Genomic DNA, 109,624 nt, shown 5'->3' with positions numbered 1-109,624 from the left:
CCGTTATAAGACGCAAAAATTAGGTACTACCCGATTTTAAGGTCTTAGGTCAGCCAGTGACCTCTTAGGTCAGGTAAGTGCCACAAGGCACGGGCTCGGTTTTAGGTTAATTAGGTACTTTGCCAAAAATGGTCGCACTGCCGCGATTTTGGCATCATCGTGTTTGTCTAGCTCAGGCGCGTTGAATGCTATACTTGGTGTTCGGGTGAAGTCAACTTAAGGTGTTAACCTCGGGTCAAGGTCAGGTCGGAGCCTCTCAGGTCACGAAAATGGTTGAAGGAGGTCATATTGCATATCATTCGATTCGGCAGGTCTTCCTGAGTCCAATGGTGGCTTTCCCGACTCTCTAGCTCCATCGGATCAGGAGTTATTGACGAAAAACTTATATGGCCTTAGTGACGTCATAAATGACGTCACGCAAAGTCAACAATCCTAAAGTCAAGCACTGGACCTTGCAAGGAGTGCATGAAACCATTCCCGGTGCCCGAATAGCAGCTCCCAATTTCCCTTGTTGACTTAAAGTGGTGCTAGATCCTGTATTATACTCAATTATGACGTCATAACTTAACAGATTCACGTCATATATTTAGTGCTTGACATCCAAATGATAGCTTACATATGACAGAGAAGGTATGCAAAGTTTTATGAAGTTTGCTTCACTAGTTGTGGAATAACAAGCAAAAAACTTTTGCGGAAAGGCCGCTGGCCTCTCGCTGGAGCGTTTCCGACCAGTGTGCAGTGGACCGATTGATCTGCTGTGATGCGTTGAATGCGATCGTCTCTCACATCAGGTCAGGACGAGACGAGACGTCAGCCATGAAGCGCGTATGAACTCGCCTTCAGACGTTTTCAATTGGTGCAGTCAATCTGTCACGCAAGTCCACTAAAGCCGTCGTTTCCTTGGAAATACAAGAGCTTTTCACATTTTGCAATCATTCTTAGGCCTCATCTCGCAAGCTATTGCAGTCTTGCCAACTTAATCTCGCTTACATCCAAATATGTCATTGTTCTTGCATAGTTCTATGCTTTACCTTCTCGTTTGGCTTTAACTTCGCACAAAGCTTTATCTTAAAGCCTTTACTTGAATGCACTGGCTTTAACTAAATGCTTTAGCTTGAATGCATCAGCTTAAACTTAACTGTGAAAAGTTTTAAATGCAAAGCCTTTAAACTAAATGCAAGCTTCGACCTCGAACAAGCCTTAACTTTAAGCCTTTACTTTAATCCATCAGTTTTAAGTTAAGTTAAATGCTAAAGCTTTAACTGTAGCCGCCGAGCCGCTGTTCGCTGTAACGGACATTATTTTCGATTCGTTGGGTGAGATGCTTTTGGTGAAATGCGAAACTTCAGCTAATGATTTATTCAAGTCTTAGTTCATCTCTATGTCATGTCATGTCATGTCATGTCATGTCATGTCATGTCGTTAAAGCTTTATGCATCTTACGGCTCAGAGCTAAATCAATTAGTATACACAAAACTACGCATCGTAATACAGCAATCGAAAACCCACCAATTTTAGCCTTTTTCGATGACCTGGAAATTTAAATTAAATCTCGCGGGCATCGCACGCGAATATAACTAACGGCGCCGCCACATGACAGACTATTTACAAATATGTGCAATACCGTATCCGAATAACGTGATGAGGCGGCAACAGCGGCTGTGTGTAGTTTCAAGCTCTGTCGAACGAAGCTCTTTTATTCCGTAATGAATGAAGTTAAACGAAACCTCATGCGACCTAGGATGAACTTTTTACGACTTTCATTTTTCAATACGGCAAGTACCACCTCCATGACTAAGATGCAGGTTGTTCCGTCCCTATACAGAATCGGCCCATCCCAAAGGCACGCACAATGCACCATCTCCAGCACCATGCAAATTTGGTCATTCTGTATAGATTATACAGGAACTACCAAGTACGGCATCGCCCCGTCCCTGCTGACTGTATTATGAAATATGCCATGGTTGGGCAAGGGTTAAAAGAGCCAGGGCCCAGGGGTCCACCCGATAAAAAGCTGCACTGACGCCGCTAATTTGAGGAGTTCCGCCGGCATTCCTGGCTAAACGTTGGTTTGTTCTGGGGCGCTGCGTTGCGCCGTAAGCCGTGGACTCAGCTGCCAAATTAGGGGTGTTATCGGCCAGTTAGGGCGGTGGCCGCGCCGCCGCCGGCTGGCCAGTGAGAGGGGCGCGGCCTTGTGCTGACCTGGGGTCGGCTGTCGCCACCTCTGAGCGGCTCTGTGCGATCGGTGCCGACCCCCTAATTACCTCATGTGCCGGCGCTGCCCCGGGCGCCGGCCTTGGAACGAGCTGTGATCTTGCGCGCCGCGGGATCTCGGGCAGGTCCCGGGGGAAATGCCTTCAAAGTTCAAAGAGTTTTCCCTATGGGTATTTTTCCTATACCTACTTCATATTCCCACTGATCCCACTATGATCCGCGATGTTCTTGTAGGCCTCATGTAGGGAAATATTCTCATACGCACACTTTTTTCTATTGTTTCTTCGCTAAGACATCACTGTGGCGATACCAGTCAAAACGAGAGACAGTTTATCATAGGAGCTACGATCTATGAAGTTGAACTGTCTCGAATGCTTAGTTTTAAATATATTTAAATGCATTAGAAGTGCGACCTTTTAGTAGGGTAGGAATATAAAAGCGTGTGGTCATAAATTAGTGAAGAAAACAATATCATTGAGCTTTATCTCACAACATGGGTCACGGCGCACTTGCTGTGGCTGTAACCTAGCGCTTGATTCTCTATCAATCCACTCCCAGTCCAGATCACACCCACTCCGACTCGCGTCCTACACCCCCACTGTCTCTGTAAGTTCCCGCAGCCTCTAGCGGCTGTCGGCCGGCGATAATGAAGAGATTGCCACCGGTCGGGTGGTCGCCGGGCGGCCCGGAGACCCCGACACTAATGTCCGCCCGCGGCCCGGCCCGGGGACACGGGTTTTTGTGGGACCACCATTACTGTCAGCTCTGTGTCGGCCCGACTGGGCGGCGGGCGAGCCCGCGGCGCCGTGGAGGGACGCGGCCACGGGCGACAGTTTAACCCGACCGGCGCGGGACGCCCGGCGGGCACACACGCGGCGGGTCCGAGCGGGTGGGTGGCCACCAGGCTCAGATGGAACAGTGGGGGCAGGGGAACGGAGAGGAAGAGGCTGAGAGAAATGGAGAGAAGGAACTAGGAAGGGTTAGAGGACGAGAGATAAATGAAGCGTAGATGTGCGGCGATAAAGTTTAACACAGCGCAATATTATCCACGGTAATCAATCTATGCATACTTGTTTCACACACTGTTTTTCGGTTAGGTTGATGTTATTTACAATCAGCATTGATGTTGGACCATATATTGGAGCTGGGCACAATTTCAAGCACCGATGGCATGTATGTCCTCAGTGTGAGCTGATTGAATATTATACCGTATAATGAAAAGTATATGAAGTCGATCAATGGACGCCGCGATTACACGTCTTACACAGAGGCAAGTAATAGCGCCGAATTACATAAAACGTTACGATAGATTCTTCGATAACAATGATATACAATGTGTATAATTGTAAGGGGACATGACAAACACATGCCATCATCTTAGATCATTTGTAAACAATAACACATCAGCGATATACGTAAGAACCTATAGTGGGCATTACTATACACTTGCTTATCAGCTTTTTTTATAGAGACCACTGTTGAAGATTGAAACCGACCCCGAAGACATCGCCTGTTCTTAGCCGAAAGTCTGCACCAAACAGACAATGGACAATGGACACCGGTGTGAACCCTTCATGACGCCATTCAGCAATCACTTCACACTCTCCACGGGACGCGCTAATCCGTCGACAAGACCTGGAACGCTGCCATACAACGGGTGCGTTCCATCCAGACCGTCCTAAGCAGGATGCATGTATACGGACTTATCGTGTAGAGCGCCAGTCACGCAGATGAGCTTTGTGCGGCAGTACCACCCCAGCAGATAATATATCCACTTCTCTCGTACTCGGACCCACTCAACACGTTCGCTAACCGTTTTACCGTCCACTTTGTGACCTGGGCTATTGTGCGAACAGCTAATTTATAAACATTACAAACACAACATGCCCATATTGCTTCATAAACATCACATCATAACATCTAAAACAGTCGAGTGCGGATAAACTTATAAGCAATCTGAATGTCACTGCCCATTGGGCCTAACATCAACATCGCGTATAGAGGATTTATGATGTAAATAAGACTGCAGCAGCTCCCGACGACTACAGCGACTGGCGGTGCAAGCCGAAACCATAGTTTCTCAGTTTCGCCGCTAGGTGTGCCTGATAATTCCCGTCCAGGGACATTTCAGTTGTCGCCATAAGGTAGGCATCCATGTATACAGACAGCGTTGGCAATAGCGTTTGTGCAACTTATTCTCTACATTTCACCAACACAGTGTACTAAGCCTTACAGCCATCAGCTCAATGTGTGCCAATTTGTGCAGTGCGTCACATTTCACCCCATTCATCGCATCTCTCCATTCACAGACATGGCAAACACCTCCATAGTATCACAACTCGAGTCCCTAGTCCACCTCACCGGCTCTGTTTGGGTCGCTCACTCCCGGAGTCACACACCACCTGCTCGGCACTGCCGCTGGAGGTTGGACGTGCCGCTCCTGAAGCTGCTAGGTCATCACGAACACTGGCGGACTGTTGTTACTGTTTTGGAGCATCGCTGGTAGCGAGTTTACGTCCAGTGGTAGGACATCTTAGCCTGAGCCGACGGATTAACAGCGACACAACAGTTTGACACTTGTGCGTCCTTACCGCCAACCCCGTGCTCGCCCGCCGCGTCTCCACCACTACCTCTCAGCCCTCCTCGCTATTCATTCCAATCACAGCCTGGGTCGTGTCCGCGCCCCTTCCCCCGGTCACCGGAGGGACAGCACCACAGCGGTCAGCGCCAGCAGCTGCGCCGCGCCGGCAGCCGAGTGGGGCGAGCCGGAGGCGTCCGGTATGGTCACCACCACGTCGGCCATCTTGAAGACGCTGAGTAGCGGGTGTGAGACGATGGCCATCTCTCGGTTGTTGATCATAAAGCTGATCTCCCGTAGCGGCTGGGCGCATTGGTTCTGGGAACGGGGCCGGGCTGGTTAGTGGTCAGTTTGATTTGGACTGAGGGGTTATATGTCTGCTATCAGGCTGAGTGAAAGTGAGCGTTGAGCTTGAACCTTTAAAAGAAAGGTAAAAAATGTAGAAATATGTATTACCCGCCAGGCGCCATGGGCAACTTTCTAAAGCTTGACCAGGCAGCGACACTGAGATAATTGTATCGTGGCTGCCTGAGGGCTGAGGAGTGAGGACACTTACCTTCTCCCTATCCAGCGACTCTTTATTCAGGCTGTTGTTGTAAGACTCTTCGACGTCGTCGATCTTGGCCTGGATGATGATGTTCTCCGTCTCGGGAAACCTCTGCTTCACCGACAGCTTACACGGCGACTTCTGTAAGCGGAACGGGGTGTTACCAGATCGACACACTGAACACCAAGGAGGACAGTGGACCTAGCTCAGATACCATGACAAGAACGACGGACCGACGCATTTGTATCCAGGAAAAGCACGCCAACAGGAGTTTTTTCCTATAGCTTTTCTAAACGCCGCATTGGTACATCAAATGTTCGTGGCCCGACCATTATAAAACAGTGGATATCTAAATAGAGCGCAACGCATTGCCCGTCCGAGTGGTCGTATGAGTCATGGAGTCTTTCATATGGAGTCTTTGTCATTAACTTAGGATTGGAGCTATCCCGTTTGCTGCCTATAGCACTTCTCTTCGTCATACCGAGCGCTGATCTCACCGGTTCGTCCATGTTGTTGATGTGGTTCCTCTGTGTGATTCTGTCCAGCACTGCCTGCAGGTCGGCCACAGTGTTATCCCGCACCGTCCGCCTGGTGTGCGGACGGAGAATCTCCTCCTCTTTGCGACTGTAGCCGAGAAACAGGAACACGCCAAACGACAGCATGTAGGACTCTGAGGACAGAGAAACGGACGGGCGTCAGCAACTTCAGCAGCGGACGGGGCTCAGCGTCACCAGTGCCATCAGCAGCGAACGGATCTCAGTGCCATTCGCGATGGCCAGGACTGCAAGAAACACTCCAGGAAAACGTCTCATTTTTTCCTAATCTATCCAAACCAGGCATGCTTCTGTGGCAGACAAAACAGCACATCCTGCAAACGACTTCATTATAATTTCGTTCAATTGATTTGAAAAATGATTTAATTTTCTCGATTTACATACAACGCTTTATAAGTATGAACCTGGGAAAACCCTCTCCCTTTCCGGCCCTGCCGTCGTCCTCACCACTGGACGGCCGAGTGCACACAAAGTCGCCTCTGAAGCAGATGCAGGCGGTGCGGTACGGCCGCAGCGCCGCCGAGCCGTCGTGGTAGGTAGCCATGTCCGTCTTGCAGTTCTTTTTGACTGTACATACCACGTTGCAGGTGGTGCGATTGCGCATGTGGCACATGCAGATCTCCGTGCAGTCTCGCTCCACCTCGTTGTTTCTACCGGTTGTCTTGTCCGTCATGTAGTACTGTGGGGAAAAAACAGAAGTGGGGGCAGTTGGAGATGAAAGGGAAGGAGAAATAGGGATATTTGCATTTTACGCAGCATTATTCTTAACTCTTTTTGCGGGAATGCCGTCTCAAAATTATGTGCAACGTATACCTAACAATATACATGCGTCATAAAAAAAGAAAATATTTATATGACCAACACATAACTATATGAATAAACCACCAGCCCCTCCGTAGGCCCATCGGCCCTCCCACTCCTGGGCGCTCACCCGTATGCCTTCTCCGACCAGGAGGTAGTCGTCAGGCCGGCCCGGTTTGCGGGACACGCAGTGCGGCTCCTCCTCCCGGCGGCGCGCGGTGGTGGTCGTGGTGCGGACCGTGGTCGGCCGGCGCGGCGTGCTGCGAGCCGTGCTCGTCGTGCTCGTGGTCGGCAGCCAGCGGCGGGTGGTGCTAGTGGCCGCCAGACGCGGCACGTACGGCACGCGCGTGGGCTGCGGCACCACCGGCGGCAGCACGGGCGGCAGCACTCGCGGAGGGGGCGGCGTGCGCAGCTGTTCCTGCCGCTCCTGGTGGAACTCGCGCTGCGCCTGGACTGTGGGTGGAAGCGCCGGAAAATTTGTCAGAGCTGTTCTGCTAAAAGGACATGTTTCAGCTGTCTTTTAGAAGTCGTTATTATGATAATTTCACCGAAAAAATACTATCCCTTCCCATGATACACAATTACTTGTAAGAACAAATGCTGATTTTCGAGTGTTGTAAGTGCTCACACATCATGAAGCCGGCCAGCCATCACTCGTTGTCACGTACCGACGCAGGGGTTGGCGAACAGCAGCCGCTCCCAGCCGCGGCAGTCGTTCATGGAGCTGATGTCGGTGCCCAGGCAGGCGCAGCTGGTGCGCAGCTTTGTGCCCAGCACCGCCAGCAGGGCGCGCCGGCAGTCGTCGGTTGGCCCGGCGCACAGGCTGGTCACAGAGTCCACGGCACACGCCTGCTCGTAGCGCTCCAGTTTGGGCCGGCACTGGCCCGCAGGGTCGTCCCGGCACTGTTCGGCCACGCTGTGACACGCCAGTCGCGTGCCGCCCTCGGAGCGCTGCGCACACTTGGGGTGCAGCTCCTCCAGCGCCCGCTCGCACTCCCCGCTGCCCGGACCGCGCCTGGTGGCAGAACGGGGAACTAAAGCTTCCACCAGCAGATACCAGAGTTTATGGCTACAGCTTCCACCAGGCTTTCTGGGTTTATCGAACGGTGCTTCTCAACAAGAGGAGGTGGAAGATACTTTGATATTCAAAGGAGACTCTTGTAGCTGCCATGCATATGTGTGACGCGAAAAGGAGTGGTGCTCATCAGTTACATTACAATGTCCAAAATACCCGGCCAAATCTGGGACTCCTGCACGTCCCAAAATAAGTCGTCAGGTAGTAGGTATAGGAACTTGATTAGGTAGGGCAGCTGCTGTGAGCCTGTTGACCTAAGCCAGCTGTGAATGATGACAAGAAAATACATGCACGTCTTTTTTGACTTTAGGGATTAGGGAACAGCCAAGGTTCGTAAATGCCGTGATTGTTTAACCCGCGCACCGACGGGGGTCTGCGCCAACTTCGCACCGACGGGGGGGCGGATGACCGCCCCCCTGAGATCTCGAAAACGAAGCAACATAGCGACAAGCGGTAAATGGCATCGGATACGCACGGACAAGGTCTACAATTTTTACTAAGGTCATTTTCAGGTCAGGTCAAAGATGACGTCACAGGGGTCAAAAAAGTCAAAATGGCGGCGCTATATATGAAGAGTGTTTTTCTCGAATAACTTTCGAACTAGTCAAGATAGAAACAATCTAAGGGCATCATCGTGATCCTCTCGTCAATCCGCATCGAATGATATATATGTTGACCTCGAAAGGTCAAGGTCAAAGGTTGACCTCAGGTCACTGACCTCGAGGTCATCATGTATATCATTCGATGCGTCTTGACGAGCTGAACACAATGAGACCATCCGCGCGGCTGTATCTTGTTCCTGTACGGAGTTATTGGCAAAAAACCTTTGTTGACCTTTGATGACGTCACATGACCTTACAGCTGCCCAACAGCAAAACAGACCTCAAGGTAGTGAAGGTTGATCGTATATGAAGTCATGTATGGTATATGGGGCCATTCCGACCCGTTTTAGTGGTAAAAACAGGGAGTTGATTTTTCCCCCATTGACTTATAATGGGGAGGTCGAGAAATTGACCTGACCTTAGGTCACCGATATCAAAATTCCGAGATAAACAAATTGTAGCTACTAATTACCTTATAACATCCTGCGACTTTCAAAGGCCTCCGACATCTACTGTAGCTCTGGCACGGTGACAAAGTTGCAAAAAAAGTGACTTGAGGTTGGGTCATTCAAAGTGACCTGGTGACCTGACCTTAAAAGTTAGGAGGTTCAAACATGCACATCATGTGTAAAATTGATGAGTGAATAGTCGTACCAAATTTCGCGGCGCTACGCGCCGCGGTTTTTCCGCTATTCGCGAAAAACCTCAGGGGGGGGGGGGTGGATATCCGCCCCCCATCGGTGCGCTGGTTAATGTTTCACTGATCAATACAGGTGTGCACTGTGCGGTTTGAGTAGGCACCTGACCTGACTGCATTCATCATTATAAGTGCAAGATAAACACCTGATGACTGGTGTCTGGTCATAAGTGCAATTTTGGGAAAGACAGCAATCAATCCAGGATAAGTGCAATAAGCTATGGTCTCGACCAGTGCAGACGAGGGTATTCGTAGCTGTGAGTGTGGTGTCTGGTTTCCTCTGTAAGCATTCAAAGAGTCGCGGCACTCGAGGCCCTACAAGTTTCGCTTCAGAAGCATCGCGTGACGTTGCAACCGACTCCGTGACGTCACTGCGAGTCAACACGTGCTGCATTCATTCCCAAAACAAACATTGCGCAGACTGACACGGTTCGACGACGCCTATTGCCGCGGTGGTTCTGGTTTTGATACGGGGGTATGGATCGGCGGGCTGCGGCACAGCAGCAGGAGTTCGAGCGAGCCCACCTCGTGTTTTCGCCTTCTCTCAGAATGATTAGAGTGCATGGCTGGAGTTCGCTCAGATTTACTGCAAGCCCGGCCAACGAGGCGAGCAAACAGCTTTAAATTTATATCACGGAAGCTTTCAGCCGCGAGAGCAGGCCCCGAGCTCGAGCGTTTTTGAAATGCATTAGAGTGCGATGGATAATGTATATGGTTCGGTAAAGCCGTCCGTTGGTTAGCTTGTGGATCGGTAACATCGATTGAGTCAAAACATCACTTTAATGGACAAACATTCTCTTTGTCCCTAGAGAGCGAGCATCACACGTCAAGGGAATAGGCCAGCTGACTGGTAATGTTTTATTGGCTACATGTAAATATTTGAGAAGTTAAGTGGTAATTAACAGAAATGTAATAATTGAATGAGGACTTTACTCCACAAGAAATCGTTCGGGTCGGAGCTTTCGAATTGTATTACAAAGCTTCGTCAGCGTATCGTAATCGGGTTCGGGGGGATCGGTCGCAAAATCGAGAAATGTGTCATTACAAATGCAGGATTATTTGTTTTCCATACATCCTCCTTACCGTTCCTCCCCGCCATACTAGAGGTATCGGCCCCATGATTTGGCTCTCGCTCTTACTTCCCTGGACTTTCCTTTTACTCACCTGACCTGCGCTCTTCCGTCAGCCGTTTATGGAAGACCAATGAACTACGAAACAAAACGACCCAATGAAGGACAATAAAGGACCCTTTGATATCTTAAAGGCACACCCAGAAGTGAGCCAACAGCTCTGAACTTACCGGTAGACGCAGAAGGCCACACGACTCTGAACTCACCGGCAGACGCAGAAGGCCACACGGCTCTGAACTCACCGGCAGAAGGCTCTACGACTGAACTCACTGGCAGACGCAGAAGGCTCTACGACTGAACTCACCGGCAGACGCAGAAGGCCACACACATCTGAACTCACCGGCAGACGCAGAAGGCCACCTCTGTGCTCAGTCGGGTATCGGCCGCCCGGTAGAAGTTCTGCAGCCGCTGCATGCAGATCTGACGGTCGCAATTGCGCTCGCTGCAGGCGGACAGCACGGGCTCCAGCTTGGAGCGACAGTGTGCATCCCGCAGACACGTGTCACGGGCCTCGTGGCACGTGGAGCGCAGCACGCTGTCGTCAGGCAGCGGAGCGGCAATCGACACGTGGTAGCCTGCAATTGTACAGAGCGCGTGTCGAAATCAGCGGCTAATATGGCAAGCTGCAGAAGGGTCACTGTCAGTCTCGGGTTCGGGGACCGGGATGCGACGTTCAAGGCGTTCGCAGTGAGTATGATAGAAATTCGATCTCGTGTAAGCTTCTGTTTATGGTGATCTTTGTTTAATTTTGCGTACGGAATTTTGCGTTTGTTTTGTGAGCCCGATAGTAAACAATGTTTTAGGAGGTTATTTGGAGGTGAGAATGTGATTGATTGGATAGACATATAGATTGAAATGTTAGAGTATTAGTGTCACAGGTGACAAAGAGAGATTGCTCATCGACACCAAAACGCGGCATACACTAGGGCATTGTTTATGTTTATTTTCAAGAAAAAAGTTGCATCACGTTAGCGAACTGGAGGTCCACAGCAGTGTAACATGATTTCTTATGACTGTTTTCCTCCGCAGTTAGTTTTGTAACCGAAGCCAATGGGGAGACAAACTAATAATTTAGAATGGTCGGATGTGTGCTCGCTCGGAGCGGAAAGTATTGATATATTGATTGTGGGCCACTACCGTTATTGGCAAACACTGTGATATGGCCTCCGGTGGCCGTAGTGGTCTGGTAACTCAGCAAACTGATGTAGGACCCAGTGATTGGGATGGGGGTCAACCTCAAACCACATAACGGGGCTAACGACTTACTTAGTTGTTGTTCTTATTAGGTTTCCTAATAAGTTTTTTCTTGTAGAGCTATTATTTTCGTTTTGGTGAAAATAAATGTCTTACTGAACAATTGAAGGAGTGTTCAATTGCATGCACTACCGGGAAAGTTAAGAGTTGAATATGCGCGCATTCGTATGTTGATGTGCTCAGCATCCACTGAGTCACTGATAAATGAATGCATAATGCAAATCATTATGATATACGGCGAAGAATCGAGCGCTCAGCTGAAGAACATCATTCAGCTGAGCTCAAAACGAACTCCCCCGAAATCGAATGGACGTCCAAATTTGATTTTATAATAAAACGACTTGTTCCAGCGAATCATGTGACTTGTTTGACTTTAGTTATTACTATACTCACGGCATGTAGGGTGGCTCGGTAAGAGGAACTTTGGTGACTCAATTCGTCCACGACAAGGCTTTTTAACTCAGGGGTCTCAGTTTGCACGTGCGCACGGGCAGAGTGGCACTTCAACACCCCAAGAACGGCTGGGCCAATCGCGCTCGAAGCTGGTACGCCGTTATTGATCGGTTAGAACGATGGACCATACATACACTGTGGACCATACAACTCATTTTTTAAATTTTGCATCCCCGCTAGCACAAGGCTACAGCTGGAGGGGAGGAGAGGATGGAGGTCGTACCTTCGCGCTCACAGGTCTCACTATCGCGCTTGCTCATTTTTCGTCCCAAAAGGTATTTCATTGGCATTGATATAACAATTAATGGCCCATTGATTGCAATCGGTAGGTACATGTTGAAGGAAGTGCAAAACATAATACTTTAGCTGTATTTTAATTTTTGGTAGACCTCTTCATTTCCTTAGCAATTATTTTTGCAATCAAGCTTGCAGATTACATCCATATTTTCTACGACGTTAATTATCACAATGTCTTGAAGCTTTTTTAAGGTTCTTCATTATTATCTTCATCGTGTTCTTAGGCTAAATTACATGAAAACATCGTTTGTTATTGTCGTTTCAGTCTAACGTGTCTCGGCAATCCTATCAACAGCATCTATGTAAAGCTATTACAGCCTTCGAGAAGTAAAGACCAAATGAGAGAACTTCCCGCGAGTTAAGACGCTGGCCTTGTTTTATGGCTGACTGGGCCGGTAAAGTAGAGTTCGGAACACCAAGTTGGCCTCCCATCACCGCTGCTCGGCGCCGGAAGTGTACCGCAGAGGAAAACATCTCGCCGGCGCGTGGAGGAGCTCGACTGACACCGCGGCCCGTCGGCCGCCCCCCCCCCCCCCCCGACCGGTCAATAAACACGGGTCGACGCTAGGAGCCGCAAACTACATAGACAGTTATACAGGTGATGGTCTCGTTTTACAGCAATTTTACCTTCAATGTAAGTTAATTGTAGCATTTGAAACAGCGAGCCGTTGCAGATGACCCATTTTCGGTATAAAGATGCAAGTACGATGCGCATGACTTTGCTTTCATGACTTAAATACCAGCTTTCATGACTTAAGGCATGTGTTAATAGGAATGCTTCAATTTATGGAATCGTCAGGCACCGACTGCGTAGACTGTACCGCATGACAGATATGCACAGCGGTGCAGTCTATCTTCCCCTCGGTATATCTAATTTCTGTCGAGCTCAATTGCAAATGTAAAATAATGATTGATAATGTTGAGATCGTGTATGCTGTATTTCAACATGTCCTTTAATTTACAATGAAAAAATACAATTGAAATGTAGCTGGAACTGCAGTTTCAAATGCAGGTACTTATGTATGTATTTCCGATATTTCCTATAGCAGTGTTGTTGCTGTCTTGTTGTGGGAGGATATCTTTCCATTCCACCTATAAAGGACAAAAATATGAGAACAATACCAGCTTTAAATTGCGTTTTAGTTCAGCTGAATTAAGTGGGAGCCGGGACTACAAAGACACCAATTTCTTTTCACATTACGGCTATCCAAGGTAGAGCTTTGCACTAAATATATGTTTTGTAAGCATGATTGAATGCTATTTAGCCCGGAATATTGCTTTGAATGCTAACTTCAGGACAGGATGAAAATTTCAGCATCCGTTTCCCAACTCCAGAGTTAACTGTCGTTGGCACACTGGCAGTGGCACGGCCACAGGAGTAAAGGAGGTTGATAATCCTTTAAAGGTAGACTGCCACCTTTTTTCCACAAAACGGTTTTCACTAGAGCTGAGCCACCTATGTCCCAGACTGAAGTCGGTTTTCCGAAATTCGAACCCGTTTGCGAGAAATCGGAGACCAAAGTTCAGTTTGATGCCATTTTTTTAGTCCAAGAAAACCGACATCTCTACTGTTTATCGATAACTTTGAAACATGAATTTTCTTATCTTTTGGTAAATATATGTCAAAACTTTGATTGTTTCGAGATCAGAGAAGAATTTTGGAGTGTCAAAATAAAAGTTAAACTTATATATTCAGTAGTTCATTTTTCCAAAAAAGTGTGGGAAATGGGGTTTAACATGGGCCAGACTACCCATTCCAAATGAGCCATGATTTTTAAATGTTTTACGAACTTAAATGCAAAATGAATTAAACATGGCCAATTTCTTATGAAATCATATATTAGTAAATCATAAAATACCTTACTTTTTCAAATAAAATGTAATAATCTTATGACCATGAAGTCTAGTGATGTGTAAACATTGTCGCTAGACATTAACCGATTGATAATTGTATGATAATCGACAATTTTTTTCGCGATTCACGTGATGATACTTTGTCAGGTGAATTCTAAAATTTTGTTTTGTCCAGGGAATAAATCATAGGCCGATCTGAGAAAATTTTTTGAAGGTGGCAGTCTTCCTTTAACCCGCGACCGCCTGGGGGGGTCGGATCCGACCCCCCCTCCGTTTTTCTTGAATAACTCATGAACCACTTTCGCTATCTACTTGAAACTTGGCATACCCTCTCCCCCATCAATTTGACGTCTCCTGTGCAATTTTTAAGAAAAAATTTCCAATTTTTTTTTGAGATATATCGATTTTAGTGATGTAACTACATGGCGTTTTTAGTCAAAAAGTGGTAAATGTTTAAAAAATCGCCAAAAATCAGGGTTTGAAGCAAATTGCAAATTAAGGGCATGAAAAGACGCAGCTCAACGAGTTCTTAAACCCTAGAACGCCTAGGGGGGGGGGTTGTATCAACCCCCCCCTGAGGTTTTTTCGAAGTGCACGCTAAACGGCTTGTCGTAGCGGGCTGCAATTTTCAATACCCTCTGGGGCAACCTTTGCGCATCTTTTGCCGAAAAAAAATTGATCGGGTCATGTCAGGTCACGGAGTTATGACGTCATAAGAGGTACAGCCTCCGGCCGACAGTTACCAAACGTGTGCGCCGAATCCCTAGGTTTTCTGCCGGTGATACCCACATTGTTTGATGGATCATGATGAAACTTCCCATGCATGTTGGGGCAAGCATTGGCTATCGTGTGGTGCAAGAAAATTGACCGGGTCAGGTCAGGTCACGGAGCTATGACGTCACAAGAGGAACAGCGTCCGGTACTATTTTTGAAAAGCGCCCGAACCACTATTTTGCTAATTCTTGTCACCTCAATGGGAATATGCAGCAATATTAGCTTCTATAGGGAGCAAATGGACCTCCCAAATCCAAAAATACAATCAGATTTCAAAAATTTAAATTTTGATTTTTCGAATTTCTGCCGCCGACTGTGACCTTGCCGACTTCCGGCGCTCCCAACGCGCCATTTTTAGAGCTAGGGAAACGAAATACATACCAAACGATAGAGAATTGATCAAGGAACACGATAGTGAAGGTTTCAAGTCGATATCTCCCACCGTTTTGCCGCAATCGCCGCGGAAAGTTGAAAAAGTTTGATTTTTTCGGAAAATTTGACCTTTGACCGGTCATAAGTAGGTCAAATGTTGACCTAGGACCAAAAAATATACCACCAATCGCGAGATCTCGTTGAGAGCAATCCGTTGGTTTTTTCCGCTAAGCTCTACGACCTTCCGTTTCGAAACGCCAGGGGGGTCGTAACAACCCCCCCCCCCTGGTCGTTCGTGTTATGAGAAATGGCCTGGTCGTGCGAGGGTTAACATGGCTATCTCGGATTTTCCATAAAATGCGTTTTTTACCCCTAAAAATTCAAAAAACTATATTTTTTGGAAAACAGCTAATAAAATCCAAAATTTTGGGAATTTCCCAAAAACCGGAATATATGTTGTAGAGCTCTATTAGAACATTAAATGCCCCAAATTTCAACTTTCTATCTTGATTTTTGGCCCCCAAATTGTAAAAAATAGCTCCAACATGCATAAGGCATGGTGACGTCATAAGCATTTTCGTGAATTAGAGGCACTTCTGAACATCGCATGTAAAAACAAATGGCACCACTAGATTCCTGGGACAAAGCTCGTCTAGAAAAGTGCATTTTTATGTCAAAAATAAAAAGTTGAAAAATTGACTTTTTTCTTAGCCCTCGTTTAGTTATGTATAGTATAAACGATTTTTTATGCTTTCAATGCACACTTATCACCAGCACAGTGACTTGGGGTCACATATAACCATTACCATCGGATTCGGCGTGAAAAATAAGCCATAAAACATGTGTCGCACGCCCATGTAGCAGAAAGTGAAAACCGTGACCTTTCGTGACCTGACCTGACCTTGACCCGTGCTTAGTATGACCCCTATACGCACATGGTACCTTCACTAGGCCTTTGAGGTCATTTATGGTGAGTTTCGAGCAGCAGCTATCGATTCAACTGTCCGTAAGCCGATTCATGCAAAACCCCTGAATTTGACCTTTGACCTGACCTTGACCCGAAAGTTGACCTCAATCTTAAAATCTTAAGAGTGCTTTGGGAAGGTCTCGTAGAGACCTTTCGAACGCCGCCTCGCGGGGCTCGATACGACCATTGGTTCTCGAGATAACAGGGGGGGGGGGGTCGGATCCGACCCCCCCCCCCCCAGGCTGTCGTGGGTACGGAAATAGCCCAGGCGGTGCCGGGTTAAAGGTATGACCCTTGGTTTCTTTGTCCCTTTCGCTTTTGATGTATGACCATTGACAAGGCTTACGACGTTTGCCAAGTCCCGTTCGACAACCATTTCTATCACTAATGAGCTTGATGGATTGGATCGAAAATGCTAAGATGAGAGAGGAAGGGACGTCCTAATTATACGATGAGCTTTGACGTTCCTTCGCGTACCAGCAGCCGTGTCGAAAGAAAAAAAAAGAGCATCACAACTCATTTCTTGCAAGATCGGTGGTTCAAATTGTGCGGGCAGATAAGGGAAGCAATTGAGCTAAAATTCTGCCTCACTTTCAAAAGCACTTATTGCTCAAAATGAACTAAGGAAACGTGCCGGACAATAAATTGAAATCTGTCCATAGGTATAAGCTGGAATTCAAATAATGCACAAGCACAGACCTTGCATGCTTTTCAAAACGTGAAACCATGCAGGCTTGTATGTGAATTTGAAGAATATTCAGCAGTATTTTCATCATGGATTGCACTGACAGTATGCCTTAAATTCTTTATGTAGGCATGCTCACTATTCGCCGACACTGGTAACATGCCGCACCGTTTTGTGAATGTTCAGCAAATGCATATCAAATAGGTGCGCATGAGTAGAGAATAGCTTTTACTAATTGCACACCCTTCTGAATGACACGACTCGGGGCCGGACCAGTGAATAAATACTCCCCAGAGGGATAAAATCACTTTAAAGTTTATTTTAAGCTCTTAAAGGCCTTACAAATAGCCCCAGTATTTGTAATGCAGAAGAAAAAAAGAAACGATGTCACAAATGCATGTTCCCTTTTAGATTCGCACGGTTGTCTTCCAAGTTCAATGACATTTTTGAATAATGAATGTCTAACTTATCATCGGATCCGACCGTGCAGCTGTCCACACTTATGTAAGGCGTTCTGTCCCGTTTCCGGTTTCCGATAGTTGGGCTATTGTTTGACGCTGCGGTGCTCTGTCCCTCCCATCAACGGCTGGCGGCGTACCCCAGGCGAGCTGGGAGAACGACAGCCACGAACATAGTCCAACTGCTAATATAGGCCTTTTAGCATTTCATTTATGCTTATTTCATATAAGTCAGTAAAAAATAGTAACTATTTGTGACCTTGCCACCCATCGACAGTTGCAGTTTTTCAATGCGTCTTATGACAATATAATGTGATTTATCGTTTTGTTTTCTTTCCGATGGAATAAGACCAGTTTCGATACACTCAGAATTGCCTATGCAAAATTCATAAGAGATGGAGTTTCAGTGAAATGTAGCTTTGATCAAGATGATGGAAGCTGGAGCATATGTTTAGTGTTGTTATACGCAGACATGTGCATGGATCCGAGAAAATGGATCTGGGATCTGATCTCACGGATCCTGATCTCGGATCCGACGGGATCATAGATCCAACTCTGTAATTTATCGAGAGATCCGTAGGGATCACAGATCCGAGTCTCATTTATTGCTTGAGATCCAGTGAGATCATAGATCCTCACTTATTTTTTGTCAACACATAAATCCCCAAAAAACACTTGTTTCAGCTCACAAACGTTCTGATTTAGTGATTTTATGTGATCGCACGTCATAATCCATAGTTTTGTGGCACATATTAGCATAGAAACCCTTTAAAACATGGTTTCAAATGTGGTGCATGGTGGGATCCACTCAGATCATAGATCCATGTTCTTAATTTATCATCAGATCATATGAGATCATAGATCCGAGATGAATTTTTAGCGCCGGATCCGGTGGGATCATAGATCCCAACCTGTACTTTACTTCGAGATCCACTGAGATCATAGATCCATCACTCGGATCCATGCACATGTCTGGTTATACGGCTGTGAGTTGTATAAGATTCGTGGAGAAAATTTGTTTAGAGCTGTCAAGCAGTGCAAGATTTTCCCTTAAGTCTTAATGGTTGCAAGATTCTGCTTACTCATAAAGTCTGGGTAGCTATTTAAGAACATGACGCGAAATCGTTAATGTGGTTTCAGAATATCGCAGAATTGACGAAAGTTTTTTATAACGCATTCCTTAAAAGGATTTTTAACTCCGGAAGCTCGTGAATTCTAAGACAAATACAACACCAGCTAAAACTACTGGTTCCAACACATCGAACTACACAGCACATCAAAATATAGCTAAACGACTTTTCAGTGTCTAACATCCAATGTTTCTGTTGCTCAAAACCCTCACCAATGTGAAGAACACGTTTGGTATTTTCCCAAATTCCGTCTCCAGCCCCCTTTCCTCCATCGCGGTACGTACGTGTTGGCTGGTGGGAGCGGCCGCCGCCGTGACCCCTGGCGCCGAACGGGTCCGTCGAGCCGTACAGTGTCTCGGTCAGACTCGAGTTGTAGGTGGGCTCCGAGGTCAGGTCAACCAGCGGCGTGACCAGCAGCGGGTCGACCGGTCTCCTGCTGGCGTCCCAGTCTCCTCCGGCCAGCACGTCCACTGAAACACGTCCCGGTGACGGTGCGGGCACGGCCCACGGGCCGCCCGGGGTGGGCCGGTGCAGGGGGCGTGCAGGCGTGCGGGGTGCGGGCCGAGGTGCTGGTGCAGAGGTGTCGCCCGGCGGCGGGAACAGCAGGCGGTGCAATTGGTAGTGTGAACTGTGCCAGGTCACGTCTCGGCCGTGCTCGGGCAGATCATCTGCAACAGACACGGCAGCTGATGGGCGGCTCGGACACAGGCGGGACACAGGGGTCACTGGAGGGTGACCCGGTGTCAGGTCAGGGTTGGGAGGGTCACAGTGAGTGGGGATTGAGAAAGGAGTGTCCCAGCATCAGGTCGGAAATGGAAATGGATGAGTTACACTGGTGACTGTAGCGACCCAGTGGAAGGTTTTATGAAAAGGTAGATCATAAAAGGGACTGGGGACTGAACACCAGTTGCAGTGGTCAGTCTGGATCATCGGGCAGTGGTCACATATGGAGGTAGGGAAGCTGGTACCACATATGGAGGTAGGGAAGCTGGTACAGTGGACACGGGACATACAGTGAAACAGAATAAGCAAATAAGCGGGGAATACGTGATGGTCGGGCAAGGTTCAGTGCGAGTTACCCTACGTAATAAACTACACTAAAACTAGGTGAAATCGACTATCTATGCATGATTTGTATTTCAAATGTGATTTAAGCGGTATAGTTGTCAAAATATTAAACCGAAAATTGACGTTTAGATAAACATCACTGCGATAAGATAGTCTCGTTTCATCTATCATTCGTTTAAAATAGCTTTTTAACATGTTACAAAATGCTTGAAAAGTTGCATTCGCGAAAGTTGAAAGTTTTTTTGATAGTGCTTGAGGCATTTTTGTTTCTTTTACGGTGGTTGCGACAAGTTTCCAGACTGGGGATACAACAACCACAACAACAATCAATCCTGAGACCAAAGAATGTTTCCTCAAGACTTCAATTGCATGCATGTATTCTCTCTGAGCCACATCTGTGTAAATTATATGAAGATTAAACTATTTACATCAGTGTAAATAGTTGAGGCAGTCAAATATGAAAGAGTTGAAGCATTTATCCACTTAACAGTTGAAAGATTTGAAGTTTATTCACATGCACACAGATCGCTGGCGTTCCAGTACCCAGTGGCCATATTGCTTTCTAAAGGTGTCATTGCCTTTGTGGGGAATAAATTGGACTTTCCGTACCGCTGTTCACAGTACACACAGTAACCGGAATGAGCCAGCAATCTGCTGTTTGCGGTGGACACCGGTCTGCTTAACCCTCGCCCGTAAACGGTGTTTTGCCACCTTCGCCCATGCAGGGGGGGGGGTTGGTGCGACCCCCCTGGCGTTTGAAAACGGAGCGTCGTAGAGCTTAGCGGAAAAGACCAACGGATTGCTCTCAACGAGATCTCGCGATTGGTGGTATATTTTTGGTCCTAGGTCAACATTTGACCTACTTATGACCGGTCAAAGGTCAAATTTTCGGGAAAAAATCTAACTTTTTCAGAGTTCCGCGCCGATTGCGGCAAAACGGTAAGAGATATCGACTTGAAACCTTCACTATCGTGATCCTTGATCAATTCTCTATCGATTGGTGTGTATTTCGATGTCATAACTCTAAAAATGATGCGTTGGGAGCATCGGAAGTCTGCAAGGTCATTTGGGCATTGGGTCACGTCAGGCGTGTGACGTCACTGACCTGACCCTGACCCAAAATGAACTACAAGAAACAACCGACGATGCCTGAAATGGATAGCAAATTCGAATTCAGGGCATCAAAATACCCCGAAAAGGCATACAAGTGCAAGAAGTCATTACAGGTCAACCGAGGTCACTGACCTTACCTTGACCTTTAGTAACCTTCAAAATGTCAACGGACATTGTGCCAATGTCAAATCAGCCAGCTGTGATTCTAAAACAATCCATCAGTGTGTCCAGTCGGCATTTATACCAATGTGAAGCAATCTCCAATTTAGCGTAAATCTGGCCGGAGGTTGTTCCCTTTATGACGTCATAACTCCGTGACCTGACATGACCTTGACAAAAAAATTACCAAAAGTTGCGCAAAGGATACCCCATAGGGTACTGAAAATTTGAGCAGGCTATCTGAAACGGTTCGGCGTGTAGCTAAGAAAACCTTAGGGGGGGGGGGGGTGCACCAACCCCCCCCCCTACATGGGCGAGGGTTAAATTATTTATGTGCCTAGTGGACATTGTGCCGATTCAATGATTTTAAAACGCACCCAGGCTATCAAGGCTGAGCTAGGCTCGGCTGTTTGTGACCCGGGTCATTATTGACCGCTCTTAATTGACCTGTATTGACCGGTCCATCGACAGGGGTGGCCCACGCTATCCGGAAGGAAGCTGCCGCGCACTGATGGCCCTGACCAGGCACACGGTGCTTCCGTGTGCTTTGGAGCCGAGCGTGTCAGTAATGATACGCTGGATGAAAATGGATCGCTTGCATAGAAGCGGAGAGCAATTAAAGGCTGAAAAGGTAAACAAAGTCGATGGTCTTCTCTTTTCTAAGAAGCAGATACAAAAAAACTTGCAAAAAATATTGCATAATCATTCATTGCTTAGCTCACATAATCCAAATGCATGGAAAGTCAAATTATGCTCGACGGTAATAATACCCATTTAATTAAACTCATACTCATACCAAATAAACAACAATAATGCAGAAATAAGCTCAAATAAGCAGCGCGGAAACGAAGGTGAGGTATGAAGGCAAGTGGTTGGCAGGCAACTCCAGTGAGACGAATGATAAATTGGCCTTGATTGGTGGGTACAGGCACCCTTTCGTACCAGGGCCCGTCTCATAGAATTGTCACACTTTCCTGTTTATGAAATTTGGCATCACCTGTCATACATATTGTATATTGCATAGCGTTGCCAGTGTCGGCAGATACAATGCATGAAATTTATCCAATTGGGAGTCAGGTCTGACCGGTGATCGCTTACTGCGCTCACTAACTGTTATTGTTCAACATTTTTCATTGTGACGATCGACTTGGAACTGATAAGGGTTTTGCTTGACGAGGATAAAACTCGCTCACCGTACAGTATGCTTTTGAAAAAGGAACTGGGTTGTCCGTTATTGTGCGATGGGAGCTACCCAAAGTCCATTTATAAAACCTGAGAACCTGGCTGAACCCAAAATAAAGTAGTAGGTAATTGCATTTTATAGTTAAGGTTTAAGGTTTATACACCGGAAATTACCAATTATATAGGAGAATGTAATTGGGCAATGTAATTGAATTCTCACGATGCCTCTGGGTTACTAGAGCAATATAAAATGAGTGTTTCTCTTGTACCGAGCCAATTTTAATTTCTCAAAACGAAATTTAAGTCCACGACAGCTAGCAACACGTCCTAATAATGGCATCAATCGTTATCCTAGCACTCAGCTGGGCTCCATTCCGCGGCCAGGGTCAAAGCGGGGCGGTGCGGCCGAGGCCACCTACCGACACAGGGGTTCCGGTGGACCAGGTCGAAAATCTGCTGACACGCTGCTGTGCTGTCCGGGCAGATACAGCCAAACACCGGGCTCAGACGCAGCTGGTTCCAGGCGTTGTAGCAGGCGCGGCTGAGGAGGTGAGGAAACAGGTCAGTCGTGGGGGATGCTTCATGGGTGGGGCGGGGCACAGCGTGGTTGCAAGGCTCTCCAGCAAACACCGGGTGTGAAAGAGGGGCATTATTTTGGAAATTTACGGTGTGCAGGAATTAAACAATGGTGTAAGTTGTGATAGATCGGTCTATCGGTCGGTAGGTTGTCTATCGGTCTATCGGTCGGTCGGTAGGTCAGTTGGCCAGTGCACTGACTGGGTCGCCCTCTGATGTGTCCGTGCGGTAGCTCGCAGACGGCGCAGCCACTCTGCTGATTGTGCCGGCTACCGGCGGCCATTCGACGGCGCGCCGGCGGCGCTGCGGCCTGTCCAGCGCTCAGATAAACTGTGACAAACTACCCTCACCGACATCGATTGCAATGCACACAACCGGCGCGGAGATTCGCCCAGATGTGGGTGCACGTGGGACAATGGCGTAAGACCGACCAGCGGGAGTTTTATTGGCGTCGAAAGTGGAGAGCTTTGATTTGAAGACGCTGTGATTTACACCGTGATCGGGTCGTTCGCCTCCGAACGCGAAATGTCTCTTTCAAATGGAGGGTGGAACTTCTTTATTCGGTCGAAGGGCCGTAACCGCTATCGTTGTGTGCAGTAAACAATGAAGTTTGGAGGAATGAGAGCAAAATTGACGAAAGAAGTTTCGAATCAAGACCGCATCGCAACGAAAGAGGCGTGCAGCAGCGTGGAAAATGTACACACGTATGCAACACGTATTTTTATGCTATGTATTTCAGTTGATAAGGCAGCAGCTTATGCGAGCTGTTCACCACACCTCCCCCAAAAGCACTACAGAACACCGCCGGAACTTCTACGCAGCTCAACTCATATTCCCGGAGCACCCTGCCCACTCTTGGCCACCCGCCGCGCCACAAATGAGCGAGTTTGCGCCGGTTTCGTCGCGACGACGGCGGCAAATCCTCCCAAATCCGGGCACATCCGTCTTTGGCCGGACGGCCTGTTCAGCCATGTCTGCGGTCGCTGACGGACGGCCGGCCCCGGCGACAAACGGATGGGGCCGTATAATTGAGGCGGCGCCACGGGACCGGCGCCCGGCCCGCAGCGTCACCAGCCTCTGATGGAGGGCGCAGACACACTCCCCAACTCGTAATATTACGACAGCGGCGGTAACGGTGTCTTACACAACACACATGCAATTGCATCCTTGCATGACGCATGTGAAGTAGGTCTGTGGATTTACCATCTGTGCCAATTGAGAAAAATATTTTGGTTTGATTTACCTGCGAGTGATTGCGTCTTTGACGAAAGACAAAATCGATTGACTGTTATACATCGCTATTATTATGAAGAGGGGTTAATCTGCAAACGTAACTACCACAACGAAATGGAGTGGAAATAATTAGTGAATAAGCAGCTTTCAAACATAACGGCCCACAAGGAAGTGAATACGCATCAAGCAGCTATAGCTATCTGCCCAAAATATCATTCTATGAAATAGATGACCTATAGCATATTGGCTGCGGTGAAGCAGAAATCATGAGGAACATTATGGCATAATTGCCTTTGGTTTTCTTTATGACACTCAATTAGACATAATTCTTCCTTGGCAGCTTTTCAGTCGATTGACTTGAGGTGTTGCTGACAGCCATCAATAGGTTGGCAGCGTGCAGTTCCGCATAGTTTCGTCATCTGTATTCATAGGTGGAGTTTTTCCAGGAAGGTTGGCTGGGCAAAAAGTCGTCAAACCCACAATGTCCGATTGTCAACTTGAATAAAATGTGAAACGAAAACAATCCCTATCATAACAGATATTAAAAAAATAAACAAACATTCCAAAGCTCGTCAATGCGAGAAAAATATTGATTTTAAAAGCAACAAAGTCCTACAAATGGGCTAAACTTGGTGGGGTAAGATGCTTATTGGTGGGACAAAATGGCAAGATGGTGGGGCAGCCGCCCCACCGACTGTATACGAAGCTCCAACCTGTCAGTATTTTGTGGCACTGAATGAAACACAGGACACTGCCTCCTTTTTTTGATGCGATATAAACACCACTGGCTGAATATTTCATGTTCTGGTAAGTATTTGTCAAGTATCAGTCTATTATATCCTGCATCAGCAGAAATAAGAAACTCCTACATTAGGTGTACCAATTAAACACGATTGCCTTTTATATCATAATAAATACATTGGCAGAACGGTAACTTCTTCCAGCGCCAGGAATTATGGACTTCAATCGAAGGCACGCCTTCTAGAATAGGCGCTGTGTGAGCCCGCGTTCTTGAAAACATGGAAAACATTGGGGTGACACTTGTCGGCTTTGAACTGTCGCCAGTGAAAAGGATTGGGTGGGGTGGAACAATGAGCTCGCCAGACATAATCTACGGCGGGGGACGCAAATTGTTCCCGGCGTCAGACTAGGTTGAACAGCCGCGAAACACGCTCTGTGGTGAAAGGAAAACCATGCGACTATCTTATAAAGAGATTTACAGCGCTCTCGATGGATTCGAGGCGTTGCCGATGCCGATTGATAATTCAGCTGTTTTGTCCAATACGTAGAAATATCCAAGTTTATGCACAACTGAAGATGTTCGCGCCAGAAACAGCATATCCAGTATCCACCAAACTATTCACAAAAAGCTAGGATATAACTATTTCTTCTACATAAGCACCGTCAAGCACACAGTTGTTGACTGCTAACTGAAACCTCGTTGCGGCGAAACGCATTTAACTTTTGCTTGTTTGCGATCGGCCGAGTCCAGAGATCTCCATCTGGTCTGAACTCGTGCTCCTGCTGACTTCTCACGTGAGTCAGATTGTCCGACACGGCTGGCGATAGCTGGATTAGTCTTGGTGGCGCGTGGGTGATCCCCGCTGGCTCGAGTGTCGGTGCGGAGGCGATGGGCATTCAGCCGGGGCCCGCACGGCCCACTGATGGCTTCTTGCGCTGACCCTCATGCGGGAGAGGTGATCTTGCCCATGATCCGCTGCCTGCTGCCGATTCCGGGTGCTGAAGGCTAGCCGCCGTAAAGACGTCGTTCGGGGAATGTGACTCCACTGGTCAGCGGGCTTAGGCTCAGATTCAGCTTTATTTGCACGGGGTCCACATTACATATTGGCTTTTCACCTACTTACATCAAGGATTGAGTAAAAACCAATGAAGGCGTAATTCTTACTTGGCAGCTTTTCGGTCGATTGACTTAAGGTATGCGCTATTTTAACTGAATCTGCGGATAAGATTGATCACTTTTGAGATGGTGCTGAAAAGTATTATAATGCATAGGCGCGTTTTGACAGGGGACTCTAAATGGACTAATCTATTTTCGGTTGGTCAGTTTTGTTAATTAACAGAGGCTGCGAACTCCGTCATGCTCATCGTGGTGGTGTCAACGACGCTAGACGAGACTGCCGTCGACCCATGCTGGGAAATTTGAGCCGAACGGACAAAATGGCAGTTGCCGTGTAGGGCACAACAAAAAGAGTTTAGTGCGGAAGAGAGCACTTCCGCATATCGATACATGTGGCATGTTTCGGGAATGCCCTGAAAGCAGTTATATTTCAGGGCACTCGCATGTCAACCAACTACTATAGTGATGTAACCAAGAAAATATCAAAGTCATAATTAGGTTTTCATTTTTCAATACCAAATACTACGTTGCTAACAGTTTAAATGAAAAGTACAGTTCTACGTGACAACCGTATGCTCCTTTTTCACGTTTATCAAAAACATAAGTCATTCAATCACAAAAGCAACTTTTTTAGGCATGAATTATAATGATCATGGTATAACATCCACCCAGTGAACCTGAAATGTTAACAATTCTTTTGACGTTTACTGAATGTTTTTTCGATAAATGGTTCGACCAGCTGTTACGCTATAAGAGGAACACTTTTCCGCTGTCTTTATGACCTAACCTGGAAACAGCATTGTTAATGTGGTAACTTGTCATTATTATTGCTGCAAAGCATGCAAATGGACCATTACATCACGTGCATGAGCCATGAACACGTGAACTATTGACGTGAGTGAAGTCGTTGCATCGACAAACTCTGACGCAGGTGTCAGCGGTTTATCTGCCGCCTTTCGTCACTAGAACCGAGCGGCGTTGACAACAGAAAGTTGAGGAAAAGGACACGGGTGATGTGGTACAGCAATTAAAAAGTTGCCGATAAACTGGATGTGTAGATCGTGATCTGATTCATTCATTGTATACGAGTGCTAGAAATGATCAGAACCCAACCACCATGCTCGACATGCGATTTGAGTTACAATACTCTGTTATAACCTAATTCTTTATTTCGACATTCTTTGACGAGCGTTGCATCACTGGTATAGAGCAAGCGCCGGGTCCACTCAGTCACATCCAGCGGGTGGCATAAGCTCCGTACGGGACCTAAGCTGGGAAACAAACTAATTGTGGGATCCAAGCCCCGTGTGGAGCCCAAGCTCTTGCTGGACACAAGTTTCGTGCGGGTCATAAGTTCCGTGCGGGACACAAGCTCCGTGCGGAACACACGTTCCGCTCGCGTGTCGCACCTCCGAGTGCGCCGTCCCGGGCGTGTGTGCGTGTGTGTGCCGAGGTTTGTGGTGTCTCTGAGCGATCGGTATCGGTTCCCGGGGGTGTGGCGGCGCGGGGAGCTCCTAACGACGGCCGGCCGCGCCTAATGTTCCGCTGCAGACGGGCGCCGACCGGCTAATGTCACTGTCTGCACGCCGGGGCACCGAGGTCAATGGACAGATCGAGACCGGACGGCGCGCTGCACAGAGAGGCTCGGTACAGAATAGCACCGAGGCGAACCCGAGCTGGGCCCGGGGAAGAACCCGGGCAGTCGTAACTCGAGCCCGGCGGCCAGGTCGGGTGTGCCCGTGGTGGGTTGACTGAGGACATTTGGAGACACACGTGCGAGAACGAAACATGGCTCATTGTTGCCAAGTTGAATTAAATAAATGAAAAATTATCCCACAGGACGAATGGAATTCAAAAATGACTGTTTAGTATGAAATGCGGCAAAACGTCAGTGGCCAGAGAAAATATAGAATAAATTGTATGGATAATAAAATATATTAATATAATAATAAAATAATAAATAAAATATATGGATAAATTGTCGCTATTGATAGCCGTTATCTGCGATGTTTCACGAATTCGGTTGCTAAGCATCAATCACTGCCAATTACGCCACTTGTGAGAGCCATACATCATGGAAATGCTGCCCCTCAGGATTGCATACCTCATTATTCCATTTTCCAGCTAAATACACTTCCTCACTGAAGCGTGTCCGGTCGCAGGATATCAAACACATTAGAGTCGACATTTGGCCGAGTCGGAGCGGCCGTAAGACATCCACCATCAGTCTCTGTTGATCAAACATGCTGGCCGTACTGGCCTGGACCGTCACTGACCTTTGGCGTCTGCCTTGATCAGTCGCCCTCGGCCGCACCGCGGCATTGATCACTGATCAGCGCGCGCGCCTGATCAGGCCGATCACCGATGCGCGAAAGGACAATTACGACATGTGGAATCGATACGCCGCGGCCCACCGCCAATTGAGGAATGCCACAGAACGGTGCAGGCTAAAAATACTGATGCCGTAATTCAGCGCATTTGCATGTGACGGCATGCTAATGCGGGTAACTCGGAACTGACACAAATTGAATGATAATGACAAGCATACCACACGATAGATATTTGCCATGAAACCAGCGTGACAATCGCGCCTACCTGACATTCAGGGATTAATTGCGTGAGAAACTCTATTGTCATTATAGTGGGCCACCTGCAGATGTTTCCTGGGTAGTCTGTGTAGTGTAGCTCTTCCTGAATCTTTTATCAGACGGTATATGAATGGTAGGGCTGTCAGTCGGATTTTACCGAGCAGCACTCGCAGTGTGGCATGGCTACTCTTCCTGAACCCCATCCGCTTGGCTCCCGAATAGCCAGACTCAATGAAGATTGACTCGGCCCGGTTCCGCGAATCTGTCCGACTTGATATCGATGTCTGAATGAAGTCCAAGAACTCTGGCTAAATAAACCAGGCCCGCTCGCCCGCCCACTGCCCAGTTCTGCTCAATAATAGAATCCCCCGCCGCTCAATAGCCCCAGACGTCAAAAATTCTGCGACCGTTGACTTCGACTGGTCACTGGAACCGTTCCTGTGCATGCCAGCTAAGCGGGAATCAGGTATAAATCAAATACTTGGCATAGCCAGCGCCTAAACTGTGTCGTTTATTGAGCACCCACCCCTTGGGATATCGCATTACGTGGCCGTAAACAGACGTTCTTCTTTTGATTCCCACCGATAAATGTATGTTACGAGAAGGAAACTAGATCTTACTGAGCTCTCACGCTTAACGATACCTGCACGTGCTATGTCCCTGTTCACATTAAACCAAACGTGTCTGCATCAATTGTGTTTTGCTATCGGTGCAACTTTATGTCATCACTAAAATCAGTCAGTCATTATTTGTTAGTGCATACTTCTGTCAGTCATTGACTTATTGTAGTCTAAACCTTTAGTACGCATTACGCATCAATGCAAATTGCTATCTTATTTTCACGTTTCGAGGCCCAGCGTCCCACTAACGACAGCTGGTAGCCATGATCAGTTAGAGCAATTCGCGATCTGCACATTAGCTTGTTTCTTGTTCACAGACAAATACTCCCTGTCCCACATAACCGCGGTAGACACAGCAATCTTCCACAAAAATACCACACATTCCACCTCACCTGTTTGTCATCAGACACCGGTTGTCCCTGAAGTCGCACGAGTTGATGAAGTTGTCGTAGAGCCGCGAACAGTGCGCCTGCCGGCGGCACGCGTCCAACGCATACCCGCACGTGGGCAACGCGTGCACCGGGTACGGGTCCTTGTCTGCGGAGGAAGATATGTGGAGGTGAGCACTGTTCCGTAAATAAATGCAAATGTGAGAAAGGTGGAGCATTAGATATAGATTACAGTTTTATACCGAGCAATGAGAGGTACAAATTTCGTGATGCTCAAAAGAGCGAATTTACCAGCGTGACTTGTCAACCATTTGTCAGGACTCAGGGGCCTCGATTACCTGATGAGCTGAAATCCTGGATAACCAACGACAGCAGTCCACATATTTGCCACGAATAAGCTGACATCTTAAACCGCCATATGTGAGCTTATCCACGCTATGATTGCTGTTCTCTGCCACTACATTTGCTGCAAATCGGCGCTAAACCGGCCGGGTGCGCCGTACAGCGCGACCGGGGCGCGGTGGAACGGCCGGTCGGCCGGCGGTGCCGATCTCACCCCATTCCGACCGAGCGCCGCGGTCGGCCGGGCGGCCCGCTTTGTATTCAGGGCCGGGGCCGGCCGGCGGCAGCCGCCACCGACTATGGGCTGACCGGGCCGCAGCGCGGCTTCATGTCGGTCGCCGCCATTGTGAGCCGTGTCGCCGAAATGACGCCCAGCCGCGCCGCACAAGAGAGCCGCCGCCGCCGGCCGCCGATGCATTAGGCCGTAATAGGTTCGACGCGGGTGTGCCTGTGCCGCCGCCGATCGGTGCCGCTCGTGCGACCGGGAGGGCGACCTCTGTCACCAACCGCCGCGTGCCGTGATCGGACTGGCGGGTTCCTGGAAATCTCCGAATGAAGCGGGGTCAGAGAGCCGGACGGCAGCCGACGTATGCATCCGGCCGCCGAGGAACGTGATGGGTCCCCGGCAAGTTCCGGTGAATTTCAGACCATCTTGATGAGGCGCAGTGACCCTGCATACGACCCGCGGAAGAGCGGTCGAAAGCCCCGTCGCTCGGAGCTGTGTCGGTTCGCGTGACGACTTAATTCGCCGACCCTGGGTTTCCTGAAATGTTCCGCACGTCTGCAGCGCTGCGATCGTTGGCTACAGGCGAAATTAGACGCACGCTCGTCGGGGATACCATCTGATATATTATGGGTCCAGCAGCGTTCATTTCTTAGTTCAACATGGATAATAGCACCATACAAAATATCGTTATTGTAACTCAAATTTCACATTTCACAACAGAAAATTTGTGATTGATTTTGTTTTATAATTGTGGATTTTGTGCGTGTTTGGTCCAGTCCCTCATTTAATTAATGGCGATTGCGATTGAGAGCTCCAATACATCATCAAATTTTCCCCAAAACAACCCATCTTTACAACGCTCCCTACACCAAGCTCTCATCGTTCCCTGAGCGCACTCACAAATACACAGCATGAAAAAGCCAATGGAGATAGCCTGCATCTGAGTGACCAGTGCCCGGCCGTGTCATCTATTAACCAGCACCAAAACACGGGCTGACCTGCGGTGGTCGGCAGGAGCCACCGCCGTCCATCCATCGGTAATTGATGGCGCTCGGTCGACGAGCTACAGTTGGCCTCGGCTGTCTGTGCAGTCCATGCCGTGACCGACCGGCCTCCCGTGCACTGTATCCCAACGCAGAAAATGGCGGCCGATTCCGGATAGAACACTCACACACACGCTGTCAAGCACGATATTTTGCATATAGGTTCTTCTGTCTGCATGTGGCGAATTTGCATTTTCAACGGCTCCATTGGAATGCCCGCAGTCTGACCGTGATATTTTGCACACGCGTGTTTCATGGATCACCGTCCCTACACAGCCCCTAGCTATGTTCTTTCAGACTCTCGGTGGCAAAGTTAGAGCCACTAGCCACCAGTTTATTCCGTGTTCGTCTGCACTAGCTCACCTTTTGCATTCTTTTACGGTTCACAGCACCCTCGTCTACCCTGGGGAATATGTAATCATATACGTTCTACGCCGTACCGCATGCCTCCAGCCCTTCACTCTCGCAAGAAGTGCTGCCTTCGCAGTCCCGTCTGCACCTACCTTTTTGTTTGACGGTGTAGCACGGATGGTCGAACACCAGGTTGCGGTACTTGTTACACTCGGGGTCGATGCGCGGCTCCTTGCACAGACAGGTGGGCTGGAAGAACTGGAAGGCCACCAGAGTCCGCAGCGCCGCCGTACACTTGGTCACTGTGACCGTCGAGCAGGCCACTGAGGGCAAAAACAGACACACAGTCACTTGGTAGCAGGCCACTGCGAGCACAAATAGACACACAGTCACATGGCAGCAGGCCACTGAGGGCACAAACAGACACACAGTCACATGGCAGCAGGCCACTGTGGGAGTAACAGACACACAGTCACATGGCAGCAGGCCACTGCGAGCACAAACAGACACACAGTCAACAGAGCGGCATACACATTGCGAGATCACCACAGCCAACACCATTGTCAACGGGAGTGGCTGACAGACAGCACTGCAGCCCAATCGCCAAACAGCCACGGATCGTGTGTTAACCACATCATCTGGCCAGTTCCAGGATGAGTTTCTCTCTGCTTTTTGCAGCTGATATGTCCTAGAGTGAAGCAGTGCTGTGGTGGATATTTTATCAGCTTGTATATTTTTGGGAAATTTTTGTACCATATTATCAGCCATTGATCACGGTTGGTCCCTGTGACCGTCCTGCGTCCACTCTCAGCGGTGCGTCATGAGTCTAATGTTAGGTGCAGCAAATCAATTGCCTGTGCGTGGCTGACATGACATCCTAATTGGAAGGCAACAAAGCACCCCTGAAAAGACGTGCTGCCCACCAAAGCCTAATGATCTGGGAGCCATTTAGTCAGGTGACGGCCTACTCTTGTTATTAATTACGTCAATTTCAGCGTCACATCGACCGGTACAGGAATTCTAATCCTGAACAATTCGAAGAAGTGTGCGGTCGTTATTCTGCCATAACTGTACGTTAAGATATAGTATTTCAAATGTTCAGGCAGCATTGCTCTAGAAAAGAACTTCAGAATGTAAAAAATGATTTTGATGACCTCACCAGACGAGATATAACCAAACCCTGACTCTGCAATCACAAAGGCATTAGCCGCTGCTGAGTTCAGCCGGGAGCGAAAAGCACAGCCGAAAACAAGGCCTACCAAAGTTGACTGCTCTTCTTCGTCTTAATTTGAACAAACTTCTCAGACCATCCAAACGAGAGAGAACAGAGTAAACATCTCCGAGTGACAGAGATTAGACGGAATTCAAAAGGTGCTAAGCGAAAGACATTGGTTTGATGTGCAGAAGATAACTATGTTACAGCATATGGGGTGAGGTAAAAATAAGCTCGCACAAGTAACATAGAACATTGAGCTAGTCGCAACTGACGATGCGTGCTCAAAGTAATCTGAACTAATCAGAAAAAGCTGCCCCGGCCCAAAAACAAACCAAAAAGACAAACACAGATCATGACACTTTTAATCACTCGAGAGATGCCAAGTTGTTAACACCTAATGCAGATGATGCATGCGTTTTATGTGCTGTCAGTATTAAGGAAGGGAAAGTAAACGCAAAAATATCATTTGTTGAAGAGAAAGAGCAATATCAGAATCCACTTTCAGACCTTTAAATCTCCAACACCGCAAGCATTACTAGATTTATCCAAATATTTCCTTCTATCTCTCCCTCCCGTCCGCTATCCTCGCGCTCTCTGCAGTTTCATGCTCGTCGTATTCGTTCAGGCCGATATTCGGTGCGGCGGTCTGCCTCTATCTCGGCTACTGAGCGGCACGGATAAGGCAGTCATGCATATGAACATGCCCCAGAGAGGGCTCAGATTGCGCCGCGGTGTTATCCCCGGTAGTAGGCGGTGTCTGCAGAGATCACCCTCCCTGCTCCTCTCCGCGGCCCGCAGCTCATGGCGCGGCGCCGTGAGCAGTGCTCCTCAGAGACAGTCCGTCCCGGCGACCCACGTGCTGCTGGCGACAGGCCCGCGGGACAGAACCAGCCACGCGAAAACAGAGGATTTCATATTCAAAGGAGTGAAATGTGGCCGTGGGAGGTCTGAAAAACGGAAGCTGGAATTGCCATGAAAGTTCAACAAAATGAGAAAGATTGACATTGAATTTTTGCAGCTTTTGATTAACCCTCGCCCCGTTGGGGGGCCATTTTGGCCCCCCCCCTGTGGTTTTCCTGAATAGCAAGAAAACGGCGGCGCGCAGCGCCGCCAAATTTTCAGTACCTTTCCGGGCATCAATTTGACACCTTCACACCAAATTTCAAGCCTTAGGTCACCTTAGGTCAGGAGTTATTGAGGTCAAACTGAGGTCATGTTCGAGCAAAAATGAGCAAAAAACATGCAATCTTGAAACGCTCACCAAATCTACAGTTATCAAGCAATTTCAAAGTTCTTTATATGGTCTAATAGACAAAAAGCGGCGCTACAAAACTGCTATCTCGGATTTTCAAAATTTTGGGTTTTTGACCCAAAAAATGTAAAAAAATTGATTTTTTTAGAAAAACTAAAAACAAATCCAAAATTTTTCCGAATTTCGAAAAAGCCGGAATATATGTGATAGTCCCTGCGCTCTTCTATATACATACCAAATTTCAGATCGATATCTCGTTTTTTGGCCAAGTTATAGCGAAAAAACTGTTCAAAAATGATGACGTCAAATTTTTGAACTCAATTTTTAGCGATTCTAGACCTCTTACGGCAAAACAAAGACCACCATTGAACTCCCCGTGACGAGCTGCATCGATTCGATACCCATTTTATGCAAAAATATCAACTTTGAAATTTGACCTTATTTGACCTGACCTTGACCTGACCTTGACCTGACCTTGACCAAAACGTGACCTAAGCTGGCCCCAAAGGCTGCCTGACCCACATAATCGCATTTGTCATGTAAAATGGACCATAAAACATGTATCACACGACACTTTCATATTGTGACCCCCCAGTGACCTGACCTCAGTGACCTGACCTGGTATCAGTGACCTCAACTAGCAAAATATGTGTTTGAAGAACATTTCCCCATCGATGATTTTCAATGAAATGCATTTTACTCGATTTTACAACGCATTTCTTGAAATGCCTGTAAACGGTGAAAATTGGACCTTTGACCTGACCTGTGACGTCATCGGTTTGACCTAGGTCAATAAAATTGGGTCACAAGGTAGTTCCCTGATAGGGCTATCCAACACCGTTTGCCGCTTGTCGCTACGTTGCGTGGTTCTCGAGATCTTAGGGGGGGCCAAAATGCCCCCCCCCCCCAACGGGGCGCGTTGCTCGGCAGAGCCCAACGGGGCGCGGGTTAACAGACGCTTCATCTTAATTTTATATTTACACCAATTATAAAAAGATGCCGCAAAATGAAAGCCAACAAATACAATAAAATAAAAGCTGGAGTTGCATGAATATTGAAACCAGAGCACTCGTTCATTGCAATTGTGGCTGAGAGCATTTACATGTAGGACCACGTACGAACCACCCATGACTGAACAAGTGCCAGGGATTTGGATTAATCTTCTGGGTGATTTTACGCCTACGCGACACCCACGCGGGCTACCATGCATTACGGCCCGCCTGGGGCTGTGCCAGACCCGAGGATTAGACCGTCGGCGAGTCGGCACGGTGTTACATCAGCTCGACCACGACGCCTAACCAGGTTACCGGACGCATTTGGACGGAGCCATAACTTCGAGCTGACCAACTCCCGCAGTGGTGGACGAGTGGCTCAAATAGCTCATCCGCTGCCTGCATTAACGCGCTAATTTAGAATTAGATGCAACTGATGGTGCATCTTTGCTCGGAAGCAGGCAGCAGCAAAAATAAAAAGTGAGTGGACTGGAATTTTGTATCTACATCGAAAAAAAATTGGTTTTAGCTACGCTTTCTGGTGCTATTGGACTAGCCTAGCGGAACAGCGCCAATGAGAGCAAAAGTCGTCTATGAATCTCCTAATTCAAAGCGTCTGTGCGATCTTTGGACGGCCTTTATACCTACGAAAAAAAATATGTTCAAGTAGGTGTGGTGAAAGGTATTACAAATATCCATATTGATATTATTATAGCCAAGGCGAGCGCCGCTCAGAGAGGAGTCACTGTGCCCTGACGTACCGAGCTCCTGGCCGCAGAGCCGCGGGATATGACAACCAATGCGAGGGTACCCAACTCAGAAGAGACACTCAGCGCCTGACGTACCGAGCTCCTGGCCACAGAGGCGCGGGATCAGCGTGGTGATGGAGTGACAGTTGGGGTGGTTGACGCACATCTGACGCGCCATCTTGCAGTTGACGATGGTCGAGACGGTCCCCACGTGAAACGCTGCAACGGAGGGAGGCCAATGTCAACAGGCTGTCAGGCACCCCTGTGGGGATATCGCACCAAGCTCCTATTGATAAGGCACAGATAAACACGATCATTCCCTCAAATTGTTGGTGGCTGATAACAGAAAAATAGGATAGGTCACTTACATAGCATGAATAATCATGCCTACACATAATTTCGACGGAAAGTGTACATTGTAGATTGTAGAGAGTAGTTAATCATTGCTGGCTGACCCTGATGCTCTTTTCGTTGTTATATGTATAACTTCATATAAGTTTGATTTAGACGGATGCTATCGCCATCCCGAGAAACACCTGCCCCAGCCACCCACATCTCGTCTGTTTTTACGCGTTCTCCATTGAATTTCGCCACATCTCTGCACAGTTTGCTCAAATCAGCGCCCTAAAAATAAAAAGACGTCGACAGGGAGTAGCGCGAAGAGCGGAAGTCAACTCTGGACGTCTGACCGGGATGGTTTGTTTGGCGGGAAAATAGTCGCAAAAACAACAGACAAGTGAGTGACTTTCTGAAGTGCAGAGGCCGGATGACACGATTATAAAGTTGGACGACTAAACAACGTCTGTTTGCCGTAGCAGAGACACCAGCGTTTTGACACGGAGCTGCAGGTACTGACGTAATGCTCCCATAAAAGCATATAATTAGATATGCTATTCTTTTGTGAAACGATGGTCACTTAACGCTTCTATATAAAAGCACTACGTGACCCAGATGTAGGTATTAAATCAATAAATCATAGCTAGTAAAAACGTTTTACAAAAGTGCATTGGGTATTTCATAACCACCCAAGTCAATTAAAGTACCTTTGCCGGGCATTGGCATGAGCTCTGCGATCATCTAATTTTTATTACTTGTGACGAACGTAACTATCACTGATATGCCATAATCGCATCATTGTCACTGTCACTGTATCATTGACGTCGATTATATAACAGTAACGTAGGCCGTAATAGCAGTAACAGCACCGTCACAGGTACCGTCACAGGTACCGTCACAGGTACCGTCACAGGTACCGTCACAGGTACCGTCACAGGTACCGCCACAGCTCCGTCACAGGTACCGTCACAGGTACCGTCACAGCTCCGTCACAGGTACCGTCACAGGTACCGTCACAGGTACCGTCACAGGTACCGTGACAGTACCGTCAAAGGTACCGTCACAGCATCCCCACCCGTCACAGGGGACCAGTGGACCTCTGGACAGTGCGAGCATTCCCCTGAGTTCCCACCAGACCCATGCCTGACCCTGTCCGCAGCGCGGGGTCCCCGGTCACACCAAACAGTCCGTTTCTCTCTGCAGCCTCTGCTGAGTGCTGACCTCTGGTGTCGCTCCGGGCGACCAGTTGGACCCACCGCTCCGGTAAAAACTCCCAGCGAACCGTCACCACCAGCGTCCCGCGGCGCCGCAGCAGCCAAGATTAGATTGGAGTGTGGAGTCGCGGCCGCATGTGTCGACAGAGGTTTCAGTTAGTTTGGTTTTACAAGCTCAGCTTCCAGAGCAGTGGTGTGGTACTGAAATGTTTCGCGCTAAGTGAACGGTCGGCTTGGCTTTCCCCAAATGGATTGTGATATTCCTTGCATCATTTCACGTAAAATTTTTACGTTATTTAAATTATATCCGACGAAACGCTTGCATTTTCATCTACGGGTCATCGCCGTTTCATTTCGTCCGTCTGGCTCTGCAGGCCGCCCACACCCGACCCATCACGGCCCGCTCTGCTGACACGAGGCGCGGCGACCAGTTCTATCGCGCGTGACCGTTTCAGCGGCCTCCGTCCGCACCATTAGGTGACCACTCCATTTGTGACGCGTGTTCGAGTGGCCGACAGTGTGCAGTAGACCGGACCGACCGACCGACCGCCCACAGCTGTCCCCGAGGGCAGTGGGCGTCAGGTCAGAACTCGAGAGAGGGAGCTCGGAGGCGCCGAGAGGGGTCAGAGGGTGAGAGATCAGAGATGGGTCAGTGATGAATTATGAGCGGTCAAGTCAGAAGTCAGCGAAATGGCATTGATCTTTGCTCATAGGTCAGTGGTCAGGTCAGTGGCTCATAGGTCAGTCAGTCATAGGTCAGTCAGTCATAGGTCAGTGGCCAGTAGTCAGCAGTCTTTGGTCAGAAGTCCGAGCCGATAGTCAGTATTCAGCGGCCTGTGGTCAGTGGCCTGTGGTCAGTGGCCTGTGGTCAGTCGCCTGTGGTCAGTGGCCTGTGGTCAGTCGGCAGTCGCCCGTGGTCAGTGGCCTGTGGTCAGTGTGGTCACTGGTCAGTCGCCTGTGGTCAGTGGCCTGTGTTCAGTCGCCCGTGGCCAGTGTCCACTGGTCCGCGGTGGTCGGCCAGGAGTCGGGCGGAGCGCAGAGGGGATCGGTCGTCTGTCCGGCGCCGGGAGGGGTAGAGGGGTGTCCGCTGACGGACGACCGCAGCCGTCCGGGAGGGGCCGTCCGTCGGGCCCGTGTGCGACGTTTGATGGGCGCCGTCGCCGCCGCTCGGACCTGGCCGCGCGACGGAAATGACGCCGGGAATGGCCACCCGTCCGAGCCATCCATTGATCAGCGACTGGGCGTGGCACCCCCGCACATGGCTATTCTGAGCTTTCCGTGACATTTCCAAGGCTGAAGTTGTATAATTTGTCAGCTCAAGCATTTGTTCAACTGCTTTATTCTAGTAGGATCACAGAGCGGCTAACGGTACAACGGGTTCTCCCACGCGCAGTCTGCATACAATCCCTCCCTCTCCACTCTCCCGAAGTCCTCCCACGCTCCCCGCTGCTCAATAGGAGCCCTCCCCCTTCTCGCCGTTCCCTCAGTTCCCAGCTCACTGTCCGTCCTTCATAGGAGTCCTTTCCTCTCCAGAGTCCTCCACGTTCCCCGCCTCTCCCCCGGAGTCCTCCCGGCTCCCCGCCGCTCCTCCAGTCCTCCCACGCTCCACTCCATCCAATCAGCGACCTCGGCAGCGCCCGTGGCAAAAACTCCGGTCACGATAATGGCTCTAATCCCGCCAAAGGTGGCGGCGGCCGTGGTCTCAAAATCCGAGACCTCGCCCCCATCGGCCGACCAACACAAAAACGGTCACACCGAGAGCAGATGACCTAATCAACCGGGTCCCGTCTCTTTGGTCCGGCAGTCAGCCATTTGGCAGCTCGGCGCCTTCCGCTGCAGTCGTGGGAGACAAAACCACTTTTTGGAAGATGAGATCAATAAAAATAATCTGAGAGCACGCCTTCTGATTCCTGTTTGTAAACAATACAATTCGTCGCATCCCACCAATCCACAAAATTCGTCTCATCCCATCAATTCCAAATTTCCTAGATCAATTTCTCGTATCGACCTGGCCGGCGCGGCGGCCTCACCCGGCGGCTAAACCACACCTCCCCGGCGCGGCAGGGAGACGTCCGGCTGGCAGCGGTCCGTTGGCCGGCGCCGAGGTGCGAGATGAGCTCATTAGTGTGATCGAAGAAGGCGCCGCGCGCGCCCAGTGTCCGATGAACAGCCAATGACTGACGGAGCCGTCGGCGGATCGTGCCTGGCCGCTGACGGTAGGTACTTAGAAACGGGACGAGAGGCGGCACTGGCAGGCAACAACAGCAGACCTATCTACAGCTCTTTGACCTCCCGGCTGGCTATGACTTAGGAAAGGCAAACGAGCGAAAGGAGACTAGAGGAGAGGCAGGAAAGGGTGAGAAACAGGAGGAACTATAAGGAACCTTGCAACCAAATTGTACTCGCGAGAAGCTCAGCAATCAATAACATTTCATTAAAAATAACCAAAGCGAGGGACGAGTAGCACGGTGAAAATATAGAACATAAGCGAGAAACCAGGCGAGGCACATAGAAATGATGCAAAGAAGAAGCTGGCCGACAGCTCACCAGCGCTCGACTGCAGCTCTGTTTGATGACGACAATGCTTCTGTGACGTGGGAATTCACAGCAGCAGAAACTGATCGGCTCTGGAATTAATCCAACTGTGAAGCTACCGTCCGCTATCGCCAGGAACTGTTGATGGTGCAAGATGAATAAATGTTGAAAAAGCAAGCTGTATTTAACTTTGGAAGTTGATTGTTGAATGGAAAAATGGACATGATATAAGCCTATAACAATTGTGCAATATTGTTTCTAATTACCTGCCCTGCACTATGGGCATATCCCATGTAGAAGTTGTAATCGGAATTGACCTCAGCATCTCCTGTTTCTACTTCCAAAAAATCGAGAAACATGAAGGCTCGGTAGTGTTTCACTATTAAAGTTGCGTTCTCCTGTCGAGATATTTCCGCCCAGTTTCCACGCTCAGCACATCACAGCTCGATTGGGGCCATTTCAGCGACGCTGCTGGCGTGCCCAGACTGCCATGCTCGGCCTCTATCCGGGCACCGGACATTTCCCGCCGCATCCGGGCCGTGCCGAGCGACGGGCCAAACCTCGCCGGCCTCTATCGGCATTCGTCACGCATATACGGCTGGGAGTCGGCGGGCTGGGGCCGGGCCGGACCGGACCGGGCCGCCGCCAGCGGCCGCGGTGTCGAGAGCTCCGAACGCCGCGGGTCGGCGTCGTGTCCGACGACCGTCGGCATTGTGCTCCGTCGTCGAGATCGACCAGTCGGAACTGGGAACCGACCCTGGCCCGCCGCCGCGGCCGATCCGACCGTGCCAGCGCGCCCACCCGGGCTTTTCAGCCTGCCTTCCCCCCCCCCCCCCGACTGCTGAGCTAGTGCAATCTCGCAGGGCCACAGGACTTGCCTTATAGATAACATTAAGCAAACCTTGTGTTTTAGCATGCTATTTTTTAACATTTTTCATTGCCTGATGTCTGACACGCACCAATGAAGTTTCAGGAAAATACCAACATCATAAAACTTTTCAACCGGTCGTTTGCAATCTTCTTCCGGCTCCTATCGCGTTTCAAATATTGACATTACCTTTGAAATACAGCCTGTATGCAACATATGTATGCTGTTAGAAAATTTGCAATTGCAAACGAAATTTAGCGAAACTGTAAATGCAAACTCTTTGGAGCTGGAGGGAAGGTTTTTAATGGAAAGCAGTACCCACACGGATCTAGGAAGCCCGCTTTGAATTTAATAATCTGACGGAAATTTATGCAGCGTGGTTTTATGAGCATCAGATCAAGTTAACTCAGCTGGCTCTTGTTTCAAAAATTTCATTGATAATGTAGGAAAACGAAAAGAACATTTGCACAAGGCACATTAGTTTTAAAAATTTCCACAACGCAGTTCATATTCATGCCGCATTCGAAATTGCGCATAGGTAACGTATTGATGCTGCACATAAACATGAATGCGTTAAGAATTGTACCTGTCACGCATACAGGTATTCTGATACATTTCTTAAGTAAAGGCGGAAGAGATGCAAAACTGATCTATGCATCATAATTGAGGTAAAGCTCATTGGTAATCACACGATCTCGGGTTTATAACCAAGTGCAATTTGTTTAGGAGATCCGTGTTCGAGGTGTTCTGCTTGACCAGCTCTCCCAGAATCATGTCCCCCGTCTTTTCTGCTCGCACGTGGCTCGGCTGAGCGGTCCGGGGAATTATTCCGCTGTCCGGAGATTCTCCCCCGAAGAGCGGGCCGGATGCCCGAGGGAGCGGGCGCTGTGGTGCGGGCCGCAGAATCCATTCACCGCCCGACAGCCTAATTATCAGCGGGCAAAAACTGGAAACGGATCGCGCCAACGGGACAGCCTTCGGAGGAGCGTGACGCCGCGATGGCCGAGAAATGCTCGGGAGTATGGGAATCATGGTGAACAGTCCGTTCCGCGAAAAGTTCCGGGGTCTTACACGTTGAGAAGTTGTGAGAATGACTAATGTACCTGATGTTACATAATAATGTGCCTTAGCTTTTTAACAGCTATGTTTTGAAGCGCATCTAGTTTTTTTTCTATCTCTAGTGCTAACCTCCCCAGAGATGACAAGAAAAAGGTTTTGTACACAACATTCACACTCAAATAATACTGCTGCGGAGTTTCCCTCGAAGCTGAATTGCATAATGTATATGTCGCCATTCTCTGGAGGCTGGACATTACGTAAATCGTCACTCCACATTACGGGACACTAATTCATAATTTACGCTTAGCTTTATATTTTAGCTGTCGTAGCATGTTTTCTGGTACACCTGTGCTCCTATTCGCTTGCTCTGTCACTTTGTCTATGCGAGATATTTACGAGTAAAGTCGTCCGCGTTTCAGAGTTATGGCCAGCAGTTCTTACTCAGGTGGAATCATTTTGAGATACCTAAGTGGACTCTAATTGCCGGAAGTCTAGCCACTGGTCCATAAAATTGGATAAAATGTCCTGTAAGCTAAATGATAATGCTACTAAAATGATTTTACAAGAGGCAGAAGATACATGAACATGCATTACTCACACTTTGAAAAAGTGTTGTCATTGAGACAGAGGAATAATATTTTTGGTTACATTTTTAATGGGCTCTTCCTAAGAGGGTGAGGTAGATCTTCCATATATACCACAAACCAATGCAATATTAAATGCCACCATCTCATAATTTTTGCGCACGATTGGATCATGGGAGTTTCGGTGGCGAACTTTGCACCTCTAGCCGACCGAGTAGTATCGGTGTCACTCCCAGGTGTGTACTGAGTCAACGCCGCCCACTTCCTGGTCCGGCTGCTGTTCTATCTCTCCCCACTCTGCCGACTTATCACCTACCGGCGCCGCACTCTGCCGCCATCACTCCTGACTCTCCCCACCCGCCCCGCCCCGCCCCGCCCCGCCCCGCCGCCGCTCAGGTGCGTCGGCCGCCCGACCCGCCCGTCCGGCCGGGGCGGCGGCACGCACCGCCACCGGCCGCCGAATCGATGGCCGATCGAACCCCAAATCCGACGGCGGCCATCTCTATTAGCCGAGACACTGGACGGCGCACTAATGAATTCGGCGCGGCGTAACGAGCGCGCCGCCTATGCCGCCGCCGCGCTGCCTTCTGCCACCGGGTAATCACTCGGCGGCGTGCAGTGGCGCTTATGAATGCGTGTCGCGGCGGCGCGCCCGCCCGGCCGGCACTGATCGCAGCGCGCGGACGCCGCTGGTCGATGCCGGCTCGGGGCCGCCGTATAGTAGGGGTGGGGGCTGGCACCTGCTCCCGTGACGTCACCAGGTCAAGGACGTTCGTTCACGGCCAGCCCGGTCCGGTGACGTCAGCGGCGGAGAGGTCAGCGCATCTATCCTACTGAGACTTTTAAATGATAGAGAATAGGTGGCGTGGAATAACGAGTGGCTGGAAGGCGTGAATTAGGACATCAAGCTAAAAAATATTCATTTCGGAAAATATATGATGACTCGATGAAAATGTAATTAAATATACCTACTGTTTCACTTTATCCATTGAAACACTGCAGAAATGGACACTTAAAATGTTCTAAAGTGATCTGAAATAGACGCTGCTAATGCCTTGAGTGTATCATGTTTGAGCTTAAATTTTACATAAGTTAATTAGTATAATGTGTATAAAGTCGACGGTTGACACCATTATACAAATCCGAGGAGTTTAGAGCGCATCACGGAAACAAAGCGCAGAGGTGGAAAAGAAAATAGGATGGACAGGACCCAGATAGCCTGTCAGGCTTGTCTCTCAAAGCCTGCGCCTATTTGAACAAAACACCTGCAGCGCGGCCGGATTCAAACTTGCCACTGACAGAGGGCCTCCAATTTTCTCAGATCGCTGCAACAGCGTGGCTTTCAGAATTGTGAGAGTTGATTTCCCAGTTTACGTGGCTGGCGAAGGAGCCGGCCGTTTCTGCTGATGGAGACTGTGGTTCAGAATGATTGCTAAAACGGTGAAACCAGATGAAACTAGCGAAATATTCAGTTTCCCGTTTGATTTCGAAATCTCATAGAAAAAAATGCTGAAAGGCATTCCAAATAGCCAATGCTTAACTCGCTTTGGCGTTTTTGCAATGATGGGGTAAATAGTATTCATTGTACCTAAACGATGAGGCTATCGAAACGCGCAAGCGCAGTATTTTTTAGTAATACCCGTATAAAAAGTCTTATGGATGATATACACTTAGCCACTTAGCATAAGTTATATTTATGGAAGTAAGTAATACACCAGGCAAATAAAAGGAAGCGCGGATATTCGAAATATTACATAATACATGTAGGTCATCCAAAAAGCCTGACATTTCCTGTACATCGACCTGCTGAACCTCGCACCCCTCTCCCCCTCCCCCTCCGTGTTTCATCTACTGAAACCCACGCTGCCAGTAATAACTTTGATGTGCCACCGCGAGGCCACCGGACAGGTGAACTTTTACGTCGCGCCAAATTATGGCGCCAACTTGGACACCACGTGACCGGCCTCCGGACGGACCCGGACCGGGCCCGGAGCGGGCATCCCGGAACAGTCGTCAGTCAGACTGCGCGCCGCCGCTCCCGGACGGTGCGTGCCCCGCTGGCCCAGCTCCGGGCGACGGCAGCTCAGCTGACCGCACTGCCGGGCACCGGGACACCTCACTGCCGGGCACCGGGACACCGCACTGCCGGTCACCGAGACACCTCACCGCCGGGCACCGGGACACCGCACTGCCGGGCACCGGGACACCTCACTGCCGGGTACCGGGACACCTCAGTCCTCACTGCCGGGCACCGGGAGACCTCACGGCCGGGCACCGGGAGACCTCACGGCCGGGCACCGGGACACCTCACTGCCGGGCACCGGGACACCGCACTGCCGGGCACCGGGAGACCTCACTGCCGGGCACCGGGAGACCTCACTGCCGGGCACCGGGACACCTTACTGCCGGGCACCGGGAGACCTCACTGCCGGGCACCGGGAGACCTCACTGCCGGGCACCGGGACACCTTACTGCCGGGCACCGGGAGACCTCACTGCCGGGCACCGGGACACCTTACTGCCGGGCACCGGGAGACCTCACTGCCGGGCACCGGGACACCTCACTGCCGGGCACCGGGACACCTCACTGCCGGGCACCGGGACACCTTACTGCCGGGCACCGGGACACCTCACTGCCGGGCACCGGGACACCTCACTGCCGGGCACCGGGACACCTCACAACCATGACCTTGTGACGTCAGTCAGCCTTGACCCTTATGACGTCTGTCAGTCCTGGCCCTTTGACGTCAGACCCCGTGACGTCTGTCAGCCTTAACTCTGTGACGTCAGCCGCCCGAGACCCTGTGACGTCAGCAAGCCCTGACCCCGTGACGTTAGTCGTCCGTCATCGGACCAATCCGCGTCGTCTGCCACTTGTCGCTCGACTTGGTGTCTCTTGGAGGAAAGTCAGTGATATGACGCAACTTTGAGCGGTGCTGGCTACTTCAAATGGAATCGGCATCATATCTGTGAGATGAGCTGCGTAGAAATTTGTCATCTAGCAGCTTGTGACGAAATGGACCAATTAGAGTTGAGTTTGCCTAGCCTATATCCGTTAATGCATTGGCTTGTGCCTTATCTATGATCTATGAAAAGGGCACTGACTTCCTGATCCGTTTCACCTCGGCACCGACAACTCTGGTCGAAAAATGGCAGATCTTCTACATACATCATTTCTCCTACACCGCGTATGTACCGTTAGCAGTGGAGCAGTTACCCTCAGGTACGATCCACCATCCACGGCGGCCCACCACCAGACCCCCTTTCCCCCGCTCTATCCCTCCCCGTCCCGTTCCGCCGCCCGACGCTCACCGCCGCGCCGGCCGATTTCTACAGTGTGATTGGTGACTGCCGCTGGTGACTCGTAAACGGACTTTGGTCGGCCGCCGCGGCGCCGGCCAGAATTCTAACGAGCATACCGGATAGACTCGCTCAGGGCTGACCCGATGGAAACGTTAACGACAATGAGACTATCTGAACTCGGACAGAGTTCGCACTGACGAGTTGGTATCAAATGAAACAGAGCGCTGCCAGCAAATGGGGAAGCTTCAAAGAGTGAGATAATTGGACTGGTAACCAGTTGTCATGGTCTTCATAATGAAGAATACCCAATTGAAAATTGGATTTGTCATTGACAAGACTGAATCAAGTCTTGTAAATGTACAGCCCTGCAATAACCCTGCCATGATACGCCATTTGCAATGCATGATCTACCTGAATGCTCAATAAAGTAACCTATTAACGTTTGACTAAAATGCTTCCGAAACACTCTTCCTAGCTCGCCCTGCAGCTTTCCATCACTCATCAGTCGCGTATCACCAAAGCAAAACCGTATCACTAGTCACTACCCGGACGGTAGCCGTACGACCACCGATTCCGTTCTACCGCGACCAGATCCTGCTTCTTTCGCGCTCTTATTCCGGGATCGATGTGGCACGCACTGCCGCCTATCTCCGGGCCCGCGCTAAGGGCGCCGCGGAGACGGCTGAGGGGGCGGGGCAGAGGTGACCCGGACGCGCTCAGTGCGGCCTGAGCTGCTGAGAGCCGCTGGCCAGAGCAAAGCACCCGCCCCCGAGGGTCGCCGGCTAATCTCTGGTATGACCTTTGAGAAGGGTTAGAAGTCGGCGCCGTTCTCGAGATCGGCGCGGTGCGGCAGTGCACGTGTTGACGGCAGTGAGAAGCGGGCTACTGAAGAGGCTGAGCTGACCACCTGAGCCGCCGCCGGCCTCCGCACAGATCAATGTTATGTCAGACAGCTGGCGGGGATTGTATACACCTGTAGTGCTTAGGTTAGTGAAGCACTAAGCTGTTTCAGCCCACAGCCACGGCCTCAGGGCAGCCTGGCAGCTTTGCGAGCGGCCTGGCAGGTTCAATACGCCCCACTTCTCAGTAATGTGAACTTTTTGCGAAGTGCAGTAAGTGGCATGCAGTCGAGCAGCCAAAGCCGTAGCCACAGGTATAGTTATTATGGTCATTTACCATATGTAGTTAATAGCTTCCTTATGGTTTCCTTAACACCACGCTTTCTCGGTATGGAAAAGCATCAGCATAAGCGCCACTTACGGACAGCTTGACAGGCATTTGAAAGGACTCTCACACCGCAGCCGGTTACCGACCGGCGCGACCCGACATAACACACACGGCACACGTATGATGAGTTCCGATCACACTCTGGGTGGATCGAGGTGCCGTCCACTGCAGCACACCCGAGCGCAGCCGTGGCAGAGCACGCGACTTGTGCCGAGCTTCCGACGGCAGCTTTGGACCGGCCTCGTGCCAGCTTCCCCGTCCCCATAATCAATACAGGAGCGGGACCAACATCAATGATTCATTTAAATCACTCGCCGATCGATATACATCCGATCTTAGCGCAGGCTCTAGCGAAATTTGCAGCGGGAGAAATTCTGCGAACCCACCCGCAGTGTGTGGCTCTCTGAGAACCGTCCCACACGTGTGCGGCTTCCGTGGCTGCAAACGAAGCCTGACGAGCGGTGCAGTAGCAATTAATGCGATTGTGCCAGGAACAATGTAAAGGGCACACACTGGCTCTGAATGCAATCTGGTTTCCTTAAGTGGTTGTGTGATCTCCAGACGCATTTGTAAAAATTAGAATGTGGACGACATTGACGGCAATATTTCAAGTGCGCGTCATTCCTTTTTAGAATAGTCTCACGAAACTAAAAGCAGTTTCGATAGTTCTTACTTAGACCGAGGCTGTGCTGGCCCAACCACGGCTGTGGTGTCCATCGCTCTGGTCCCCAGGCCGGGCTATAGGCACCAGTCAATCCAGGGGTACCCTATTGGTGACCTAATCCGCAGCGTCGTCAGGATTGAACGGGGCCGCCGGACCCGGTCGCCGACCTGCCGCCGCGCCGCGCTGAAACCAGCCGGGGTAGACCGTTTGCCGGGGCCTGGCGCGCCGCCGGCGGCTGCTCGGCGTCGCTCAGGTCAGATACGGTGGGAAACCTGGCCAAGGTTACTGGGAACGGGGGACGCCGGGATGGGGACGGCAGCAGCCGCTCTCACGGGTGGAGGAGCCGCGGCCAGCCGGCCCTGCATATCCGCGCTCAGCTGTCTGTCTGTGTGTGGGAGGGAGTGTTTGGCTGGGGGAGGCGCTGCTGGTGGTGCGGCATTCGTGATGGGGTGTAAGAGCACTTACTCAGCCTGATTTGTGGCACAAAGGAGCTACGCCGGCGGAATAAATGTGAGGGAAGCTGGTAAATAATCGCTGGTGGAAGGAGGCAAGTTGCAGCGAGAATGAACAAAGCGAAGGAATAAAGGGAGAACGGGGATAAACCATGGCGATGGAATGCATTATCAATGTTGCGCAAAAAAGTTTTTTTCGCCTATCAGATTCCTCATCCCCAGCGATTCTAACCCGCCTTTGGAATACGACATTGGGATGTTCTAGTTATGCATCACATTTAATAGTATCTCTTGTTTTCAGAGGCGATAAATATCTGCCACATTATTTTAAGGTATCAAGTGTACTGTGTAGCTAGAGTGTACTGTGTAGCACCACAGGCTATCCTTTCAGTACCAGCTTGTGTTTGGGAACCGCCGAAGACTGACCTGCTTGAACTCACGCGCCACACGGAAAATTTCAGCAGGCCCTGAAGTTGACCCCGGCGCCGGCACTGAGGGCTTTAAACTTGCATCACTGGCGGGAACTGACCGTCGATATTGGCCCGCTCGGTTAGCGGTGCCGGCCACCTTTACGGCCCGCTCGTCGGGCGTGTCAATCCGGCAGCAGACACTGAGCTGCGTCCCTGCCCTGTTCCCACAATCGCCCTGACGTCGACCCCTCTTCGAAGGCCCGGAGGCCGCAGCTAGGCAGGCGCAGCTACTTAGTGGGGCTCTCGCTGCTGCCGGGAGGCGGCTGAACTACCAGGCCGGATGGGAGCCGCAGATCAGCTAATATCTGCTGACCGCGCAACGTTATGCTCCGAACTGCGTCGTCGAGAACAGTGGCTTTTATTCCTTTCTTTATATCAGGTGGTCTGTAACTAAATGCTCTGGCAACGTTCGATCTACAGCAGCGGGATTCCCGTAGGGTATCTGTGCGGAACAAACTGTTAAGTTTTTAGTGTTTGTGGCTTTCCATAGTCAAAGTACACAGTCACCGAAGTTTTGTCAAATGGGAAGGCACACTGCAACTTAGGTAGCATGCATCCTTTGCAGCTGATAGCTAAACGAATTCTTGTAAATAATTAAATTAGCTGAACTGATTGTTTTTTTCCTCTTAGAAAATAGTTCATGTTTGCCCATTAACTTGTGAATGACTCCGAGGCATATTGACCTAGTCAAGAGTTCACCTACCTGAAGACAAAAGGCAGGGACGAATTCACTTGACGCCGCATTTATCAAAATTTCAACCTTTATTGCACTGGCTCAGCAGTCAGCATGTCATCTACAAAGGGGCGCAGACACACCCAGATACTGATACGGCTGGGCGCCCAGGATTACTGCACTGGTATGCTGTTCCGCAATGCGTCAGAGCACTGCGGGCCGGACGGTTCAGCGCCGCAGGGGATTCGACGCCAGCGACACAATTTCAATTTCAAAACGCCGTATAGGTGGATAGAATTTCGTTTTCTCGATTTTTCGAGTTAGCACGTCGAGCGATTTACAATTGGAGAGGAAGTTCTTGATCTGCTGCGGTGAACGACATCAAACCTCGCGCGCCAATCTGGTTTTTACATCACACTGACAAAGTGGTGCCGATTTCCCCAGGGTACTGTGCCGTAATTGTAGCTAAGCACGGATTGTCACCCCAAAGGGACTATCGGAAAAGTAGGAGAGAGAAAGGTCGGCAGAACAGTGGGCAAGAGCAGAGAGAAGACGCGGACAGAGACTAGACGATTGGCACCAAGTGCACTGTTCAATCGAAGACAGAAGCTTTACAATCTGCCTTGTCACCTAAACAAGCAATATTGAAATATTATGAATCTCACATTTCAAAATTTGTATTACAAATGGCTTTTTTATCATTTTCGCCCTCGCCCTTTCCACATAAATTGCATCACAGTGTAGTACTTAACAGTATAGTGCATACGTCCACTTTCCAACGTCCATAGCATATCCATTCATGTGAAGAAGAAAAACTTATTTTACATGCTTCCGATTCTCATAAATCTAATTAGTAATTACACCAGATGTTGCCGAAGCGTCATTATTCTTTTCCTCAGGTTAATAAATCTCTAAAAAGTTAATTGTTTTCAAAACGGGCTTCGCTGAGGAAAACTGGTTTGGAAAACTGGTTTGGTTATAATATTTAGTTTTCCTCAGCGAAGCCCGTTTTGAAAACAATTAACTTTTTAGTAATTACACATTAGTTATGCTGCTCGCTGCCTGAAGCTTATGCTGAGTACCTAAGCTGTATCTTGGCTATCACATAGCCCCTGCCTCCGCACTTCAGCCCTGGAGCAGAGTTGCTATGCTAAAACACCAAAGCGATTAGTTTCGCATAAATATCGTGCTTACGAGTATTAATCGTTAAATATTATTGAATCCATTTTTTTCTAGCTCAGTAGGCATCTGCGTTGCAAACTCTTTCCCAGAAATCATATTCTGAAAGTGGCCGTGGCAATGTAGCCACCGCAAGGCCCCACACGAGGGTCTCCTTATATCTTACGATGAGTTGGGCTTTCACGGCAGGCACACACTGGTCACCAGCGATGATTCATGTTCCCTCAGAGACCAAACTCGAAACTCGGGCGCGGAACTCGGTGCCGCAGCGCGTCCGCCAAAAATGCTTGCTGAATGCCCAAAATATTTGCAAATATTTGTAAAATATTTCCCCTGATATAAGACGCGATTTTAAGGAAGGCAGGCTGGTACGTACGTACCTAACATACGCTGTCATAGAAGCAAATACAGGCCGGAGAGTAAACCGGTGTTTCGCGGGTACCCCTATCCGCAACCATTTTTAACCACCCTCCCAAGGGTACAGTAAGGTCCGATTGCAGTGTAGTCGTCCCTGCTCTCAGCGGACATGTTCGCTGACAGCGGTTATATCCGCTCAGATGTAAATGATTTCTGACAATCCCGACGTACTAGCTTACAGTTCCCAGGGGAAAATCCTGCTTGCTTGTTTGGTAATTTCTAACAAACAAGCTTTAATATGCTGGGATTACCAGGCTAAGAGGGGATTAGTTCAACACTTGTGCTGAATGATGATATACGGTACAGGCAAACAACAAACATGTAAGTACTCACAGCTTGCAGGCATATTCAGAGAGAAACTTTCCTGGAGAGTTTAGGAGCTCGTATGAACAGTAGCCAACAGCCAACATTAGCTCAAATGAACATCACAAATTATTATGCTACTTTGATGAAAATATACCTTTTTGCACTTCGGGACACAACCTGATGTTTCCACAACGTTAACGCTGACGCAGCAACATTGTCTTCATTTGCCGGCTCACTGTTGCTGCTGACGGGCAGACAGTTTTTCGTCAGTTCGAGTCAGAGGTGAACGGCAGAAGCATGGGCCTCATCTCCGTGCCGAATCCCTCCGTCACCCCCGCCCGTCCGCGCACTGATTGACCGAGCGCGTTTTGTCAGCAGAAGGCAGCAGCGAAAAGCCAGCCAGCTGGCATTTTGAACGGCATTTGACTCACAAACCAGTGGGTCCATCGCTGGAGAATGAGTCAAGAGAATGGATCTTAGAAATCAGAATACAACTGAGTAAGAATGTTTTCAGAAGCATGTCCCGCTAGGTTTTATTGCATGCATCCTTAGTCGCAAAATTGTACCTATACGCTTCAATGCTGTGTTCCAGGTGAGAGGTTGAAGCAAATGCAAGCAGGCCACTTATTTATTCGGTCCCTAGCAGTGTAAAATGCTTTAGTCCAATCAGCCCAAGCGTTCTTGAGATTATAGAAGGGACGTGTGCACATGCAACGTGAGACCAAACTGATATGTGCAGGCCACCCTTCTAACCAGTCTCAGTGGGTGTGTCAAATTTAAGTGGAATCGATCCAGTCATTTTTATATAGATGTAGAAGTGGTTGCTGCACGTGCGCAGATGCTAGCATCCGAGCCAAGTCACATAAATATGCATCTGATTGACCTTGCTAGTTGACACAATGGCTTTAATTGCCAAAAAAAAAACATTAATATTGGTCCCTGATTTATCATGTAAAAGTGCCGTCGCAGCCATAGCTCCCCTTTCATTAATCGTCATCAATTCCCGATATATGTGTCACGGTAACAGGGCACATCACACCAGCAACCAATAGCCCCTGGCAGTTAGCAAGATAAATGGAGAATCGGCTATATAAACAAATCATAGCAAACCCCAACGTGAGCGAAAGGTCACGGATGGGAGTGCCTGGGAAAACTCCCATAATTTCCACTGAAATACGATGTGTAATATCAGCCTTGATCGCACGTAGTGGCATCTGGTTTAATATATTTATTTGCTTTACACGACGATGGTTTTCTTTTGATTGCAATTCACATGGGCATGGAACACGGGAATGCCTCAAGGTTGCATGGAGAACTTGCACATAAATGTTTAAGTCTTAAAAGAACACTACGAATAACTAGGTTTGCATACTGATCAGAGATGCTTATCCTCCTGCGCTCTATAATGCACATCTATTGAGGGATGTCGGTGCTGTCTGTCTGGCCCACTATGTTAACATGACGTTGTTGCCTACCTGGCGTGCTGTGTTTGTGACGTAGCCTCACCTGGCGTACTGTGTTTGTGGCGTAGCCTCACCTGGCTTACTGTGTTTGCGACGTGATCCTATGCATATGTACTGTGTATCGGACGTAGCCTCACCTGGCGTACTGTGTTTGCGACGTGATCCTATGCATACTGTGTATCGGACGTAGCCTTGCCTGGCGTTCTGTGTTTGTGACGTAGTCCTATACTGTGTCTGTGACGCAGTCTCACCTGGCGTGCTCGGTGTGGAGGAGACGGACCGCGGACTGCTGGTGCCCGCCGACACGGGAGGCGTGGTGAACTGCGCCGGCAGAGGAGGGATCGAGTCGCAGCACTCGCGCTCGGGGAACTCGCTGCCCGCGGCCGGCGCCGCCCAGCCCAGCAGCAGCAGCACCAGCAGCATCCTCCTCCGCGGCACCGGAGCCGCCCCGGCCCCCTCCGACACTCGGCGCGTCATCCCACCGCCGGGACACCGCCCACTGTTGTCCGCGCCGAGCCGGCGCCTGTTGTGGCCGCCCACCTCCTTATTCGATCACCGCCAATTAATTAGTTCCAGAACTAATTTGCGATAGGACGCGTCGTCGCGCTCCGGAGCAGTCCTCGGTGGCGGTGACACGACCCGGTCGGCCCCGGGGACCGGAGACAGCGCTCGGGATCCACTCGGTGGGGTGGGAGCTCGCGCCCGAGCGTCGGCTGCTCGGCAGAGGGGAGGGATCGGCGGCGGAGCAGGCTCACCGCGCGACCTCCCGAACGCGACTGCTGGCTGCCGAACGACTCCCGACGATAGCCCGACGGCGGACGGTGGCGGCGGGCGGCGGGCGGTGGGCGTTGGGCGGTGGGAGGTGGGATCTGGGCGGTGGGGCGGTGGGTGGCTGGAGCGCGGCGGGACGATTGCGTTAGGCGGTGAGCGGTGGGTGGATGCGTGTGGCTTATTTGGGTGGTAGATGATAATGGGTAATAGGGACGTTCACGATGACGGTGGGATATTGTGGGTGGTGAGTGGTGGGAGATGGGCGGTGGATAATGGGCGATGGGCGTTAGACATAGGGCGATAGGAGATTTGCGGTCGGCGATCGTGGGCGATGGACGACAGGCGGTGGACGATAGACGGCGGACGATAGGCGGTGGACGGTGGACAGTTGGCGGTGAATGATAGCTGGCTGGCGGTTGTTGACCAGCGATAGGCAGCATGGCTGATAGGTAACAAGATACGAGCGGCAGTCGTATCAGCGACAGTCCCCTCCCCATCTCCACCGGCCCTGTTCAGCCACCCCACGTCACACCTCCCCATCACGCACGGCTGGCTCTTCTCGTCTCCCACACCGAGCCACATGTAGTCATCCTCCACCACGTCTCGCCTGTCGCCTCACTTTCGCTGCCTTTTGAGAGGGTTGTCAGCACCGCCGACCCGCCGACCGCGACCTGTGAACGGTCACGTGACCAGCAGTGGCCCGCTCGGCGGCCGCTCCGCTGCAGCTATAGGTGAGAGCGGAGCCCGGAGGCCAGGTGCTGGCGATTTAGTGCCGTCTGTCCGCGGCCCGCGAGCCCTCCGGAGACACCCACAATAGATGAGACCTCCGATAATGACCCATTCGACTTCGGCGAACCCGGGAGCAAGGCGGATGAAAAAGTTGCGCGCTGAGAAACTGCCTGGAAGTTATTTACTGAGAATGGAGAGCTTCGACTCGAAGGTGTGCCGTCGAATCCTGGTTCACAGAGCGGGCGTAGTAGGAGTTCGAAACGACTGTTCCGTGTTCCCGAATGAAGTTGTCATCGTCGTTGACTCTGAAGTCATTTTGCATGCTAAGCGTTGCTTGCTAGGACAGCCAATGCGTGCTACATACACACTACACAGTCTGATTTGAAACGTCTAAATACGTCAGTTTCACTCAAGGGAAAAATTATTGTCGATTTAATATTTACTGGCTGAAAGCACGCTGCATTTTCATTTTGCCGCGGGCTCTCGTTTTTGTTATGCAGATTCCGGGTATCTCATTTCTCTTTATGCACGCTTACTTTGATCCGCTGAAATTGGCCACGAAATCCGCCAAAATGACGTTTGAGGGGTTATCTCTTCTTTAATTTTACCCTTTGCGAAAAGGCACCGAAGGTTTTTAATGGTAATCTATTACGACTGGATAAAGATTGTAACAGTGGCATGGTTCATCTCAGTTTATGCAATTAAGAAGTCGATGGATAACAAGCTATGGAATGCTTGGATACTCATTTAATCATTTGCATGCAGGGTTATTCGCAGTAGATATCGCTTGGACACATTTATTGTAAAATAGTCAAGTCTCTTCATTTTCTTCACAAATCTACGACGGGTTTCTAGCGTCACGTTCAAATATAACTGATTGAAACAATGCAAGCCTAACCGGGCCAAAAGGGAAACAACGAACTCGCGAGTACTGGTCCGAAATGCCCCAAAGCTAAAAGCTTTACCGCACAGCCCTTTTCCTTGATTACTTCTGTCTTCTGTGCTGGTCAGTGGTCGGTAGTGAAGACTCGTTTGTGTGAGCTACTTGACCATAACCGTTGGCACTAATAAAACGTGACGGCCGACAGCAGCGAAGGTAAATAAGTACACTCAGTCACGCTTTGTGCTAGCACCACCAAGGTATTTAGAGTGAATGATTAAATGGTTGTGGTTTGGCAACGGACGTGAAGCATGTTATCGCTTTTAAATTGAGCAGCAGTTCAGGCTTTGAGGCGCCGTTTTATTCTGCAGTCAAATTACAGTAGGTACCCAATTGGTTTTGTCCTGTCAACGGCAATAGAGTAAAAATGTATTTAAACTGTTTGACGGAACATACTTTTTATTAAATTTTGCACAAACATATTCAAGCTGGTGAGGCTGAAATCGATATTGATTTTGGACACCCTAGTATGATGCCAGGCCTTCAACCACTGGCATGATGCTTTTGAAGATGGGTCGTCTCTATCACGTGTATCAAGTGGGCCAAAAGTATACTAAACTGCGGCATTGGCTCATTCTCATCATTAACCTCATTGTTGTTTTTGTTGTTTTTTGTTGTTTAAGGCTGGCGAACGGCGCCACTTCCGCCAAAGGTCTGATGGGGTCACGTCTGCGTCAAATGTCCGCACTCGCCAGTGTCCACGGTAGCGCCGCGTGGGAGGTGACCGGGGAGGGGGGGGGTAGCTCGGGGTCACACGGTTAGACGTTACAATGGCGGCTTTCCTGGGGGTCACTGGTGTCCACCGCGCGATTGTTGGGCGGTGCGTTAATGACCACACCAGGTGGTGGCTCTCTCACCCCTGCAGTCCACATGAGGAGACGGGGTTCGTGGGGACGTGCGGCCAGCGAATACTAGGAAAACGTGATAGGGAAGGGTATTGGCGACCCTGGCGAAATGTATTGTGTATAGACTGATTTTTGTTACCCTTTTGACGCTATTTTATGAATATTAAGTCCTTCGTAACATTTAAACCGCAGTTAACCCATGGAAGTTGTATTAAGTTTGCACATAATAGATGATCCGTACAAAATGACCAGTTCGTTGTTTTATCTAAAATGTGTTTGTTTTTTCAACCATTATCTCAATCTATCGAACAACTCCATCTGCCACACCCCAGTGCTCAAATGCTTTCCGGGAAGTCTATTGGAATTTGGACCATAGCCATGACCGGACCCCGGGGCCGGTCGGCAGCCGTTCGATGGTCCACAGACACACTCTGCGCCACGTGCCGCGCTCACAGGCCACCTCCACGCCTGAAGCACCCTCCTCAGGGTGTCGTTTGGAGCTCCACTGGCGCTCCGTAGGAACTTCCTCGGACGCCCCTAGGCCGTCCTCCGGCGGGCGGAACCGGCCGCGAATTGCGCCGAAGTGTCCGTGCACCGGCAGTCGATAGTTCATTCTGCTCGATTGTCCTTTGTGACAATCTTACCCCCGGACAATGGTTGTCGGCGACACCTGCTGCGAGCGGGACAGTGTCGCACGCTAAAGTGGTGGGACACTGTGGCCGTGTGCTCTCGGAAATTCGCCCAGGTGGCTGGGTGCAAGCCCTTTAATTATACAATTTTATGAGATCCGACAATATGTGACTTTCTTGTTAAACAGCACATTTCTCATTAAAAATAATAGATGAATAAATAAAAGAAAATCATTATCTAAGAACAATGAAAAACGTGAAAGAAGTTGATAAATCTTTGTTTTTAAATGATCACTGATTCAAGATGTTAATTCTTGAGTCTAGTAAATTAACTTTGCTAGTAATTCTTAGATTGCTATCGAAGTAGGTAGTTGAAGTCTTTTTTTACTGTTAAATGCGTCGACAATCTTTTGACCGTCTCCTACAGGCATCCAATGAGTAGATCTAGGGTATTGGCTGTGCAATTGGGAAGATCGTATCTCGCATAAAAAAATAAATGGTATGTAATCTTTTTGATAGCATTGTCATGTAGTAGCCATGCTTATTCAGTGAAAAATACGATTTAGTTCGGCTAGTCCAGTGGCTAAAAACAACCGGATCCCATAATAAGACGCCATCAGCCTGAGCCGCGTTTCGGCGCCCGCCGGTCGGCTCAGCGCGGCAGCGGATCACTGCACTGGTAGACTGTTCCGCAATGCGTCAGAGCACTGCGGGCCGGACGGTTCAGCGCTGCAGAGGATTCGATGGCCATCGCGACAGCGCGGCGGCGGGCCGGCTGCGGGCGGTCGCGGCCGCGTATCTCGATCCGATTCCGGGTATCGGCGCCCGTTTCCCATGTCACGTCTCCGCTACAGCCGCCGACCACAAAGTCGGTTCCAGGAAGCGCTGCTTATTTCAAGTTTGATGTTAGATCAGTCAGCGTGGAATATGGACGAGCCGACGACCCCAGAGATGATCCGGCATGAGCCGTTTCCAAGGAAAACTCAAAACGCAATCACTCAGATATACGGGTAGTAATACGCCATTTTGGAAAACTGAACTCCGTAGTTTTCGACGTAAATATTTTGACATAATTTACATGCTTCCACTCACACCTTACCCGCCTTACCTATCCTGACTTTCACATACTTCTAGATAGGGGAAGTTGGGGGAACGCCGAATACTTTTTTTCTGACGCCCGTAGCACGCAAGGTAGACAACATAAGCTATTCTTGTTGGCGTCATTCGAGAGGCCAGTCTTTTGCCTTTCAAACATACCAGGCGCATTTGATGAATTCGCATACCGTTAAGCGCACAAACTAAAAATATCAAAGAAGTGACTTTTTCGGCGTTGCCCCGGACTGCGGGGAAAGCCGAAAATGGGAGAAATGATCTACGGGGAGTGCCGACATTGATGTTTTGCCACTTTATCTCAAACTTAATCCAGAATTTATCAAAGCTGACACGCGTTTTAAGAGCTTGAGGACGCTTGGTGCACACTGGAAGTTATAATTGTGTGATATAATAAGAAAATGCCAGGTAAATAATTCCTTATAGGTAACAGGCCGTTGTGTCGGTTGAAAGTGTAATTTGTGTGACTAAAAATTCGTGTTACTATTCTACAGCAGTAAAGTCCACGTAGCGTGCTTTAACGTGCGTAATTGCACGTTTTCGGCATTACCCCAGCCAGCCTTACTTTCATTTGCAGGCCCATAACTTTTCAACGTGCCGTATAAATTTCAAATAGGCAACAAACTTATGCAAAGACATGCTGAAGATTACTTGACCGAATTGGCCAGACAAACGGTAGCATAATGAGTAAGAAATGCAGCTTCAAAGGCGCATGTAGTACAAGAAACGCGTACCTTGAAAACGCTCTTGGCGCCCTCACAGCCGAAGTATTCCGAATGACGACTCGTAACAAACATGCGATAATTGTAGTCACTTAAGCTTCAGAGCATCACTGACAGGTGGCATCCATGTCTTACGGTTTTCGAAATATCTCGAATTTCGGCTTTGCCCCAACTCCGGCATTGCCCCAACTTCCCCTATCTATCCTTCCAAGAACCGTGACTTCCAGACAGACATCTTCTTCACACTCCCCCATTAGAAAATGCACAACACATGCGATTAATTTAGTAGGCACTTAAAATTTGCATAACGAGCTACTTAATCCTCATCATACACCCACCAACACCTGCTGCCGGCTCAGTGCTCGTATTTATTGTCGTAGGCATGTATCGCGGGCCTGCGCCTTGCACCGCCCCAAGTGTCGCAGAGGTAGCCATCTGCCCCCAGTGGACACCATCACACCACATTTAAAACGGCCGCCGTCTGACCTCCAGTGGACTGTTGAGTGCGGCGGGCAGGCGGGACGGCAGAGCCCCGACCATTGATTCTTCCCGCGGGCGGCGGCGGCGGCGGCGGCTCGCGTGCCAGCTGCCAATGGGGTCTGCGAGCCGGACCGGTGCGGCCGCGCGGCAGCTCGGCAGGGACGGGTCTGCCTGGTACCGCCGCAGGGGAGGGGGAGGGGGCTGGGCGACCACCCACGCAATCCTGAGGCCGACGACTGGCGGGCTTATAGTCCGACACGCCCAATAAATGGGAAAGATTTGTAAATAGGTCCGGTGTGGTATTTGTGGCGAAGCACGAGCAACCCTCAGTCGCTTATGATAGAAATAATAATGGAGCCATCATATACTGCTTCAGACTGGTTGTCAGCCTGATGGGTGGAATAGTGCGTCATTTCATCCTTCTTCAATCATCATCTGACTTACCCAATGCATGACATGAAACACACCTTAAATATTAATCACAATCGCCTTAATACAATTCCTTATCCGGGATTCGTTCAGGATAATTGGAAGGACGGAACCTGCACCACAAGATTGATATTTCGTGCGTTAATACTAATCGAACTTTGGACATTCATTCTGACAAATGGTCTTCGCACGGATGGTTTACCACGATATGCATAATTCCCGGTATATGATGGCATAAACTTACTAATTCAGTCATGTGCAAAGATGCTCTCTTGACGCATGACCTCAGTATTTCCGTAGAACGATGCCGTTTGATATAATGGGCCATCCAAGTTTATTGCTACCGAGAGATTACTATCCTATGAAATGACAATCTTGATTCTATGCTTCAGCTGATGCAAAAGTATTTCAGAGAAGATCCAGTGCATCAGTGCATTGCCACTTCGCAAAATTTAAACTATACTCGTTCATAGATCTCTATAAGCCGTATATACAGAGGTCTACGACTTGTTGCAATGTCGTCCCTTCAGCGCACCATCTATTTGTTCAGAGAAGGATACAAAACAATACCCGTATATACCGTTCCGAAGCTAGGGTTCTGAGTTTATCTTATCACTGTACTGCCATGCAGACGCCCGCCATCGGAAACTGCGTCTCTGCAGTTCAGTTCAGCTCAGTTCTGACTTCTGATCAATCAGGAAGCCTCGAAGGATGACAGGGCCGCTAGTTAGTCGGTGGACAGTGCGTATTCGGCCTTTCGGCCACCAAGTGCGTGGGTCGTCTGTTCACCATCTCCCTCCATAGCCTCACGGCATGCCTGTAAGTTCTTTTTTCAGTGTTTATCTTATTTTCGCCCTTATTGAGCCCCTCAGCTCGGTCTCTACTCACCCTCCCCACCCCTCCTCGGTCTCATCCCCTCCCCGATCCGGTCTGGCCCACATCCGACCCTCTCCATCTGGCCCCACGACGTTACGCCGCGGCCCAGCTCGCTCAGTCGTAAATAACGCGTCTGAGCAGCCACTGGAGCGCCGACTGGTATGATTCAATGAATGACTAATACGGGCGGCCGCGCCGCCCATTGGCCGTTCGTATGCCGCAGGGGCGTGCCTTTCATTCTCCGACTGTCGACATGGACCGGTCACATCAATGACCCTGGCCCCGGATCCGGCCGGATCGTCTGCCGACATCCTAAGGAATGGAAGTAAGGAAGATGGATATGAAGCAGACAGTGTACGGAACAATACGATAGCAATTGTTAGGGCGTTGTCCTTATACCGAAGGTCAGCAATGCTGACTGCCTCTTAATCTAATTGAATCAAAACAGACCGGAACTCTGTCTTAAATACATTTTTTGTAAAAATCATTTATTCTGATGTGGTCTTCATTGTGATGTCGGGAAGGCGATGAACAATGATTTAAGCAGTACATAATAAAGCATCATCGGCTTTATTCTTCCTTCAGCTTTGCCTTGCCTGTCCGGTAAAACCCCTTGTCTGCGCCTAGCGCAGTTCTTCCCGGTAAGACCAGCCCATTTACCAGTCGTGCGGTCAGATGGTGGCCAGTCCGGGTGAGCCCCGTGCGGTTAGCAGCTCGGTGGTGGGTTTGATTTCCGCCCGTCAGAGACATCGAAAGTATCTGCGACAGAGGAGGAGCTGCAAACGGTCCACGCGCTATCCACACAGCCCCCTTGATGTGGTGACTCAATTAGAACCGCGCAAATTGAGCTGGATGTATCAAAGAATTGCGTCTTAGAACCCACCTTAGTTCCGTCAACAAAAGATATTCTGTTATTAAAATGAGCCCTTCCTGAGAAGAAAGAAAAAAAAACTAAAAGAAAATCTACATTTACAGCTTATCATAGTTGTATGAAGTAAAGAGCACGGATCATTTTCGTTATTTGATGAATATCCAGACAGTGAAATTATTTCGCACCTTTTCTAGAATATCCTAAATTCACCAATGTCTTTGATTCGTTGACATCAGCTGAGGGTCGGAGAGAGAGCTACTTTGCCTGCCGTTTCCCGGCGGAGTTCATCTGACTCCGATTCAGTCGGCAACGGCAGTCCGATGTGGGCCACATCAGCCGGCAGCGGCAGCTCGATGTGGGCCACATCGGCCGGCCCAGCGGTGCGGGCGGTGGCGATAAGCGGATTCGATTTAGCCCTTCCGGCGCCACCCACGGCGCGTCGGTCCGACACGAATCACAAGTCGCCGGGTGGCCGTGGGATGGACTGGCCGCGAGCAATGCAATCAGGCCCCCAGTACAGAGAGCCGCTGCCCCGTTGCAACACCGGCCGTGCAATTGTAGGCGCGATGAAAGGGTGACATTCTCCGAGGTGATTTCGCCAGATGCTGGAATTGAAGACACTTCCCGGGACTAATTCATTTGGTTTTCACATTCACAAAGTCATGGCATGTGCTTTGAACGGTTCTTGAGCATACCAAAGGAAGGCTGTTGGTGCATGCCCCTCCATATTTCAGCGAGGTGAGAGAGCATGCAGTTTCGAGTTTCGACACCATCCTGTAGTCTGATTCCAATGATTTGAAAGTTAGTGATATCCTTCTCTCCAATTTACTTACATACCAAAGCATGTCCTGAGGCATGCCCAACACGGAATAAAAGCGCATCATCACAGGCCGCATTTAGCTCTGCCCTGAGCTCGGCTTGCCATCTATTAATCATCATACACTGCATTACAAATTCACCCCACCTCCCCGACAATTACCTCTCTAATTACAGACTCCCACACGCCCTTGCTTGTTCCCACAACGCTAATTTTCCACCAGCCATTCGATCCGGTCACAATAATCCCCAATGTCTCTTTTTGCCAAAATACGTATATCATACCTATAGCTGAGTCTCAACGCCACTGAACCGAATCACATCACACTCAGCCTCTCCACAGTTTGTCGCGCTGCGTCTGATCATGCCGCGGTGCGCGGGGCGCCGCGACTGTCCAGCCGCGCATCGATTGCCGCGCTCGAGCACCGCGGTCACAGGCGGTAACGGCACGACTGGGACGAACCTGGCGCGGTCGGCGCGGCACGACGTCCCACCAGGCTGAGGAGCGCCGCGCAGAGACGTGGGGCGACTTTATATGGTCGGCATCACACCATCAGCAGTCAGCGAAGGGTGAAGCGTCGCCAGTTACCTTGCCGACTACAAGCTGTCGATACCGGATGTGAGCTTTGTGTGGCCTTGAAAGTTTTGTGCTGTGTATAAGCGTATGCTGCTACCTGGCAATGCTAGATTTACCAAAGCCATGAATGGAATTTAAAGGGTATACGCAGATGAAGCCTTGAGCCTATTGCTAATTTGTCGCACAAAAACCCTATCTTGATAGCTAATTCTTCGTACTTACAAAAGAGAGGACAGACGCTTACGACTGTTTTATTCAGGCTCAGTTATGCTAACATATTAAAAAAAAACTTGCTTGGGTATTTGAGACATTAGTATGAGAATTAATTTCTATTAAAACTTCTTATTTATAGACAAAATATTTTTTACCTATATCACCCATTAGCAGTGTTCACTGAGAATGACGGTACCAAACGTCGACGTTATCCCGCGCACGGGAGTCGATCGGGACCAGCCTAATTAGGCCATCAGCCTGACCCGGTGGGCTGGCTCTGATCTCAGTTATAGCAGGCCTCCGTTTGTGAACAGTACGTGGTTCTCTGCAGACTTCCTCCGGTCCTTTGAGCTAATGTAAAGTATCCATGACAGTTGAATAATGACAACTCAAGAAACTCAATATTACAAAACAATATTTATTTACGATATCTAACGATAACAATAACGATATTCATTTTTAAAGTAATTTGAAAATAGATATCGTTTTGTAATCTTGAGTTTCTTGAGTTGTCGTTATCCTTTGCGCTAAGCTGAAGTCATGGTGGCTGCTGCCGAGACAAGCGCTTGGCTTATTTATGGGTCCCAACCAGTTAACCCTCGCCGGCACAGGCCATTTTGCGTCCTTCGACGGCACAAGGGGGGGGGGGTTGGTTGGTACGACCCCTCCCCCCTCGCGTTTGGCCCCTGATCGAGCTAGATCCTTCTCGGAAAAAACGAGCGTGTTGCCCGTCACGAGAGGAAGCCGATGATACCCAATTTTAAGGTCCTAAGTCATCGGGTGACCTTCCAGGTCAGGTCAATGACCCTAAAAACGGGAAAATCGGGACCTGTTAGAAAGTCGTAAAGTGTGGCTGCTATATGGTTTTCCGGGGTGCTGATCACGAATATTGTGTTAGTTTTGATCAGAGATTATGTTTTTAAGCATTTAGACCAGGTCGGGTCAGGTCAGGTCAGGTCAACCGGTAGAGGTTGTGACGGGTATTCGTAATACGCGTCAACCGCCTCTGACAGTATCGTAACATGTTACGAAGGCACCAAAACTACTTCGTAAATGTTCAAATGGTTGCTAAATTCGAAATCAGCTAAAAAAACTAGCCTAGAAACATGTAAAACTCGAAAAAGTGAACCGAGGTCACCCGAGGTCACCAAAGGTCAGTGACCTGACCTGACCTTCAGGTGACCTTGACACCCACCTTTATGTATGGAAGCAACTCAAATCACATGTTTGAACGTTTGAAACCACGAAAAGCTTGCAAACGCGCGGCTAATGCGAGCCGACATACGCCGAATCGCGATTTCGGCCAAACATGGTCACGGAAAAGAGGTCACAGGTCAACGGTCATTGGGGTCAGGGTCATGAAATTTTCAGGGAACGTGTAAAATTAATCAATGCGAGGGTACTGAAAGTTTCGTCGCGATCGGCCGCTTTTTACGCGAGTTATTCGCGAAAAACCTTAGGGGGGTTGCATCAACCCCCCCCCCCTGTGCCGGCGAGGGTTAACAATGCCTAAGAGAAATGCGTAGATGGTATCAATATTCAAAAGCAGGGCTCTAGGCGATGAACGAAATGTTAGATATAATATTTACTGTTCGGACAAAGTATGCTTGCGATTCACCAAACATCCGCAGTTGCAATGTACATACAGCCCACCGCTAAAGTAATGTGTGGTTTTACCAATCTCAACGGATGGCTTTGACCGACGATTTTTTAAATGCGGACTGATTGAAAAGAAGACGTCAATAGATAAAGTTGTAGCTGCAAGGGTGAAGATACATGTAAGCTACATTTAAAGTCTCGTTGCAGTCTGGCTGATCGTTCCTAGGCTTCAGAAGCAGAACATACCCATGACTGAAACCACACATTACTTCTGCTGTGGACTGTACTTACCATAACTGGCTCGGAAAAAAACAGCTCCATCCATGCAAGGCCTTGGAGGCGGCTCGCCGAGGGCTGGGACCGGGAGCGCCATCTCGCGTCGGGTACCGATCAGACCTGCATGGCTCCAGCAGCGCCCCCTGGTCGCTGCTCGAGGGACGGCGTAGGTGGCGCTGGCTAGCATCCAGGGGCTCTGCCCGAGAGCTGGCTGTTCTGGGCAGAGAGGACCCGACGAAACGACTTTTTTATACCTAAATCTGATTGTGAGTGTATTTTTGCATAGAGACTCCTAAACATTCGTAAGAAGATGCTAGAGGTAACTTGTTGAAATTTCGGACCTGACCATGTATCCTCTTTCCTTCCCTGTCTCTCCAGACCGTATTTTTTTTTCAAAGGGGTATGCAGCATCTGAATACCATTTTCCTCAAATTTATATAGTGTTTACTGCCCATGGCCGGGGAGATTCATCTTCATGCTGGCAATTATGACACGCATAAAGTGACTATGGCCACAGCAATCTCGGCTTCTATAGATTGCTATCACTTCGTAACGTGACTCTGCTTTCACCAGCATTATCAAAGGTATTTAATATTTTCCTTTTCATCAGATAATCAGATCCTCTCAAATCTAAACCATTGGTTGCATCATCACTATTTCTACATTCAAACTGCAGGTGCAGCAATGCCAAGAGGCCATGAAAGTAAATGCTGGCAGACGGTAGTTCTGAATAGATACCGAAGGAGATCAACACTGGTTAGGCATTTCTCATTTGTCATCACCGTACGATTTCATTGCACAGAATAGGTACTCACCGGCGACGAAAAACAGTATCCATAGAGCCAGCATGCTGGACGATGAGTGTCTTCGGAGAATGACTTTGACAATGTAACGCAGCTGAGTTTACAATTTTATGTCATCCGTGGACGCCCCCTGGAAACGGAGAAAAGAAGGCAGGGTTAGGTCATGAATGAGACAGCACTTTCTCATCCATGGTTAGGTAAATACGTTTCAGGGTGAGTGCATATGCACTGAGCCATGGAAACTGAGCTTATGTGGCCTAGGTCAGTTGCTCGGGCATACTTTAAGAATTCATCGTGCGTTACTCAAAAAGATGAAAATTTACTTTATTGCTTATGCACACAAAAAAATATTAACACCGTTAGCGGTGTAATTGCACAGTACATATCTGAGCACTTGAGGAAAGTTAATTTAGTCCCTTCCCCGCTTAAATTACTCGCGCTTCTAAATGAACACCAGGAAGAAGGTGTTCCTGGTGAACACTGTTAAGAGGGTTGAGTGTTTTACTGCATATAGTAAAACACCCAACCCTCCTAACAGTGTTCTATTACCTTCTTCCTGGTGTTGATTTAGAAGCGCGAGTAATTTAAGCGGGGAGGGACTAAATTAACTTTCCTCAAGTGCTTGCAGATATGTACTGTGCAATTACACCGCTAACGGTGTTAATATTTTTTGTGTGTGTCACCAGTCACTTGGCTTGCAGTTTGTGTTCTACGACAATATTTGCATTTCGCGCATTTGGTTTATTTACTCATTCCAAAGCAGCAGAATAAGCCCTTATTAACTGCTGCTTGTTTTCCTTTAAATTTAGCTCAGCTACAACATGATCGACCTTGACAAATTCCAACTTGGTGATAACGACAGCATAGGCGTAAGTACTACGAAAGTAAGTCTTTACGTCTCTTTTTTTCACGGCTGGTGACAGCCAGCGCATTTCACAAGAACAATAGTTCAGAGGCCTCTTGCACCAAACTACCTAGCTAGGTAAAATCGAAAAACCGGTTTCAGAATAAGCTAATCTAACGGTGGTAAATTTGTTTGCAATAGCCCAATACATAATCCTATATGTGCTTGCTAAATTTTGCACGCAAATTGTTACCTTTGAGACTTGGACTGTGTATACGATGCAAAATAATCCAAGCATTGGTGCAAGAGGATTTTGGTGCAAGAGGCCTCAGATGTCATTTCACTGGCGTTGTGTTTAATCATGCTGCCAAACATTTACACCATTCGTGCCGGGTCCCTTCGAATAATGATAGCCCAGGTTCATGATCAGCCTGCGAATAGCACTGCCACGTGTGTGCCTGTGCGGCCCGGGTCGAGCGAGTTTCGTAGTGCAGTAAATTTAAGGAGCATGTCGTGAACGTCAGGTCTAGATATGGTCACAGCGAATTACAGGAGGTGGGGTCAGTGACAGCTGAACAAATGTGTCGAAACAAAAGCCGTGGGCAGAAGAATTAATGAGCCCAAAAGCTATTTCAAGAGGCATGACTGAAACAGCATCTAAACATCAAGTCTGTATGAAAATCCTTCATGCATGCATAAGAAATCATTAAATGAATCACAAGTTCTGAAAAGTATTACTAAAAGTCCTAAGATGCATCGTTGACAGTTCACAAAAGAACTACTTGACTTTTGTCAGAGGTAAGTGTAAGATAGCCAGCCATATTGTTATACATGTAAAAGTCCAGGGGTGTCGATTTTTCAAAATGGTTGGGGGTGCTCAACCCCTGCACCGGGTGAAAGATTGCAGCTTTGCCATGGGGCACAACCGTGCAAGGCATGGTTGGGTATCCCCATAAGGTACTGATAATCACGGGATTTCCCCCCCCCCCCCCCCCCCGCCATCAGGTTCAGGGGCCCATCGGGTTATTCGGGCCTGAGGGGCCCTGCGGCGCCAATTGGCCGCTGAGGGTCCACGTTGGCTATATTTAGACTCAGAAGGGCCCCACGGGGCTCGTAAGAACACCTCATGGGCCCACAAGTACCAACATTAAGATCTCCATAAGGGCCTCAAGCCAGCCTCTGAGGGCCACTTGCCGGCCTCTGGGGGTCTTAACCGGCCTATAGGGGGCCAGCTCTAGGAGCTGCACACCCGCCTATAATGGCCCCACACCCATTTCTCTGAGGGCCCATATAACGGCGACTCTAAGGGCCCTCACCGGCGCCCCTGAGCGCCACACCGGCGTCCCTGAGGGCCCCACACCCCTAACTCTGAGGCCCTACACCAATGCCTTTAAAAACCCTACATGGGCGGTTCTGAGGGCCATTGTCAGTTACCAGCGATCCTGACGGCTCACACAGGTGACTCGGAGGGTCCCAGCGGCGTCTGAGCGCACCATGCCAGTCTCTGAGAACCCCACAAGGCTCCTGAAGGCACCGGTGACCTCTTGATATCTTTTTGTCGGCCTATGAAGGGTCCGTTCCGTAACAGCAGTTCTGAGGGCCCCACGCGCGTCTGTGATGGCCCTAAACCAGTGTCTCTGAGAGCCCCCACAACGGCGCCTGTGAGGGCCGTCACCGGCGACTGCGAGGCCCCCACACCGGCGCCTCCAGTCCGAGGGCCCCACATTGTCATATCTGAGGGCCCCACACTAGTGCCTCGAAATAGTTCACTTTTTAACATGGGTTTTGAACTGGAATAGCAGTTCCGTAGCTTGGGCTGAGACGAGCATAAATCAGGAGCTTTTACAGCCCAACGATCACCCTAGGCAAAGATATTCTATTTCTCGTCCCGAAAAAGGTGTCTTGCGTTGAGGATGTGTGCCTTGCATATATTTCCATCCAGTATGAAAAGAGCATGGGTCCCGAAAATTCTTCAGAAAGTAGAGAAATTATCTACGAGAACTCTAGAGAAATTCTCGTACTGATCAATTAGGACATTCAGGGGAACATTATCAGATCGAGCAGATCGCCCAAATGCCGGTGGCTGCGATAATTTCTCTGTTTCTGAAGAATTTTCGGGACCCATGCTCTTTTCATACTGGATCGCGTGTGCCTTACAGAAACTGAAAAGTTCTTCCTATATCAAAATATAGAAAATAATCTTTTGTTATAAAAAGGTTTTATTTTCTTTGCTGATTATTTTGAACATAAAAAATCATAAATCCGCTGCAAAAAAAAATAGTTTCGTGAAAGTGAACTATTTCCTTTAAGGCCCTATATCGGCGGCTCTGAGGGCCCAGCATCGTAGCTTCTGAAGGCCCCACTAGTGCGCATGTGACGACCATCCTGCCACCGGTGACATTTGAAGGCCCCACACCGGCGACTCTGAGGGCCCCATCGGCGTCTGAGTCCGTTCCGGTCTCTAAAGACGACCCCACAGGGTTTCTGAAGGTACCACCGGCCTCTGATGGCCCTTTGCCGGCCTCTGAGGGCCCGTCGCCGGTCTCTGGAGCCCCCTGCCGGCTTGTAAAGGGTACGCACCAGCAGCTCTAAGAGTCCGACACCCGTGTACGACGGACCCACACAAGTGTCTTTGCAATTTAACGTCTTTTTTCGCCCTTCTTCTTAAAACTAACTTTTCTTTTCTTTACATCTTTATTTCATGCCTTGTAAATTGCGTAATTGTTTTATTTTTTGTAGTGAAAGACTGCAGAACAATTATTTTCCTCAAGCAGAGTTAGTGGGAGTTATTGAGGAACAAAATCATTGGGGGTGCCCGGAAAACCATTGGGGGTGCTCATTTGAGCATTGGGGGTGCTGCAGCACCCCCAAAGGTATACAAATCGACACCCATGTGTAAAACATTATTTTATTACAAAATTGACGATAAGAGCACTACATGTGGAACAATAGTGAACACTTCTAGATTCATTACATCAGAATATGTCTCATAAGTTGGCTGTTATATGTGTACCTAGTGCACATTGTGCAAAGCTGCCGAATATAGCGCGGTTTATTTCTGGTAGGTACCGTGTGTACTACACGACCCCCCGCCGGTCAGCCCCGGGGCGCCCTCCTCGTGCACGCTCCGGTGACGTCACGTCTGCATTGCGGTGTCGGTGGTGCTCGGCCGGGGTGTAGGGTGAGGTTCGGCGGGTCGGGCCGAGTCCCCCCCCCGTCCAATCAATGACCGAGGAACACGAGCGAACTGACGAGCGTCCAACTCAGCCGGTAGGTTCTCTGACTCAGTCGAACGGGGGAAGGGTCAGGGGTTAGAGGTCGCCCCAGTGCGAGCTTGAGGAGACTCGAGAGCGGAACCTCGGGTGATCAAGGTCAGGTGCGGGTCACCGTGGCTGCCGTACGCGTCACTGGAGCTGGGGAAGTTTGTGGTGAGCTTGTTAGCGAGTCGTGTAACCCGAGTTGTGACGAGTAGGGAATAAGTTCGACATTAACATGCACTCAACACTGAAGTATGGACGTGTTATGTGACAAAGGCTATGTTATTAGGTGAGTTATACGGCAGGGACTTGGAATTATTCCATTTGGGTCATTAGGGGGACTCGAAAGCCAACATTAACCAGCGGACACCATTTCGGAACAAAGATTAATGGCCCCTGATACGCCCATAGTCAAACATATTATTGTCGCATCAGTGGGCTTTGGCTGTTTGATTTCACCTTGTGGTCTGTAGTCTCTCTTTCATCTTCTACGTGCATGGCATAATATTTATGTTAATGATTTAGTCAGCATATCAAGAAATAAGCAACGTTTTGCTCTGTTTTTGCGAGAACGCACAAGATCAAAGTCTTCACTTATGATGGGAACGTGAAAATGCATACAAGATGATTTATTGAAAACAGTTCCAAATATGCAATATTCACATAACTATCACATCTCCCATGTGATCATCCCAACAGTAAGTGTACTGACAACTGTTTGGAGCACGAGATGAGTGTGGCGTGGAGACAACAGAGCTCAAGCAGACATAATTTTGGTAAAAGGAGTGCAACTCATTCTTCGGGAGCACTTTGAAAACTCAAAACGCTCCTTTTGTTGTTCAGGTACTATAGTAAGGGACAAAAGAAAAATTTAACATCATTAAACAATAAATAATATCTAATAATTTTGACATAACTGGTTATAACTATAATGTCAGCAAACTGTCAATATTGGATGAAGTTTCAAAAACAAATGTAATGGGAGTGGTTTCCACGAGCGCATGAGCACAGGATATACGAAGGCTGTCTGTCATACACGAAGCATTCAGAAATAATGGCAGGCTGTTTCATATCTGTTACGGGCCAAGTGCGAAGGCTAGTCCGTTTGCGAACGGACTAGTCCATTCGCGAATGGACTAGGCCGTTTGCGAATGGCGGTCCGTTCGCAAACGGACTAGTCCGTTTGCGAATGGCCGGCCATTCGCGAATGGCCTAGGCCGTTTGCGAACGGACGGGTTTGTGGCGTTGCACAAACCCGCACACACTTGGCACACACTCCCCCCACACACACTTGGCTACGAAAATCGATCAAGAATAAAATAAAATATTTTAAAAACGATTTTGGTGCATTCTCAATATAAAATTGTCTAAATCCGAGGAGTTTTCAGTATTTGGTGGGGATTACTTTGACTGACCGTCCGACCAGATCCCCTAGTCGAAAATCCGTGGCGACGCCACTGCGTCTGACTATATGTTTAGTTTGTTCTCCGGAGCAGATCTGCGAGCTGGCGCAACTGTGGGTTAAGGTCTCCACACACCTGGTCCATTCGGGATGCGACTTTCCGCTGAACCCTGCACAACGCGGAAATTATAGCAACGTGTTGCCGCTGGCCAGGCTTCGGCCACCGGTCTGGATCTGGGGAGGTCAAATATCCCCGTGACCTTCGAACAGCGGAGAGTCGCGTGGTGTGCGGAGACCATTAGTACCGTGCTCCGGGCTCCCCGCTGATGACCCGACCTGACCTTGGTCGAGTTTGTGGCGCTCGATTCATTCTGCTCTGGTGTGGTGTACCGGGACGGTGCGGCTTGTGTGTGGTGAGTGCGGTGCGGTGAGTGTTCGAAAAACTGTTGTGTTGCATTGCATTTAACAATACGCGCACTGCAGGGGGGGGGGGCTGCTTTCAACCCCCCTGTGGTTTTTCACAGATCACGAGGAAAACGGCGGCGCGCAGCAAAGCCAAATTTTGTATACCTTTTCTCCCATATTCTGCGCACATTGTGTGAAAATGCTGACTCCAGATGACCTAAGGTCAGGTCACCAGGCCAGGTTAAGTGACGCCGGTTGAGTTACCAATACTTTGCACGCATCATTTCACACGGGACTTTGCACATGCGAAGTTGACTTGCCAAGTTGACGTCACTTTGCTGGATATTTCGCACTTGGCCTGACTTCGCACTTGGACTGGGAGCATAAACGCCCGTCCATTCGCAAACGGCCTAGGCCAACTGCAATAACGCACATGGACTAGTCCATTCGCAAACGGCCTAGTCCAAGTGCGTTATCGCACTTGGACTAGGCCATTCGCGAATGGACTAGCCTTCGCACTTGGCCCGCAACATATCGATTGTAACGACCCAGTGATCCCCTGAGCTACTCTGCCTCTCAATAATGACAACAATGGCATGCACAACTTCATAACATCTGCTTACTAAGCCTGCTCTTTGTAGATTGATGGTATGGTATCCGCTTACGAAAGCAGTTTTTTGCTATAAATTGATGGCACGCTGTAAAGCCTGTCCAGTGTTCATGTCGATCAATGTGACATTGGACATCAAAAGGTTGCCACTCGAATACTGTTTCCACCGCTTAGGCTGTCGAAGAAGTGTTATTATAGTTACCTACAGCGGACCAGTTCAATGTCAGTTAACAGCGGGATGTGGTTACTTGGACAATGCAAGGGATACTTGGGCTTCGTGTAAATTAAAATGGTGCTTCCATAGAACGATAAAACGACCATATCTCCTCCTTTGTAAGTCAGAGCAAGGTAAACATGCGCGTGCAACACACAGGGTGCATACTGCATACCTTGTTCTCAGATAACCAGTGGTGAATTTGTCGGCAACTGCACTTGTTGCCGACACAAATACCTACAATTGATAATAGATAGCAAAGCCAGCTACTATGTAGTGTTTGGACGAGCTGGAGTGTGACGCATGAACATCGTAAAACAGAAATGACCTATCCCACTACTAATTGCATGACACAGCGTTATCTCAAGATCCCATAGAGCACCGCCGACAGTTAGTGACCAGAACCGTGCAATGTTTAGTGTTTACGTCACACGTCAGGTGATAGTCACCTGTGACAGTGTGACAGCTGTGAGCCTGTGATGATGCAATAAATGTGCTATCAAAAAGGACGAGTGATTTGATTCCGTGACGTCTAATTTGAAACAAAACGAGCGCAACGACATGCAATCCCCCAAAGCAATGTCGCCAACCCGAACGTGGAACAGTAAATAAATACATGCGGCTGAGTTGCGTTTCGTGTTATTTTCCGGCGAGTGTGTTTGAGCGTCTTGTTTGCGCCCTGTCGCGTGTCTCATCAGCGACCTGTTTTTCGTCGCGGCTTCTTTGTATTCGGTTCGGGCGGTGGCAGTAACCGCTGTCGGACTGCCGGGATGGGCACCGGGGCACCTCTGCACCCCTGTCCGCGCCGCCACGCACTCGTTACGAGTGTACACAGGCGCTGTTGTTGACTCTCGGTGCACGTTAGACACCATTTGGACTGCCGTTTTCGACACAGGGTCTCCCACACGGCGGGGTCGCCAGCCATTGGCGTCATTGCCGCCATTGCAGCCATTACCGGAATGGTTCAAACGCCACGGCGGCCGGGTCGATCGCTGATGGGACGCCTGAAAAGCCACCACGCCGGTGAATTATGCAGCCCATTTACCACGTCTGTGCATCAGACCCGCCGAGATGGATGGCTGCGGCCGCGAATAAATAGCGCTAAGGCAATTTTGAAGCATTGTTAATGGCGGGTGATTGACTGAGTGGCTTTGGTGACGGCGGGGACGGCGTTAAGCCGGGAATGTCGCCGGCCGCCGGCATTGAAAGTCGCCTCGAACGGGGTGTGATCCGTCAGTTCACAGGCCGCAGGTGGCCTGAGTGCCCCGTCACTTGCTATTCTGAGTGCAGAGAGAATACAGAGCTACTCAGAGAGCCGGCGCCGCATGAAACTGGCTCGAGACTAATCGGTTTCGAGAAGTCATTAATGGCTTAAGTGATTCGGGAACCCTATGCGGGTTTTAATTGTGTAAGATGAAAGAGGCTAGAGTGGTGAATTTAAGGTCAGCAATTACCGATCAGAAGTCGCTGACGCTGATCGAAGGCATTGAAACAGTTACTCTGGCGTCAAATCCAACACAGAATTCTCGTGAAAAGGTGTGCGAAACCAAAATAACACCGTTCAGTGAAGCTTTCCACAAGCGTTCATCAAGCCGTTTCTTGCAAAAAAGCAGTACATAAATAATTAACGTTTGACAGCTAAAAGCAGGGTCGTTCTTGTATGTAGATAATTCATAGCTACTGATGCGTTGTGATAACAGAATGGACAGTATAATAAAGTCATTAAACCAAGACTACAATAGTCTAGAAACGTTCAGCCATGTGTTCGTATGTATACCTTTGAAACTGGCGACGAACCTTTGGAATTGGCGTCGAAATAGAACCGAAGAAATAGACAACTAGCCAACATATCTACAAGTTGTTCAGCGAGGTGAAAAGTTTGAAACCATCCATAAGAGAAATATCAGAATATGGTATCAGATAATATCACAGGGGTTCAGCGGCTATTGTATCATCAGCGGTGTGTTGATTAAAGCTATTATTTCTACAACTTTGACGCTATTCACGTCAATGACTAATAACTCTCAATTACAAAAGGATGAATTTTATTGATCAGCTTACTCCAATCAAACCATTTCCTTCTGAAATTCCGTGACCGTTCCATCGAATCACGGGTGGTCATGTGTCTCTTGAATGATAAATCAAATGCGGCACGCGGTGTGACAAATGAGCTGCTTGTCATCGCATGGGCGTCGCCACAGGGGGGGATGGGGGGGACACCGTCCCCCCCTGGAGTGAGGGTGGGGGGGATTATCCCCTCCTCAAATTGAATGTCAATCGAAGTTTTCGAGCTGCTTTTTCTCAGTTACCTGTCATTCTGCGGAAAAAAGAAGTAATCCTTTACCGAACAAGTTTTTTTTACCGGGACAGAAGACCTAAGTCTCTTCAGGATGCGGTCAACATCATTGGGGAGGTGTCTGAGCACGCAAGAGCAATGTTCCCAGAAGTGAACAAGCTCTTGCAGCTCCTCCTGACACTGCCTGCAAGCTCTGCAACGGCCCAGAGGAGTTTCAGTGCGCTGCGCCGCCTGAAGACATGGCTTCGTTCGACGATGCGCCAGGACCGACTCACTTCGGTGGCTGTCTGCCACGCAGGGCTGCGGAGTCGATGGATTTTCGGCGACTCCGACTCCGACTCCGACTCCGGCTTTCAAAAACCAGCTCCGACTCCGACTCCGACTCCGGGCAGAATTGTCGACTCCGACCGACTCCAACTCCCGACTCCGACTCCGCAGACCTAGCAGGGCTGCGGAGTCGACAGATTTTCGGTGACTCCGACTCCGACTCCGGCTCGGGTTTCTAAAATCGACTCCGACTCCGACTCCGACTCCGGTCACAACTGTCGACTCCGACCGACTCCGACTCCGACTCCGACTCCGCAGCCCTGCTGCCACGTACACCGGCACCGGGTGGATGCTGTGGATGCTGACAAACTCGTGGCTCAGTTCGTCAGCCTTAAAGGAAATAGTTCACTTTTTAACATGGGTTTTGAACTGGAATAGCAGTTCCGTAGCTTGGGACGAGCATAAATCAGGAGCCAGCCCAACGATCACCCTAGGCAAAGATATTCTATTTCTCGTCCCGAAAAAGGTGTATTGCGTTGAGGATGTGTGCCTTGCATATTTCGCATCCAGTATGAAAAGAGCATGGCTCCCGAAAATTCTTCAGAAACTAGTAAAATTATCTACGAGAACTCAAGAGAAATTCTCGTACTGATCAATAAGGACATTCAGCAGCAGCAGATCGCCCAAATGCCGGTGGCCGCGATAATTTCTCTAGTTTCTGAAGAATTTTCGGAACCCATGCTCTTTTCATACTGGATCGCCTGTGCCTTACAGAAACTGAAAAGTTCTTCTTATATCAAAATATAGAAAATAATCTTTTGTTATAAATAGGTTTTATTTTCTTTGCTGATCATTTTGAACATAAAAAATCATAAATCCATTGCAAAAAAAAATAATTTCGTGAAAGTGAACTATTTCCTTTAACGCCAGCCGAGAGCGAGTATTCGGGCGTCAGTGAGCTGTGAGTGGAGGTAATAAACCTGTGTCTCTGCACTTCTAAGTTTGATCTTTCTCTGGAATGTTGGATATTTTTATTACAAGAGCCTCTCAATCACACGTGAATCGAAAAGACTCACGTTAATGCGACATTGCACGAGCAATTCAAAGGGAGACGAAAGCCGATTTAGGCGGTCAAAGTTAAGCACATGCCTTTAGGTATATAGAATATGCTTCGCTTGGTCTGTAGCTGAAGCAGAACGAGCATATTTAACAATGAATGACACGAAAGGAAAGTCAATTTTGGTACTTGCTTGTGTTCTATGTATTTATAATATAAGTGAAGAAACCGGAAATAAGCAAGTCCAAACCTTTCCCATTTACATTTACCATTCGTACTCAAAGGCGTTCTTCTGAAAAATCACAAAATATCTTAGTGTAGTGACACCCATGCATTCTGACATTAAAAAATAAAATAAAAGCATAGTGTGTCGTTTATTCTTTGTGTCCCACGATGCCCTGGGCTTAGAAATTATGCCTGAATGAACACAATGAAAAGAAGTGCGCAATAAAAATAATAAAAGCCGGCTACATCGAAAATAAAGTGCATCAAATCCAGAGAAAAGGCTGAAAACGGGGTTGCGGGGTTCTAGCATAGAAAAAAATCCTGCAGGATCCGTCGAGCTTCGTCCCCCCCCCCCACTCAAAAACCCATGGCGACGCCCCTGTTGTCATGCTACTTTTCCGGCAGTGTTGCGGCGGAACACACAGACATTCCAAATGGTTTCTGGAGCATTGTCCTCGGCGCTGGGTCGGGTCAGCCGCTCCGCCGCAACGACACTGAATAGCGAGCATTACAGGGTTGGGCAGATAAATTGGGACAAATTTCAACTTCCTCTAAAACGACTATTTTTTGAGTGATAAAGATAATTTTTGAACATAAATATAGGCTAATGAATACGTTTCCATGATATGCAGGTTGTGTTGTAATTTTGAGTCTGCTGATCGCAGAACGTGGGCTTAAGCAAGCCACTATCAACTTAGTCCGCGCCCACATACGTGCCAATACTCTAATTATGCTCCATCAAATGGCTGAAAGTAGTGTTTATCGAACAGACTTAAACGTTGGAGGAAGAGATGATATTGACTCATCCTTACATACCTATTGCATTGACACCAGCCGCTCCCCCGGTTTTCCAGGGGGGCTAAAAGGCAAAATTCAGTTAAATCAGAGGATCCTCGCGAAAACAGTGGCGCGAGCTTACAACGAAGGTAGCCGCGCAATGAGAAAGCGATATACCATGCAGCACCTCAAACATGCACTCTTATGCATTGATGCATATCAACCTGTCAACATAGATGTTGAAGCAGCTGTGACGTTAAAAAGATTGTTTCCTCTTAAAGGGCTTGGAGAAGCGAGCAAGCACGTGCAGGTCTTTTTCGACGATGGTATCCCCATAACCGAACACTGAACAACCGCAAACACCATGTAACATCGCAACCAGCCCAGAAGACGTGATCTTAGTTCCAAAAAGCATGCAGCAGACATCGGTGATGGCATTCCACCCGGTGACTTCTGACGGTCACGTGGGGCCCCCTTATTTTACGGAATCGGGAGGGGGTTCGCCATTACAGGGTACCTAACCATTATTCCGGCAGTTCGAATCAACAAGATGAAAGAAGGCAACATCCTGCATGGAGTGATGCTCTTCGAAGAGTCAGCTCCCCGGCATAGAGTAAATTAAATACAAAATCTCCTGAAACGGAGGATCCCGCAAACTGTACCCAAGGGAAAATGCCCCCTTCCTCAGTAAACCTCAGCCCACACAAGTTCTGGTTCCTGGGGCGTTTTTGCGGGTGAGTCTAGCGAACGTCCCCATGTGACTGTGGTGAGCCTCAGCAGTGCCAGTTGGCTACAATTACGAGCCATTTCAGACGGAAGATCTCGCCGCGCGTGCGGCCAGTCCAGGCACCGATAAGGACTGATGCATGTGGACCACGGTGACCACATTTGGTGAAAATGTGTAAAATTGGTGTGACAATATGTGATCCAAATTTGAAATGCCTATGTTTACAAATTTCTAAGCTACGGCGTTCTAAATGCAAATATGTATTTTGTCCCAATTTATCTGCCCAACCCTGTATATGCCGGGAAATACATAGTGTGACCTCAGGCAACTCATGTATGATACAAAAGGTGGAATTTTGAGCACGGTCATGAAGACACATTCCAGCTGTGAAATGAAGTGCACATGTTGCATTTATACCATTGATACCAAATGATGCCGATAGAATGCAGAGTAGCTCGATGTCTATGGCACAGTGATCCTGGGTAGCACGTAACGTGCTTTAACACTAGATAGTTAAAAAGTACGACATGTTGGAGGGACACTCTCTTGTCAGTTTACCTCTGCAATTATGCAAGTTTATGTCAGAGGGTCTGTATTTTGGGCGCATATTATCGCTTATTCGCTGCAACATATCGTGACCCGGTGCACAGTCTGCAAAATCAATGCATCCGGTAGTACTTCAGCTGCCTCATTAAACACTTCAGCAGTTCTTATCACTCCTCACCTTCCACGAACGTGAACTGAACTCATTTACACCGTTGGGAACTAGAATATCGCTCCCTTAGAAACCGGAAGCAGCCACACATGCATTCAGTGTATATGTGTGCCTATGTGCATATGTCCCTATATGTGTACACTGTATATGTGTGCCTAAGTGTATAATGTATATGTGTCATGGTTCGCCTGTAAAAAAAGTTTACTGGGTTAAAGGGACCCTCCCACCTTAACATTAGTTTGAGTTGAGATAGCCAAGTTTGCGGCCAGGCTCAGAAACCACCATTTATCCTGGTCGCAACCCCCGCAGCTTTATGGTGTTCAAGAAATTTCTTCCCTTTACTTGCAGGTGGGACCAGCGTGGTCCCTATCTCTTAACCATTACGGGAATCTGATGACGTCATCAGGCTTTCGAACGTCCGTTAAATGTTTGACTAAAACGTTTTGTAGCACGCGGTGGTATATGCTGCTTTGCGCGCAACAAATGCCGCACTTTCAAATAAAGTCGCTAGGAACAGCGGAGATCCCAAAAAGTAAACAAAAGTAAAAGTCTAATATCTTGAAACCGGTGAATATTTTTGATGAAATTTGGTAGATATTCGTTTTGCTCTTTCTGAACCGAGCGACATCACTTTCATGCCAATTTATTAACTTTTTTGAAGGTGGGAGGGTCCCTTTAAGACCCAGTGAACTTATTTAATTGTAAAATAGCAAAACGTCAATATCAAAGCAAATTTATTTATAAAAAAATGTTCAACAAGACATTAGGACTAGTCCATGTTACCAAATCGTATAGGCATATCGCGAGCAGAACGAGAGCATGCCGTCATTAGCACGGCTTATTCATGGAGTGTGACGCTTCTCCGGTGCCAGCACCTTTTCAGTGTCAACCGCGAATCCAGTGCGTCACACTCTCTCATAGGATGACCTCCGCCGTTCCGACCCCCGGGTATACCATCATACCCCTCTCTTAGATCGACCTTCAGCACACAAATCGGACTGTCAGGGGGCGCAGGGGCGGGGCAGGTCGGGGGAGGGATCTTCGATACACTGGACCGGGCTGGGCTCCGTGCCAGCGGGCCCGGCCCGACCGCGACCCGACACGACTCTGCGCCCCTCGGGTCGCTCGGCAGACAGTATCGGCACAGGAAGGTCGCTCGGGGGCCATCTGGGGCGCTTCGAGCGCTGCGCCATGCTTTAGGGGTATTATTCATGCCTCTGTTATTTTTGCTTTTTGGCGTTCAGAAATAGAGCGACCCACTTCATTATAAAGTTCCATGAATGCTAATCACATTCTTACATCCAAAAGCATACCTGATACGGATGCACGGATAAATGCTTAATTCAATTGCTACTTGACTGAATACTTCATACTTATTCTCCCTCATGACATGTGTTGTCACTGCTTTGTTCCATAGGCACCTGCCATCGGTCATACAGACAGCCAGCATTGTCGGTCCTCTGACCTCATGTGCCACACCTCCCCGGGGCCTGTCCTTCCGGCGAAGGGCCCCTCGGGACCCCTCCCGGACCCCGCGGCCGGGCCGGGGCCGCCGCCGCGCCCCCCAGGGACCGGTGGCTCGATATATGTATGGCAACGTAATGGTGGTTGCCACACGACAACAAAGCCCGCCGCCACTGTCGCTGCCAACACCGACGACACTTGGACACTACCACCGGCGTTAGGGCGCAGCGACGGCGCCGGCACGGCAGGGGAAACTTTGCCGCTGAATGGAGTGGTTAGTAGAGATGAGTCATGTTGGGATTGAATGAATCAGCGACCCTCAGCACTAAGTAAAAAATGAATGACGGAAGGGAAGTGTCAAAACTTCGCGTTGATTTGCTAGCATGCTAAACCAAACATAATCAAGCTGATGCACGGACATTTGTCATGCAATAACTGCATACATTGATACTCTATTCATTGAACGCTTTGTTAGAAAATTAAGTCAACCAGAAATGTTGCAACTGTTGAAGAAACACAGCTTGGCACCGATCCTAATGCAGCTACACGTCTGTCGGTGACGTTTGCTGAGCCCGACGGCAGGAGACGACATCGGTGCGCCCCGACCGAGTCTGTTCGTGCAGCTGCTTCGAAACTGGATCCGATTGGCTCAGCCGGAATGACAAAGCAGCGCTTAGTCAGAGCTCCAAATGCATCGTGCTGACTCCTCCGAAAGGTGCAACGGTCAAGGAAAATGTGCCGGTGGCGATTCTCGATCCAGAATAGTGCCGGCAACATCAGGTCACCGGCAGTTGTCAGTCGAACGGGCTAAAAATAAAATAACAACCAATTTGAAGCGACAATTTTGCATTATGACGGCGCGGATGTCAAAAAGACGTAGAAAATGTGAGCACGTTGTGAGTGGAAAGAAAAACAGCCGACAAAAGCTCTGTGTACGTGCTCCGTAAGTGTTCATTGTGTCACGGTGCTGTCTAATGAGTCCTGTGTATCACTGCCAGTAATGGTGCGCTGTGCTGGACTCGACCGATTGCCCTGATTGCCCTGTGTGTGCGCGCTGTTTTTTGTGCCCATTTGCCGCGGAAGAGCCGGAGATTAGTGTAATAGACGGCGAAACAACAGTGGGAAAATCAATACACTGATCGCGTTTTTAAATCTTCTGAAATTATGTTCCATTGCAGAACCTGAAAAGTGTGCATTAGATTTAGGTTATGTTGTAGAAGGTAATGCTTGGTACGCTTTGCACAAATATACGCCCGGTTATATATGACAAGATATAACCGGTTTTTTCCGCGACACTACGAGCGTCTTCTCTGGGGCGGCCCCGGAGCCGGGCCGGCCTCGGCGAGCAGCGTTCGGCGGCAGGCGGGCGGCCGCCTGCGCCCCCGGGCGGCAAGGCCGCTAAGGCGGCGGCCTCCTCTGATTGGTGGAGCGACTCGTGTCACGTGACGGTGACGGCGCGGGGTTTGAGTGCATTTGCGCGGTCACTCTGTTCTAAGCCGCCCGGTCTGACGCAAGTCAGCAGTGTTCTCGCTCTGAAATGTTTTTGCGTTTACTGCGGTCGTGTTCAGTGGAAACTGGAAGACATCAAGGGGAGTATAAGTTCGGTTTTATATCGTTGTTATATTGATTGACGAGGATGTTTTTCCTTTCGGGTTTTTTATGTTTATTTTTACTGGTTTGTTGTTTGTTAGTTGTTTGTTTTTATTTTCGGCATGAGGTTTGGTTATTTTTGTGCTTATGTTGTGCTATCGAGGTAAGAAAGGGGTCGATGAGCAATGGGTCGGCAAATGCCTGGTATTATAGGTTCTTTGAAGGTTGGATAAAAGAATGAAACATGGACTGCTAATTTGCTTGGTGGTGTTTTTCAGATTTTGGGAGATTGGGTGTAGGTTCTTGCTATGTGTAACATAGCTGAAACTGTTTTTTTTTCTTCTTCTTCCCTGGAACGGAACGCCGGACTTTGCCATCCTACACTCAGTGTGAGTGAAATCAGCTCATGCTTCTCGGTGTAGCAGCTCAGAGTGCACGGCCTGGCCGGCGTGGGGTTTTTGGTGGCCACGTGGTGTTGGCCGATGGTTGGAGTTGGCAGAATTGCCGTTTTGTGGTGCCTGGTGTTGGTTGAACTGTGGTTCCCATACAGGTGAACGGTTACTGGCGTAAGGTGTGCCAGGTGGGTGTACCCCGTGGAGGTACGCCCAGGTGGGCCAGGTGGGCCTGGCCGGCGTAGGGTTTGGTGGCCACGTGGTGTTGGCCGGTGGTTGTGCAGAGAGTTGGTAGAATTGCCGTTTGGTGGTGCCTGGTATTGGTTGAACTGTGGTTCCCATACAGGTGAACGGTTACTGGCGTAAGGTGTGCCAGGTGGGCGTACCCCGTGGAGAATGAGCTGCTGGTGATGTTGGCTCTGTCCGAGCGTGTCCGAGCGGGGTTTTCATTAGTGGGTTAGGGATTGTTGATAAGGGTACCAACTACCAGGTGAGACTTGAGAGGGTAAATGGAGTTCATGCTAATGATACCCAATGCAATGGTATTGGTCTAAAATGGTATTGTTACCTGGTTAGGTTGGAGTGAAAGGTTAAGTGGGTGATATAGGTACGGAGGTGCAGAGGTGATAGTGGAAACCACTTGTGTGGTAAGTCTCGGGAGTCGGGACTAGGATATTTTAGATTAGATGGGAAATTATGTTAGGTAGTTTGGATGCACTGGCGATAATATAGTAAGTTACAGGATAGTACCCAAAGGAAGTTTTCACCCTCATATTTAAAGACTGCATTAGGTATGCCATTTTCTATAACGATGCAGTTTTATGGTAGCCCGTGATTGTTTTGCTCTCACTCTACATTGAGGTGCGAGTTAACTGTTTTCATTTTTTTTTTTATGGTAGTGGCGTTTGTGAATCGTTTTTTTTTTTTTTGCCAGAGTAAGGTGCCTTTTTGTCGTGGTCAATAAATAGAGCATTGCCTAGGCATGCATAAGCGACATCAATCATCATGGTAATGTTGGTATGCAATATGCATATCCTGCCGATGTGTCATCGCGCGCATTGTCAGATAAATGGCTCCAGTATGTATAATCCCTCCCGATACCCTCCTTTGATACGAGCTTTCGGCTAAAAATGGTTATGTGACACAATCCGTTTTTTTCTTCCATGGCTTGGTGGGTGGTTGGCATCCGACTCTGAACGGCGACGGATCGGCACACTCGGCGGGGCCGGCCCGCTGGGCCAGAGTCTTCTTTGGCCGCTGGAGGATTTCTTCACAGCTCCCGCGTCAGCTGAGGGAGTTCCGACCCCTCCCAGCTCATCTAGCTCCAGTGGTGCTGCCCGTGCTGCCTAGCAGGTCTTACGGGACATCGTCAGGTATAGGCCAAGGTGGCCGGGGTTTTGAAAGGTACGTTGTTCCATGTATGCCGGGCCCGGTACATATCTGTTAATGGAGGTTCTAGGGGGACCCGATAGGGTAGATAGTGAACGCTTGGGCATGGGCGATATCGGCATTTTTGTGGGGATATTTGGTTCCACCAATAGGAACATGAGGTAAGTAAAGGTAATAAAATTCTGATAAAATCGTTACGAGGCCTGAAGGTATTAAAAAAAAATGAAATCTAGTCAACTCTAAGTTCAACGTGTTTTCAACCTTGGTTTGCTGCTGCTGCTGAGGCTTGTTAAATCGTCTATAACTATATTCAAAGCAGTCTGTTTCTTTGATTTTTTTTTTCTACTTGTCGCTATAGGATATGGGATGACCTTTCTCCTGCAATCAGCAAATGAACAATACAGGTCAGGTGCTATCAATAATAGGTAAAAAGGATTTAGTCAGTATACGTTGTTAGGACTGGGGTACCCCTCGGTGTCCCTAAATTGTATTTTGGCTGGGGTGTCTGAGGAAAATTCCTGGGGGCCCGGGAACGATTTTCAAGTTGGGGGGGGGGGGAGGCGAGCCTAAAATACCTGACTTGATGCATATGAAACAGTGGCGTAGCTAGGGGTCTAAGGGAACACGCACTCCCCCCCCCCCCCCAATCGGGTTCACAGGGACCCTCGGGTCCGGGGGGCCCTGCGGCACCATTTGATCTGAGGCTTAACGATGGCCATATTTCGACTCGGGAGGGCCCCATTCGGCTCGTTAGAGCACCGCATGGGCCCTAAATTGCCACACTAAGATCTCCTTAAGGCCCCACTCCGGCCTCTGAGTCATGGTCCCACAATTATTTTTCTGAGGGCCCAATAACGGCAACTGTGGGGGCCCTCATCGGCGCTTATGAGGACCCACACCGGTGTCTCTGAGGGTTTCACGCCTCCAACTCTGAGTGCCTACACCAGTGCCTATTAAAGCCCTATATCGGCGGCTCTGAGAGTGAGGACTCGAATCCCTACCAAACACCTGCGCAGTGCGCATCTAGGGACCACCCACTAGTGACTTCTGAGGGCCCCACACCGGTGACGGGGGCCTCTTGCCGGTCACTGAGAACCCCCTGCCGGCTTGTAGAGGGTTCGCGTCAGCAGCTCAGGTCCCACACCAGTCTGTAACTGCTCCACACCAGCGTCTATGAGGGCCCACAGCAACGCCTGTAGGACCCTCACCGGCGCCTCTGAGAGAGTCACACTGGTGCCTCTCAGCGCCCGCACCGGCACCTGCATGACAGTCCCACACCGGTGCCTCTACGGGCCCCTTACCGGCGGCTCTAAGGGCCCTACGCCGGTGATTCTGAGGATGCTACCGATAACCGGAGGCGCCATACAGGCCCAAGGTGTCGCTGAGCTTTAATCCCTACCGGCCTTCCGTGGGCGCCACGTCAGTGCACTCATTGCCCCACACCCCTCCCTCACACCCGGAGCGGGTAAACTGTGTTATACCTATAGCAACGATTTTACCACCGTTGTACGTTATGTATTTCTCAGGGTTGGCTCAAAATGGTCCAGTATATGTATGTAAAAGCTGACCTGCCAAACTACCAATCAATCAGGCCCAAACCAGTGGGATGACAATAGCAGATATCAAATCGATACTGTATCGGCAGAAACCATTCAGATGGCAAGGAAAGGCCGTGTCCTGATAAGATATATAAAGGAAACAAGAAGGAAAGAAGTCCGGAAAAGGGAGGAAAGGTCCTTTCTCTCTGCCTCAATGTTGAGGGGGCGACGCCCCCACGGCTCAAGTTGGGGGGGGGGGGGGGGCAAGCACCCCCGCTGCCCCCCCCTGTTCCCGGGTCTATGAAAATTTCTCACCAAAAAGGAATAGTGTGGGGTGGAAAATTGATGGTCAAATAAGGCATAAAAAGAGTGAAAAAGGATGCGCGGCAAAATTTCATAAAAGGCTGGTATAATGTGGGAAGTAAAATGGCTATCCATCCATGCGAACGCTTTTTCTGGGTAAAAATGGGAGTGGAAAATGGGCTATTAAAAATTGGAGGCGAGTGAACAGTGATTTTCATTTGGGTGACGTTTCCCATGCCTTAATCAACAAATTTTTGGGCACTGGTACCCCTCGCCAGCATCAGGGTTGACGTCACTCACTCAGTACTGACTGAGTGTTGAGCTGTCCAGATGGTCGCAGCTCGGTTGTGGCCGCCTTGGCCGTGTTTTTTTGGCGATCTAGTGCAACCGTCGCAGAGCAAAGGGAGTATGAAATTCAGTTTTTTTTGTGGGTTCTTTCGCTAAGAAGTATTTTTCAATAATTAATGTGTGTTCTGTATGCAATATTGCTTTTGCAAGGACGTTGATTGTTTTTTATACTTTGATGGCTGATAAAGTTCGTATGCAATTTGTTAATAATGGAGGGGTTGGTGGGATGCCTAACTGGTCCGGGTGTATGGTTAGTAAGAGGTGGAAAGTGGGCTAGTTGCGGAGTTATTTGGAGTGGTTTATGGCTGGGTATGGTTTATTTCCAGTTAAAATATTAATTTGTTCTGGGAGGGGTAGGTTAAAAAAAAACTCATCGGTTACAACTCATCATTTACAAACTAGGGGTCTTATTGTTTTCTTCTCTTAGATCGCTGGACTTAGCCGTTCCACACTCTGTATGGGTGAATTCAGCTCATTTTTTCACGGGATAGCGGCTCCAAGTGCAGAACCTGGCCGGGTTACGTGTTGGGTGGCCACTGATGTGGGCCAGTGCGGTTCACCAATGATGTGGTGATGGTGTTGTGAGCGGTGGTTGAATTTGTAGAGTTGTCCGGTTATGCCTGGCTATGGTTGAACCTTGGTTCCCATGCAGGTAAACGGCTACTGGCATAAGGTTTGCCATGGTGAGCGCACCCCGTGAATGGCGGGCTCAGCTATAGTGGCGTGGTGCTGTCGGAGCGATGAGTTTTAATAGTAGTTTATGGCGCTTCACTGGTCAACGTCAATTGCGCTTAGGTTATTTGGGTAAATGGGGGTTAGGTATAAAAAGTGTAGGTATATGAAATAAAAAAAACTAAAAGAATTGTATAGTAAAAATAAAAACAAACAAACAATATAAAAAACAATTTATTGATGGCGCTTCACTGGTCAACACCAAATGTTGCCCAGGATATTTAAGTAACTGGGGGGTTTACGTATTGCTCCGGTAGGTAGGTACTTGATCACTTTAGATGGAATTTGTTATACCTTTTTGCTTTTGCTTAGAACGCTGGACATTGGCATTCTACACTCCGTTTGAGTGGATTCAGCTCATTCTTCCAAGGGGTAGCAGCTCCAAGCGCGCGACCTGGCCGGCTTAGGTGTTGAGTGGCCACTGAGGTGGGCCGGTGTTAACCGGTGGTGTTGGTGTTGAGGGTTGGGAGTTGAGTTTGTAGAGTTGTCGTTGGTTATGCCTGGCTATGGTTGAAACGTGGTTCCCATACAGGACAACTGATACTGGCGTAGGGGTTGGCGTAGTGAGCGTACCCTTTGGGAGGTGAGCTGTTTTTGTGATGTATGGCCTTTTTCCAAGCGTTATATATTTTTTATTAATTTATTCGGAGGCGCGCTGTCAGGGGTCGCGCGCGGTCGCTGCTCGCGTTGTCGGCGTCACCGGGGGTCATTGAGTGGTTGGAATTTTAATTTTACCATACGATGTTACGAGTAATTTCTAACATTTTTATGATAGCAACCTGGTGTGTGTACTCAGGTTATGTACTCTTGTCACTCAGGACCTGCCTATGATTGGTTGGTGGGTGAGTTACTGTACCTTCTATGGGTGACATTGAGGCAGCTCGGCGTTTGGAGGCAGTAAACACCTCCAAAACGTGTCGAGCTGGGAAGCTACGGCAATTTTTACCCATATTGGCCTGTTTACAGCGTAGGGGCTGTCTGTATGCCGGTCTTTTGGTCCCTGATCAATCCGGAGCTTAGCGGGAAGGCAAGCTTGTTGCCCGTGGCGGGGGGATGCGGATACTATCAGATTTCAACAGCGTGTATTTTGGTATTCAGGTCGGGTAATTGCCCTAAACATTTGGAGAATCTTGGGATGCCCAATTCTACAAGTCCCGGGTGAAGCTCGCTAGTCTGCCCGGGGGTATCCCCTTCTACAACGACCCCGAGGCAGCTCGCTAGTTTGCCCGGGGATATCCTCTCCTACAACGGCCTCGGGGCAGCTCGTTAGTCTGCCCGGGGGTGCCCCTTCTACAACGGCCTCGGGGCAGCTCGCTAGTCTGCCCGGGGGTGTCCCCTTCTACAACGACCCCGGGGCAGCTCGCTAGTCTGCCCGGGGGGGGGTGTCCCCTTCTACAACGGCCTCGGGGCAGCTCGCTAGTCTGCCCGGGGGTGTCCCCTTCTACGAACCCGGGACAGCTCGCTAGTCTGCCCGGGGGTGTCCCTTTCACAACGGCCTCGGGGCAGCTCGCTAGTCTGCCCGGGGGTGTCCCCTTCTACAAAGGCATCGGAGCAGCTCGCTAGTCTGCCCGGGGGTGTCTCCTTCTACAACGACCCCGGGGCAGCTCGCTAGTCTGCCCGGGGGTGTCCCCTTCTACGACCCCGGGACAGCTCGCTAGTCTGCCTGGGGGTGTCCTTCACAACGGCCTCGGGGCAGCTCGCTAGTCTACCCGGGGGTGCCCCCTTCTACAACGGCCTCGGGGCGGCTCGCTAGTCTGCCCGCGGGCGTCCCCTCCTGCAACAGCCTCGGGTGTAGCTCGCTAGTCGCAAGTCTGCCCGTGGTAGTCCCCTTCTTCAACGGCCTCTGGGCAGCTCTCTAGTTTGCCGGGGATGTGTTTTTCTACAACGGCCTCGGGGCGGCTTGCTCGTCTGCTCGTTGGTGCAGCTGCCGCCAGGACGCCGGTAGCGCAGGCGTCATTCCGGCGGTTTTGAATGTGGATGCCGGCGGGCGTTGAGAGCTCTCCCCTTTTGCTGGTCGGCTATCTATGACCTGATTACCTATAGTTTCGTGGTCACTGTTTTAACCTTTGCAAAGTTTTAGGTAACATTCATGGTCGTTATCATTGCCACGCATATCACAGGGATTAAGGTACACGTAACGGTAACTGTGGCCTCTGTTGTCAGTTGCCTAACAACCATTGGGTTACCATGCTTTTTTGGGGGGACGGCGCCAAAATAATAACAATAATAACAATAATAATGACAATAATAACAATAATAATGACAATAATAATAACAATAATAACAATAATAACAATAATAATTAACATTAGCAATAATAAAAGAAAGAAGCAGCTCGCTAGTCTGCCCGGGGAAGCCGTTTCTCACGGCCCCTGGTGCTGCTCGGGATGCTCCCTTCTTCCACCTTCTACAACGGCCGCGGGGCGGCTCGCTAGTCTACCCGTAGGTGGCTGCCGCTAGGACGCCCGGTAGCGCGGGTGTCCTTACGGCGGCTTAGAGCGCTGATTCCTGGAGCGGGCCGAGAGCCCTCCCCTTTTTTGCTGGGCGGCTGTCAACGACCTTCGTTGATACTGTTCTATAACCCCTTCCAAGGTTCTGGGAAAATTCATGGTCGCGCTGATAGGCATGTGCATTGTGCATAGGTTCAAGGTCAAGGAAAATACAGCTTCTGTTGTCAGAGGCCTCAGAACTCATGGATGGTTGTTTTTTTTTCGGCGGGTATATCGAGGGCCTTTAGTTGGTGGAGGCTATCATCGCAGTAGTGGCTAATGCTACTGGTTGTTAGTCCTGCTGCAAGGGCTTCGGTATAAATGCCGTAATATTGTTCTTCATTGGTGACCGCTGTATCGCTCACATTCATGTTGGCAGGTTTTAGGGGATCGTGGCGTTTCTGGTAAGCTTCGGGCCAGGTTGAGGAAATAATTACCTACCTTCAACCAAGCACGTATTTGAGGGGTTCCGCCACTGGTCTCGACACTGGCGGCGACTATAGGTCTTTTTGTGTTAATTTGTATCCCCCATTCGGTCTGCTGGTCTCGGGAAGGGGGTGTTTTATTTTGGCGCATTGGTGTCTGGGTGGATGTATTGAATGGGTGGGGACACCATTGCGCCGCGCGGGGGGAGGGGTGGCGGCCCGTTGGCAGGGCAGTCTTGGTTGAGACATGTATACTTGCTAGTATGTTTGTGTCGTGTTCATTTGGGCTGAATATACCAATAGCCCCTTTTTGTACAGCTACAGTGTTTTCCTGGAGGGACTTGGTTGTGAGGTTTGCGCTGAGATTGGTAACGAATAGCATAGCTAATTGTTTCTATGTTTGCTGGCAGCTCGAAGGGGAAGCGGAAAATACGCCCGGTTATATATGACAAGATATAACCGGTTTTTCCGCGACACTACGAGCGTCTTCTCTGGGGCGGCCCCGGAGCCGGGCCGGCCTCGGCGAGCAGCGTTCGGCGGCAGGCGGGCGGCCGCCTGCGCCCCCGGGCGGCAAGGCCGCTAAGGCGGCGGCCTCCTCTGATTGGTGGAGCGACTCGTGTCACGTGACGGTGACGGCGCGGGGTTTGAGTGCATTTGCGCGGTCACTCTGTTCTAAGCCGCCCGGTCTGACGCAAGTCAGCAGTGTTCTCGCTCTGAAATGTTTTTGCGTTTCCCACCCACCCACCACCATTTTTGGGGCTTTTTTTTCACACGCACCACACTCTTAAATAAAGATGGGTTTTTCCACAAAATGTGGTTTTTTCCCCAACTAGGTCCCCCGGTTTTTTTTTCTAGTTAGGACTTTTTCCGGGGGAGGACACACACGACAGGGTTTCTAGTTTGGGTGGGGACACCATTGCGCCGCGCGGGGGGAGGGGTGGCGGCCCGTTGGCAGGGCAGTCTTGGTTGAGACATGTATACTTGCTAGTATGTTTGTGTCGTGTTCATTTGGGCTGAATATACCAATAGCCCCTTTTTGTACAGTAGGTCTACTAAAAAAGTCCCCCGCTCCAGAGGCGGCCGGCCGGCCGAACCCCCGGATTCCAGCCCCGACTCTACTGCGCAGGTTACGCGACACGGGTCAGGTCGCGGCGCCCGGCGAGTGGGTCAGTTGGCGGCGGCCGGCCGTGGAGTGAGGACGCCGTGTGTGGGGCGCAGAGATGCCGCAGTGCAGAGGAGGGGAAGATAGTGACTCTGCACGATGCCGGAAATGATGCCTTTGTGATCTAAATTAAACACATGTAGACGCAGTGCATATCCTCCCTTGCCCCATTCCTATTTTATCATAATCCTTCAATAATCAATCCGTAATGACCATTTAATGCAAGCAAGCAAACAAAACAACCCGTTTAGCGGCGACATCATCTCGGATAAAAAGCGACAGTGATGATTGGAATAGACTAAGCGCGAGGGCAAATCGAGGGGTATATATGTATCACATACCGAGCATTTTATTCCCATCTAGCAAATCAATATTGGAGATCTTGTCCAACAAGTCAGCGGCCGTTCTAGACACAGATGAATACTTTGTTTGCGGTCGCATCATTATCTGCAATAATTCAAAGCGAGGTTTAACCCTCGCCGGCCGAGAAGAAGGGGTGGATACCGCCACCATGTTTTTTGCGGTAGCTCAAAGCACACTGATGGTAGAAGGCTGACATTTCATATGCCTTACATTTGATTCAAGCCGGATCATTTGACATCAACCACGTTTTCAGGTAACGTCACTTAGCTATGACGTCTTAACCCTCGCCGGCCGAGGGGGGGGGGCGGGTGCCGCCCCCCCCATAGGGTTTTTTCGCGATAGCTCCGAACACGCTGGCGATAGAGAGCTAAAACTTGGCATACCTGACCTTTGATCCAAGCCGCATCTTTTGACACCAACCGCATTTTTGGGTCAGGTCAGGTCACTGACCTATGACGTCATAAGTGAACCTCTGCACGGTCTTCAGATGTCGCAACTTCGCAACGCCCTCACTGCCAGAGGAGATGTCACAGGGAAATGAAACTTGCAGGATCTAGTATCCATTATGAGTCCCACAACTTGTATATCTCGGATTTTTCCTAAAGGTCATATGAGGTCAGGTCATTTTCGTGACCTCACCATTATAAGTCAATGGGGAAAAATGAAAACTGCTATTCTGGCGCCGGGAACGATCTCCAACTATCTCAAGCACACAGAATCGTGATTTGATGCACTCCTTGCAAGGTTAGATGCGTCACTTTTGTAATGTTGACCTTGCGTGACGTCATTTATGACGTCATCAATGTCATATTAGTTTTTCGTCAATAACTCTTGAACAAATTGAGCTAGCGAGTCGGGAAAGCCACCAATGGACTCAGGAAGACCTGCCGAATCGAATGATATGCGACATGACCTCTTTCGACCAACTTCGTGACCTGGGGGTGCTGACCTGACCTTGACCTGAGGTCAACACCCCAAGTTGACCTGACCCGGACAAAAAGTATATCATTCGACGCGCCTGAGCGAGACGAACACGATGCTGCCAAAATCGGCGCTCTGCGGCCGTTTTTTGCGAAGTTATTCACCAAAAACTGAACCATACCCTGGGGCACTTGACCTGACCTCAGAGGTCACCGGTTGACCTAGGACCTTAAAATCGGGTACCAATCTCTGCGTCTCGTAACGGCGCACACGCTCGTTTTTTCCGCGACGCGCTAGCTCCACCAGGGGCGAAACGGCGAGGGGGGGGGGTCGTACCCGCCCCCCCCCCCTCGGCCGGCGCGTATGTAGAAAACCAATAGGTCCGGCGAGGGTTAACCCGCGCCGGGCCGGGGGGGGGGGTGTTTGAACCCCCCCCTGCGGTTTCCGCGCCGCCGTTTTTGGCACATCTGTTCGTGCATCTTTTCCACACATGTGCAAATATAAGACCCAGGTCGCCTTAGGTCAGGTCACCAGGTCACGCCAAGTGACCTCACCTAAGAAAAAAATAAGAATGCTCGTCGTAGCTTCACCGACTGAACGATTGCCTTGAAACTCTCAGCGATTGATGAGAGCAACATTATTTATAAAATGTATGTCTCGGAATTTTGATATCGGTGACCTAGGGTCAGGTCAATTTTGACCTTTCAAGGTCAAATTATAGTTCATTCGACGCGTCTCGACGAGAGGAACACAATGCTGGCAAAAGTAGTGTGATGGCTCTTTTGAGTCAAAAGTTATTGCCGAAAAAAACACCTCGTAAAACGGCTATTTTTGGAGTTTTTGCCCTCTGAAGGCTAAACCGTTGACCTGAGGTCAAATCTGAGACATTATTCAGAAAGGTCTGTAAAAGGGCTATCGAATGCGTTTTTCCGCGGCGCTGTAGCTCTATTGGTTTCCGAGATAGCTGTCGGCAGTTTCCAAAATGTTTAAATAGTCAACATTTTACCTTTGGTGTCCTCTGGTGACCTGACTTTTGACCTGACCCAAAAAACGACTGAAGTGTTTTCGTCCTTATTTTGGACGTTCTTTCGATTGCGCTTACCACGTGTCGCTATATGTGGCCCAGGAGCCGAGTTAGAAGGGGGGAGGGTGTTCAGACATCCCCCGGCCCGGCGCGGAATCTCAGAGCACCAAACCTCTGCACGGTTGTCGGTTATAAAATGGTGCAAATCCGCAATGCACTTAGTGTCATATGAGCATAATGGGGAAATGTGGAAACTGTTAATTTGGCGTCGGAAATTATTTGAAACTATACCTCAAGCACATGAAACCGTGACTTCATTCATTCTTGGCAAGGTCTAATGCTTCACTTTTGCATTGTTCACCTTGCGTGACGTCATTTATGACGTCACTAGGGTCATAGGAGTGCTTCGTCAATAACTCCCAATCAAAATGAGCTAGCCAGTCGGGACAGCCATCAATGGACTTTGCAAGACTTGCCAAATCAAATGTTATGCAACGTGTCCTCTTTTCAACAGCTTCGTGACCTGTGTTGCCCTAACATGACGTTGACCTGAGGTAAACATCCTAAATTGTTTCACCTAAACAAAAAAAGCATATAAATCGACGCGTCTGAGAACAGAAAACACGATTGTATCGAAATGACGATAATGGGACCATTTTTGCGAAGTTATTTACCAAAAACCGATCTAATGCCTTGGGGCCCTTGACCTGCCCTAAGAGGTCACTGATATTTTAAAATGTGGTACCAGTCGCTGCGTCACGTAACGACGCAAGCGCTCGTTTTTTTTTCGCGAGGATCCAGCAGCTAGCTCAATTATAGGAGCTAAACATGGGGTTGGGGAATCGCTACCTTCTCATTCACTATTAAGCCGGGATAGTGCTTGCAATTATTGTTAAAATCTAGCATTTTAAGATTTCAAATGACCCATTTTTCCCGCCCAAGTCTTTCAATTCAAGGTCATAACACCAGGTCACGTCAAGCGACCTTACCGCAAGGAAAGTTCCTGCTGCTCATTATATCTAAATACACCGACTAACCGATCGCTTTAGAACTTTCAGCGATTTCAATGGGCAACAGTATATGTATTTGAAACGTTAACCTTGCAAGTTTGACATTGTTGACAGAAAGGCCAGGTCAATTTTGAGATCGCTCAAGTCAATGGGAGAAAATTGAACTGCGCTTTTTTGGACGGAACGCATAATAAACACTCTGAAAAACATGTGGTGCTTGATGAGATACAATACTGAATGAGAGAATTGTTTGTTTTGTTGGGAGCCATCTTTTTCGGTCTGAAAAGGCCCTTGCAGAGCTATGACATTGTTCTGGTGTAGTAATTGGGTTGTGCGAGCCAGCGCCAGTGATCTGCGAAAGCGAGACTGTTCCCGTGGGACGATTGCCCTGTCGGGACGGTCCAGCCGTCTCCCAAATGGTCACCCGAAGAGGATTATGTGTCCTGGACTGGAATGGATCCGACATCAACTACAGGTTGGCTGGTGAGGTGACCTCCAGTCCAGAGAGGGAAGCATGAAGACTAGGGGCGATGCGGATTGGTTTTTTCCTGAGGATAGCGAGGACGGAAGAGTCCCTTCCTTATGTATCTCAGGCTGTTAAATCTCCTAAGCGTTTTTTTTTCTCGACATTGTCAAGGTGTCATTAAAGGGACCCTCCCACCTTAACCCGCGCCCCACTGGGGGGGGGGGCTATTTATAGCCCCCCTCCCGTTTTTCTGCAATAACTTCCAAACCGCTTGACATATCGACGCCACACTTTCAGTACCTTCGGCTGCATCAATTTGACACCTTGTGTCAAAATTTGAACTTCGTACCTACCATAGGTCGGCCGGAAATGACGTCAGAGTGACGTCATGTTCGGCCGATTTCGACGCAAAACATTGAACCACGGCAATCGCTCCCAAGAGCTCAGTTTTTAAGCGAGATCCAATTTCTTTGCATGAGAGGACTCAGAATAGACTGCGCTATCAAACTGCTATCTCGGATTTTCAAAATTTTGAAAATTTCGAAAATTTAACATCATAAAATTCAAAATTTATATTTTTACATTTTTTTCAAAAAGTTTTTGACTTTTCGAAAAAAAAAACGGAATATATGTGATAGAACGCATTATTATGACTAACTCTAGCAAGTTTTAGCTAAATATCTTCAAAAATGGCCAAGTTATACGAATTATTGCAAAAAATTAACAATTATTAATTTTTAAAATCCATTTTTCAGTACGAATTTGACATCGTACGCCAATATAAATAGCACCATCGTGTTCCTGAGCTCAAACTGCATCGAATAGACATCTTTTTTGTTGAAAAAAAATTAACTTCAAAACTTGACCTTTTTTGACCTAAAAGTGACCTGACCTAGGCTAAATTTGACTCAAAATGACCTCGAATGACACAGACGACATCAAATTCGAAATGTTTGGCCTAAATGGACCATAAAACATGTGTCACGTGACCGACGGATGATATAATATTTTCGTGACCTGTGATGACCTGACCTTGACTTGAAAATCAAAGTACAAGTTTGGTACCCTCAGAGTATCTAGAGCATCTGTTCACGAGTGTGTGAACCAAAAATGAGCCTGATCTGACTTGTAAGACGGCGGCCAGAGCCCAAAACATGACGAAGCCAAAATGCTAATAATTTTTACTTTGACCTGACCTGTGACGTCATCGGTGACCTCGAGGTCAATGAAATTAGGTTTCGCTCGACAGTTTTTCCGGGGCTATCAGACGCCGTTTGAATTTTGACGATCGGCCCAGTAGTTTCGGAGTTAGGAGGGGGGGCTATGAATAGCCCCCCCCCCCCAGTAGGGCGTGTTATACGCAGACCCCAGTGGGGCGCGGGTTAACATTAGTTTTGAGTTGAGATAGCCAAGTTTGCGGCCAGGCTCAGAAACCACCATTTATGCTGGTCGCAACCCCCGCAGCTTTATGGTGTTCAAGAAATTTCTTCCCTTTACTTGCAGGGTGGGACCAGCGTGGTCCCTATCTCTTAACCATTACGGGAATCTGATGACGTCATCAGGCTTTCGAACGTCCGTTAAATGTTTGACTAAAACGTTTTGTAGCACGCGGTGGTATATGCTGCTTTGCGCGCAACAAATGCCGCACTTTCAAGTAAAGTCGCTAGGAACAGCGGAGATCCCAAAAAGTAAACAAAAATAAAAGTCTAATAGCTCGAAAACCGGTGAATATTTTTCGATGAAATTTGGTAGATATTCGTTTTTGCTCTTTCTGAACCGAGCGACATCACTTTCATGCCAATTCATTAACTTTTTTGAAGGTGGGAGGGTCCCTTTAATAGAACATGAAATCCGGGAGGATAAATTAGATATAGAAATTGTGGCCAACAGAACATTATCAGTTGCGTTCAACACATTCGTAAGCCTGATCACACACCCAGCTTACATATGAGCCATGTAATAATTATTTTTTGATAGACATGCTAAGTTATGAAATCATCTGAAGTGTTTGTAAAGTTCCACGATACGGATCTAATATCCTGGTATGCATCATGACCATTTCTGGCCAGGTCATGTCTTTGAACATAGGCCAAATTTTTCAAATGACCTTTAAAGATAAACTTTTGATTCATTCGAAGCGTTTTGATAAGAGGAACACGAGGCTGGTAAAATTAATTTCATGCAAGCTTTAAGCTAAAAACTTTTAAGTGTTTGTGAAAAAGCAATTGGTTTTCTTGTCATACCAATGGTGGCAGTTGCTGTTACGAGTATTTACGTGCTAAGCCGTTGACCTTAATTAAATCTGACAATATTATTCCGACATAGCAGTTAACGAGCTGATTGTTGTGTTAGGTTAGGCTCTTTCAGTCGATTTCAGAGTGGGAAGGATTACAGGAATTAAGGGGAGACAGGGGGCCTGGGCGGGAGTCCTGGACCTCATGCTCCGCTGGGGCCGAGCCCATCACGTGGGTTGGATTGCCCTGACGCATGGATAGCCCTGGGCGGTGTTTCACGGCCCCGCGCTGCAGCACGCTGCGCTGCGCTGCTGCATTGTTGCGGCGGTTGATATGAATTCGGCCAAACGCTAGCGTTGCGAGCTTCCGAGTCTGTTGATGTTTCCATGGAAATTGGAAAACCAATGCACCGGTGCGCGCAACGCACCCTGTCCAAGCAAAATTTTACTATCGATGACCTCTGGTGACATGACCTCTGGCTCTGACCCGATCTAAAATTGGCTGAAGTATTTTTTTTTCTTTGCTACTTTTGACGCTACTTCGAATACCACTGAAATGCCCAAAGCTGAGTGTGAGTTATATGAATGATGCTCAATCCCCATTTCCCCTTCAACAGGGCGTGAGAGTCTAGGCATTCCTGTGGGGCACGGGCTAACAATGACTATCTCATAATCATTGTGGCCATGATCATCTACTGCCATTCTTTAACACCGGTTTCGCTGCGCTGAGCGGTAGCCGTCCCGTTTGTTGGATTCTTCAGCTGGCTGGCGGAAAGCGTTACCGGCCGCCCGTCCATCGCCCGCGGGCCGGACCGAGCGGCCCCGCTGACCCCACCTGACCTGAGCCCGGCGCGATATGGGACAGGCAGACGGGGGTTCCGCTCAGCGAAGGCAGCGCCCACTGGTGCTGGGGACTTTTTTAATAGACCTACTGTACAGCTACAGTGTTTTCCTGGAGGGACTTGGTTGTGAGGTTTGCGCTGAGATTGGTAACGAATAGCATAGCTAATTGTTTCTATGTTTGCTGGCAGCTCGAAGGGGAAGCGGAAAATGTACTTTAACTTACGAATCCTATCCCGAGTCAAAATGAAAAACAAAAACAAACATGCCTGCAGACTGATCCAGATAGCTGGTCTCGAGGCCAGTGCGGCTGGGCTGCTCAGCACTCAGCACTCGGCGCGGCAAATTACTCGACGCTCGCATCGCTTCGTTTTTAAATTCATTATTTATTTCAAAGTCATGATTGCGATAAAATTCGTCCCCATGGCTTGCTTGACTTTGTTTTATACGGAAAGTGTGCAGATTACGTGTGGGCTTTCGATGTTGCGGGAAGGAGAAACAGCAATGCAATTTGCTCGTAAGCGGGCTAACCGGATTAGCGATTTGAGGGTCTGATAAGTTGATCTTGTGTTCACTGTACACCATCCCCGGACGCGCATTTACATTCCAATGAGCGTCCATTCTGCCCTCCCGCGGGGCACATTGTACCGGAGGCTGAAGATAACACGGAAGCTCGACCTGATGCCGCTGCTCCGGCGTCAGAGCCAGGAGTAAAACAACAGAGATGGGAGGAAACTAGAAACGATAGACTGGACAACTTACCTACCTACGGACTAAAGGATACAGAGGAGGAATTCCCTTCCCTTGGCCAATAATTGTTCTTAAAGATATCTACAGTTATTAGCAGCTGCAAGTTTGAAGTGACTCTGGCGCAAAATGATTGGATTAGCAAAAAAATCACTTTTGGAGTCGTTTTTTTTCCAACTGGCTGTACAGGGACTATGAACAAGAAGACTTGATGAACCAGAAGAACTTCTGAACAGTGAAAAGTAATGTTTTCAGCTCAAGCTGCAAATATACTCACATTATAGCTATCACTTTTATCTTCCACATCGACAGGTAAATGGGCTTTGGAAAGTTGGATTCACTAACGAGCTCAAATTAAACCGAAGTATATCAACTATTAACGTTCATACGAATCGACAAGATCATTACTATAAAACTCCAACCGTTTGGACGTTCAACACTACTTGAGCTCAATGAACCTGGGCTTGAAATATGATATTTTACTACCTCTCCTTCATCAAACGCAGTTTCTTTCAATCAATATATAGCTAGCAACTTTCAATACTATCTGATTCAATGCAATCTTAATGACATTTGATAAGCGGCAAGTTCTACCATGTGCGCTTTTTCAGATTCATTCACTGACTAATTGGCCTGGCATCGACCCCAGCAATAGGTAGGTACTACCGCCGCAGCCGCTGCCGCTTCCCTGTACCGACGTGATCGGCGGTCACGTCGGTCATTCGGCCGCTCCGTTTGTATATGCGGCGCCGGAATCGATCTCGAGGACACCCCCCCCCCACACACACACACACACAGCCGCGGTGCCTCGGTCCGATCGGAGGACACGAGTCACGCCGCCGCCACCGGCGCACCCTCGGGTCAGCCCGCCGCGTCCGTCCGCCGGTCGGGACACACTCGACGTCCTCGCCCAACGGTAATTGATTCCGCCTCACCCGAGTTTAAAAGCGGCGAAAAGTTGGCCGGCCCGCCGCACGGGCGCAGGCGATGTGAATCGACGATCATCTAGCGCTAGTGGTGGTCATCACATTGATTTTCCGCCCCAGCAGCGATGCTGTACGGATAAATCGAAGCGTTTTCAAAATAATCCATCAAACAGATCTAAAAATAAGTGACATTCTTTCCTTCATTCGATTGGTCTGTTATGTGTGTAACGACATGGATTTCAATTATTCAAACAATGCCTTTCGATTGACAACACACAAAGGAGGCTGGCCCTCCCAGGCTGGTCCACTGCCCGGTCGCAAAGTGCACGACCGTCTTACTCCCTACTTCCACACTAAACAAGTTTGCGGCTTCAAACCTTGTTTCCTGTCTCTGAAACACGTGTACCTACACGGGGCCTGTCCGTCGTCACCTGTATACCGGGCAAACCGAGTACAAATCAATCCGCAGCGTACGTTGCCAGTTCCCAGCACAGGGAAAGGTTACCACGGCCAGTGTCGGTAATGGCAGCGTACAATCACTCGGCAGAGAGACAGACGACCCGGCAGTCTACCTCGGCTCCCTCTCCGGTTGAATTGGAGCCACCCACTCACTCCCGACCAACGCTATAGCGGCTGGATGCATCTCTCCAATCTGTGAGAGGCGAAAACAACGATAACGGGAGGAGCTCAGAGCCCGTGCCGAGGCGCACACGTGCTCAAGCGGAGCCGGTTCAGGCGGTAAATGGACGCGATAAATTGGCAGGTACCGAGCGGCAGAGAGCCGGTGCTGGCTGTGGTAGAAAGAGACCAAGGATATGTGTTTAGCTGCCCGGGCCAGCTCTGGAGTGGAGTTGGATAGTTTTCCGGCTACGTGCTAGGGGTTTCTTTGGATGTGTTTGTGAGAAGACGTGTGTTAGTAAAAAGTGATGAAAAGACCTGATAGATATGTAGTTGTGATGTAAGAGTAGGTGTGATATATACCTACTATACACATATCAAAGCCATCAGTGCTCGGTGTCCATTTCTAACGTTGAGTATAGAATAGATATCAACCGACTATTTATTTCACTCAAGCTCATTGTAAATATGTAAATGAAAATTTCATCTCATCATTCACATCCGAAACTGGCAGCGGGGACTATTGTATCAAGCCGAAGAAATCCACTAATGAGGAGTGCGTCGATAATTATTTATGGTGCACGTTATCTGCCGAAAGCCTCCTGCTCTCACCACGGCTACGCAATCACCATTGGCTCATAAAACGCATGATCTCTGCCGCCGGCGCGGCGCTCCCAGAGACGATGGCCCATCAGTCGATACCTGAACATCGCCCTCACTAATGCCAGATCACGATCAGCAGAGCCCTACAGCAGAGATCGTATATACCTAAGCCTCAGATACGACGTCCAGCGCGTGCGCTCAAGTCCAACGTCGATGGCGCGGACAGGCGTAACTGCCTCTTGCCAGTACAGTTCGGTCAACCAAGCCGTACACTGTACGAATCCCGGCCGCCGGCAGAGTCCTGCACGAATTAGCCGTCAACAGATGAACCTCCCGTCCCATTATCCGCGGCTTTGTCCGACCTCGGACAGTGCATAACACACTGCGCCGACCAATGTCGGATTGTCTGACGGATACAATAGTGCCTTTGTGACCGGCAGCGCGCCCGCAAAAGGCCCGGCTTCACTGCTGCCGCCATTGTGCCTGATCCGGCCTGGGGAAACACTCGGGATCGCGGCAGGGGCTCGGCTCGGCTCGGCCCGGTAGTATGCAGAGCGACCGACGTTATCGGCGGTTTTTACCCGTCCTCAGCGGACGGCCGACGGCGGGATGAAAGGCCCGGACCGGTGACGACGGGATGAGCCGAGAGAGGGGTAAGAGCCTCGAGGAAGATGAAGAACCAGAAAATACCGACAGAGACGACGAATAGCTTTAACGACGAGCGTCTTAGAGTCCAGAGTCTCAGCTTAGGAGTGATCGAGTGCGCTGTTCTGCCCTCGGGCGCACGCTCGCCTCCACTCCCCCTACCCTCCCCTCTCCTCCCCAGTCTCCTTCCCGCAGTGCTAAGACAGACCGGGCGTCTGAGGCTGTCCAGAAGCCCCATCGCAGCGGAAAGTCGCACGCCAGGCGGGGAAAGAGATCGCGCGGCGGGAAACGAACCATGCAGGGTATGTCGATCGGGAAAGTGCCGTGCCGGCGCGGGTACTACGTAGTGGTCGCCTTGTCCGCGGTCGGAGAGGAAAGGGGACACCTCCTGGCGCGGCGGACAGCGGAGGGGGCGGAGTGACGAGCTTGGCACGGCTGCGGCGGTCCCACGGTGCCCCCTCGGCAGATCCGCCCCTCTGTGGCCAGAGGCGGCCACTGCATGGTGGAACGGAGAACCCGGCAAGTGGGTGACACTGACGACAGGCCATAGTCTCAAGGAGAATAGATGTTTTAGTTAGCCTTGACATGACAAAGGGATCGAGACTTAGGACAGCCCGGGAATATTGTTTATATGTACACGTATGCTGTACCGGGTACACCAGACACCTTTTCGTTTAGGAATTGAAATAGATTTCAGGGAGGCGTTGGCTGATGAAATTCGATTAGGAATTGCGCAAAGTGTTTGCTGCTACTCGTACCTATGAAATAAATTGATCCTGATCATGTCATACAAATATTTGATTCTTCAAAAAAAAATATCAAATATTACGTTCTTAAGTAGAAGCCATCGATCACTCAAACGCATCGAGAAATATATCAACAGCCTTCTTCCAGCTGCACAAATTAACAGCGCATTAGATTCATTACGGATGATTACACGCCAACTGCATGTGAAACCAACCAACTGCGATGTGAAAGAAAACTAAACAAAGTAATCGTTAACATTTGATAAAACTGATGAAAGCACTCAATCTTCAACGACTGGTTGAAATAATTAGAACACATGAACACAGAACCTTGCAAAAGTTGCAAGTGCACACGTCATGTAAATTCTATTATTGGCAGGCCCTTCAAAATATATGTAGCCATTGGAGAAGCTTGTTAATACGTATGGCGTAGTTTTTCACATTGGGGACATATTACTTTAACGTGAATTATATATATAAAGAACAGAACAGCTACATTCATGTATTTCCTTGTTATCGCAACTGTGGATGTGTGAGTGCTGCCTTATTTCATCAATGACTACCAGTAAAACGACTTTTGGGCCCACGAACGAGCAAGCGCGTGATTGACCCCTGTACGTGCAGAAATGTGAAGTGAGCGACTTGTACGGGGCACTCTACAAACAGGTATCTATTAGTGTACCAAATTTGGGTGCAATCGGTTCAGCCGATCTTGAGATCCAACCGTAAGTGGCACCCTGCACGTGTGCACGTGCAAATTGGGTCCAACCTGACTTTTGTCCAGGACCCTCACCCTAGTAACCTCACGGTCACCTAGTAATAGCACGGTCTCTAACCATGCTATAATCATCCGCTGTTTCAGACAAATGTACGAGAACCTGTTCTGTTGGTAAAATATATAACATAAAATTGAAACTCGCTGCTGCAACACGGCACGAAATTAACACAAATACTCCAAGAACAGATAAGGCTTGTTTTATGAGAAATCCACTTAAAAGAGAATCGAGCTATAGTAGCCAGCCGGCCTAAAATCACGTGCACATGGCAATTACATTAATGTTCACAAAAGGTGAGCACTTTACAAAGAAATATTGCAGCCACCATCGAGCCCATCCAGACCACTGACCTGAGCTGGCACACTCTCCGGGGACGCTGTCTCCTTCTCCACCACCGGCTCCAGCACCCCGTCCTCCCCCGAGGGACCCCAGCGCGGCACTGCCGCCGCCGCCACCGCCACCCGCCGTCGACGCCGCCGCCGACGCACCCGCAGAGATGCGCCCGCCGCCCGCGGTCCGCCGGCCGACCCGCCGGCCAGCCCGGTGACGTCATGAGGAGGCGCCCCGCTGCCGAAAACTCGGCCCGCAGATTTGGGCTAGTGGGCGGCATCGATCCCCGGACACCCCTCGGCCGGCGGCACTGCAGCGCAGCGTCAAGGCCGCGCCGGTCCGCCCGCCTCTGTTTATGGCCCGGGCCAGGGCCGCCGCCGGGCGGGGAGGGACGGGGGGGCGTGGCTGGGCCGGCTGCCGAATCGGCGAGAGGGTCTCGGTCGGAAACTGATGGGAGTCCTCAGACATGAGCTGATGAGGAAGTCTGCAGGGGTAAACAATCATATATGTAGAAATTTCTAAGCTTTCTCAAAAGAAATATTTAGATATGAAGGAAAATGCAGAACTCTGGACAAAGCAACTGAAAGAAAATCATGCTTCTGCGAACAAAGGAGACAATTACTCGGATGATAGGGCCAGGTTAGTACAGCCTGAAACTGAGCAATGAGTATCAACGAATGGGTCTTACTAGAGAGAGAGGGATAAAATACCTACATTAGGAAAATGGAAATGGAATAAGCCGCTAGCAACCGATACCGACTGATTGCGTGAGAGATCGACAGACATGACACACTGGAAGAAAGATCTAAGACAAACAGGGTACAGACTGGACTGAAGAGCACCAGTCAGACGGCAGTCTCTGAGGGTTGTCCGGGACGTGTCGACTTGACAGACCATCAGAAACTAGAAAAGATCCGTCAGACTGGACGAATACTGCAGGACGAATCGGCCAGACACTGAGAATGACCCGTCTGGTCTGCCGCCCCAGACGGAGAGAGTGGCGGAGGAGACAGAGGACGGGGTGACGCCGCCCTGACACACCGACAGACACTGTCGGACGCTGACACAGCGCCACCGGAACGGGATCTGCGCTCTGCTAACCGGCACTCGGGGGGGAGGCGTCTGGTGCTCGGGCGGCGACCCAGTGCCGCTGCAGACGGCGACCCCCAGCGGCGCGGCTGAGGGTCGGTCACACACAGACACGTGGCTGGTCAGAGTCGCAATGGACCGCACCGTGTGAAATGGCATGGATAGGTCAAAGGTGTACGTAATAACGTGACACCGTGAGTTCAGAAAGGATTGGAAATGACTTATGATGTATTTGCATGCAAAACAAGAATGGTGTGTATGTACATACTCCGGAAATAAGCGGAATGAATGGGCAGAATGACGATCTTAACTAATGCGCTGCGTGATATACCGAGTACAGCGGGATAGCCTACCTTCCAGGTAACATTGTGCTGCCATCTGTTGGGAAGATCGAAGAACGAGTAGTGCGGGTTAGCCTACCTTTCAGGTAACTTGTGCTGGCAGCCAGTATATTGCCGTGCTCGCTGGTGGCCGGCGGCGGCCCGTATTTGAATCTTAGCGTAGAATTGATGGCTTTCAATGTAATCGAGTTATCAAACTGCAGGTGCTAGCTGTTTGTAGATAATGTGGCAGTATTATCCTCAGAGTAGGGAATGTTTCATGTCTGCTGCCCGACGCATTGTGGAGATGCAGCGTCTCAACAAATTGGGTTACATTCTATGAACAATGAACATTGGGCACGTGAAACGCAATTGAGGACGACCAGAAGCGCGTCTGAAATCATTTCAATGTCGCAAGAATCATAAAGCCACCCATGTATCGTTGAATTATCGTCGATGTCATTCGCGATCCTCTATTGCGCTGCGTGATATACCGAGTACAGCGGGATAGCCTACCTTCCAGATAACCTTGTGCTGCCATCTGTTGGGAAGATCGAAGAACGAGTAATGCGGGTTAGCCTACCTTCCAGGCAGCTCGTGCTGCCATCTGTTGGGAAGATCGGCGAACGAGTAATGCGGGTTAGCCTACCTTCCAGGTAACTCGTGCAGCCATCTGTTGGGAAGATCGAAGAACGAGTAATGCGGGTTAGCCTACCTCCCAGGTAACTTGTGCTGCCATCTGCTGAGAGAGCGAATAATTGCCCTCAGTGGTGGTGCCCTTGGGTGGTGCAGTGATGGAAAAGGGGTCGGTATTTTATTTATCTAATATCTTTCAAAGCATTCACTGTGTTTTCTGATGCAGAACCACGTAAACGTAAGCTCCGGTGCATCACAGTTATTAGTTAATCAGCGATAAGTGATGACGATTTTGATACAAGTGAATCGAGCAAGGCTCGTCTTTAGTTTGCTTTAAAGGCAGCTTATCAGTTATCCTGATCTTTTATCTAACAAAAGATAAAATAAAAGATCCATACCATACCCTAACCAGCTGGTAGCACATCATTGTGCGTGGAATCACACACCGGCGGCTGGGGGCAGTCGCTGTTCGGCAGCCAGATTACATTGCCGTGCTCAATGGTGGCCGGCGGCGACCCGTATTACGCTAATGACGGCCGGACGGTGGCATCGGGGCGCTGCACGCCAGAGGGCGTCACGTTACCGCAGCGCGTGACGCGTGACGGACCCGCCCCGGCCGGGTGTCTGGCGTCACACCTGAAGGAATCTCACAGGAGGTAGATAATCTTCACAATGGAGTGACGCTCGATAGATGCGGCTGAAGTGACCATGGTTGCGGCTGTCAAGTGAAAATGGAAAGTGCATGATGCCTATTATCTACCGATTTAGATAAGATTTAGATAGATATCTTTCAGTGAATTCGTAGTTTTATAATATTGCTTACGCATATTTACCCGACCATTGATGATTCCTCTGGTCAAATGTCGAGCTTATTGACATCTGAAGGCGCACCCCACTGAACGAATCAGGTACACGTCACATGAATAAGAGCATTAAGCTAGTCAACTCACTTCTTGTCAAATGAAAAAGCATTTGCCAACCTTGCATTATCTGCTACTTGCCCGATTGAACTCACATAGCTGATTTTTTTACATCGCCTTTCCCCGCCCTCAGGCCTGCTGAGGCCGGCGGTGCCTATACGAGAGCCACCACCCCGGGCCGGCGGCAATCGTTACTCGGGCGCGATGGCCGGCTACTGCCTCTGCGTGACGCTGCTCACGCGTGACGCGTCACATTTCCCTGCTCGGAGACCATGGCGTGCCGTGACGTCACCGACCGAACTGTGACTGTTGGCGGCGCTGGCACGGGGGGGAGGCGGTCCCTGGGGACACAGCTTTACTATCGCAGTGGCTTCTTTGGGGGCGTTTAAATCTCCATAACCCTGATTTGAGCTTTTTTAACAGTGTAAAATCTACAGAGCCATATGTAAAATACGTGCACTGAACAAACAGTTTTAGGCTGCTAATTTTTAATAATTATGCACCGATGGATGGATCGATTGAATGAAATTTGAGAATATATTTGTATATGTATTGAGTGTTAATAAGATCCATTAAAAAGCGTGCTTAAATATGAGTTTCATTAAGCAATATAATTGGAATGGATTCTCAAATGCAGTGAATAACAATCACTACTATCCTTATTATCAGAATGTCATTCCGTTTCTCTGAAATGTTCTGTTTAACCAAAATGGCTTTATAAGCCACCAACACGGCTTTATGTTGGAGAAAAATAATCACTTCAAAGAAAACATCTCAGCGCTTCTGAGAAAAACTTAAACCGCGCCACTTTTGCCTTCCCAGCCGCCGCCGTCGGCTTCCTCGCCGCACAAAGGACACGGTCTTGTGACGTACGTGTGACATTATGGCGACGGCAACTTGAAACGCTCGCCTTTCATTTGCATCCCGGAAATGAGAGCTTGTCTGCGGGCTGTCGGCGAGGAGGCCGGGCCTGATGGTGCATACAAGGACGGTCCCGGGCCGGGTCGGGCCGGGCCGCGCGGCGCTGGGCGGCGGCGGAGCGGCCGCTGCCGCCCCCCGGTCGATGGACTGGTCACAGGAGCCGACGGCTCCCTCCCTCGCGCTACGACCGACCAGCCTGCTCGTACACCGCGAGCGGGATCAACGGGCGAGCTTTGTGGGCCGAGCGTTGCTGCCGCTGCGTCCGGCCGATCGACTTGTTTGGAACAATAGACGGGATTGTTGGCGACTTTGTGAGAAGTTTGATCAGATAAACGAAACCTGTTGTCGTCGTACGACGAAGGAGTGTAGCTTTACTAGTTTGGAAAAGATGATGCATTCATCGATGCAATTATCGAAGCTATCCAAGTGTGCGCAGCTGGTCCTCCGCAACCGGCCTGAGTGTAGCGAAGAAGCAACGAAAACACTATCAGAACAGTGTTTACATGGGCACTCTCAAGTTTCTGAGTAAACCAGGGAAGTGAAAGTCAAGTAATGCACAAACAAAGGGGCAGCGCCAGTATATACTCTGTTTGTTGCCGTAATTTTGCGGCAGAGACCACTCCGGCTAAATGAACTCCAGTGCTGTCTACACTCTACACTCCGGCTTAATGGAATCCACTGCTGTCTACACTCCACATCCCGGCTAAATGAACTCCAGCGCAGTCTACACTATAGGCACTCCGGCTAGATGAACTCCAGGCTCCAGCACTGTCTACGCTCACCATATATGTAGTTCCGAGACCAATGCGGATGTTGCCACGGTTGTTTGACGTTTCGTAGAAAAAATACCCGTCTTGTTTTAATTTTGTTTATTGTCTTAAATTATTTACAAAATAGTTAACAAACATTTATGCTTCGTGGTTGATTCATGGTTTCATACTTCTTGTTAATGATAGCTGCTTGACATCTATTTCTTCAGTTAGGTAGTGTGCATTATGCTTCAAGGACCGCCGGTCTGCGCATATCCATGCCAACTGTCAGAGCATTTCCAAATCCGTGCATCGACCATTTTTCCTTTCATTTCATCACTACCCGTTCTCTTGACAACTCCAAGAAATCCCTTAAAAGGCTTCAAATCATCCATTTCTCTCCGAATGGGGCAGAGCATTGTTAAAGTCTTTTTCACCGAAGTCTCCAATTCTTCAACCATTGTCAGATTTCGATTCAAATTCGGCGCCGAACCACTTGGTGCGGCTGAATCCATTAAGCACGTGCGCCGACCGATTGGCTGCATCAGACTTCCTTTCAGCTGGTCTTTGAGCCGGAAACAGGCGTGTCACAAAGCAGTCCGGCCATCCTTCGGTCGGCTGTCGGACCGAATTACTGCACGTCATGAGCGAGTTATGGCCGCGCATGCAGCCACACTCAATTTCACGCTGGAGCATTGCAAGTCGGGACGGCGGGGTCCTCTCGCAGCATTCCGCCGCGCACCGCACGTGCTACCGGCGCTGACAGGGCCCTGTCACTGCGCTGTAATATCCTGTTCTCGTTCTGGCCACCATTCATTTGTATTGATGATGGCGAATTATGGATACTCGCATCCATATCTATGCATGGGGACATTACCTCGGCCATCTGGCGCGCAGAGGCGGTGAAACACTCCCACTAGAGGAGCGCGCCGTATGTACGGCACGAGCCCGTCTCATCCCAGTGAGATTGTCACTGCAGTGGTCCTCTCGTTCTGTCTGCGGCCGGCCAGCGATGCTCCGTCGTAAAGGAGAACCCGACCGCAAAAGAAAAATGGCTTCCATCCTATGCATTTGGTATGTGATAAGAGGCGGGTGGGACAGAACTGACAGAGCAGGGGCGGTATGGATTGGTCGGGCCGGACAGCTTCGATTGGACTGTCCAATCGCTCAACACAGCCTAGGGCCACTGTGTCAATATGCAAATTAACGAGGCACTGCACTGTCACAGCGTGTGATCGCAGGTACTATTTTCATTTTAAAAAGGTACAAGTGATGATGGGTAAGCATCTTTTCTTCTTCTTTTTACATTACAAGGATGCTAAGCAGACTAAATATCTAACATTTTATTTATATTTCATCGTGGAGAGGTTGGGTTAGAGAGCTCCATATTTTATCCGCAAAGTCAGTTATCATCATTTTAACCATCAACCCAAGGAACAGTGATTAACTGCCATATTCTGAGTGTTTATACAGAATGTCGATCCTGCGGGCCCCCGGTGAAGTTTTTTTCAGCCGGCGAACCACTCATGTTATCGGCGCGCTCGATTGAGAGCCGTCGCCGGCCACCAAAACACGGCTTTGTTCGTGTCGTAACCGGAGCGGCCGCGCCGTCTCCGGCAGTAGCCCCAGCGCTCAGGTTTTGTGTCCTCTGCCGTCCGCTCCGCTACTCTTTCCGGACACGACCGCGTCCGCCTCATACCCTCTTCTCAACACGGCGGATGGGATCGTTCTACTCTCCTTCTTTCTCTCTTTCTGACACGTTCAAGCATACGTCTCCCATTCCTGTTCCTGGCAGACTCGGTGGAGGCCGCTTATTCCTCTCTCACCAACAGGATTGAGGTCACCTATTCCTCTCTCACAATGGGGGTCACCTATTCCTCTCTTACCAACACGATGTCGCTCCCTCTGTTCTTGTCTCCATAAGACATGTTGTCTGACCTCACTCAACATCGCGGAGCTTCTTTGTACTTAAACACTGGCGAACAGAGACATGAATCCTGATTGGCATTACGTGGTCTCAGTTTATTTGCAAAGTGGCAATATGTCTCTCCTAAAATGTAGCAATGATTAATGAACATACACTATGCATGCTGTACAAATAACACAAAACATAAGGAGTATAAATTAAAGCAATCTGCAGTGAAGCTGAATACCACAGCGTGGACGAAAACATAGACTTATGCGGCGACGAAGTTGATGAAAACAAACAGTTCACGAGTGGTCTGCGGTGCAGCGCAGGTCAAGTAGGATTGTGTTTGGCTAGTTATAATGTATGTGCATAGCTTATATGTATGCTAAATACGGATCTACATCCGACCAAATTTAGAATATGAAACAGAGTGGACATGAGCTTTCATCAGCGCGGGGCTATGTTTTGCTCATCACGCTCTGTTTAACGATGCTCTGGCTTCGCCAATCGGTTCGTCCATTCAGAATGTTCGACCTCGTCTTATTAAGGAAGCTGCGATGCGTGTGATGAGCCGACCCGCGCGGTGCGGTGGCGGGGCAGCGGCCCTCACAGGTCGGATAATTACGCTGTGGTGCTGCGGTCAGGTGAGAAATCACAATGAAAGGCAACGGTCTCGCAGAGAAGCTAGTTGTGCCATGATTTAACACTAGCACTGCTGCAGGATAGCCGATAGGTAAAGTATATCTGGAATAATTTTCTAAAACAACAACAGTGGTTTTAGTGTATCAGTTTTTATCTCCAAATTTATTAAATCTGATCAACGCTTATATCGAACATCCAACAAAGCGGTCAGCAGCAAAGGTGACGAGCCATATAACAAAAACAGAACACATAGCTATGATCTGAGCTCTGTGGATCACTCATATTGCCATCTCTGGATCATTCTAACATCACAGATAGGTCACAAACGAGCGTATTGGATTACTTTGAATCGCTAACACGGTCAAAAATAGATACCACATAAAGGCATATTTGCGGAGTTGGTTTACCTATGTGTTCGCTTTGCTTTATTTGCTCGCTCGTGATAGCAGCGAGGGTAGATATGTACGGTATTGTATTACGGTGATAACCAGTTTCCTTTTAAATGAAAGTCGTAAGCAGATATAGAGGAATAGCATATATAAAATGTCGCATGTTCACATCACCCTATATCTCTTATCTGGCCACGTTTCGCCAGCAGTCACGCATCAACCCCGCACTGCAGCATCCCTCGGGCATGTGTCGGGTGGCCGTGAGCTCACCGTCATCATCTCTGGCCTGCCCTGACCCGCCGTCATCGCCCTTACACCACACGGCGCTGGTAATGCGGC

At 49.2% G+C, this 109,624-nt stretch overlaps 1 protein-coding gene and 1 long non-coding RNA gene across 3 annotated transcripts; one reads left to right on the top strand and one right to left on the bottom strand.

Annotated features, from left to right (window-relative positions):
- Positions 1–3,334: 3,334 nt before the first annotated feature.
- On the bottom strand, positions 3,335–101,824 carry LOC122380440. Of its 2 annotated transcripts, none has more exons than XM_043363599.1 (14): positions 101,731–101,824; positions 64,847–64,964; positions 35,496–35,618; positions 31,343–31,513; positions 29,232–29,376; positions 22,384–22,505; positions 18,727–18,912; positions 10,539–10,773; positions 7,363–7,709; positions 6,825–7,147; positions 6,341–6,572; positions 5,837–6,009; positions 5,349–5,480; positions 3,335–5,110 (listed from the first exon to the last, which is right to left on the bottom strand). In XM_043363599.1, exons 2-14 carry the CDS (start codon positions 64,878–64,880, stop codon positions 4,910–4,912), a joined length of 2,424 nt encoding a protein of 807 aa, XP_043219534.1. In that variant the 5' UTR covers positions 64,881–64,964; positions 101,731–101,824; the 3' UTR covers positions 3,335–4,909. The 2 variants fall into 2 exon arrangements, with proteins under 2 accessions (XP_043219534.1, XP_043219533.1); XM_043363598.1 differs by having other exon boundaries at positions 18,727–19,110; positions 101,731–101,818.
- On the top strand, positions 80,691–82,571 carry LOC122380441. Its single transcript, XR_006256332.1, has 2 exons — positions 80,691–81,138; positions 81,322–82,571. It is a non-coding gene; the product is annotated as an uncharacterized LOC122380441 (long non-coding RNA).
- Positions 101,825–109,624: the final 7,800 nt, after the last annotated feature.

This window comes from Amphibalanus amphitrite, unplaced genomic scaffold (genome assembly GCF_019059575.1).
Source record: "Amphibalanus amphitrite isolate SeventyFive unplaced genomic scaffold, NRLGWU_Aamphi_draft 000098F_arrow, whole genome shotgun sequence".
NCBI classification, from domain to species: domain Eukaryota; kingdom Metazoa; phylum Arthropoda; class Thecostraca; order Balanomorpha; family Balanidae; genus Amphibalanus; species Amphibalanus amphitrite.
This window is presented reverse-complemented; position numbering and strand designations above follow the sequence as displayed.

Excerpts from the sequence above, each read along its gene's own strand:
- LOC122380440 (XM_043363598.1), bottom strand. The coding sequence starts at position 64,880 with ATGCTGGCTCTATGGATACTGTTTTTCGTCGCCG. Across the intron at positions 35,619-64,846 it reads GATACTGTTTTTCGTCGCCG|CGTTTCACGTGGGGACCGTC; the intron begins GTGAGTACCTAT and ends CCTCCGTTGCAG. Across the intron at positions 5,111-5,348 it reads AGTCGCTGGATAGGGAGAAG|AACCAATGCGCCCAGCCGCT; the intron begins GTAAGTGTCCTC and ends CCCCGTTCCCAG.